General features: G+C 36.1%; 6 protein-coding genes and 1 pseudogene across 14 annotated transcripts in view; 4 read left to right on the top strand and 3 right to left on the bottom strand.

Annotated features, from left to right (window-relative positions):
• Positions 1–1440, bottom strand: part of LOC140743435 (ras-related and estrogen-regulated growth inhibitor) — a 23857-nt gene extending 22417 nt beyond the window's left edge. Inside the window, exon 1 of one of the 2 annotated variants that reach the window (XM_073074695.1) lies at positions 1189–1440. In XM_073074695.1, the coding sequence (XP_072930796.1) occupies positions 1189–1276 (88 nt within the window). In that variant the 5' untranslated portion in view covers positions 1277–1440. Of the gene's footprint in view, positions 1–1130 lie in introns of both variants that reach the window. The other variant, XM_073074696.1, reaches the window with a different exon arrangement.
• Positions 1441–2883: 1443 nt separating this feature from the next.
• Positions 2884–27534, bottom strand: LOC140743434 (protein GPR107). Its single transcript, XM_073074694.1, has 12 exons — positions 27224–27534; positions 24654–24764; positions 24257–24417; positions 19542–19669; positions 19046–19146; positions 17267–17371; positions 16625–16908; positions 15651–15768; positions 13472–13602; positions 11879–12020; positions 9089–9240; positions 2884–8103 (listed from the first exon to the last, which is right to left on the bottom strand). Exons 1-12 carry the CDS (start codon positions 27308–27310, stop codon positions 8010–8012), a joined length of 1614 nt encoding a protein of 537 aa, XP_072930795.1. The 5' UTR covers positions 27311–27534; the 3' UTR covers positions 2884–8009.
• Positions 27535–27956: 422 nt separating this feature from the next.
• Positions 27957–28566, top strand: LOC140743432 (splicing factor 3B subunit 5). Its single transcript, XM_073074693.1, has one exon. It carries the CDS (start codon positions 28078–28080, stop codon positions 28333–28335), a length of 258 nt encoding a protein of 85 aa, XP_072930794.1. The 5' UTR covers positions 27957–28077; the 3' UTR covers positions 28336–28566.
• Positions 28567–29901: 1335 nt separating this feature from the next.
• On the top strand, positions 29902–39625 carry LOC140743431 (phosphatidylserine lipase ABHD16A). 4 transcript variants are annotated; one of them, XM_073074692.1, is made up of 9 exons: positions 29902–30432; positions 30507–30560; positions 30656–30963; positions 34148–34287; positions 34572–34825; positions 36116–36280; positions 36697–36881; positions 37323–37512; positions 38024–39625. In XM_073074692.1, exons 1-9 carry the CDS (start codon positions 30361–30363, stop codon positions 38141–38143), a joined length of 1488 nt encoding a protein of 495 aa, XP_072930793.1. In that variant the 5' UTR covers positions 29902–30360; the 3' UTR covers positions 38144–39625. The 4 variants fall into 4 exon arrangements, with proteins under 4 accessions (XP_072930793.1, XP_072930792.1, XP_072930791.1 ...); XM_073074691.1 differs by having other exon boundaries at positions 34560–34825; XM_073074690.1 differs by having other exon boundaries at positions 29903–30432; positions 34148–34308.
• A 1630-nt stretch (positions 39626–41255) lies between these two features.
• On the top strand, positions 41256–51043 carry Coq8 (ubiquinone biosynthesis protein COQ8, mitochondrial). Its single transcript, XM_073074688.1, has 9 exons — positions 41256–41433; positions 42683–43318; positions 43548–43764; positions 44356–44565; positions 44741–44856; positions 45072–45234; positions 45746–45948; positions 46718–46870; positions 47318–51043. Exons 2-9 carry the CDS (start codon positions 42686–42688, stop codon positions 47615–47617), a joined length of 1995 nt encoding a protein of 664 aa, XP_072930789.1. The 5' UTR covers positions 41256–41433; positions 42683–42685; the 3' UTR covers positions 47618–51043.
• Positions 51044–59409: 8366 nt separating this feature from the next.
• On the bottom strand, positions 59410–143963 carry nwk (FCH and double SH3 domains nervous wreck). 5 transcript variants are annotated; one of them, XM_073074682.1, is made up of 18 exons: positions 143828–143963; positions 125020–125163; positions 96782–96867; positions 92936–93080; positions 76026–76162; positions 71191–71344; positions 70348–70575; positions 68993–69178; positions 68601–68837; positions 68375–68519; positions 68129–68292; positions 67882–68046; positions 67511–67792; positions 67317–67430; positions 66424–66532; positions 65171–65374; positions 63335–63369; positions 59410–61806 (listed from the first exon to the last, which is right to left on the bottom strand). In XM_073074682.1, the coding sequence occupies exons 1-18, from the start codon at positions 143879–143881 to the stop codon at positions 61342–61344; spliced, it is 3054 nt and encodes a 1017-aa protein (XP_072930783.1). In that variant the 5' UTR covers positions 143882–143963; the 3' UTR covers positions 59410–61341. The 5 variants fall into 5 exon arrangements, with proteins under 5 accessions (XP_072930783.1, XP_072930784.1, XP_072930786.1 ...); XM_073074683.1 differs by having other exon boundaries at positions 67897–68046; XM_073074685.1 differs by lacking the exon at positions 143828–143963 and adding an exon at positions 132347–132504.
• On the top strand, positions 89899–91307 carry LOC140743167 (uncharacterized; annotated as a pseudogene).
• Positions 143964–144179: the final 216 nt, after the last annotated feature.

The following is a 144179-nucleotide window of genomic DNA, read 5'->3' as shown; positions in this document are numbered from 1 at the left end:
CATGGCGTCGGGTACAATTTTAAAGGTTTCCCCATCGTCAACAAAAAAAGGGGCGTAATTGCAGGATAACGGAACTGAATAAATATCTCACTCAGGGTCGGATTTAGAGCTATAGAAGCCCTGGGACGAAGGAGTGGACGACCCTAAGTTAATGATCCGTTTATAAATTGGTACGCGGTCGATATTTGGACATTTGCTTTCTCTATTGTGGGGGCCCCTCTCTTGACAGGGCCCCGAGGTAGTATCCCCGCTTGCACTCCCCTAAATCTGGCCCTGGCCCCAGTACTGAGCCCGTGGTCTCAGATGGTTCCAAACCGTTTAGGGCTAATCCCTTTCAAATCAAACAAACAAATTTGTTCACCACCTTTTACATTGCCCCGACGCAAAGATCTTACTTGGTCACAACATTTATAAATCTGTGTAACCGCAGACATGTGTATTGTGTAACCGCGTGAAGGTATTAATTAACATTATATTATAAACAAAATCGTGGATTGATAAAAAAATGCATATGTATTTTTTTATTTCTTGAGGCGGGTATACAAAATATCAAGCAGCAGAACATATTGATAGGTAGGTAGGTACCGATATAATAGATACTCGTATAAGTAGTATTGGTTAATTTATGCATAAGCAATTTATTAATAACATACGCATATAAAGCTTGACCTAAAGTGCGCATGGATACCCAGATGCTGTAATTCCCGTATCAGTTTAATTGTAATGAGTTTGGGTAGGCACTTAAAATAGTTTTCTTTATATTTTAAATACCAACAAAGATTAACATTACGACTCTAACCAGAAAAGTCGAGATGTTCGAAAATTAAAGAGTGGAATCGAAAGTGGAAATATTACGCGGCAATATTTATTAAAACACATGAAGATAAAAATGAAATATAGCTACCTCCCGAAAATATAGTTAAAAGCTTGTACTTTTTCTACAATCCTGCTACTTAACTGTTTTAATACCTGGATGTACACGTGTTTCACTTATCACTTGTTTCATTAAATTTAATCAATTTTAGAAAAAGTGATTACAATGTTTGATTTGTATTGCAATTAAATTCGCACAGGTGAAAACAAAGAAAACAGCTTACTATGGGCGCCCACGAATTTCAAAAATCACTCACTAATATCGGCAACCAGGACCCTCATGGCCGGGGTCCCGGTCAGCAGCCTCGCACGTACCGCTTTTGCCGACCGATGGAGCGCCGATAACAGCCACTTTCACTTCGGAGAGCGACGACTTCTTCCGCCTTATGCCTCGAGTTGTCATTTTTCCACGGACATGCTGCGTCCAAGCGCGCGGCGATCCCGTCGAATGGTCCGCGGGCGTCGTTCGCTGCACGCTCTGCTCTCCGACTCCACGGAACCCCGCTCCCGCCTGCCAGCTAAAAATACATAAAGCGACACAGCTCTGACATCGCCTCCCGTGTTAATGGGTCAAGATCTGGCCAAGATCAGTTGTGCAAATAGGCATGTTTACGTCGCGACGAGCTTCCTGACGCTCCGCGCCACGTGTCCGTGGCTGCAGGCCAACGGCGCTCGAGGCTCTTGACTTTGTTTTTATTCGAACTTCAACGTTCCGACCATACGTCGTCAAGTATTTAGGTACATTTGTAACGTGATGGTCGCCAGATGAAAGCAATTAACATATTTAACTAAAACATTTATGTAAATCACCTTTCAGCAAAATCAGGTTGCTCTCTAAAACGAAATGAAGCGTAAAATCTGATATGAAGCGCTCATATTGAAGGTAAAATTAATTATTTTATGTGTCATGTATGTAAAACGTGTGCTTTTAAAATAAATGGAATGCCCCAAGCTCATATTAGACTTGTAAGTTTTGATATTTATAAAATAGTAAAACACGGTAAACGGTGAATTTATATATTTTTTTATTTATCCATCTGCACGGGACCAACTTGGATACGGCTGACTTTTGATGAACGAATATTATTTTTTCAACTCAGAAATATCGAAAATTCCTATGTAAAAATTATAAATCCTACAGACTATCCTACTAAAGACTCATGCGGTTCGAACCACGCGTATTCCCCGAATAAGTAATAAAGAAAGAACGCTCAACAATACTCAAGTGTGCCTATTATTAAAATTGTGCGCACCTCAGAGGTGAAGTGGTGATAATTCTTTCCTTAATAATAACATTTGTCTGACATGCGAAAACAGAGTACGTCGTCACGCTACACTTCCTTGTCGACGTTAAAACTTCGATTTGTGAACAACAATGATTTGCGAGCTGAGTAAAATACAAGTTCGAGTTTACACCACGCTCGTGGCATCCAGCGGTTGGAATGTCTGGCCTGTCGCCAGCTCTTGTCTCCGCAGGTACAATTAAAAGGACCGTAAGTGCTAAATGAATGACATTATTGTTGCTTATTAGATATCGATTACGGCTGTCCACTCATTTTCGTTCTGAAAAGTAGATTCGACTATAATTTATGCGGCGTCGTGTCATCATGTTTCATGACAATAAAAAGCAGCAAAGCTTTTGATAGTAAAAGTTATATTAATAAATAAATTATAATAAAGATTTTTAACGATAATAAACAAGACCGTAAGGGTTGCTTTTATAATTCCTACGTAATATACGTTAAAGCAATTTCTACGTAAAGTGAAAACATGAACAAGCTATAAATATTAATACTTCATAGGCATAAACCGTAGATAACATAACGACCCGCGTGGTTTACCTAGTGGTCACCATTATCACCATATCGGTATGATATGCGTAAGGTTCCGAGTACAATCCCGGGCTAGGAAGACATCTAAATCATCCATAAAAATTGTTTGAGTACCTATTTGTCTCTGTATTTCTATGGAATTCATGATACAGGGAATGGCGAACATAAAAAATATATATTTTATTTATTTTCGTTTATTTTGTACAATATTACAATATTATATTACATTTACACACATAATAGGCGAACATACAAATAGTTACGTAATAAATTTTACATATTTATCCATTCTACGTATAAGTCAAGGATGCCAGGCTCAAATATTGAAATTAAATTACAATAAAATAACAATTGTTACAATTTGGTGGCAATCTTATGGCGTCATGAATTTCGCGAATACAATTTTAGCATCGGAATTTAGAACAAATAGAAAATGTACCTACTTATTGTACATTGTACCTGTTTTTTTAATACACCAAAAAGCTGGCACACACGAAATGGAATGAAAAGTTTCTTAATTAATAATTAATATGTTTTTGACTTTTATAAATGTTTTCGACTTTTATAAATGTTTTTGACTTTTATAAATGGCTAGATTAAGAGAAGGACAGGCATGGCTACTGCCTCGTGTTCCACAAGAGGGGCTTCCACAATAAAATCCACATTTTTCCAAATTTCAAAGTAAAATGCCAAATTTAGATCTATTCGGAACATCTGACCCTCGAGACCTGCAAAGCCAGCCTGAATAGTTTCTTCCCTGTTATTTTACTCATAATCATACATTTTTTAATACGACCAATTTATAATGTTTACAAAATAATATTCACATAAAAGTAGGTATTACATCGCCTTTTAGGTAACAAACTATGATATGAAGTGAACACAACACGAAGCTATTGTTTCCACTATTTTTATATTCACTACAAATATATAGTAAAGGTAATACGAAACATTTAAAGACTGATATATCAACACACAAATCATGATATAAAATGTAAGACTGTTTATATAAATATGGTTATGAAGGATTTTTACTAAGGATTAGGTAGTGATGGTGCGATTGAATGATTTCTAAATCGGTCAGAGGATGGAACGGTTCTACATAGGGGTACATATTTGTAGCAGTATATAGTGAAACCAAATTATTTATACGATCCGTTATAATATACAATCAAAATGTAAATAACTTTAGTTTTCATTCATTAATCATTAAATTTTCGACACATCTAACACCATGGAGTGGGGGTACCAACTACCAATACCAATATATTCCAATACCAATTTCAACTTAGTAAAGTAAGAAACACTGATATGCAGAGCAGTGAAATTGCCTCAAAGTCAGCAAAATAAGGTAGCACCATACCCTTTTATAACTAAACGCATAATAACAGTGTCTTAGATGATGTAATTAAGGATCTGTCCCTTCCTAACATGTTTTAATATTAATAAACGAAACATTATATTTACGATATCATGAAACGTTTATGAATATGTATACTATAGAGAGAATGGATAAAAGACATACACGAAGGTAATCTTACTTAATTTTTTACGTTGCCTTTTTTGTCACAGATTTTTTATTTGATTACTTAAATTACGGGTGGGTTTCATACGGTGCATGTGCAAATAAAAAAAAAATGCTTGATATTTTTATTTCTTCGGTGCGATATCATCACTGTACATATTCAAAGGTTCTATAAAGGTATATATGTATGTATATGATATTATAATCTACATGTGTTATATCTAACACTGTTAAGTATCACTTCAAATTAAGTATTGCTTTATAATTAATTTTGTTTACGAACTAACACAATACACTTTAACTAATACAAGCCTATTTTAAAATATTTGTCGTACATATTAGACAGATAAGTAATTTAATTATTATGTTATACAAATTTAATCATATCCACATTTAAAGGAAAATAACTTTTCATGGCTTATTCAAAATCACACACATATTTGATTTATAAGAGCGATATGTAAACGATTTGAAAAAAGGGTAAAGTCTATCTGTAGCCCCCTTATTACTCCTAGGTTGTAATACTGTTCACATAAGAGTATGGGGATTTCCTTAAAGGACCTCATAGACATGCCTTACCAATCCTTCAAACCAGAACACAGCTAATACACTGCTATAAGACAAACAATATCCTATAATAGACCTGCATTGGTAAAATACGGTAATATATGCCGTATATTGGTAATATACGGCATTCTGAAATATTTAGAGTATGTGCATTATGACTAATAATAATACAGGTGATGACTAAATATTCACTTGAACTTATATGCCACAAAAATGATTTTACATAATTCAAGAATAATCATGTATAATATGTCATTGAATATACATTTAGTTTTGGTCACAAGAGATGTTATTTCAAATACATAAGATACCGAAAATTCCTACAATATTGTCTATTAGATATTTATATTTACAATAGCATATTATAATTATGAGCTATTTTGCTTTTCAACTACTTACTGTAAATCAAAGGTTTCTCCAAAAAAATCAAGTTATGTAGGGACATAAAAAAAACTTAACCGAAAATATTTTGGGTAAGATTAGATTGTGTAATACAGGGGTCGAGAGTACGATGAAAAGTGTAGTCTACATTGACTATGTTCTTTAATATTGGTATGTTTAGATCAACCTTATATAGTATTTGTGAATATTTTTTTGGAAATAGATAATATGCCAGCGTACCTGTGTACAATGAGATTTTTGAAATGTTGCAGCATTACAATTATTATTTAAGAAACTGTGTATTTATTTATTAGAGAAACAGGATATTAAGATTCTGTAGTGCTTACTTAGGTAGTGTTGCGTATATTCAGTATTTGTATGTGAAGTAATTTGCAAAGTTTTTGTATTATTTCGAGAAGAGGGGATCTTAGATTTATAACAAAACAGTACTTATTTATAATATTTGTCCACATTTATATGGTTTTGAATGTGTTCTGTGAAATAAAAACTTTATTTTTGTCATATATTATTTTAAATAATCAAATTGGCTTACATTTTCAATAGAACAGTTTGCCCCTCTGATATTACTTCAACCAATCTTACTGAAATAAAAAATAAGAAGAAAAAACAATAAAAATTTAAACACTAGCGCAATTTACAAATTCGATATGATAGAATTATTGCAGTGAAATATGTACCTCAGATCAATGTAACACAACCCTATTTTTGAATTACAATTACAGGTAAGATAACAATATTCGCATAAAAAAGAAAATGATATATTAACACTAACTTAATACATATTTAATGCATGGATCAACCACAGCCACCTTTAAGTTGAAAATACATAGTGCAATGAAACACATAACATTTTTATTTTAATCGTTATCAATAATTCTTATATCCACAATCTTAAATAGGATTCCCGACATGTAGCTTCATTCAATACAAAAACTTTTTCGAGTTAAAGCTCTCAAAATATCTGCATATCTCTAATAAGAAATTAACTTTTATTTCATTTTGTGTTCTTTTTAAGTTACTAATAAATCCTTTCCAAGTCGATTAACATAATTTTTACAATTTTTTATATGAATCGCCATCTCAATACTTAGTTATTTTATTCGAGAAAAATCTTACTGTTCACTGTTACTAAGGTAAGATCTTCCTGATGTTAATAGATGATCGTGGATCAAAAACAGTAACAATCACTTATCACTAGTTATCGGATATAACAAAATAAGGTATTGGTCTTATCCAATCACTTTTAGATCAGAAATCCACCGCATGCCCTTTTCTTTTGCTATTGTCTATGTTAAGTATGTATAGTCCGCGTACAACTGCTAGTCCGCTCTGAATATAGAAATGAATCGTGTCGCCATAGCAAATGGTATGACTACACCTGCTCGCAACAACTTCAGAGCGGACTAGCAGTTTGGCGCGGGCTATAACATACACAAAAAACCTGAACATACGAACGAATTAACCTAATAAATGTATTAATCCCCTGTAATAAAACTATTCCAATATTTATTTGTTTAATGTCTTTCTGACTATGTACTAAAAATCAACTTAAACGTGACTGTATATAAGTAATTAAACAATATTTGGTAAATAAATCTAAAAAGGAAAAAATCTTAAAAGAAAATTCAATGAACAACCCAAAAAGTACAACTAAAAAGATTATATGTAATAAAAAATACAAAAAAAATAAAACTAAATATTTTTTATAAAGGAACAATAGAAATGATTAGATATGTTATTTTTAGATATTAAAATGATATAGAAATATTATGTCAACAGATTTTTATATTATGATATTTTTACTAAAAAATAAACCAAAATAGAGAAAACAGTGTAGGGACCAGGTTACCTCAAAAAATGTTTAGATCATAAAATTTACTTAAACAATCAATTTTTAATCATATAGAAGTCGTAAGCTCGTACGCAGTCCATCTGATAATATGTGACCAGGGGCGGCAGTGCCCACTAACCATCAGGTGGATGGCATACTAGCTTGATACTTCTATTTCTAAATAATCATTAAAAAAAATCTGAAAGCTATTAGCCACAGCCTGAATATAGCTTAGATGTGATCTATAAGCAATCTGTACTTTGTTTTAATCGGAAAATTATCTTTTACATTCAAGCAAATCTTTATACGCAAAATACAATTAAAAAAAGTCACCCGTGTAGAAGGACTTCGGAATTTTCCAGAAAAAAGAAAATCTTTTATTCATGTTGGAACCAACAAGACTTGAAATGAAATAATAAACTCGTGTAAATTGTTTTATTGTTATTTAAATTTTAGATTGATAAGCACATTCAAACTATATTATAATGATAATGTGATTTCATATTATTGGTAATACAAAACATGTCTTTATTTGAATCTGAATACAACAATAGTGATTCATTCAATAATATCTTCTTCATGTATATGACAAACATTTTAAATTTGCTTTTGAAAAATGTAAAATGCAAATAAAAGATTAAACTTTCAAAACATCAGAGAACAGTCAATTTTTATTTCCGACCGGCAACCTGGAATTATTAATCGTTACAATTTTGCAAAGTTAAAAAAAATCTAGAATAAATTCGAACAAGCCACAATACCCAAATAGACCGGTAATGTAATATATCAGATATTTCCTCGGAATAGATATTTACAAGTACTCATTAGATATGAGGCGCTAATGTGCAGTGATACACACGAAAAAGAAATGGGAGTCCATTTGGCTACCTCGTCTTTGGAATAAATAGACATCCTTACTTTCATTTATATCTAGTGGTCCTTAATATGTAATTAATATAACTATCTAGAATATCGGTACCTAATCAGAGTTGTTGTCTTGCATCAGCGGTTGCATGTCATCCCGTTTCATCTCCCTCTTAGTAACGCCGTCCAAAACGCCAATATCAGACAACCTGAAATAAACAACATTCTGTTTAAGAAACCGTATTTGTATTAATATTTGTTGTTCGTACGAGTGACAAGTTATCCTATGGTTATGCTGGGAGAAAATCGTTTTTCTTTAGTAAATTTCGGTAAATGAACAATCTTTTGAAAGTTGCGGGCAAAAAGTTAGAATATTAACGTCGGGAGCGTAAGTAAAGAATAAAAAATACGGGTCATGTTCTGAAAACTTTGCCAATCTTCTAAAATTTGCATTTTGCGCTTGCAATTGCCACTAGTTCAAATTGTTTACCACATAGAAAGTAAGTACTACTTGCGCTAAATTTTATTTTCGGAACGTAACACTCCAACTTAACCGGTTCCGTTACAAACATTGTTTCTTCAACACTTTTCCCTCACATGGTACGCCTAAAGAAGAATAACTTCGTCAGGCCAAGACTTCAGGCCTTAAAAAAACGCGGCCATACAAACTTACATACATACATGCATATACACAAACATACATACATTCATAGTTCATACATACAAAGAAAGAAGAAACACTTAGCAGTGACCCCTCGGGGAGCAACAAAGGTAGAAACGAGAGAGGTTTTAGTCGGTACAGGTCGTTACCAGGCAAAGCCCGACATACGGGGTCCTAAACATCTTGACCCTATGATACGTAAATGTATTTTACATTTTTTTAATATAGGATTAGCAGACGAGCATACATTTCCACCTGATGGTAAGTGGCTACTGCCGCCAATGGACATCTGTAATCAACCCCAAATAGGGTTAGATATTAGGTGAGGACTAAGCTGGAACGCCTCGAAAAAGTATGTCACACCCGTCACAACAAGATACCGCTTAACACTGCTGTTATGAGGGAGAGATAGGTGTGGCGATGATGCCGCCGGAGCCGAACCAAAAAGGGTTCTAACTTCTAACAACTTCACAAACTTACATACACACATACAAAACCTCCTTTTTCAGGTCGGTAAACACACTTATACGTACACTTTAGGCTCGATGTCGTCCAGATGTGTCGGCGTGAAGTACGGGTTCGCTGCAGCCGGACGAAACTTATAACCGGTGGTCACGAAGAAAACGAACGTAGCCATCTCGCGGAACATCTCGTCGATCCACGAGTACTGGAACGGCACTGTATTCTGTGGAAGACAAGATTAAACATCATCATCATCATTATCATCCACCCATTATTGTCCCACTGCTGGGCACGGGTCTCCTCTCAGAATGAGAAGGATTAGGCCATAGTCCACCACGCTGACCAAATATTGGTGAACTTCAGATACCTTTGAGATTGTTTTCTTTATAAATCTCTTAGGTATGCAGGTTTCCTCACGATGTTTTCCTTCAACATTTAAGCAAGTGATAATTAATTTCTAATACGCACATAATTTTCAAAAATCAGAGGTGCCTGCCTGGGATTTGAACCTCGGACCCCTCGATCGAGGAGTTTCTTAAACACTAGGCTATCACTGCTCACAAGATTAAACGTTATTATTAAATACTAGCAGTACCCTCGAGCGGCTTAAGGGGTGGCGGAAGGGGCGGTCCGGTCTCCTAATAGTAGAGCCCACGACCAGCAAGTATCATAGCAATATGGCCGAAACTGTCGAAAATCATTATATTCTATGATGCTGAACCCGACTAGGTAATTAGGTACGAGTAATTTGTCAAAAGTGTAGCAATTGCGTGGGAGGCTATTTCTGCTGTGTCCAAAAAAAGGTAGTCGGTATCATAGCAATACTTATGATATTGGAAATGTACATAGCTTTTATAATTTTACGACGAATAAGTTGGTCTTAAGACATTTGCGCGTAGTATATAGCGAATGCGAATTTTTTAAAATGTCAAAAAAAAATGCCGACCTTTATAATAGCTATCCGGATGATTTTTTTAACCGTTCATATATTTCCCAGGGTCTTAATAAATAAATTTTGGTCGTAGACTCTAGTACTATAACCTGGGGGTCCTCCAAACACAATTGTTACAAAAGGTCGTCAGAACCAAACAATCTATGAAATGTGTATCAGTCAGCGAAAAAAAATACGGTCACCGAATCACAGGCGAATAGTTCTATGGACACATTTGTAATTTTGTAAAATCATGTCAACTTTTTACACTGGGGGCCTCCGTTCAACATTCCGCCGGGCCTTTAGTCCGCCTTAAGTCCTTGCCCGCTGTTTATTCAATCATAATAAAAATATAGCCTTTAGCACTCTTGAATAGTGTAGCATTCTGACTGTGAAATAATTTTCACTATCGATTCAGTATTTCCGAAGCTTAGCCCTTACAAACAAACAATCAAATTTACCTCTTTATAATATTATTATTATTATGACATATGAAGGTGGTAGAACGCATTGTGGTTCGACTCCTGCGGCACCACCGCCACACTTATTTCTTTCTGCCTTACAACGGCAGTGTTAAGCGCTGCTGTGTTCTGGTTTGAAGGGTGTGGTAAACGAGACATACTTTTACGAGGCGTTCCAACTAAGTCCTACAAAGCAAATCACAGCAGCGCTTAATGTAGGCATAAATATGCGTGGGGGTGGTGCTGTCGGTAGCAAAAAATATGCCTGCCATACACACTACGCAGGGCCGGAGTTAAGGGAGGGCGACCGAGGCGGCTGCCCCGGGGGGCCTCCACAAAAGAGGGGCCCCCACAATAGAGACGTCGGAATTATTTTTTAATTCCCACTAGTAAACACAAGTAAAAAAAATATATCTTTTCCCTTGATATTTTTTTCGCTGTTTTACCTTTATCTACAGTACTTTGTACAAACATGAATACTAGAAGAATCTACCTGCGTTTCACAATATAATATTTATTGAAAAACTTAACTGAAAAAATTGTTCATTTTATTCGGAAAATAATTTGGGGCCAGGGGTCCTCCACTCTTTTGTTGCCCCAAGGCCTCTAGACCTCTAAATCCGGCCCTGACACTACGGTGCACCGAGAGGTCTACCTGTGCAAGTATACCTGCGCAGGTACACCGGACTTCGAATTATTTTGTGTGACACCGTACAGTACGTCATAGTTTTCAATCGATGTCATCACTGTCTGTAAAGGTATATTACGTGTCAAACTTCTAGTCCGATCTGAAGTTGATACGCGCAGGTTTAGTTAATATACTCCGTAACGTAAGGGCACACTAACGCAGCTATGTACAGAGCGAGCAGCGGAGGGTGCCGGGGGGGTCCCGAGCTCTCTTCGTCCCGCTAATATCTACAATTTTCTATTGCGACGCGACTCATTTCCATATTCGGAGCGGACTAGCAGTTCGGCGCGGACTGTACACTGTCACACTACCGGCACACCGGAACGTCCTCACACACGCTACCGACGTGCGATTGACCTGTACAGGTAAACGTGCGCAAGTAAAGTGAAGGTGGTAGAACCCTTTGTGGTTCGACTCCGGCGGCACCAACGCCAAACCTATTTCTGCCTCATAACAGCAGTGTTAGGCGCTGCTGTGTTCTGTTTTGAAGGGTGTGGTAAGGGAGACAGACTTTTCCGAGGCGTTCCAGCTTCCTCCTCAGGGGTAGCGGCGCATCTGTGGCCGACCTCAGGTAGGAATATCTAATCCTATCTGGGGTTGATTACAAATGTCCATGGGCGGCAGTAGCCACTTACCATCAGGTGGACTGCATGCTCGTCTGCTACTCCTATATTATAAAAAAAAAAAGAAACTAACCGTCCGGTAGACCGTAGCGTGTATGGCTTACATTAGAGACATTGACTATTAAAGACGCCGTAATGCACTGTTAAGTAAAGTATACCTCCAGAATAGTGATGATGATCCTCGTGAAGTATATGTAGCAGAGGATCATGAGGTAGAAGTGCCGGAACAGTTTCAACTTGCGCAGGTTCACCGCCGCCTTGCCGTCAGTTGTCGAGGAGTCCTCCAGGTGGTGTATGGACCTTTAGTAGATAAAAATAATATCATATAGGACTTTAGCATTATTAAATAATATTACATAGGACTCTACTACTATAGTCAGATTCATAATTAGGTGTCCAAAATGTAAACAAAGAAATGTCATTTCCAAAATACGAATTATTATTATTGTATAGAACGAAATTGAGGTAATATCAATATTAAAGAACGTGAATTGATCTTAATTTATTTAGATTACTATTTTATTATAGTTGTATTAATTTGACGGCGTAAAAAATAAGAAACTACCATTTGAAACGTATTTTCTTGATACATTTGTTTACATTTTGGACACCTAATTAAGAATCGGTATATACTTATAGGTCCAGATTGGGATTTACATTAATATGTGTGTCAATGAAACATGTAAAATTTGAAATAACAAACGAGATTAGAATAAAGTTAAAAATAAATAAATTTAATAAATAAGTTACTAGTCCAAACAACAAGAAGTCAGATAATTATCCCTAGGCCTTAAATTTTAATATTACATTTTAAGTTTAATAAAATATAATAAAACTGTTTTTGTCTATTTGTAAAACTTAAATAATCTAAGCCTCCACGAATGAATCTCTCTGGTCACTTTGAAATACTAAGTCTGTGATAAAGACAATAGATGGATCTTTGTAATAATTTGGAAAGGCTCATATTTGCCTCAACCATGCCTTACAACATCTACTCTGATAGATTTAGAAATAAGTGTGTAGTAACATAGTAGAATTTATTTATGTAATATGAATAGATGTAGCAACGCTATTAAGTAGTTACTCCAACTCATAGACACCTCTACTCAACTCCATAAAGAATAGAAGTACTATCTGATATTGTTAACCGATATGTTGTTACTTTATCATAATGACGGACGGCTGATATAGAGCATATTAAAAACTAAATTTTGCCTTCCCACGCCCTCAAAACAGAAAACACTCTCACACGCAGCTCTACATGGCTATAAACGAGAAGGTCTGTAGATCTCGCAATGATGTCTCTTAGTGTTGCTTTCTTGATTATGAACCATAAAAGTTAACTATCTTAATGTTAATATATTTAATTCTTTATATATATATATTTCTTATGTGCGTGTGTATGTCACTGAACTCCTCCTAAACGACTGGACTGATTTTGATGAAATTTGTTGTGTGTGTTCAAGGGGACTTGAGAATGGTTTAGATTCACAATTTAGTCCGTGGGAATTTTAATTAATTTTTAATTCGTAAGTAGTCATAGAATCGGAAACTATGCATTTGATCAAGTGATGATCTTTAGCAAAGTTGTTGTCCAAGAGCCCACGAGGGTTTGGGAGTTGGTAAGACCAATTTTCGACAGATGGCACCACTGTCATTCCAATGCAAGTACATATTATTTCTTTAAAATGCGGGCGAAGCCGCGGGCACCACTAGTATTCGTATAAAAATACCATTGATATGATACTCACCAAACAACAGGGAACATGATAGCGCCGCAGCATATCATGTCCACGAAGAAGAACAGACTCCGCCATGCGTTATGCTCCGCTGCACCCTCCTCGCTCTCCGCTATGATGATCTCGGCTACGTTGGCCACCACCTATGTAAGAGTTATAATAAATAATCATCGTCATCGGTATCAATTCATTACTGTCTAACTGCTGGGCAAAGTGAGGATTAGGCCATAGTCTGTTGCACTGAGAGCTTTTTTAGAATGCCCAAAAAAACGGAAGTATTTTACTAAGCCCCTGCTGTCTGTCTGTCTATCACAGGGCTCAATCTTCTGAACCGTAAAAATAGACACTTGAAAATTTAAAAAGGATATTTATAATGAATACTGTAAAAGCAAATAATAACAATAAGAAAATTTAAAATAAATGGGGGTATCCATACAAGTTAGCCATTTTTCTACGTTTTTCGCTTTACTTATTGAACCGTAATAGCTCAAATTGTTCAAATTGTTCGTTTGTTCAGTTCAAATTGTCGCAATGCACAAAGTCTCACATTGTTCAATGGTTGCTATAATGACAAATACTAAAAAAAATGGAAATTTTGGTGGTGCGCCCTTCGTCGGAGAGTCGACTTGGCCAAGTGCCAATTATTTAAATAACAGGTGCAGGTTTCAAGATGTTTTCCTGCACCATTAAATCAAATGATAATTTATTTCTTTTTAGTACATAACTTTGAAAATCAACGTTTGCCTGGGATGAACTACTCATTATTAGTCCCACTACTGAGCATGGGTCTTCTCTAAAAGCAAACGAACATACAGTACACCTGATTGTAACTGGCCTCTGCCGTCCATGTATATCTATAATCAACCCCAGATAGGATTGAAATCTTGCCCAACAACAGCCACAAAGGCATTACTACCTGAAGAATAACTTGGGACGCTGCGTATAATTGTTTCTCACATACCATTCTTCAAATAAGAACATAGCAGCACTTATCCCTTTCTTAACAAGGCAGAAATAAATGTGGTGATAGAGCATAGGTTTATACCACTATTGGAACTGAAGTAATAGAACGAAATAATATAGTGGTTCATTACGACTCCCATTTTTAAATGTATCTGCATAATAGCTCTGCCAATGAAATGTGTTGATTGGCCCAGAAGTTGCATAACCAGACTCATCTTCACAACACACTTGTCAATTACCACACATAAGTTATGCAACCCATTTTATTGGTTCATTATTATTTTGAACTCATTGTGCCAAATCAATTGACATATCGGTTATAGGCATGGTGCAAATACGCTTCAATTTATTGCATGCATTATGTAAATGCAACCAGATTGCAACAAGACTAAAGTGATATATGTATATTGTATGTATATGAACCGAAATTTTCCTTCAATCTCTACTAAGACGCTTGAACCGTAGCTAAGAAAATTGCCTCGTATTAGTTTTGGACTATAGTGTGTTAAAAATACATGCAGACATATATGTTATTAAAATAATACATTTAGTTTATTTATCAAATACTTTTTGTATTTGTAAATGATATATTTCTTAAAAATAAAATGTATATTTAGACTAAGTGCGTTTCTGATATTAATCTTCCCTATTGTCTGAAGTAATCCAGATTATACATACTCGATACTAATCATTACCAATAGTTTAACACTCAAAAATAATTGCCTATACAATATTTTGCTATACAAGCTATGTAGAAAATAATACATGACTAATAGTGGACGGGTTATCAAAAGGACAAACAATAGAGTTTCGAAGGAAAGTCTTTATAGTTGGGCCATGACAAACGTGCGAACTGAGTCATAAAACATGACATCGAGAAAATGTGACAGTGCCACACAATTCGTTATGGATAAATAGATGCCGCTCGGAAGCAGGTAGCTAAAAACGATGCGATCGTAATTAACTACATTGTTTGTTTTAAAAGCAAATATTAAAAGAAAATATTAAAAATACATCCCAAAAAATATTTTGCATTATTTCCTTAACCTTTCCTTAATTATCTACTATTGACTATCGACAAATCCCTTTGTTGTTACGCACAACACTAGAAGTGCGAGCGAGAGTTCCGATGTGCCTTTAAGTGTGAACGAGAGATCTGATAAAAATGATTTATGACTCAATTCGCATTGTAATGGCCCAACTATAGTCATCATTATTATCAACATACCTGCAGTGGTATCACAATCATGAAGATCTTCTTGTCCCTATCGGCCAGTATGTGTTTGATGAAGTTCCACCCGGTGCCAACCAACACGATGGTCACGAACAGCACCGCACCTTTCAGTCTGAAATGTTAGAACATGTAAAGAATTTGAACTAATTTTTCATTTTGGGAACATTCGCTACCAATATTTCATCGAATTGGTCGAAATATCAGGATTGTTTTATTTATAAACTCCAATACCACAAATCTTGACAAATATGATGATGACAACTTATAGACAGATAAAACAGATAATTTTGAGTAATTCGGATGGAACTTCGGAGCGGAGGGCGAAGGGGCGGGAGGGTAATATAAGGGTAAGAATAAACACAACCTGGTGGCTAGTTCAGTGACTAGACTGTCACCATTTGTCCTGATTGCTAAATTGTCACTTTTTACTATACTTTAGCAAAAGCTTCTTAATGCCTAATGGCATTCCCTGACAGTCAACCGTGAGCAATGACAATAATATGTGATAGGCTTATAAACACAAAACAGTAAACTACATACAATGTTATTAGGTTAGTTTAGGTTTGATTTTGACACGCGTTTATTAGCTTGGGTTGTATCTATGTATGTAACGGAATCTTTGAGCGGGTGTATTTTACTGCGGTTCATAACTATTCTCTCATAGATAATTGCCAATAGAATGATTGTAACATTTAAATTATCAAGCACCCCACGCTTTTTACTATGAATTGTATTATTATTTAATAACTTAAATTTTATTATAATTATTTTCTAGTTTTTAGTTACTTTTAGTATTTTTTTAGTTTTTTAAAACTTTTATGTATTTATTTTTATATTGAGTCCAAATAACTTACAAATGCGTGATGTAGTAGAGTATCGCCTTATTTATTTAGGTTAGGTTATTTAGGTTAGTATTGCTATTAGGTTAGGTTAGGTTTCATTTTTTATATTAAATCTAAATAACTTACAAATGCGTGATATAGTAGAGGATCGCCCAGGCGGTAATATGCTCCCCGCGGGTCTGTATGAAGTGGAAGTTGATGCCGTGGAAGGCCAGCGACATGGCTTTGAGGTACACCAGCACCGACATGATGATGTGGATCCGGTAGACCTTGTGCTTGCTGGTCTTCAGGATGAAGGTCCAGAAGCCAGCGCTCAGCAGGAATATGACGGACATCATGCAGTACAACGCCGGGAGTGGCATCTCACCGGCGGAGAGAAAGTTCCCATCGTTGATCTCGTATATTTCTATCTGGAAATTATAAATTACATTATCAAATCTTTGCTACTGTTTAGGAGTAATAATTAATTTCTTTTATACCTAATTTTTTATAATATGAAAGCAGCAGACGAGTATGCAGTCCACCTGGTGAGTACTGCCGCCCATGTACATCCATAATCAACCCCAGATAAGATAAGGGAAACATACTTTTCCTCCTCGGTATTCCTCCTTTATCCTTAGGTGTAGCGGCGCACCTGTGGCCGACTTTAAGTAGGAATCTAATCTTATCTAGTAATTACAGATATCCATGATCTGCAGTAGCCACTTACCATCGATGGGCTGCACCCTCGTCTGCTACTCCTATATTATAAAAGGTACTACAACTTACCATAACATTAATAGCTGGGGTGGGAACGGAGTCCTTATGCGGACAGTTGTGGAAATACAGGTTGTAGAGGCCTTCCTCCTTGTCCGACGCGACGTACATTGCGAACTGGAATAGATAGCTATCATGAATCATAACATATTGGCAAATTTGTCTTCATCATCAATCCATTACTGTTCCATTGCTGGGCACGGGTCTCCTCGCAAAATGAAAAAGTATGACGCCATAATCCACCGCGCTGGCAAATTGTGTATTGGTAGACTTCACACACCTTTAACATTTTTTTAAAGATCTCTCAGGTACGCAGGGTCCCGGGCCGAACTTAGAGGTCTAGAGGCCTTGGGGCAACAAAGGAGTGGAGGCCCCCTGGCCCCAAATTATTTTCCGAATAAAATGAACAATTTTTTCAGTTGACTTTTTCGATAAATATTTTTTTGTGAAACGCAGGTAGATTCTTCTAGTATTCATGTTTGTACAAAGTACTGTAGATAAAGGTAAAAAGCGAAAATAAATATCAAAGGAAAAGATATATATATATTTTTTACTAGTGTTTACAAGTCGGAATTTAAAAAAAAAATCCGTCGTCCTTTGTGGAGGCCCCGGGCCTGCCGCCCCGGTTGCCCTCCCTTAAATCCGGCCCTAGCAGGGTCCCTTACGATATTTTCCTTCATAGTTAAAGCAAGTGACAATTAATTTGTAATAAATACACAACTTTGCAAATCATAGGTCACACCTAGGACTCCTTGATTGTGTGGCAGCGTTTGAAGCACTAGGCTAGGCCTGCTTTTGTGTGTGTTCATTTATTAGACCCGTTTCCCGAATATTTTGAATGACATGGATATCCTGATTATTGTACGGCAGACAATAAAACTGCATGAGGTATTCCAATATATCGTCATTTAACATTATTATGAACATAACTACTATTATAAATTAAGTTAGTCAGATATATGCTTCTTTTTGCATTTGTTTTCTCATTGTTTTTTTTAAATGTAAAACCCACAACAACATTTCTTCATCAACAAGGGTTAACTGGAGGAGAATGCCACTAGGCATTAAGTTTGCCCTTTGTAATCACTAGATTTACAATAAAGTTTAAATAAATAAATATATTCCTTTTAGACAGCCTGCATTTCAATGACAGAAATAAAAATATGTATATATAATATGTATATATTTGTTTAGGAAAATAATATTGTTCTTCTATTTTATGACGATTGCTAATCTTGGATCGTAAAAAACAGTTTTTGATCTATATATATTTTTCACGATGTTGTACATTTACTGTTCAAGAAATATTTTTATTATTGATAGTGCGTAGTTCTTATTGGTAATAAACAGTTATTGACACAGGTGCATGGTTCTTTTCAGAATGTATCCTCATAGTTACATGTTCAAAGATTTAATTACAGTTTTGAATATATTATTTTATTATATATACTATGTGGCTACCTTTATAATATAAATTTTAAGTTAGGAGAGACCTTGGCGAACACAACCTGAGTTTACAATCATTATTATATAAAAAAGCCGACAAAACAAATAAAACGTTTTTTTCATAATTATTACGAAAGCACGTGGTTCAACCAGTTCTATTCGTGAAATGTGACGTCATAATCCAAACTTATTTATGAGTTCTTCATGTTAGATGACGTGCGAACGGGGTCCCAATATTTGTCTAAGGGTTCCTGAGACGGCATTGAAGGCGTAAATTATAAAAATCCTATAATGAAAAAAAAACCGATATTGCAAGCGAAATGTAAGAAATAAAATGGTACTAACACTGGTATTATAATAGTCGAAACCATCACGTGATTCCCTGAAAATCGGCAACACGGCGTAAGAGCACTGCGGACCCAAACGCTCGTCGGTCCTTTCACCCCCTGAAATAAATTCATAGAAGGGTTATTACCAATACGATTTAATATGAAAAATATTATATCCATTTCGGACGCGATTACGGGGCTCCCCTGCTCCCCCATTAGATCCGCCCTTAGGCAGCACAATTATGATACAAGTACCAACGCCCTTATATTTAAGAGAACGAAATAATAATAATGAAGTTACGATGAAACTATTTCGCAACAATCCGCTGCCAATATGTAGGATGGTTTATATTTTACACTGCATGGTGTATGCTCTGTATGCACTACACAATAGAGGGATGTATTTTTTTTATATTGGAATCACTACAATGGTTTTTTTTATTTAATGAAAGAAACAAATTTTATGTGAAATTTTCAGTTATATGCATGTCAGGTGATTGATATGTAAATACCGTGAATGGATCGTTGTGGCCGGCTCATGACGTACTGCAAGTGCCGTTTGCTCCTGTCCATTGGTATCATCGACCTGTTCTGGTAGAGATGTAACGCGGAGACTTCGCCTTCGCAGGTTATGTTGAGCCTGCAATACAAACACAATGGTCATTATGGTAAACGTTTCACCTCTATTATAAAAGTCGCAATCATATATACCTGTAGGGGGAATTCTTTAGTGACATCTTTAAATCAACCCCAGATAAAATTCAATAAAGATAGCGGAGACACCCGATATAAGCAGTAAAGAAAAAGCGCTGAAAGGATGACTTCAATCATTGTCTGTTATATAACTAGAGATGGGCAAAACACCCGGTTAAAACCCAGTACTGGGCTAAATAAAGTACAGTACAGTACAGTGCAGTGGGCAGTACTGGAATAAAAACCCATTTTCTGGTTTAAACCCTATTTCTTCCCAACGACCGGGTTTATTCCCGATGGGTTTAAACCCTCTGCTCATCTCTAAATATAACCCATTCTATAGACAGTTATAAATACCTACATATTTTTTTGTGATATAGGTATGAGATATTTGAGGTAGGCCACAGACGCATTGCTATCCCTAAGGACTAAGTTTAAACGTCTAGTGTAAGCGTAGAAATGTGTTGAGGGTTGAAACCTCAATGCAAGAACTTTTATCACACCCTACAAACCTTAACACAGCACTACTTAAGACTCTTTACACTGCTATTACAAGGCAGAATAAGATAAGTGGTGCATCTATAATCTACACTCAAAAAGATCTGCCACTGCAATAGATTTTCTTTTTTCTTATAATATAAGAGTAGCAGACGAGCATGCAGTTCACCGTACGGTAAGTGTCATGGACATGTATAATCAACCCCAGATAACATTAGATTCCTATCTGAGATCGGCCACATATGCGCCACTACCCCTGTGGGATAAAATGGAATGCCTCGGCAAAGCATATCTCCCTTACCACACCCTTCAAATGGTGTACCCATTTGCAGCAGCACATAACACTACCGTTATTGGGCAGAAATAGGTGTTGCGGCGGTTCCGGAGTTAAACCACAGATGGTTCTACCACATACATACTTCAGCCTTTATTTAATTCACGTTTGACAATCTCCAATCTCGAGAGAACAATCTAATCTACTACTATTATTTCCTATAATTGAACTAGACTCCCTATAACTATATTCATTACGAGAACGTGTCCTGATGTACCTACGCTGAACTACATCTAGGTCACGTAATATAATTTGTATCGGAGGTTGCACGCCCCATCTCCTTCCGGTAATTTTGAGCGCTAAAATTTAATAGAAATAGCAATTTGTCTGTGGCCGAATCATCTCAATCAATTCAAAGTGTATATAGGTTTGTTGTATATTTTTACTAGCTGACCCGGCAAACGTTGTGTTGCCATATAAATAACAAAATATAAATAATAATAAGAGACATAAATAAGGGTGAACAACGCTTATCACTTAGGGGTATGAAAAATAGATAGTAGCCGATTCTCAGACCTACTGGATATGCATATAAAATTTGGTGAAAATCGGTAAAGCCGTTTCGGAGGAGTACGGTAACTAAAATTGTGACATGAAAATTTTATATATTTATATAAGGTGCCACAAAATGGTTCATCTCATTTTGTTTTTGAATACCTTTTGTTCTAATTAAAGAAAGTGATTTTGCGTAATGGAAATCTTTACTCGGATCTTTCTAATTCTAATTAGCAAAAAAAAATTTTTTTTCTAATTCTAATTAGCAAAAAAAAATTTTTTTTGCTAATTAGAAAAGGTGTCAAGTGTCTTCCACCAGCATTGACACACATTTGCGCCCCGTTTTATCATAATTTCAACGATCTTCCGCAAAAAATAAAAAAGAAAATACATACAAAAATCGCATACAAAATATTATTATTAAAGTCAGTAGAGTCATAGAACGTAGGTACACATATTGCAAGGCTTCATAGAAAGTTCGTTATTCGCCGGAAGCTGAGAGTCGCAATATAATATCCGCTTGAGCACTGAACTACTATAAGGTTTGTAAGAGCCAGAACGTAATAGAAATAACCTCTCTTTGGGATGTCGGTTAAAAATACACATATCAATGAAACACGTTTCACAACTGATTTAGGTCTGATAAACATTGCAGATTATTCTTTAGAGTCCTTTCATCGTCAACCCATCACTGTCCCACAGCTGGGCACGGCTCCCATAGCGTTTATAGTGAATTCGTAGACTACACACACACTTGAGAACCTCCTTTTTAAATCTTAGGCGTGAACGTTTCCACGCGATATTTTACGTCGCCGTTACAGCAAGCACATAACTTAGAAACACCAGAGGTGCATTATTTTTAATTCCTCCTAATAGTACCTTAATCTTCAGCAAATATGAAGCAAAATTTTAAACCGCAAGCTAGGCAACCTCAATTCATAATGAAAAATGCATTATAGATCTTTAATGATGCATTTTTAATGATGAATTGCGGTGATGAATTAATGAATCCTTTATTAAGGAATTAGATTGTGGAATTCAATGACAACAATATTTCTAATCAAACATTATCTGAAACTTAAATGGTACAAACAAGCAATATACACGTCCTATTCGATCTATGACGTAACATCGAGATTTGCGACGTAAAATTAGTTTTAAAATAATAATGATAAGGGGCCGTTCAAGTATTACGTAACGCAATTTTTGAAGATTTTTGACCCCCCCTCCCCCCCTTGTAACGCACCGTAATGTTTTTCTATACCCCCCCTCCCCCTCTCTAAACGTTACGTAACACTCAAGTGTCAATTTTTACCCTAAACTCGCTAAAAAGTTATGTTATAGTTTTTATCCTTGGGCGTGTTCAGCCGAACTAGGTCTCCTGAGTATTCTAAGTTAGTTTAAGTATAGTCAAAGCATATATACTACTATACAACCCACTCATTCAAGGGATTCCCCGTAAAACGTAAATGAAAAGGGTTGCCAATTTAGGAGTTTTAATTCACTATTTTTTTATTAAAAAATGTTCCGTAACGTGTATTAAGAAAGACCCCCTCCCGCCCCTGTAACGCATCGTAACGTTTTACAAGACCCCCCTCCCCCCCAAATTGCGTTACGTAATACTTGAACGCCCCCTAAATTCGTCATAACGTTGTCATCATTACTGTATGCTACTTGCCTTATCAACACGCTAAAGCGAAAGTATAATTATAATTCATGGCCGTGCCGATATACTATCAAGAAATAATGGCATTGAAATAACATACTGCACTTCGATCGCTGCCCTGGCTTAAAACAAATAAATGCAAAATCATATGAAATGCGAAACTAATTGAGAATGGCTAAAATTTACTTGCATATTAGGTGCTAGAGCTATATAACACGCTAGCTATATAACACTGTATACGAAAATTGACAAACAAAATATAAATATCATCCGTTTCAAGATAATGGTTAATGGTCTAACATTACGTACAGTATTACGGAGGCAAAATTTTAGAAATTTTTAAACCGTCTTGTCTGCGGAAGTAGACTAAAGATTAGCCCGCTCATCTATGCTCATTAGCATTGGAATTAAGACCTACTTCATTTTGCAAAAAATCAGAAACAAATAATATAGCTCATGTACATAATACATAAATTACCCCTTTAATAAAATAATGCTAGATACATTTAATAAGTTTACTGGCTCGTTAAAAATAAAAACATATATATACATACATCAGTATCAAAGTTTAATCGATTAAATTATTCGCAAGTAGCAATTACCGTATATCAGGGTTAACTGTAGAAATATGATAGATGTTGTTACAAATCTGTTATTTTTGTACATATAAACGAACATAATGGGCTGCAAATACAAGAACATATGGGAACATTAACATAACATATATAATCACCTGTCGTTTTCTAACATTATAAAATGTAATAAAAGAATGAGTGTGCACACTCATTCTGATTAAAAAGTAATGACTAAGAGTTTTATTATCATTGAATGTCGTGAGAGCAGTTATTTGAAACCTCTGTATAAGCATGTGAACACTTCTATCAAACTAATATTTCACCTACGTCAGCGAGCATATTTAGCAGAATGTTATCATGAAACTCACACGAGAATAGAATGTACCTAAAATATTTGATTTCTGTATTACTCACAAATTAATATTTTACTAAAAGATCAACACTAAACTTTGAAATATACTGGACCTTTATAACTGGCTGAATTAAAGGACCAATTTATCATTTTCCATAATGCAATATTTAATTGTATCTTTCAAAATGCGTTGATTACCTATGAACTAAACCAAATTAACAATTAACAAAGCCAATCGCCCGCTGACCATTAATATACTTTCAAAATACTAATGCAACAAACACAAGTAAACATCCCTGTACTTCCCTATGTATAATTAAATCCATATGTTTATAATATTATATAACATTGGTTTGCACAAACAAATATTTACTGCAGCACCCCATGGTGAGTTTTTACCGTAACACCTATTTAAGAACTGGAACCAATCAAATCAAAATCAGCAATGGGCACAGAAAACTGCATTCAGACCAATAGCTCTGGAGATAAATGGTAACATTTGCACACACTAACACCTCTCCTCGTCTCACCCCAAAAGCATATGCCGTTACCGTTCTGTCATGGGTCAAAATATTATTTCCCCCAAATAGATACAATCAATTTAATGTACTCACCTTAAATTATTAAAATCCATTTTCAAAAAGACAATAGCTGGATGGTGCGGAGACAACAGAGGGCTAGTTTTTTCCACACCCTTCAATATGCATGTGTCGGAATGAACTTCTAAGTATGGATTAATTGCGTCATTCACAGTTCTGTCCAACGTAAAGCCATACTGGAAATAAATGGAGAATCATTGTAATTTACTTTACATAATGTATATTTATTGACAGTGAAATAAACAACCCATTGAATGAGTTTTCAAACCCTCGGCTATTACCGAATCCTTGCAATATACCCATATGTATACTTTCCCATACTAATTAAAGGTCTGAGTAAAGTATCCCCTGATAAGTCTGTAATTTACAAGGGATCTTATAGTAAAATATCAAGATATAAAGTCCAACATACTTCTCCGAGCACCTGACCAGATGGTAATTTGAAGTTCACCATGTGCACGTCAAGGATGCCGCCTTGGAAGAAACCAAATGTAGTAAGGTCCACATAATGACGCTCATCGTCCTAAAAAAGAAGAACACAATAATAGAGAACAGGAAATAAAAAGTTACTGGTATGAACTTTTGGCCAACATACTGCTTTTTTATAATATAGAAGTAGCAGACAAGCATGTAGTCCACCTGATGATACATGATACATGATGAACATCTGTAACCAACCCCAGATAGGATTACATATTCCTAACTGAGGTTGGCTAAATGCTACTACCCTTAAGGACTAAGCTGGAATACCTCAAAAAAGTATGTCTCAATGACCACACCCTTCAAACCAGAAAATAGCAGCGCTTATCACTGTTGTTATTAGGCAGAAATAGATGTGGCGGTGGTGGCGCCGGAATCAATCCAGAAACTTCTACCACCTTCAAAATAATATGTCTTGCAATAACAACAAATTTGGTCCTTTATCAAGTATCTTTCTAGAAACATACAATTTTTTTTTTTTTTTTATAGCTTTAAATAAGATATCTTTATATAAGATAAAAAAAATATTAAATGTAAACGAATTGAAACTACAGCAAGTGTCATCTCATGTTCTTCAACCCTTTACCATTCCATTGTTGGGCACAGGTCTCTTCCCGGAATAAGCATGATTTAGGCTATAATCAACCACACTGGCCTCTGACTCAGTCTAACTAGAACTACTAACTAATCTAAACTAATCTGGCACATAATATGTTCTTTACTATCAATCGAATAGTTAACCACAAACATTGGAGCTAATACAGTTACTAAATTACACAATAATTACACTACACATACACTATACATATAAATGGCATTCAATTTCCTCAACAAACAACAATATACATCCAGGCATTTGTACATATGCCTGACTTCAAAGATTAGTGTTTGGGAAGCAAAGTCAGTTTGAGACCAAGCCATTTTAAAAGAAAACAAAATTGATCCCGTGCGAGTCCAACTCGCACATAGAGGTGTCAATACCACAAAATTGACACATTTTTTATTTTTAGTATATGTTATCATAGTCTACCAATTATGGTTCAATTGATAAAGCGAAAACTGTTGTAAATAGCAGTTTCTTGTATGGCAACCTCCATTTATTCATTGTCCAGAGGTGTGACAGATCGTAGTAAACATATACAGAAAAAAAAATTAAGATTCTTTTATTTTTAATGTTTGTTGTTATTGCCACCATCATCTATAGTCTGTAAAAATTTCAAGTGTATCTATTACAATTCACGTGATAAAGCCCCGGGACAGACAGAGAGACGGCGGAAGCTTAGTTATAGGGTTCCGTTTTTACCCTTTAGGTACATAACCCTAAAAAAGACTTTCTACACTCATTGCCCCACATTGAGCTTCGCTCTGTAGTGGTGACAATGCATATGTGAATAAAGAAACACCCAGACCCAGAACAGAAATCTAGATTCATCATAAAAATATCGGTTTTACTGGGGATTGAACCTGGAATCTTCCATGCATCATACCGGTATGATAACCTCTACCATTTGAGTCATCAAATCATACTTTAATATCATAGAAGCAGCAAACAAGCATGCAATTCACCTGATGGCAACTGCTCCCTATTGACATATACATTGACATATAATCAACTCCAGAGACCATTTGAGTTCTACCTAAGGTAGATTATAAAAGTGCTGCCTCCTCGAGGACCAAATTAGAATGCCTCACAAAAAGTTTCTCCTGCTTATTACAATGTGTGTACCAAAACCGCAGCACTTAACACTATTATGATTTTAGACTTATATTATAGCGGAATTCAGACATTTTAATATGTAATGGGTATGACATATTGTGAGTACCCGTTACAAGTTGAATGTTCAAATGTCTTAATACTATAGTTTTGTAACAACAGGCACAAGAATAGCAGTAACGTCTCCAGTCTCATATCACAAACAATGAACCACGAACCACGGAGACACCACTGTCACACCAATTTCTGCATTAAAACAGCAGTTTTAATTGCAGGTGTTTTCTAGTTTAAGAATATGGTATGGCAGACATACTTATCGCAGGCTTTCTTACTTGGTCCTCAGAGGTAGCAATGTACTTGTGGCTACCCTCTAGTAGCCACAAGTACATTGTGGCTACATTCCTCCAGCTCCAATCTTATCTGGAGTGGATTGTAAATGGCTATCAGTGACAGTGGCCACATACCAGCCCACCTGACAGTATACTAGTTTGCTTAATTATGAAACAATAGAAAGTCCTAAAAAAAAGAAAGGAGGGAAAGTCCTAGAAGAAATCTTAGATCAAATACAGACTATTAGACAGAAGTTGAAGGTGAGAATATCTAATATAAAATTTAGGAACATGAAGTAAACAATTGAAATGATGGGCCTTTCAGTTTATGAAATTCTCTGCATTTTTTGGGTTAGAACATGCGTAGATTAAAACACATGACATAGTTCATACACTCAAAACCGACTAAGAATATGGATTACAATTAAGCCTATTAATAATTAATATAGATTATCTCACCACAAGAGGTAACTTGTGTATTCTGCAGCTCACAGACACCACCATAAAAAGAACAGCGAACAGTGCATTTCCCTTTGTAGCAATCATATTTCATGACTAAATTTCAGATACTTAACAAAGTGTAAAAATTTCACAAAGTAAACACATATTCCCTCAATGAAAACTTTACGTCGCTAGTGTCTTTCCTGTCACGAAATCGCCGTTGTGTTGTATTATTCACAATTTCACACAGAATATAGAGAATACCTTCTAGATTTTGAGATTATAAAATTGTAAATGACTGTATAGTCTATATTTTCAAGTTTTCAATATATTTTATAAATTTGCTCTACGTCCACAGACCATATAAGATTAATATTGTCTATGACACACATCTATCGAAATCTGTATTGAAGTGTTAAAATATAATTAATAATTTATCAATAAATTATTGTTCCGAGCAAAACTATTCAAGTAGGCGAAATACTTATTTTCAGTGTCAATTTTCGGACCTTTATTTTTACCGAAAGGCATGTTAAATATTTTATTTTTTTGATTTCCATATTATTTCGTTATAGTAATATCTTGTCAACAATGATTTAATATCAATAGAAAGTAAATAATTAGGGTCTATATTATCAATATTTCGATATATCGTTGCATCCTTAGCTCTAAGTAGTCTGTGTTGGTGTGCTTATTGCGTATTTTTTTTCTATCAGCAGTCCTGTATATAGTAATATTCTATGCAGTAGTGTTAAATGTCATTGTCAATGTCAATGACTGACGCCATTTCGTTGTTGACTATTGTCTCATTATAATTGATTAAAACGCAAAATATTTGCAAAACTAAATACATACATCGATAACGATACAAAATGGGTGAAAGATACAACATTCACAGCCAGTTGGAGCATTTACAAAGCAAGTATATTGGCACAGGGCACGCAGACACTACAAAATATGAATGGTTGACCAACCAGCACAGGGATTCCTGCTGCAGCTACATGGGTCATCCGGACTTAATGAATTACTTTGCGATTGTGGAGAACGAATCGAAAGCACGCGTGAGATTCAACTTAACGGAGAGAATGCTACAGCCGTGCGGACCCCCGCCGGAGAAGCCTGAAGACTAATATGTAGTAGTGTATATTATGAGTGGATGTCATTTCATTTTTAATGTTCTAGTTTTTTTAAAACTTGTTTAGCTTTATGAATATTTTGTAATGCAGTTGTGATGCTAACCAAAACATAAATATATAATCAATCTTAAATTCACAAATACATTGTGTAGCTTATAAAGAAATATAATTGACAATCTGAAGAATCTTTAAAATGTAAGGTTAAAAATTAAACAGTGCTTAGTATTTTCATTGTTTTATTCCTTTTTTCAACACCCCATTACTCAAATTCAGATGTTCCTTAAATCTCAAAGATCTTCATCCTTCTTTTTAATCTCACTATTCTTAGCAGCATTATTTACTAGTCGCTTGTATGAAGGGAATCCATGATTAGCTTTACCTCCCATTAAGTTAGATATTCCACTCTCTCGGGTCAATATATATTTTGTTATTGATGACACCAACTGAGCATGTTGTTGTGATATTACATATCCTGCAAGCTTTTCCAATTGCATTTCCAGCAGTAAGTGTTGTTGTTTTGGTGTGAAGGATGTTGTAACATCGTGGGGAATAGCAACGCAGCTGAGATCAATCCCAGCAAAGACTACAATGCTATCTGAGATTGATTGTGACTGTCCATGAGTGCCGTTGGTTGACTCGCGACTCATTTCTATATTCAGAGCGGACTAGCAGTAACCAGGACGTCACTACGCTTATGAGTGCCCCGGCAAAATTTGAATTTCCGCGCCCTGACAAGGTTATATGAAGTGGAAGGCGCCACTGGCGATCATAATGTTGCTAGGTTTTCAAAAGCCGAAAACATCTTGCAGGAAGAGGTTTTCGACTAATGTGTGCAGCTGCCTAAAATAATGTATCAATGTACGAGACAGAAACTACGGGATACTCGCTATGGATTTGTGATGCTAAATGTCGAAATATCGATACTTATCTTAATGTGTATTATATATAAACTATTTTTGTCACATTCATTTGGAAAATCTCTTTATATTGTTTACATGCTTATTATATTCCTTAACAGTTGAAAAGCATAGGATTAAGCAGATTAAGTTATAATACGATGTATCGATACAGAGGGATGCGATCAACGGAACGGTTTCGATGATTGTGATAATCGATACACTTTTTTGTGCAAACATAAATTCCAATGAATAAGAGGACGAAAATTTACAAGTAAATCAAAAGTAATACTTTTCCACATTTACGTATTTGAATAGTTTTAATATCAGCAACAGCTTGTGCGCATAATATTAACGGAAAAAATACTGATATCATATTGATTATAATGTATGACGGATTATTTTTATTGTATTTGTATGTACGGTATTTTCAGTAAAATTATCAATCAACTGATTTACATAAATTATGTCTATGGTATCTGGTTCACTATCCAAGTTCTTTGTGTATTATCTGTGACACTACTGTAGTGCATTCGGTTCTAATTTTAATATATCGAAAATTTAGATCTTATTTCAATCTATTAAAGTTTATTTCACATTCAAATATTTTATGTCAATTTTGACAAACTCGTATGAGTACAGATAAAATATTGCGTATGTTCACTCGTTTCTCAATCGACTGTCGATTCTGTACAGTAATTTCGTATGTAGCGTTTTTAAAAACGCTGTGCAGTCTGCTGCAGGTCATGGTGTAGGTGAGCTGTGAGCCGTAGTATAAATTCATATTAAAAAGAATACGACAGAACCCGATCTATATAAAGTGACTTGCGTTATGGATTTTCCCATTTCCCCGTCGTCTCCCGTGCCGGGCATTTAGTTGTTATCGGGATAATTAGTATCATATTGAGCTGGTGATTGTAAAATTGTTATTTCTGTGTTGAATCCGAAAGCAATCAGTAAATGGTGAAAATAAATACAGTTTAGTGATAGTTTTCTCCCGAACGTCCCTATAAATCTGGGAATCTATCATCGGTGGGACATTACGCGCAACCATTAGCGGCAGTTATTGATTTTGCGGGGTGTTCTAGTTTATTCACAGTGCATTGCTTATCAAACCGCGAACATGTTTAGGCTAGTTTGGCAATGTCTCCGCGCTCCAAAGCTGCTCAAAATCTACGGAGAAGAGCCGAGAGAGGTGAGTATTTTTCGATTATCGCTAATCACTCCCATCTCCATTAAATTGATTTGATTGATTTTTCGTTTCTACAGAGCGTGTACCAACCACAGTTCTTGGAGCGGTGGGGCGATAAAATAATATCGACGGTATGTAATTACGATTAAAATGGTTTTTACAAGAAAATTATTCATTTATATACCCATACTGCATATAGAACATAAGCATCTGTTAAATATTTCAGGCCAGTACCGTCACTAATATTGGTTTCTATACCTCTCCTTTCATCTGCATGTATATATGCAAGAGAGGTTTCTTCTCCTGGCAAGAGATATTCGTTCTCACTCATCTGATGTGCGGTGTGGGCTGCATCATCGCCTTCGCATATTTAATGCGTAGTGTTGGCCGAGCGGTCAATCCTGACTACGTTGATTTCCTGACCGCACTCACCGACCCTATAACTGACCGCAAAGCTTATGTCGACGGACTGCGCAGATATGACTTCGACTTCAAACACTGGCCGGCTTCTTATGTGATGCCTCTAAAACACAGGTGAGTTGCGGTATTTGATTTTTTGAAATAATAATCGGATTCAGAAATTTTGTAAATAAAATTGTTGAAATAGGGTGTGGTTAGGAATATGGATGGGTTGAACTTTTGAAAGAGAATTGGATTTGTAGGCCAGGATTAAGTCGACAATTCAAATTTTAACTGTGATTTTATTTTTATTACCTAGTTCAAAATCAATATGGCTCTCAATTAGTCGGACACTTCATTTAGAGTTAGATTGTGAAATCAATAAAAAATTTACTCGGGGGAAAAGATAAGGCTTTCTTAAGGGAGGAGTCCTACAATGGCGGTTGGCAAAAAAGAAAAAGTGGCCTAATGTCTGAAATTTTGATAACTACGATAAGGGGATGTTCCGGAATAATAAGACAATAACATTAGTCCTCCTGTTTTGAGAATTTTTCTTTTCTTGTTTATACTAAGCGAGTAGGAGTAGGAGGAGACCAAAAAAGTCTAAAATCCAACCTTATACACATCTTTACTTATATTCTTAAGAGGCGTGTCCCAAAAAATATAACCGTAAGCACAAAGATATTCTAAAAATAGAAATGTTTTTCAAAATATAGAGAGACAATTTAACATCATTACATCAAACCCCTTGGCAAAGACCCTCATGAAAGAAACTCACACAATTCGTAGGCTGAAACGAAGAATGCCCCAAGACAAACTTAAATGAAAATGAAATTATAGATTGTAAAGTAGGATGTGACACAGGTCACATACTGAGCATGCCATCTTTAAACACCTACCAACCTACTACTCATTGTCCAAATGTGTGACAGATCGTAGTATTTATAACACAAAAAAAAAAAATACATCAAAAAATATGAAATAATTTTTAGAGATCTTATTTCAGATATTTTTTCCTAATACAACATATGCCAGCTGTTCCCAGTATTCTTTTTAAAATTAATTTTCCTGTCACAAATATACACTTATGTATGATAGTACTAACTACTAACATGGAACTAGTAAAAAAGATAATTCTTACCAACCAATTGTGAAGTTATTTGTAGACAAAAGTCACTGCCACACCCTTTTCTCTCTAATAAACAGTTTTAATCATTAGTGTGTTCAGCAGTTAAGGGTGTGGTAAGGAGATATACTTAGCTGAAACATTCCAATTTACTAGCATGGTAAGGGGGGGCAGAGTCCTGGGGGTCTTTCGAAAGTCTCCTCACCGTGCCTCCAATGAGCTTAGTCCTTAAAGGCGTCATACACATATATGGCTGATCTGAGGTAGGTAATTGTGTCTGGAATCGAATACAGACATTGTAGTCATTTATCATCAAGTGTTATGAAAAAAAACTGATCATTCGTAGTTCCTGCAATCAACGCCTGCAATTAGTGCCTCCAATCAATGTCTGTATGAACCTGAGTCAGAAGACAACAGTTGCTCATAGATAAGTTGTTACCCCTGAGGACTAATTCCATACCTATATACCATATACCATAGTCTGATTCCATACCTGTTAATCCAGAACACAGTAGCTTTTACTACTACTACCATAATAATATAAAACATTAACATGAATAGTATTCTTGGAAGTTAATTATGAGTACTATTTATCAAAACAGACAATGCTGGCTCGAGCATTATTTTGGATTATCTTCTGACTATGAATAAAAATTATGTGTCAATCGATTTGTTTCTCCCTTTATAACGCTGTTATTATTACGGTTTCATCGTGTATGTTTTTGGTTTTTTGTTGAATGTTGAAAAAATGTCTAAAATGTATTTATGTATGTCGTCGTGGGTTGTTTTATCATATGAATCTCTTTCATTGGTATAAGCAATTCTTACAAATGAAAAAAAATATAATGGAAAATTTATTCGAATACTATCTAAACTAAAAATATACTAAAACTAGTGGTGCCCGCGGCTTCGCCCGCGTTTAAAAGAAAATAATAAAACATACTAACATACATGCAACTGAAAATTCGTACCTTCAACTTTGCTAAAGATCATCACTTGATCAAATTCATAGTTTGCGATTCAATCCTTACTAATATCGATTAAAATAATCGATGTTTTTCCAAAAGATCAATTCTTCGATTGATCGATCTTAGATCGCCATCCAGTGATTTGGGCGTGAAGAAGAGACAACCAGACAGACAGACAGACAGACAGAGTTACTTTCGGATTTATAATATTAGTAAGGATTATAAAATTACTTATAAAGTAACTATTTCTTCCAAATCTTCTTCTCAATCCAAATCCTCATAGGATTGTGCTCAGAACTAAGGCAATGTTTCCTCGCTGTATAGTAAAGTAAATTTTTTGGGTGAAAAGCTGCTAGCTTTCTGGTCGAGGATAACACTGGGACATGCCTTTCATAAAATGGTTCATATTAGGCGACCAAGGACCCAACGTCTCAGTTACGAGCAAATTTATAATGTTTTAAAGTGGAAGAGTATTTGTGACGCATGAAAAACTGCGGGAAATCCTACTGCAGGTGTCATTGGTGCCAGTGTGTCCCCACATGTTACTTCCCACGACCCGGCCCGACCGATCCCTCAACCTGAGGCGCATTATCGGATTTCTTGCCGTCGATTCTTTGCGATGACTCAGCAAAAACCACTTGACTATAGTGTGACCATAGATCATTTTCATTTATATTTAAATAGTATTTGCATCGTTTGAGATGTTGACATTTTATTAAGCCACATCATTTTATTTCTTCCGAATTAGACATACGTACCTACTTATTAACGATATATCTTTCAAATATATATTTACACATGTTTTAATAACATTATAAAATATATTGCAAGTACATAATTTCTCAATACCCTTAGGGAGTTAAATTCGTTCCAACAGGTGGTACGAGTAAGAGAACTGGGAACAGTGGATGCATACGTAGCTTTCTTCAATTATACCTGTTGATATGTTTTTGCTCCGTGGTCTTCGATTGGTATTCTAGATCGAAGAACGTGGTAGTCGCATTTGGCCACTTTTATCTGTTCTAAATTAGGGCGTGGCCCGCCCTTTATAGGAATTATTCTAGATTGCGTAACGATAGTACTTCGATATCAAAGTCAATAAGTAATTGAAGGCATCAAAACACAGACATCTAAGCTCTTAGAATCTCTTTCATAAAATGTTATCGATTGCTGTGCTGTGTTAATGATGTTATCAAATGTTTTTATAACATAATATTTATTTTAGCACGCCATGGTTTGAGCAGCTGCCGTTTAGTAAGTGTGCCAACCCGGAGCTGCCGTTGTACCAGAAAACCACTTTGCAAGTGCTGGCTTACTTGGCGACACACACGTTTGCCATCCGTCTCATTTACCCAGGATCCCTAGGTGTGGTACAGAATTTGCTTTGTAAGTGTATACCTATCCCTATTTGGTTTATGATTTTTTACGCTTTGTTATTTTATGATTTTTTATTATTATTTATCATCCGATTGTCCGTCCGTCCATCCGTTCGTTCTTATTTAGGCCTTAGTTTTTAAATTATTTCGCTGAAATTTATTTTTTCTGCCATTCCGGCCCTTGACTGCTTGGTGTTACAATTTGCTTTACAATCATTCAAGGACTGGACTGACTTCAGTCATCCTAATCTTGTTATAAAGCCGTCATTTCAGGGTATCCCCTATTTCAAGGCCGTATTGCGCTTGTTGAGAATTTTGGAGGGTTGCGCGCTAAGTTGATTACAGCTGAGGGAAATAGTATTGATACCATGTTCATTGACCACCGCCCGAAATCGATGAAGGGAAATATTCTCGTGATATGCTGTGAGGGAAATTCTGGATTTTATGAGATTGGAATCATGTCTACTCCGCTGAGGGCTGGGTACTCCGTACTTGGATGGAACCACCCCGGATTTGCTAACAGCACAGTAAGTTTGAATTTTAATAAAAGTTTTTGTTACGTGATCTTGTCAGCTTTATACAATCGAATAAATTACGCTCATGATTATTATAATTATGTTTCATAGGTACCTATTTGTTAGGTATGTTTAAAAAGGAAACCATAGGGCACAGAAATGTATGCTCCCTTTATCATCATCATCCCACTATTGTTTCATAGCGGGGAACGAGTCTACACTTAGAACGGGCACGTTGGTCAAGAGTATTTCGGTAGACTTGACACACTTTTCAGAACATTAGGGGGATTATTGAGCATGAAGTTTCCTCTAAATGTTTTCATTCAGTCTTTAAGCTATGGGTTAACTCCAAAAAAGAAGAATCGAAATATATAAAGATACTTTTTATTTGAAATCTGATCTTTCAGCGGCTGATACCTCTTAATTTGTTTGATTTTACTTTCCTATTACTGTTTATTTTATAAAAAGCAGTTCATTTCATTACAGTCCAACTGTATTTGGTAAAAAATAACAAAAGTTATATTATAGCACAAGGATATTTCGATACGATTCTCAAACAAACACGTTTTGCGCAGGATATATCTCATTCCATACATGAAAATCGCCATAATTTAAGTTTATAATGAGATCACGGGTGTTGTCGTGTTTCAGGTTAAAAATATATAGTCAATATTGCACTTAATTTCCATTCAACCTCTTACGTCTTTTGGTAGATAACATTTTACAAAAGTGATCGATAGCGATCTTAGGAATAGGTATTAGCTGCTTTTTCAGATTTGTAAATCTATTTCTGTCTTTTGTCGTTGTCGATGTCAATGGAAAATGGAAATGTATATTATTTATTCTTTTGTTGAGAATCATATACCCGATTTGAATATCTGCTGCGAATATCTGCCTATTTATCGTGTTGGTATATTTCCATCCATTGCGACGCTCGACACTCCGAGTGGACAATACACAATGCTCATGCAAAGCAATTTGGTGGAGCGTTCGGTCAGTTATCAATCCAATTGTCGGATGTTTTTAAATCGTCCGTAGGCCTTCAAGGCTGGCCGACTGCATAATAATAAACCGGACAGATGCATGCATGCATTATGTTGTCAAAATGATTTTCTTTTGACAGAGGTTTTGATGAGGCTGATAAAAGAATATCCTATTGCATATTCCAACATTATGGAGCTATAAAGACTTCTCGTATAGGTTACATTTTGGTATTAAAGATTAGTCTGAACACCTGGTGTTGTTATCAAAATGAAATATAATGATTGTAAACTAATGATGTTTAATTTTAACTGCATACAGGGTGTACCGCTGCCGTCTCAGGAACGTAACGCCATTGATGTGGTTGTGCAATACGCCATTAACGAACTTGACTTCAATATTGAGGATATCGTGATGTACGGCTGGAGCATTGGAGCATATACCGCTACCTGGGCTGCTGTCAACTACCCTGATCTCCGTGGTCTGGTGGGTAATCTATTATGAAGCTGTTCCACTAATGAGCACGACTCTGCTGCTCTTCAATTATAACGAGAAGCTCCGGCCATAGTATACCACAGGGGGCAAATGATTTGTAGACTTTATACACATTTAGAGAAGATTATTTCAAATAACTGAAGCATTTAGTTTTTTTTCTGTTCATATTCTATGTTTAATACGTACATAACTATAAAAGAAATGTGCGCCTCGGTTCATTAACTTTTTTGAGCGTTATTCATTATTTCATATAGTTTCGGGTTTTAGTCACTAAAACGTTTGAAATATTCATCCTGTATATTTAAGAAACATTCAGTACTATGTATGACCGTTATATTTGTTTTTGGCTGAACCCGCGACTACCAGTAGTAATACATGATAGTCTTCACACTGTACTGTCTTTTTAGATTCTGGATGCGACCTTTGATGATATCTTGCCGTTGGCTGCCAACCAAATGCCGAAATCCTGGTACTTGCTCGTGAAGGAGGTGATTCGCTCCTACGCTGACCTGAACATCGGAGACCTGGTTCTGCAATACGCCGGTCCCATACAAATTGTACGCCGCACTGAGGACGAGATTATCTGCATCAGGTAATGTTAGGATACAGATGTAGTAGATGGATGTGCAGTTCCTCATCTTCAACACTTTACTGTCCCAGTTTTGGGAGCGGCAGAAAGATTAGACCACTTTGAAATACCAATAATTTTATTAGCTACGATTAATTTCCCTCAGGCATTAAATTATTTCACAATGCTTTGCTTCAAAGTAAAGCGAATGCAAATCAAAACATTCAAAAGCCTGTCTAAAATTTGATTCTAGAATTACCAGTGCAAGAGGAAATGATTATGCCACTGGTCGCTGATACCCTCTTATGTTACAACTCCTAATTAACTAAAACTTTTACCATTACTTCTATTATAATATATAGATATAAATAGTATGATTATTACACTAGGCGTAGCATTGAGTCGGTTACTGTCAAACTAACTTATGTTCTACTATTTCAATATATAACCCGAGTTAATTTTCAGACCTGGACTGATCTCCACTAACCGTGGCAACAACCTGCTGCTCCAACTGCTGGAGATGCGCCACCCGGACGTGCCCGAGGTGACCGAGATGACCGCCCAGCTGAAGAAGCTGATCGCCATGACCGACACCCAGCGCATCGTGATGGCTCGCAACGAGATCACTGACAGCGAGGATCGCATGCTGAAGCTGGTATGTAAAGTTTAAACTTCTCACTTTATACTTTGGCTGCTAATGTCTTGTTTTTCTTAAATTTGTGTTAGACAATTTGAGAATAGAATGTTCTTGACAGTTGGAAATTTTGTCTTTCTTAAATTAAATTTTTGTTGGACATTTGAGGATTGGACCTCTCGACAATTGATAATTTGGGGAATTGTACATTTGACAGTTGGACATTTTGGGAATTAAATCTATTGACCGTTGGAGATTTTGGCCATGTGACAATTGTAAATTCTAGGAATTGGAACTTTTGACATTTGTAAATTAAGGTCGTTAGACATTTTAATTTATTTGGGAGTTGGAAACTTCGAAACGTTTTGACAATATGTGAATTGGATGTTATGGCGCATAAACTTCGTTTTTACAAAATGTATTGCAAAACAAACTTGACAATAACATTGACGTAGCAGCACCTGTATGTAAAATTATTAAGATCGCATACGACGTTATTCGGTTCAGTTATTCGGGATTTTTTATATTATAGATATCCAAATACATGCGCGACTTCCGCTCGACTCACTGCAGCCCGCTGCCGGAGGAACAATTCAACTCCATCATCAACAACCTCACCGAGACCTGGCAGCAGAACCACCAACATGAATAAGATAATACAAGACGGATTTCTTGATGTTAAATGATATTACCGTCTTCTTTCTTTCATATATGTCTTATTTGTCACTTATTCTTACCCGTATTAACAATTATACCTATGTAACGGGTTTTAATATAATTAAACTATAATTTTATAAGTAGGTGTTAAATGAATAAGCTGCGTACATTATATATTTTCTTACCTATCTCCTTATACTATTAAGGTTGTTTTGTGTTTCGGTATTTAATTTATTTTATTTGAATACGGGGTTTGTGTTTAAATTAAATTTGACTTCTCTTTCTAAATCATTGACACTAATTGATTTATGCAATATGTTTAATAGGTACCTACTAGATAAGTTTACATACACTATGTACACTATTAATATTGTGATTCGATGCGTCTGCCAAAAGCATAGAGCAGAAATAAAGTGTTGGCAAATATAAAATCAGTGTTGAGATTTGAAAAGACACATGCACCTAATTATCCTATCTACAGTAATACGTAAATGGCTGTCTTTCTGCTCCTTGATGGTTTATAAGTACATGTATATTTTTGAATATAAAACATGTAGGTATAGGTACAAAGCACTTTCGAATCTGTACAAAAATCTGCTCGATAAATATCTCATCAAGCATGGCATAGTCTGATTTCTAGATACCTACTTATATTTTATATTCTAGGATATATCCTTCTCGTAATCATGTAGCAATTAGTAGTACAGATTTAAGCAAAATAAGAAGACTTTTGAAAAAATATAACTAGGGAATCACTGGTTAGAATAATGTAGGTACTTCACTCTAAACAGGATTGATTAATGAGAAATAAGTAATTCTTCATGTCTGTTTAGTATTGACCTATATGAATGTTATCTGTAGTCTGTATGTTTTTAATAAAATGCGCTTGCATCTAATATCATGTGTATGGAATAGCCTAAGTACATTCCTTTAAAGGTTGTCTGCTAATTTAAGTACCCTTGTTCCTAAGGTTTCGCTCCCATTTATTCAGTATTAGGTACCAATTTATTATTTAACTCCCAAGACTGATACGTACGACCTTACGACATGACTCCCAGTCTTTTTGAATCAATTTGTTCTTTTTTAATTAAATTCGCCCATTTCATACCTTTTTGAAAAAAATACCTGTGTTGTATAAGTTGAATGTTTTGTTTCAGTTTTATAGCAGACACATCCTATTTGTCTATTTATTCTATGAGTAGCTATCGATATTGGTGTTTTATAGGTGGAATAATGTGTATCTTATCATAATTATCGGTAGCTGTAATGATATTAATAAAATCTGGAATAAAATACATTTGTATCTTCATTCGGTGAATCAAAATTTAGATTTAAGAGCATTTATTATTAAGTCCCTAATGGGTACATCAAGTACCTTTCATACATAACATTTCTGAAAATGCATTTAAAGTATGTCATGGTATTGGATTATTATGTAAGCATTTCAATAAATATATACGATACAAATAAAGGCCCATATCATTGTTTTATTTAACCCTTTCCCATTCCTATGCATATTAATACATACAAGTACTGAATATGTGATTTGATAATATTCTGTATTCTATGCTCATGGTATATTAAAGTCAAAATGACACATTCTGTAAACTTGTCAAATGAGCCATAAGTATATTCACAAAACTATTTAAAAATACTAACAAATAAGAAAAGTAGAGAAAAAGTTATTAGGCTTGTTAGGCTCTCGATTATTATCTGACCGCTAATTTATTAACCCAGTGTTAGGCAAGAGCCTTCGCATAAATAAGACAGGATGTGCGCTTGTTAAGGTGGTCCGTAATTGGTATTGGTATTCAGGCTTTACAAAGGTGTGTGAAGTCAAATTTGCACTTGGCTAGTACGATGGACTACGGCCTAAACCCCGTTACACTAAAGAGAGATCCGGCTCCAGTAGTACAGGGCAACAATGGCTTAATAACAACGATGCTAAACCCGTCCCCTATTATCAACATGGGTACATATAATATAACAATCTAGTATTATACAGAAATAACACTGTTATCAACAAGGAAAGGGATGATAGACAACGTAATAAAATGTCCAAAGTTCGAACAGTGATTACGCTTATATAAAATAGTAAAATTACAAACAGCTCATCCCTCTATTTGGGCCAATTTATTATGTAGCCTAGAATTTTAGATATTCCTAAATCAACCAACTATATTTAGTTTAAAAGTTGGTCACAAATGGCTATAAAACGAACCAATCACATGTATTTTAAATGGCTGCAGAAAGGTTAAGTATAAAATTGGAACGTGACGCAGTTCAGTATCGATGTTTGATCAATATTAAACCTAGCTAGCTGTAGCTAGAACGTTTTCATAGATAGTGCATGTGGATAGATCAATCGAATAGACCTCAAATGAAATATATGCACTTTTTGATATTTAGTCAGATAGATTGATCTTATATTAAGTCACGTCTATGGCTATTAATTAAACAGTTATATCGTAACGACATCCTTAATTGAGAAAATTAGCGAACAAAGTGATTTGTTTGAGTCTATCTATAGGTATAACCTTATTCGGTGTTTCATTGATCTTTGGTTATGCCCAGGGCGTAAGTTGAATTTGCCGCCTCTATATGACAAATATGACGAAGAAAAAAATTGTCTTTGAAATTGTTTGCGAAAAAGCTTTAATCAAAGAGTATAGTATACCTATATAGAAAGTTTTAATAATAAAAGACAAGAAGCCAGGGCCGTTAAACATTATATAAAAATGCGAAAAAGCTTAGCTATTTCGGATAAAAAATCCTACCTTTATATCAAATTTGTGCGTTTTGTACATTTTTTATGGATGTGAATAATTGTTTATTATAAATTGATTTATATCGCAATCTGCTGGCAAGTGCTTTGTTAATTTGACGGACACACGGCAAATTTATAAAACAATATGATAATGTACTTACATGATTTTCAATCACACTAAAGAAGTATGTATAACGCATTTTCATAAAACATAATTGTCTCCGTTTATATCAACAGAAAAAATAAAAACTAAAATATTATCATGTTATTGCGTATTAGGACAACAACTGGCAACATTTGAAAAAATCGATAACACCATTTTCTTCTTGCCAAAGTCAAAATCGCCGACATAATGGAAGACATTACTTGAAAACGCAAATCCTTATGATTTTTGATTATGTTGTGTTTCTAAATTTATATTTTATTTATTGCAAATTCCAGTATTTCATTGTGTACTTAAAATAGTTTTTCAGTTTATGTTTTCCTTGTAATCTTCCAACAGCCTTCAGCAGAAAAAGGTAAGTTGGATAATATTAAATAATTAATCGGGATGGATTATTTCATAGAATATATTAATAAAATTCATAAACCAATGAATTCTTTTTTTAATTATGAACCGTGTACCTATATCATTTCGTTTACCGTTAGTCCCATTCAAATATTTTCGTACAATTATGGAGCACATTGTTAAAATTGTTATGCAATATAATATTATATTTAAGCCTTGATACACCTTAAATACCGCCTACATTGATGTTAGTACCGGCCCTATTGTGTTTTTCATTAGTTATTTGCGTTGCTTCTTGTGATTTTTTTTATAAAGTACATTGAAGTTTAGATATAGGTGGAGCAATTAATTAATATAATTATTATAGGAATTAGTATTGCTATGCGATAAATAGCAGGTAAAGTTTGCAATAATGTATGTTGCATAATAAAATAACATCCTTGCAGAATCATGCAATCATACTAATTATGCATTATACTAATTTACTCACATAACTCACCTTTACTTGTGGTTAATAAATGTACGCTTTTATCTTATGGTTTAATTCTTTGTGTTGTGAAAATCTTTATTGATCAACAAAATCAAGCAACAGTGGGAATGGTCCGGAATTGGATGGGTAATCATTGAGGTTAATTCATTTATTCATCTGCATTAAGCCGTTGATTCCAGGTCGTTACAATTATGAATCAGTTGTTAAAGATTTTTGGGGTTCTTATGGGCTCATTTGAATCTAACACAGGTGGGCCACTAACCTGGTGTTGTAAAATAAGACCTGTGTGACTATTCTATTCTATTCTATTTGACCATTTTATAATTTCCCTATTATAAATAGATGTTGAAACTTTTACTTGTTTTATTTGGATTTTTATATGGATTGTAAAATTCCATATTGACAAAATATTTACATCATGCTATTTTAAAAGTAATGATTGAGTAGAGTGCAGTGTTTATTCCTATATTAAATTATATATTCTTGTGCAATGATACTTTAATATTTCAAGTTGGACAGTATTCTTATTATTTTTGTTACTCATTACATTCTTATAGGTGAATATTGTGTTTTAACCACATATTTGATAACTATACTTGTACAATTAATCTAAATCTATTTTTTTTAACTTTAAACTTTATTGTTAACCTACTGTATAATAAAGTGAATAATGACCTATTTGAATAATGACATATTTATGATATTTGTTTATTAATGTTATTGCTATGCTATATTAATGTATAACTCAATAACCTCACTCATATTTCAGACCATGTCGCACATTAACGACCTAATCGGTATAGTAAGGGGGCTTCGGCAGGTGATTGAAGCAGGCATCAAGTTACAACAGGAGAGCTCTAAAGCAATATGGAATAACTCTAGCATAAGACCTCTTATACAAAGCTGTTCCACTAACCCATTCACCTCTTTTAAACCAACACCAGATGTTTCAAAAGACATTCTTGAAAGAGCTTTAGTTGTTGCTCATGGATTTAGGCAGTATGCAATCATGCACATTCCTAATTTGAATACTAATGTAGAAAAGCAGACAGTCATGGATCAGCAAATGCAAGACGAGATTGATCAGCTGAATAAAGAGTTTGATAAGACTTTTGAAACACTGAAGCGATCGCAGTCAGAACGGGCTTCAAGCACCACCCAGTCAACACCAGACAACATTGTTGTACCATTAGAAAAACTCAAATTGCAAGCTGAGAGATTGAAAGCTGATAAAGTGCAGAGCATTGCAGTAGAAAATGAGCAATCATTAGCAACTGAAATGAAAGGGCACGACACAGCGAAAGTTCCAATTGCAAATGCTGGAATAGGAAGAAGCCATGCTTATCCAGCTAATGAAAAGGCAACTGTACCGAAACCTGTTGCGAAAAAGAAAATACGGGTTGCAGTGAGTAAAAATCTGGTTTATGAATTTAAATACATATGATGAAATAGTAAACACTCGTTCATTTATTTTCAAGTCTATATTTCAAGTGGTACAATATGCATAACAATATGATCACTATCACTACATTAGGAAACATTGTAATCAAAATTACATACTTGTGACTTCTTTATTTTCAAAGAGTGGTTTTATTTAAAACTTTTCATTAAAGACTTTCATAACATTTTTTCAGTTAAGTGCCAACTCAAAGGCTCGTGTTGTGCCATCGTCTCGCATCGGTCGAATGATATCCTTTGGCTCTCTGGCCGCTGGTCTGGGCGTGGGTACCGTGGCGCAGTACGCAAGGAATACCATACAGTCGGTCACAGGCCGTGTCGATGACACAGCTAATACCTTCCTGTCACCTGCGAACGCTGAGAGAATTGTTGATACGCTGTGCAAAGTGAGAGGTAAGTTAATTAAAAAGACAGATTACACATGTGTTTGAAATATAATAGTTTTCAAATAGTCTAAAGACACTAATAATACAACTGTACTAACTATATATTGATGTTCGCAACGTACTATACTCAGTTAGCAAATCAGTCTGGCATTTTCTTAACAAGACAGTGACTAACAAAAGTATTGGTCAGAAACACCAACATCGGGCATTTAGTCTTCAGGAGTACCAATGCAGTTGTGGATGATATCGGACAAATCCAAATCTATGTTGGGGTTGGTCACAAATCTCCACGGACAGTCACTATGTGCTTTCTTTATTATCACAATTTCAATCATGACTTTTTTATATTACAAGTAGCAAACGAGCATGCAGTTCACCTGATGGCTATTTCTGTCTATGGACGCCTGAGAATTAGATTCCCACCTGAGGTCTAAGCTGGAATGCCTTGGATAAGTACTCCTTTACCACACTCAACCAGAACACAGCAGTTTAACACTTCGGTTATTAGGCAGAAATAAGCGTCGCAGTGGTGCTGTTGAAGTCCAATTACAGAGGATACTTCAAAACTGGTTTTTCTAATGATAATTTCAACCACCAGGTGCAGCGTTGAAACTCGGCCAGCTCTTGAGCATCCAGGACGACGCGCTGATATCACCGGAGTTGCAGCGTATATTCGAGCGTGTGCGACAGTCTGCTGACTTCATGCCGAATTGGCAGGTGGAAAAGGTCATGGTCTCCCAGCTGGGTCCGGACTGGCGTGGACGTGTACAGCACTTTGAAGAGAAGCCGTTCGCTGCTGCGTCTATTGGTGAGTATATAACATCCGTCTGTGTCCTTACAAATGGTATTTTGCTGCTTTTTCTGTTGGGCATATAATATCTATATATTTCTATAGTCACATTGCAGACAGATAGAAAATATTCGGTCCTGCTATTAGGATTTGCACTTTTTTGTGAAGTGTCACTAAGTGTTTTGATCAACAGGTCAAGTGCACTTGGCTGTGCTGCACAATGGGCGGGAGGTAGCTATGAAGGTCCAGTATCCCGGCGTAGCGAAGGGGATTGATAGTGACATTGACAATCTCGTTGGAGTGCTCAAGGTAAGTTGAAACACACATCACGTGCATAATTACGTAATTATATCGTGAATATAGCATGTAATTACTTCCACATGTCATGCATATCAATGCATATTTTTAAAATGAATTAGATGTAATTATATAAAGATGCATCTTCCATAAATTCACTACAGTTCTTCTGCAAATTGTTATATCTCCCCATATAAGTAATTTAACACATTCTACTGATTTTGTAGGTGTGGAACGTGTTTCCGAAGGGCATGTTTATAGACAACATAGTGGAAGTAGCAAAGAAGGAACTGGCCTGGGAAGTGGATTATATACGAGAGGCGGAGTGCACCAGGAAATTCAAACAACTGCTTGCACCGTACCCAGAGTATTTTGTGCCTGAAGTCATAGGTAATTTATATAGTTACAAATATTGTACATTGTGTATATTATCTTAGTATAATTTAGGCGTGTCCAATATATTCCGAATTTTTTCAGAGTAGTATTGGTTACATATAAACCAGTTCTATTTTACTCTGAAATTAAGTTCATTTCAGTGGAAATTGATTATCAGATACTTTTCAACATTAATTCCAGCCAGCTTTGGTATAGTAAGGCAAAGCCACACAAGGCCAACTTATTCTGTAGACCAACAATTAATTAAGTCGAAGTCAATTTTATTTAGGGTTGATTATAAATGTCCACAATAAATACTATAGATTAGAGTACTCGTCGACTTTAAAGTGTGTCGTATTTCTACCTCACGATCTTCGTGTTAAGTGCTAAGTCCTTAAGAGTAGCAATGCACCAGTCCTTAGAAGTTGTTCACTGGTCACATAGTTGTTCACTGTAGACACATAGTTGTTCACTACGATAATGAAAAAAGTAACAAAAAATAAATTTATTTTAATTTCTCGTTTAGACGATCTGTGCGCATCCGAGGTGATAACAACAGAACTAATCGACGGTACGCCTCTCGACAAGCTGTTCGAAGCGGACTACGAAACGCGTAAAGACATCGCCACGAAGATAATGCACCTCTGCCTTCGGGAGATGTTCGTGCTACGCTGCATGCAAACCGACCCAAACTGGGCCAACTTCTTCTATAACACGCAGACTAAACAGGTATGTTAATGTATGAATTTAATGAAATTTCTAAAACTTATTGGTAGAACCCTTTGTGATTCGACTGCGGCGACACCACCGCCACACCTATTTCTGCCTCATAACAGCAGCGTTAACCGCTGCTGTGTTGTGGTTTGAAGGGTGTGGTAAGAGAGACATACTTTTCCGAGGTTTACCTGCTTAGTTTTCTGGGGTAGTGGCGCATGCAGATGGCCCACTTCGGCCATAGGGCAGACCTCAGGTAGGAATATCTAATTCTATCTGGGGTTGATAACAGATGTCCATGGGCGGCAGTAGCCATCAGGGGGACTGCATGTTCGTTTGCTACTCGTATATTATAAAAGAAAACAACAGAAGTGTGTATGTCTTATTCCTAAAAAGCGGCACTTTCGGTAGAGCCCCTGTACTGTAAGTAGTTGATTATAGATATTCATAAGCGGTAGAGACTATTTACCATCAGGTGGACTGCATTCTTGTTTGCTTCTTCATTTTTATAAATATAATGTTAGTTCCTAAACTTTACATACCTGTGAAATCATTTGTCACAGAACTTTTTGGTATGTAGGTTTCTTTATGTCTCTTTCTTTCAATGTGAAATTTAATTTGGAATAACTATATACCTAAGAAAAATCAATGTTATGTTTGGGATTCATGTTAGACTCCATTTGAAACCATTAGGTTGTCACTACCTCAACCTAAAAAAAAATGTTGGTGAAATTTCTATGTATTTGCCTATGATTGTTACATATTCATATTTTATATAATATAGGTCATTCTGCTCGACTTCGGCGCTACCAGGGAGTACTCCAAGGACTTCATAGACCAGTACATCGAGATCATCAAAGCTGCGTCGGACAGCGATCGGGAGGCGATTTTACGGATGTCGCGCGACATGAAGTTCCTCACTGGATACGAGTCGAAGGTATATATTTTTAGTAACAGTGTCATTTATCCTATAATTGAAATCGTTATAGAAAAAGATTCTATTGTAGGTAGAGGTAAAACCCTGTAGAGTTGTTACGAATGTAGCATTTTACAATTTTTCTGTTTCTACACTGAAATGTATTGATAGAAAATTACGAATCTGATATTAATTTCCCGAAGTCTATCGTATTTATGTGTTTATTAAAGTTATAGCAAACAGAATTTGGTTTGTATGCGTTATACCAAATTTATTTGGATTTATTTCTAAATTACAGAATATAATATAAAATGGGCGACTTTTTGATTATAAAAAAATATTTCTAAGACAATTTTTGTACCAGACAGTGACTATGTTCGTGGTCGTAATTGTTGAGGCACTATAAAGTCCATTATGAAACGAAAAGTAAACGCCAACAATAAAAAAAAAATCCCCAATGTTTTGTAGATAATGGAGGACACCCACGTCGACACAGTGATGATAATGGGCGAGGTGTTCACGAGCGAGGGTTCCGGGGAGTTCGACTTCGGCACCCAGAGGACCACGCGCCGGATCCAAGCGCTCGTGCCCACTATCCTCACGCACAGACTATGCCCACCCCCAGAGGAGATATACTCCTTGCACCGCAAGCTCTCTGGTGTCTTCCTACTCTGCTCCAAGCTGAAGGTCAAGATGAACTGTCGCGTCATGTTCCAAGACATCTACGAACAGTACAAGCGGAATAGCTTTAGCAAAGGTGCAGGTTAGTTGCCGTTGTTAATATTTAAACTATCTAGGACTTTGCCTACCAAAAGATTGACTAATTAATTCATACTAGACATTGTCAAATCTCGATTCTCAATAGGTGAAAATTGGATAGTTCATTATTAATTACGGATTTATAATTATGTAATATATTTTTTAAATTAAGGTAACTTTTTTGCAGCTTGTGATTTTGTTGGACTATCATAACATGAAATATGACTGCTGAGTCTTGGCTTTGAAAACCAAAGTAATCAACTTTCAGCTGGTACGTGGGGCGATAGTTAAACATAGAGATGTCTTTAACGGAGACACAAGCGATCAGTTATTCGATTAAAAAATATTAGTCGATTAAGTTCAATTAGATTTTAACGCGTAAAATATCGTCGTTTTTAACGAAATAAACCTAATGTCGTGAAAATCAGGAAAATAATATGGAACTGTAATATTTTTCTCGATTTTAATAACAAATCGATTATAACACGTCATTTGACGTCTCTTTTTGGTTTTCGTGTACATTGGAAAGTTTTTTAAAGCTACGTCCCGGCTTTCCTCGACACAGCACTCATGTGCGTTAAAATGATGGCTTCAGCTAAAAATATATTATGTGTACAAAATTATTTAAGCAAATAATTTCTTGCCTAATAAATGTGATTTACTGTGGAACTTTAAATGGGTTTTCGAGCTGATTTAAATGTAATGATGACACTGCGAACCCTTTTGTAGTTCTAGTATCCTGCACCTCACTACGTTTTACGAAATATGTATTAACTTCACCGCGCAAGAAACTGGCCACTTACTGCTTTAGTCTCCACAGTGCGGTAACAGATGGCGCTGTACATATTGAATGTTGCAAATTGTCGTTTAATTGTGTATAGAATATATTGTACAAACTATCTGTATTTATGTTGTCCTTCGTATCCATCGCATGTTCATTTCGTGTTTGTATTCAGTGTCTCATGCTCATAATACCAATGTAAAAGTTACACAGTTTCGCCGTACAACGAATAGATTAGTATGCTCTGACCATGCCCAGAGGTTGTAATACTGTATTGATTAATTTTAAGTGAACGGGTTATTCTGCGATAATTAATTGTTATTGCCATAAATATGTATCGTAAACAGCGTAAAATAATAATATGGTCGATAATAAAAAAACAAGTTGTATCGTCGTCAACCCTATATTGTCCTACTGGGCATGGGTCTCTCAGAGTGAAAAAAGCTCAGCGCGTGGTCTACCGCGCTAGCCAAGTGCAAAGGTACTTCACACGCCCTTGAGAACTTGTTGAGGACTCGGGCGTGTAGGTTTCCTCACGATGATTCGCCGTTTAAGCGGGTGATCATCAATTTGTACACATCGCTTTGAAAAATCAGCGGTGCGTGCCTGACATTCGAACCTCGGACCTCCCATTGAGAGGTCAGGTTTGTAATCATTAGGCTATCTATTGCTGTATTAACATAAATGTGTCTATTGTATTGTCAACTCAAGTTTAAGTATTTATATGTCTTATCTGTGTATCTTACTTTGTTATATTGGGGTAGATATGTTTCTATGTCGGCTACAATTTCGGCAATCAAAAGTATTCAGAAATATGATGTCCCTTTGCTGATTGCGAGTTATAACACAACTGTAATGGGTATTTCCATGACGTCTCTCATTGGTAAAACAACGCAAATCATTTGGACCTTTCAACATTAAGTACAGCTTTTGATACTATTGACTATAAATGTGAACTTCGATCATCGTTAATTGGGAAGATAACGTGTCTACGCCGGCTCCCTTGTCCATTCACTGCCCTTGTCAATAGTAGTCCCCTGTCATTTAACCAATTAGTCGATATTGTCTAATTGTTACGCTATTTTAATATTTCGACCCGTCAATTAGCTTGGACGTTTAAATGTGGTTTCAACATGTCTTCCCGTGATTCCGTAGTAAAGTGGATTCTATACAGCAACATAGCTGAGATGTTTTGTTCTGTTGTTCCTATATGGAATGTGTGGCTTTGGAGAACTAGAAACTCTTCACGCACACAGACGTATTCTGCAGTGAACAATGAACATACATGGGTAGACCGATTAAAAATAGTCTGTTTGTTACCATAGTCGTACTGATGTTAAGATCTTAAATTGATTGTCATGTCGTGGAAAATACCTTACAATGGAATGGTGGATATCTTGAAATATTTCTTTGAGAGCTTTCTATGTGGCTTTGTTATTTATCTCATGTGGATTTCTATTTAAATTTTTGTCGATGCTATTTCATAAATATGTATTTCTAACATTGATAAAATTTTCGTCGAAGGTTATTTTAATTCTTTTAGACCATAAAAATGTAGATCGTGTTTTACGGTGTGCAAATTGAAAACGACGTATATATTATTATAGGCATTGTATTAATATATTGTAATATGTACACTTTGGAGAAAAGAAATCGAGACACTTCTGTTTTTGTATTTAGTAGATGTAAATGAGAGATATAATATAAATGAGATAGCTGTTGTTAAATTATTTTAAATAAAATTTAATTAATAATTGACAAATGAATGGACTTAAAGGTGGTAAACTATACTGGATAATTCGATCGGGTGGTGCTTCCGCTTCACTTAATTCTCCATATTTCTACACTTTCTTCTTTCTGTGTAAAATAATCCCACTATTTGCATAGACTTTTCGAGTATGTTCTAACTTACAGTATAAAAACGCCAAGCTAATTTTTCGGTACCAGACTACTCATATGACAGCCTAAAATCCCCAATGAATGCTCTAATGAATTAAAAAAAAAGTTCTTCTAATCCTACTGTTATTTCAAGAGTATACACCGCTTTAAAAAAAAACATTCTACAGTTTTAAAATTTTAGAATTGAAAATAAACCTTAAAAAAATGGCGCGAACATAACTGCCAAACTAATATTAGTTTAAGATAAGTTTATTAGGCATCCTGTGCCGTGTGGTGCCGGTCACGAATAGCACCACTCCCTCTCGTCCCGTGGATATCGTAGAAGTCGATTAAGGGATTAAATTCAGCATATAAATAACACCTTCCTAAAACGTTATGAAGAACTAATGCCTATGTTTCAGGAACTTTCATAGATGGATAGATGGTACAAGATTGAATGAACTTACTCTACTAAACGTAAATCACAGGCTGTCCGATTTCTTTATTTCCAAATAATATATATATTATATATTTATTAGTATATATATCAGTAGGATAGGAGATTGGGTTGAAAGTTAAGGCGCTTTCAATTTAGACGATTTATGTTGGACTGTTGTTGCATGACTGTAATACAGTTGTCGTATATAAAGGGCGGTAGTTTTCTTCACACAGGATAACTACGCGAGAACGTACGGGAGCAGTCTGTCGCACGTCCGTTAGACGTACGGCAGCATTGACATCACTACGTCTAACGATTATGTACAATAATTATAGTTTAAAACACGCTAACATCGCACAAGGAAAATCGTTAATCCTGATTCCTGACGATCCTGATGGGGAGAATGGGATAAAATTATTAAAATCGCCTATTGTCATCAGTTCTTGATTATTGTTCAAAATTTTAAATATATCGGACCGTTCAGAGTGGTTAAAAATCTAGTTCAAATATTCCGTTACATACATACATACATACAGGTCAAGCTAATAAAAGCGTGGTAAGAACATAACCGTCCTTGTGCAGCACGACAACCGTCCTGCTATCGTGCGGTAGCGGTCCGTTCCATATCATCTAATTTGATAGCACCTTTAGGAGTGTTTTATTGAATGGTTTTTGGAATGGGTTATTTACGATGGTGTGGGTGTGAAGGTATGAATAAAAACGAAAATAATATTGTTTATCTATACGTCAAATTTGCCTGGATCCGTGAAATAAGGGGTATTATTACATAAGAATAGGTTAAACTCTAGTTTTACTATAGAATTAGGTAGTTTTATGTGGAGAGGTATTCTTCAGTACGCTCGTGAGCTTATGAAATGTTTTTAGGAATACAAAAATATAATGTTACGTTTTTTTTGTTTTTGTTTCAAAATATTTCGAAGGTGGTAGAACCCTTAGAGGTTCGACTCCGGCGGCACCACCGCCACACCTATTTCTGCCTCATAACAGAAGCGTTAAGCGCTGCTGTTTTCTGGTTTGAAGGGTCTGGTAAGGGAGACAGACTTTTCCGAGGCGTTCCAGCTTAGTCCTCAGGGGTAGCGGCGCATCTGTGGCCGACTTCAGGTAGGAATACATAATCCTATCTGGGGTTATTTACAGATTTCCAAGGGCGGCAGTAGCCACTTACCATCAGGTGGAATACATGCTCGTCTGCTACTCCTATATTATAAAAATAAATCCTTGTTTTTTTAAATATTGTTTTTCAAAATGAAACAGTTTGATTTCCAAAATAATTGCATTTCGAACACCTTTTCTATGTCTTTCAATGACTTTTTATTGCTCCGAATTTTTGGTATAATATATCCTAGAACTTAGTAAAGCAAAGTCTACAGAAGAACCGCTTTAGACACTACTGTAGTTACTAAACTCGCGCGCGTATTGATCTTAGGTTAGATTACTCGAGCATAATTCTAGACATAAACATAGCGTAAAATATTTTAAATTTAACGGTAAAATAAGTTAATATTAATATAAAGTATTATTTCGTTAATATTATTCTATATTACGTTCTATTTTTAATATTGATTTTTACAGTATCATTTTTTTTTGCAATACAGTTTAAATTATGAGATTTACTTGTGGCTTATAATTTGGAAGTACTATGTACTTCATGTCCCCTATGTTTACTATTTGAGCTCAATCAATTCAATTTTTAGCAAGTGTAAAACCTATAATATTTCTAATAAGATTTCTAAACTAATCATTTTATTTATTATTGTCGTGTGTGCCGTCAATGCGTTATTGCCTACTTTATATTTAATTTTTGTAGCTATTTCAACAGGTTTTACGTACAAAATTTCTTCAGTTTTAACAATTTTTAACATTATGTCAGGCACGTTATGTTATGTTTCCGTTATTACATATTAAGTATCTATATATAACGATAATTTAAATTATAATAATTGTTAGAAATAAATTTAAATATAAAATAAGTTATAAGAACATCGTCGACTGCGGAATGCAGTTATGTCGAGTATTTAGTCTGTGGTCTACAAATGATGCGTTTTTGTAGATTATACGGACTAGTTATAATACTTTGCTGCTGAAAATGACGCAAGACAATAAAATCATTTTCATCATAATTAAGTTAGGTTAGTTTAATCTTAACGTAATGGTATATATGTATGGAAAAGTGAAACGTGATTTTATCAAGGTTTATGGACGATGTCGTTATAAAGTATTTAACTGGGAATAAGTAAGAGAATTAACTATCGAATAATTTTAAGGTGGCAGGACCCTTGAGTCCTCTCCAAAGGCACCAGCACTTCACATATATCTACTTTATAACATCAACCCTATTGGCGCCACTCCAAAAAGTCCTGTGTCCTCTGAATCCAGCCGTTTCCCGCATCCTTCTGCAGGTCATCGGGTCACCATGTCGAGAGCCGACCTGGTCCTGTTACCTAAACGAGGTTGCCACTTGAGGACCTTTTTTCCCCAACGGTTATCAGTCCTGTGAGCCATGTGGGCGGCAAATTGCAATTTCTGCTAACTTTGAGAGCTATATCGGCGAATGTCTCCATCTCCATAGGATGGTGAGCGACTGTTAGTTCCCAATAAAGCTTACAGTAAAGGACCACGTTTCGGCGCCATAGATCATCAATGGCAACACATTGCTCCAGTAGTTTCGAGTTCAAGCATTGAGGCATTATGGAGATACTCTGAACGCAGCCAAGCCGAGTGGATTCTTGGAGTAACTTCTCCGTCAAAAATGGGTTGTTCCATCCAGATCGTTTGTCCTAGGTAAAGTGGAAACTTTACCACTATGGTGACGAAATAACCTTGATAAATACATTGTTCGCTCTTGTAAAAATGACACTTGTATTTAGTTATAACGTAAAATTATAATAACTATAATATTAAAACGTAATATAATAATAATAATTACATTATATTATATTAATAATAATCCTGCTTATATACATTTATTATTATTTACTATTATTTTTGTGTCTATTATAAAAAATATAACTATGTTGCAAGTTTGTTTTGTTAATTAATGTTGTAACAATTTTATTAATTGTCAATTATTCTGGTCAGTTAATAGAACGATAGTACAAATTGTTTCTGTTTAATATTGAGTTGTGAACTCTTTTAAATATTGTGTTTTCATTTATTAACTTTTATATTATGTTCGCTTAAAACGTAGTTGTGAATTGTAAATATTATTTTAATATTATTAATACGATAGTAAGAGTTGCAATATTCGCAAGAATATACAACTGTTTAATTATAGTCGAATAAATTATGTAATTGTAACTTTTAATTATTTAAAGTATGTAAAATAGTATGTGGTATGGACGTAGCTACGTTTATAGTACTCTTCTGTTGAAATACAAAGCACTGTAAGTAGTGACATGGAAATTTTGTCAAATTCGAACTGGAAAGCATAAAATTAGTACCGTTTTTCGATTTGCGATTTTCCTCGCTAAACTAACATCTGAACAGCGTATATTTATTAATGTCTAAATAAACAATCTTTTGCTTCATATTTTAAATTACACTTATTGTCTCAACTGTATAGAGGCTATTAGAATTATCTTATGTCATTTAACCACTAGGCATAATCCTTGTAGCCTCTTCATAAAGCGAGGAATTCACTAGACATGTAAACGTAGCACGTATTATATTATATCTCTTAAACTAAGTGTTAGTTATCTTATAACCCTGCAATTTAAAGCTTTTAGGGTTATAATACTACAATTATTAGGATATCTATATGTAGTCTTTAGAGTTTAGTCTATCTGTATCTGTACTTCTTAAATTAACTTGTATTCGATAACTGTAATTATACTAAGTGCTGGCCATTTATATCCAAAAATATTCTTAACTTTACATATTACATATAAATAATAACTTGCTTGTACGCCTACGTGTATGTTCTTTAGTTAAATAAGCTGCTATTTAGTCATTTTTGTATTATTACTTTGCTGAAACTAAGAATTTGTTACATTATTTTATAAATATTTATTCAAACGGCATAACTAATTATAAGCTTCTTAAATTCTTGTATATAGGTAAGTGTCGATTTATTAACACTTTATGTGTACCAAATAGTATGTCGCTCGGACATTTAATTCTAATATTGTATGTGTAATATTAATCCTATATTGACTAGCATATAATGGTGTTTAACGGGAAATATGTAGAAACTTGAAACTAATATTATTCGGGATTTTCGGAAATGAATAATAAATGTTGTCAATATAATATTGTTCCTTAGATAATATTTGTGACAGTTGTGGGGTAGATAATTTAGGGCGAGATCTCGTCATTAATTATAGCACCTTTATTGACATACATAATTAATTGAATTAGTTACTCACTCAAAATTTTAATACGCAGCAAATCCATTTGAACATTAATTATTCCGCTTCTCTTACTTCGTAAATAAAATTAGTTATTAATACTGTCCCCTAAAATATTAGTAAACAGATATTCCATTACAGCATTAATAATTCTACTCGGCTTCCCTTATCTGGGATATAAGATAAATATTATTGATGTATAGCTGCTTAAAGTAATGATGTAGTTTGGTACCATATTTATAACATGTATGCAGGTACCACTTATCATAAGTCTCTGGTTAAAGGTTCATTTATATGTACAGAATTTAACTTGTTTCAGACGGGCGGTGGTAGGAAAATAATATTTTCTTATACAATATGTGTTAAATATTAAATAGCTATAGTAACACGGTCGCGCACATATCAGCTGTGCCTGTTAATGATATTGTATACTAAAATATTACTTTGTCTATGATTTTTAAACGAATATTATTGAACATCATAATATGTAACGGGTGCTCACGAAACGTGTTATTAAAATTCTTTATTGCCGATATTTCGATCCATGTGTATGGACCGTGGTCACGAGGAAGTTCAATGTCGTTCATTGTATGCAGAACCTTTAGATATAAATGAACCTTCATATGTACTATGTAGATCTTAGTATAATAACTTCTCTTTTTAACTATTATAGGTAAACTGTAATGTAGAATGATGGACACGTAATTAGAAACATGTGATGTTAAGATTCTACCATGTTCTAGCTACAATTAAATGAATTTTGAAACGAATATCTAAATTCATCAATTAAGCATTTGCTTGATGGGAGTAGTATCCGGAATCCTTTAATTTAATTTGATTATTGTGACGTGGGTCTTTTTAATAATTCTGATGTTTGTAATTCATTAGTCAATTTCCAAACTTCGTAATAAATCCTGTTTAAAGACATCTTTCTTGGCCTTTATTAGAGCAGAACAAGATTGTCTTGTTTAGTTTTACTTTATGAAAATTGATTTGGGTATATTTTTAATAAATAATGGAAAAATATTTATGTAGACTTATTTCAGGGACAAATTATTGTTAAAAAATAAAATTGTGTTTTTTAACATTGGCCTAGGAAAGTTCTACCGCCATTTATATTTTTTCGCGTTTATTTTTTTGGTGCCTTTATCGCCTGGGGTTCTGGTTCCGTCTACCCCCGGAATGGCGCATTTTAAATAATTACCTGTCCAACATTGTATGTGTCTACCTCATTTGTACTACTACTCGCGTATCAAAGACTAAATGTGCTTTTATTGTATCTTGGTATTGTGACTCTCGATGTAACTATTCTTACATGTCTACTTATTATACGAACCTAATATGTGTAATCTTTTGGAATAAACGTAGTTGGAAATAATAATGTCTTCTTCTTTCAATACGTAATACTTTACCTATTTTAGTAATAAGATAAAAGGAAGTATAATTATGACACTTGAAAGCAATACTCAAATTAAGTCCTGGCCACCGTCAACCAATTATTATCCCACTGCTGGATACAGCTCTCCTCTTAAAGTGAAATTCATTTGGGTTATAGTTTGCTGTGCTGGCCAAGTGCGAATTGATGGACACACACATACTTTGGCGTAATAAATAAAAGAAAAGGATGATTGTAACTTGCAACCTTATTTTCAGTCTTTTTTATAACGTATGTTACGTTACGTATACGTACTATAGATCCAGTCTGATTAATTTAACAAATGCTAAGTACATAATGGTTACTCTTGTCTAATTGATGCTAATCTTGCCTCGCTGCTCCAGGAACTTGCGATCCTTTCTATACTCAGAGTCCTACACTAGGGTTCAAAATACAATCAGTCAGACCCAGAACAGACACGTAAATTCAATATTTAGATATCTTTCTTCAACCCAGAAGTCTCTGCGCGTCAGACCCATATGCTGACCGCTCCGCCATGCAGGTCGTCATTGATACTTAGTTGTTTTTACTCATTGGTAGGTTACTCATTTATTTAATTAATTGAAACGGTTTATACAAAACAGATACAGATCTGCGGTTTATCCAAATCATAATTAATAAAAGAAAAGAATAAACTAGTAAAAACAAACATGTTACTTTAATACTTCTATTCCTCATAAGGGAAATACAATCATGTTTTTTTTATAATATAAGAGTAGCAGACGAGCATGCAGTCCACCTGATGGTAGGTGGCTACTGCCGCCCATGGACATCTGTAATCAACCCCAGATAGGATTAGGTAGAAATAGGTGTGGCGGTGGTGCCGCCGGAGTCGAACCACAAAGTGTTCTACCTCCTTCAATAGGTGTGGCGGTGGTGCCGCCGGTTATCATGTTATGATATCAGTCGGCCTTCGTTTCTATTATTTGTGAATTGATTAGTAGTTCTGTTGCTCCTTAAGAAATTTCGATACCTTATTTCAGTAGTAGGTACTTATTTATTACTAAGAACGACACTAACTGAGAGGTAGATACACTATTTTTGTACATTATGTAGGTATTAGTGTGAGGCGTTATGATTTTTTTCTGTATGAAAATGTTCCCAATAGGTACCCCATAGCCATATTTTCATATTTTTGGGCTTATAGCGGAACTTGCAGCACTACAATTTTGTTATAATGCTCACTAAGATTATTTTTCAAATTGAATCAGAAAGAGCTCTACCTACTACCCTTAAATTGTTACTATGCGTGTAATTTACGGTTTCTCAATGTGAAAAGAGAATTGGTCTGAAATGAACATATTTGTAGGAGTTTAAAGATTTTTGGCATGAGAAAATTTTAATGGGTTCAATGACATGGTAATGTGTCTGTAGTGCCATACATTTCTTCGGAATTGAGCCTCAATTATATCAGAAACATTTAATATCTACCAGTACCGTACCTATATATTAGTAGGTACATTTATTTAGTTATCGATTGACGATTCAACAGTTCTCATTTTCGATAAGAGATGGCGCTTAGCATTTTATTATTAATATTTTAGTGAATGACAGTAGTTATAGGGAAATAGGGGCGGTATAAATAAAACACGAATAGTGAGTGCGTGTTTTAATATATTTAAATACATTCAGCATAACTCCAGCACTCAAACTAATGTGATCTATCCATTTCCGACTGTACTAGAGAAAAGCAATACTTAGATAACATAATATCTATAGGTATGTAGTATATAACGTTATGTATCACAAACAACATTAGTTTGAACATCATATTTCATATAAACAGTCAATGTGGGTGCACATTTGTTACAGTGACAGTATTATAATCTACAGAGTGCTACGTTCTTCTCTGCATGGAAGGATCTGGTTACTTTCACTAGCCGGTACAGTACCCTTACCATGAGTTTTTACGTTTTGACAAATATGACTGTTTTGGTATTTGTTTACGTATTTGCCCATACAATTTCCAATCAGCGCCCACAGCGGATTATGTCAGCACTAGGAAATCGTATGGGCCAATACGTAAACAAATACCAAAACAGTCATATTTGTCAAAACGTAAAAACTCATGGTAAGGGTACAGATACTTAATACGCATTCATACTACGTAGTATCTTGCTGACTAGTGCAAAATCTCCAAGGTAGAAATTAAATATCGCAATATTTATGCAGAAGTGGTGGAATCATTGTAATGTGGTTAAATCTAAAGGGTGAATAAATGGTACAAAAAAACGCCAAGATTCACTCTACATTGAACATCAAACAATTTATTAGAATATATTTAAAAGCGGTACATTGAAGTGAAGGTATATTCCTCTACGTATTACAATAAGATAGCTATGTGGCTACTAATAAATGTTTAAAATTGTAGATGATTAGCTAATAAACTTCTAATCTATGTCAACACCGATAAAATTGAAAAGATTACATCAAATTTTAATTTTGATTACCTAGATACTTAATTGAAATTAAGACATCTGACTTGCCGATTTTAAAGAATTCCATACACGAGTAATCTACGAAGTGGTTAATTATATTACAATGTCACAAAGTCATTTATTAATTTTGAAAAAATCTACGATTTACTTTGTATGTTTAGAGAACAAAGCTTTGAATAGTCGAATATCAGGATAATGGGGTTGAAAGTCGAATTTTAATGTATAACCAAACAAATGAAAACTTATTGTTATGTTAAGGAAAGTTAAGTCACGAGATCGAGAAGTTAGTAACACCCTGTATCGTTCTAAGCCTACTCCGTCAGTGAATTTTCCCCCGTCACGACTCCCGTCTTTGTCGATGCATGCGACAAAACTACACAGCGTGAAAATTCACTGAGCACATTTATGTTAACAACGCTTTACATAACACACATATTGGCCAATGTACATAAATGTTATTGTAGATATAATAGAATATTTAAAGTAGTTTGTCCTAATTTTATTCCCAACTTCCAGCCGCACGAACTAGAAACTGCAGATTTAATTTGTGATATATTACTCGAATTGTGGATCGTTGAATCTATACCAGATTGTATAAATTATTTTGTAGATTTATGGCTAGGGTTTTCGCTATAAAACGTCTACGCGTAAACGTACGTAAACGTCTAATATAACGACTGCTACGAAATCTACACGTGCTACGGTCAAGAAAATGAAATCTCGTAGACCGTAGACGTTTTCTACAGACTTAGCAGAGGTAAAAATAACCCTCTACGATTCGATCAACTAATAAGAACTAGATACACAATCAGCGACAAAAAAACGGGGCGACGAAAAGAGCACCCAAATAGACATTTGGGTGCACAAACCTGTCAAAGTGATAGCTTATGACAGCTAGCTTATGTCGTAAAAATTTATTGCTTTTGGTAAGCAGTTTTTAACACCTTTAAATAATAGTGATAAGGTTGATTTTGCATTAATTTTAGATTCTGTCGCTTAGAATTTTATAAACACGTTTGACGCCACTTTTGAAGTTCATTTTTGTATGGGATTGTGTATCTAGTTCTTATTTGTGATCGAAGCCTTTACGCCTCATTATATAGTTCACACTAAGGCCGATCTCAATGGTACGGTAACCAAGTTTGTGGCTATTGATACAATAAGAAATCAGCTCTAGGTACTTTAGATGATCAATTTAAGTTTAAACATTAATAACATTAGCCAATACGAGCGACAACCCTACGTATACACCTCTATTCTGCCATCTAGACAACAGGTCGTGCTGCAGCATTTAACTAGTATAATAAGTTATCATGTTTTATTTACTAAGTATATACAAGTACCCCTAAGTTGAAGTGACCGCTTTATATTAATTAATATATTATATTCCCAAATTATGAAGCTTAAAGCTTTGTAAGGGGTCTCAGACGAATAGGGTTACAAAAACATGACCGTCGAAGTTAGACGGTACCGTATAATTAGTCGTTATCCTATGAAATTTAAATATTTTTATAAGTAATCAACTAATAAAGAGTTAAACAATGTATCTGTTGTTTTAAATAAATTCATAATGGTAACTTTAACACCAAATAGACAGATCAAGGCTCCTCGGAAACATTTAGGTCGTAGCTGCGTGAACAGTGAACACGCCGTAACATTTAGTCGGTGCCTAAGTGCCGAGTTTTAAATATTCTAATTTCAACAACACACAGAAAACTGTTGAGATAATCAATTAACTTACTAAAACATCAACAACCACGACGGCACAACATATATATATATAGTGAACCTAAAGAGATTTTAACACAATCTAAATTAATTCTAAAAATATCGTTTGTACGTAAATACTTCTTGAAGTTAACAACCAATGTCATCTGCAGTTACTGTACCTACAGTATGTACTAACATACAAAAAGATAAATAGAACATCTAAGTAATAATGAGTGAGTTTCATTTAAATTATCACTAATAAAAAATCTAATATAAATATTTTTCTAACATTTTATATCTAAATTTGACTAAGTATATTTAATAATCTGAAATTGAAGCTAATAGAAGTCGTTGTTACAGTTTGAACAGTAAATATAGTGACAACTAAGGTATTCGAAGCAGAAACACATTAATGTAAATATAGTAAACGTGGTACATAAATAATTCTAATTACTATTTTGCAAAACGGTACAAAGTTTAACATTAGCTTCACCCGGTAATAGCAATTCGAAACGGCCGTACGATATAGATAGACGACCGGATAATAAGGTACATATATAAATTTAGATTGATATTGTCCGAATGTAAGTAGGTACAAAAGTTGATAGTCAAAAGTTGTAGTCGAATGTGCCTCTGTTAAGATCCCTTTAAATGGAGCCACTCGAAAAAGGTTGAGAGGTTAGGCCTAAGCGTTGGACTCCTTGAGGTCGGTGAGCCTCGCGAGCTGCGCGGGCTCCAGCTCGTCGGGGATGGAGGCGCGGCCGGCGCGCGGCGCGGACGGCGGCGACTGCGGCGCGGTGGGCGGCCCGGACGCCACCGACGCGCCGGTCGACTCGCCCTCGGACGCCGTCGAGCTCGACGCCGGGTGCGGAGCGGAATCGGCTGGACCCTCGTCGGAGTCGCGCAGGCACACCGCGGTTTGCTCGGAAAGGGAAGATTCCTCGTCGTCGTTCTCCTCGTTACGGTCCTGTTCTTCCGGTTGGGTCTCGGCTTCGGGCGGAGGGAAGGGCTGGTCCGGTTCCTCCACCATGGGTGTAGCGGCCGTGATGACGATCTGCGCCACCCCGAGGCCGCAATCATCGGTAGGTAATTCAACTTTCGGCGGCACAGGCTTCGGCGGGGGCGGGGCAACGACTTGCTGCTCCTCCTCCTGATTAAAGTTTAAAAGTTCAAGTTATATAATATACACAATACTAACATGAATGAACTTTATTTTTCAGAATCAACAGGTACCAGTTGTAGTAGTAGCCCCCTACCTGCCTACTTAAATATTGATAAAGTTGTAGAGTGTGGTAGCATGCAATACCATTTGTTCGGCTCAATTTAAAATCAACAATCCACGGAAAAATTCTAACCTTAATAAAAATATTACAAACGCGTTTTATGATAATAGATAGGTTCCTAATTCTTGTCTTGGAGCTTTTTTAAAATGCTCTTACTCAGTAAGTGGATATGCGTGTTTTAATATTTTATCAGATCAATATTAATAATGATTCATAGATACATATTTGACTATAAATAGAATTGGGTTAATATAATACTCGACAAAAGTAACTATCGCTTTAATTCCTGTGTAGTAAAGTGAACTATCGCTTTAATTCCTATGTAGTAAAGTGAACTATATTTAAACTCGTAGGTACTATGTCCTCGATCGTGCAAACAAAATATTAACATGCATAACTGAAACGCAACATTTAGTAGATAGGTGCCAAGTAGCACCTACCAGATTAATAACTATATTCTATGTGAATGCATTCCTCATTAAGAAACAATAATTATATTCATAAGCTACTTAATTTCTCTTTGTGGGTAAAGATTAAAATACTATCTATTCAAGATATGAAAAAGTTCTTAAACTGTTCTATTGAAACTTGCATCATCCTGAGCAGAACGTAGTCCTGTAGTACCTACTTACCTACTCATTGGTTTGTAGTCAATTAATGACAAATTCACTATCGTCTTCTTAAGTAAGTTTGTTGCAATGCATTAATATCAATTTAATTTCCCAGTGTTCATATATGATCGGTAGGTACATATCAGAAACTTCCATGAAAGCGATAACAAATTGACTCCAACTTTCTAAACATTTATACCGCAGAGCATCAATCACAATTAATATTAGAAAGGCACTCGTGGAAAGTATTTACAGGTAGTATATAATTAATATCTTCGTTTGTTACTGAATCTGTAATACCTATCCATTTAGAATATAAAATCAAAATAAGTATTTAATTGTTTCGTAACAGCAAGTGGCACTTATAACCTCGTTGAGCTGTACAAGTAGGACCTACAAATAATATTGCAACGTAGCTAAATACATATTACAAATCAATATAAAAATGTGCAATATATAAGTTATTTTCTACCTAACATCAAATACTACATACTATATATTTATAGGTTTATCGCAGATAAAGAAACGCTCATGTAGTTAGAAGTAAATTTGTAAAGAAACATTTCGTGCATTCAAAAGCGGCACAGACCACATAAACGCTTTCTTCGTCTGCATGTAATGTAAGATGAACTGATTCAGTGAATAGATTTGAACAATAGAAAACCAAATTTGAATTTAAGCATTGTGACGTCAACGACACGAAGCACACAAACCTAAAACAGAGCATTTACGAAGCACAAACAGTAGCGAGATAATGTATAAAAATAATAGTTTCAACCCAAACCTCGTCCGAAAAATTATCACCGACAACTTCATCGACTGATGCATGGAAAAAATTTCAAACAGTAATTAACACATTAGTAAAATATTCACACGAAAGATGTGTCAATGCAATATGTTATACGAAACAACAGTAGACAGTTATTATACAACAATTATATATTTTTTTTAATTTTCTAGGTTGCACGCATAGATTAGTAAAGATTACTCACTCCTAAAAAGAAAATGTACCCAGTTTTGAGAATGGAAATAGTTGCATAAAAAAGTTTTGCCACGTCTCCGTGCTAAAATGTCCCTAAAATATTTGAAATTATTATTATAAATTATTTAATTATCATGTAAATTACGCAGTATTAGTTATTTATTCGTAAATTTTTTCTAAAAATGTTTTTATTTGTCAAGGATTCAAAAAAAGAACTTACTGTAATAAGCCATTTGCGGCTTCTTTCAATTACAAGGCGGCGAAGTATCTATACTAATTTATGGTTGCACGATTGAAATATAGTTCGTCTTGGCAGCGAATAGTCTAGTCTCTCAATAGAAAATTCCGTGAAATTGAATCACTCGCGGTAAGCTCCCCGTAAGTAGATGACTACCTACATAGTTCCCAAGACGCAAGATTTTAAAGGGTAAATAATGCACCAGTTTATTTCGCACTTGCGCTAGTTTCTTGGAAAGTTTGAGACCATGGAACGGAAAATTTGAATTTAAAACTTACTAGATGATTTCATTTTAAGATTTACCTATTTGGAGTAAAAATTTCAAGATTGTAAATAAATACAATTGTGTTAATTCTTTGCTGAAGTGTTTCTTCACTGATTACTATTACACTTTTTAATTAACTGTAACTTGTATTGGTGATCTTTATTTAGTGATAATTTTGGGGTTGGTAGAACCCTTTGTGGTTCAACTCCGGCGGTACTACCGCCACACCTATTTCTGCCTAATAACAGCAGTGTTAGGCACTGCTATGTTCCGTTTTGAAGGGTGTGGTAAGGGAGACATACTTTGCCGAAGCGTTCCAGCTTAGTCCTCACGGGTAGCGGCGCATCTGTGGCCGACCTCAGATAGGAATATCTAATCCTATCTGGGGTTGATTACAGATGTCCATGGGCGGCAGTAGCCATTTACCATGCTGGACTGCATGCTCGTCTGTTACTCCTATATTATAAAAAAAAATTGTTTCCTTAATTCAAGTTACTTATATTTTTTTATGGAAATCGAAGCTTTCCATAAACGATTCACTTTATATCCCTTTAATGCAGCCATTACGGAAATAACCACAGGTCATTAGGGGAACTACGGCAGGGAAGATGTTAAAAATTTCAATGAATCCGTAAATGCGAAAATAGCTTCCAATCGCCGCTCTAATACACTTTGATTGGAGGGGTTATTTCTGTTTACCCCTTAGCTATATCATTTTGTGTTTAAATATGAAAGTCATGGGTAACGTACGCAGTCAGGAACAGGAAGTGATTATCTATGAATAGATTTATTCCATTGATAATATGCAGTTATCTATTTTCAAACCTAAATTACTACTTATCTATTTAATGGACAAAGGTTTTCAGGATTGTTAGAATTTAGTATTCCGTCTTTTTAAAGTTTTGTCATATTATTACGTGCAGACTTTAATGTATCCCTTTATAATAAAATGAACCTAAGGATTTATCGAAATTCATAATTCTCTTTCAATAGTTTAAGCCCTGTGATTATTAATTAGTAGGGCGTATCCATAGGATAAAAATACTTAATTCTATTATAATTAGATAATGTTTCGCTTTAAGTAACGTGCCGAAGACTTGTCCTTATTTATAATGATGTTATGAATGGAACTTACCTACAATGGTGACAGTGGGAGCGACCACCGACGGTTGTTCGACAAACTGGGTGTCGTATTGCTCGTGCTGGTTCCTACTTAGCTCTAAATTAAAGCTGAAGTCTGGTTGACTGTCCATGGAGTCGCCGAGGTCGGCGGGCGGCGGCGGCGGCGGCGCGGCCGGCGGAGCCGCGCTCTTAGTATTGTTGTTGTCACCCACGATCACTAGCAGCGTCCAAGAGCAATAAACATTTCAACCAAGGGTGCCACCCGAATATTAACAGCTTACAGTGCGCTTTTCAGTACACCTGCTCCATATAATGACAGTGACCAAAATGATGATGATCTGACCTCATTTAAGGCGACCACTTTTAAAAATAATGTCAAGTCCACTGAAAAGCGCCACACGTTTGCAATTAAACATTTTGCAGCAGCAACAAAAGTTACTGTACAGTTTTATAGTAACTCGTAATATTTAGAAATTGTCAAACAGAAATCAGTAAGATAGGACACTTGAAAGTCGGAAGATAGTGCAAAAGTAGACATAGAATTCTGAAAGCCACGATGTGTACAGGAGATAGATAAGAATCAGTGTTGGATTAGAAGACCAGTTTCCATACCATAACATAAAAGAATACAACGAATTACTCATATTTAGATACCCATTTAATTAGTAAATCTGCCTTAAGTAAAATTTTGTGAAAAGATTCATTTTTTTTAATTCGTAACTCAAACGTGTTTTAAGTAACACCGTTTACATGATCGTGCAAGAATTTCATGCATTAATGACACTATGAGATGAACCCATGATTTGGTACGGAGAAATTATAATCCTACCATTTCTCTATAAATGTTAGAAACGTGCCATACAATGAAACTGCTTAGATCCAAAATACCATGCCAATTGGGAACCAAAACCACAACCATTAACCCAACCAGCCAAAAGCTATCTATTGCATGTAAAACCGTACACCGTATGCCTCTAAAAATACATACAATACAAAATATACGTAACTGAGCTGCAAGACAGTCTTTTGTTTTCGAACGAGGACAACTTTTCAATTCAAGATTTTATAAAATTTAAAATGTTTCCAATTTAACATGTTTTTGAAAGGTGCGTTTAAATTGGGCATATTTTAGATAGCGTTAATTTGGGTAGGTTAAAAGTATATTAGGGAGTTTAAGTTAGAAAGTTGTCCAGGTGCGAGAGGCTAGTGCACAGAAATAGATGGAAGGAGAAAATAAGAAAGGAGGAAAATAGAGATTGATCTTACTTTCATCGTCGAAGGTTTCAGCCGGAGGAGTTCCTGGAGGCGAAGAGAACACGGGAGGCGCCGTGCCCAGAGGAGTCCAATCATCGCCGCCGCTCAACATTTCTCCGTTCTAGAAAATTGAAATAATTTTAGCAAGAACAAAATAATAATAATCTAATGGCATTGTCATCCCTGTTTTGTTAGTTAGTAAATGCCCTGAATGCTAAATACAGTGAAACTTGGTTAAGTGGGACCTGGATAAGTGAGAAACCTCCATAACTGGAACTCATGCTGAGGTCCCAACACTTTGGCACTGAATTACCTCTGTTAGTGGGACGAGGTAAACCTCTATATCTGGGATTTTTTCTTTCGATTTATCATCATAGTTACCTCTATAACTGAGACAGCGAGTAAATTTTATATGCATAAACCTCTGTAACTGAGATAACATTGTTTGTTTACTCATTCTTATTCTACCCACAAATTCCACACGTAATTCCAAGTACGTAAGTACAAATTTTGAGCTTCAATTACCTTCAGTTTTAGTTTCGCTTTACTATCATACAGATGTTTATTTGAAAAATGTCAAAACGAAAGCTACAATCGTTATCATTACGTGAAATCTGAATATCTATTAATGGAACCCTCTGTAAATGAGACAGATATTTATTTATACCTGTATATCTGAGACACTGGGTAAGTGGAATACCTCTATAAGTGAAACGACATTACAGGTCCCTTGATGTCTCACTTAACCAGGTTTCACTGTAGTATGTACGTAATCTGCTTTACTAGATTCTTCGTACGAAAACAATACCGCTCAACTGCTCAATATGGAACAAAAGATGAGGCGGTGGTGCCGCCTCAAGCGTACTGCATTATTAAATAACAATCTTATTTAAACTAAACCTTACCTCGTCACACTCTTCGGTAATAAGAGATGGGAAGTTGCCAATGACCCCGTTAGCCTCGCCGCGCCACCAACCATCGTCCACGCCGTGAGCGTCGCGGGACACAATGCGAATAATCTGCATTCAATATAAGTACATTTGTTAATAATGTATTGGAAATCATGAATATAAGTTTATATGGTGTATTAATTCCATACCTGTCCCTCTTCCAAATTGAGTTCATCGGCAGCCTCTGCATCATAGTCATACAGCGCAAAGCAATATCCAAGGGTTGGCAATTGTTCTTGCGGCGCTTGGACCTGGACTGGTTCCTCAACTTTCGGCTGTTCTTCGGCCTTTGGCTCATCCTGCTTAACGACTGGAGCCGAAATTACTGAAATCTGATCAGGCGACTGTACGACCTCCGCGTCTTCACCCTCAACGGTATAATCAACCGATGAGAAAGATATTTGTGTGACAAGACCTGGAGCGCTAGAAGCCTGAAAAGATGTTGAGATATTTGTCTTCTGACGATATTTTGTAAACACAAATCTTACCAAAATTTTATTAATAAACGAGAATGATTTACAAATTGACGTTGCACCTGTTCACGATCAACATCAAGATAATTATGGGGCACGTATCCTTCTTCCCCGCGATAGTTGCGGGCACGAAGCCAGCCGTCACCGTCACCTTCGCCAACTACTTCCAGCTGTTCATTCTCAATGATGGAGAGTTCGTCAGGATTTTGAGCCTATTTTAAAAGAAAACAATTAGTATAAGAACGATTTTAAAATGCACTGGCTTGATGTATAATCTAACATTTGAAAACTTACGGTGTAAGAGTACAACGCGGTACACTTGTACAAAGGAGCAGCCGGTGGCTCAGTTGTTTCAGGAGCTGGGGTTTCACCTTCAGCCTCTCCCCAGTTGACTTGTGTGGGATCATCCCAACCAACAGTCAATTGTTCCATACGCATGCGTTCCTCCTCCAAATCAGCTAAAACATTATTGATTTATTTATTGAATTTTACGATGGAAAAAATAATGTATATTGTAATAAATTAATTTATCGTTTTTACCATCCACTTCTTCATCATGTTCATCTTCGTTTTGTGATCCAGATGTAGTGCGCTGGTGTCCACCTGAAGTTGTAGCTACGCCTGAAGTTGCTGGCTCTCCCTCAGTGTTATCACTGTCGTAGAACGAATCCGAACTAGGTTGATCCTATTGAAAGTTTGATTAATTGTCACTTTAGGAATACTGTAAATTGTAACACAATAAGTAATTAATCCGTATTATGCTTACAGCGGCACCCGACGCATCAGTACGCACACTGAGTAGACTGCTGCTACGAGGAAGAGTTTCCTGGACAGCCAAAAGGTCAACTTCTTTCAACCACTCATCGACGGGGGCACCGCTCACCCTAAGGCATTCCAGTCGAGCCTCATACTTCGCCTTCGAAGTTTCGGAACGGCGAATATTCGACCGTAATTCGTCCATCTTCACTTCAAGATCGGGTCCATTTGCATCGTTTGGGTCCACCTAAAAGTTTTTATTTGATTCAAAGATTTGCAACCATATGTTAGACATATACGTCATATTCAATGGAAGTATTCTCTTCGACAGTAAGATTTCCAGTTTGTCGTGATGACATAGGGCTGCAAGAAGCTTCTGTGAAGAGTAGATGTAGACCTTACCTTTTGGCCAGCATCTCGCATAGCTTGGTAGAGATGCAGCTTCCTCGTAGCGTCCCTCACGAGAGCAGTCTCTCGAACCACACGCGTGGCCCAGCGGCGTGCCTCCTGGGCGAGAGTTTGCGACACGGACTCATGTTCTATGGTGACCGAGTCAATAGGATCGTTGTCGCACGGTTCGAAATCGTACTGTTTAAAAAGTAAATAATTATAATACTTAATATCAATATTCATAAATATTTATAAATCCCTAAGTTGTTAGGATATACAGCTGTAGTTTAGTGGAAAGCCTCGCCTTGATAAGGTAACACGATGGCGACTAGGCAAAACTGGTCAACTGCGAAAAAAAATTGTTCCTAAACTTACATCGTAAACGACGGTACTTCTAACTAGTTTCTTAGTCTTTTTAGATTCAGACATGACGGTTCGTTTCAATTAAAGTGAGAGTATCCCGTAGAACCCGGACGACTATCTCTGGCGATGGTGGGAGCGTAACTGAAAGTTCCCGGAGCCCAAGCTTCGAACGACAACTCGGCCCACATACAAGTTAAGTACATGTAAGCTCTGTGCGCACTAAGTTACTGAAACTAATTGCTTTGTTGCAACTTCCTAAAATGATTTAGGCTACTATGTGCAGGTGCGGCCAGAAAATAGTTTATAGCCTGGTTTAATGTTCCTTGCAACATTTCCGAACATTTAACATTAGTCTGTATTAGAAGTTCTCCACTACCTAACTTAGTTCCAATAAATTAGGAACTTATAAATACTGCGATATCGTAAATGTCATGTGAAGGTTACACGTTAATTTATGTAGCAACTAGTAGACTCAGGTAAACGTTGTCCTGCTACAAAAAATATCGACATCAGCGCTACCTATCGTGTTAAAAAATATCCTAATTTTCAAGCCGACGTCAACGTTACACGCTCACAAAATTACAGAGAATTATATATTTTTTGAACGTAAGACACTAATTATAACTCGTTTTAACGATGAAGGAAAATTTGTGACGAAAACTGAAAATTTAAAAAGAAGAAATATATTAAAAAGTATGTGTAGTCTACCAATCCGCACTTCGTCAGCGCGGTATACAATGGCTTAAACTCACTCTGGCAGGAGACCCGCAGCAGCGGGACAGTAACGGGCTGACAACAACACATGCTAAGCAGGATAAAGTTAATATTTTGTTCATCCCTGTTATCCTGGTTTCAGGTCAACAAATGCAGGAAGATTCAACTTACTCCTTGAGGTTTGTGACACATTTTGGATTGAGTTCACGTTGGAATCCTATTCCATGTGGAATTATTTAAGTTAAGTAGTTGGCGGAGTTGACTTGGCAGATTAACTGCTATATACTGACCTGGATGTGCTGTTTCAGTACAGGATAGTACAAGTAGACGCACTGCAGGTTATACTCGCGGGTAAGTTGCTGCGCCTGGTCGCGTATCTTCCCGAAGGAGTGCTGGGTAGCGGAGCACGTGAGCAGCTCCGTGCGCCCCATCAGAGTGAGGAACTCGGATACCTTCTCGTATACCGATGACTCCATGTTCTGCATGCACGATTGAAGTTCCACCAGGAAGTAGCGATTCTGGGAATAAATCGGTTTGTGATAAAATTCTTCGTAAACGTATTGATGATAGTTCAGCTGTTTTAAATTCAGTATCTCATTCTGGGAGGCCGAGGTTCCATCCATCCAAAGTACAAAGTACAGATTTAAGGGACCTTTGATTTTTCAAAGTTATGTACTTAAGTGTTATAAATTATATGGCACCACAGACCTGTATTTGTCAGGTCTGTGTAGGGCACTTACTTTCTGGTAAAGTATTTGACGAAACCTACGACTCTGAGAGTTCTTTAACAAAAAAAGTTCTTTAAAGTTTTTAAATTCTACTATAGCTTTAAACCTACTCACTCTGAGGCCAGAGTCGAGTTGTCAGTGGGATAGTAATGCATTTACCACAAACAACGCCTTTTCACCATGTCTATCTCCGTCTTATTGCAACAGTATGAAAATATAAGTCGTGCCAACTTAGCCTTTGCAAGTAAAACATACGTAGGTATGTCTAATACTATCTGTGCATTGAATAAGACGTCTTCACAAGCGGAGTTTTTACCATTAGCTGGACAGCATTCGTAGTTCCTAATTTAGAAATAAAAAAGTAGAAGGAAAATCCTTAGAGATATAAAATATTTAATAACGTACCTGGTGAGCATTAGCAGCAGAAATGCTTAGAAGATAGTCATTCCTGGCGCCTGTAGACTTCTCCTCCAACTGGTCTCGACGGGAGGAGACCTTAGCGCTGTTCTTTTGCAGCGAAGTGATCGATTGGAAGAACGATCCCTTTTTCTTTTTCAACCTAAAGAGAAATACTTTAAATTAATATCGTGATATTGCCCTAAGGACGACTGGTACAAGATTGGAAAACGTTTGAACTCTCAGCACACTGTATTTGATATTTTAGGATGAACATTAATTTGTACTTTGGCAAACAAAAATGTATTAGTATTTTTAAGAAAAGGTTAACTTGAAAGCGCTTTATTTACTTTCAATGCTAGTGACGTCAAAGGGAATTTTGTAACGTGAACGCCAGGGACGTACAAATCATAAAATCGAACACCTGGGTCCACCTGGGTGGGTTATATTCATGTCTAACTACTGGGATTTGAACTCGGACTTTTAGGTATGACATACCGGATTAGGATACAAATAATTAATATATAATTTTAAACATAAAATGTATGTAATCCAAAAGTGGTAACCCTTTGTGTAGTGAGTGTTTGTAAGTATATCTATCTAATAACGGCGGTGTTAATCGCTGCTGTGTTCTGGTTTGAAGGCAAGGAAGACATGCTATTCCGAGGTGCTTCAGCTTTAGTCCCAGGAGTAGCGGCGCATCTGTGGCCGACCTCAGGTAGGAATCTATCTATCTTATCTGGGATTGATTACAGAGGTGGCAGTTGCCACGTACCATTAGATGAACCGCATGCTCGTCTGTAAATCTTATAGTATATAAAAAAAAGTGACGTAAAAAAAGTCACATAACGTATTTATAATGTCATGTATTTTATAATGTACACGAGTTTTTCTAACAACAATTTAGTTTATGTAAAGTTTCTAATAAGTAGTATAAATCGATGATATTACTAATTCAACTGTGGAATAGCAGAGCCGAGAACTAATTGGTAGAGTTTAGTCCAACTTTTCTATTTCGTAACTGACGACTGTAATTTGAGCTGTGGCGGACTAAACAAGTGTCATAACTTTCACATTTGTTCCATACAAAGCACGAGTGTGTGGAACTTTTGGAGTCTGAATAATTAAATAGGTTCAATTGTGTGAAAGACGTGTGAGGAAGTACTCGGATTTTAAGTAACTGTTGTAATAATTAGAGGGTATTTTTTCAAATATAAGCCGAAAGCAGATGGTAGAGAAATTGTGCATTTTCATAGCTGGTAGAACCATGTATTGTTGAACTCCGGCGGCACCACCGTTACACCTATTTCTAATTAAAAGCAGCGGTGTTAAGTGCTACTATATTGAGACATATTTTCCGATGCTTTCCTGCTTAGTCTTCAAGGGAAGCATCGTGTCTTTGGCAGACCTCACATAGGAATTTAATCCTATTACTGATGTCCATGAGTGACAGTAGCCACTCAAAATCACGTGGAATGCATGCTAAAATATATGCTAAAAAATACAATTCAATTTTATTTTAGATCGTATAATTGAAATTAATCCCATAGCGGATCAAATCTAAGCGACTAAAAGGGGGCTTCCGGGGTTGCGGGCGGCAAGAGTGGGAGCTCTCGGAGCTCTCTACGCTGCGACGAGGACGGCCACCGGGGGGAATTTAGTGCGAAAAGAATCTCACATAACTCTGTGTTGCTCCCACGACACCGGGTACCTTTTGAAGGTTTCCCCCTCGATAACAAAAAAAAGGCGGATCAAATCTAACAATATGTACAAGTACTGTACTTACCATGAGTTTTTCCGTTTTGACAAATATGACTGTTTTGGTTTTTGTTTACGTATTGGCCCATACAAATTCCAAGTTCTGACACAATCCGCTAGGGGCGCTGATTGGAAATTTGTATGGGCAAATACGTAAACAAATACCAAAACAGTCATATTTGTCAAAACGTAAAATCTCATGGTAGGGGTACTGTACTGTGATGTACAGTTATAGGCTTCTACGTCATTTTAATGCTCCATTCAAAGGACACTCGTATGAGGTTCGCGTAAGTCTGTTGTAAAGTTGTATAGAATGTAGTGGATTTAAAATAAAGTCCGTTTAAGTATCACGGCACTCGCTCACTGGGGGATCTATTCATGTACGATATATTATTTTGAAAGTTATGAGTATTTTTGTAAGACATAAAATAATTTATGTTACGTTTTATCAACGTCAACGTTACGTTTTTTGTGTTGAGTTCGAAATCCATTTACTGGTTGCTGGTTTTTATTATTCGTTGCTTTCATTTATACTTTGACTTATAATCACACCAAGATTTAATAAAAAAGTCTTAATAGAATATTTTTAACCGACTTTCCAAAGGATTTTGAAACATAATAAGTTAATCGAAATATTAACTTATCCTTACTGACAAAGGTAAATTATACATGTGACGCTATATCAACAAATAAACAATAATTAATTGGCATGTAAAACAATAAGGTACAAATAAGAGATATCAAATCATGAAATGCTATAACGTAGGTAACTAATTAGCTCAAGTAATATGTAGACTGAAGATCACGTATCAATTAATTAGTCTAAGCGTTCACGTTCAGCGAGCTATTCTATTACGGGTCGGAATACAACAATACAGGTCTTTAGCTCTGGAGAATTAGTAACTACTAATTAGTTAATAACTAATTTATTAACTATCATACAATATATGAATATATTGTGTATTGTATGTATTAATGGTAGAAGCTGTTTCTGTAGAAGGTGTTTCCACAAATATGACTGTTTTGGTATTTGTTTACGTATTTGCCCATACAAATTCCAATCAGCGCCCCTAGCGGATTGTGTCAGAACTTGGAAATTATATGGGCCAATACGTAAACAAATACCAAAACAGTCATAGTTGTTAAAACGTAAAAACTTATGGTAAGGGTACTGAAGACGCAAGGGAGAGACCGGTGGTCCAAGTTGATACTCAGGGACCGCAACGCATCTGTGACCAAACTAAAGTAAAATTCAAATTTTATTTGGTGTTGATCACAGATGTCGATGGGCAGCAGTAGCCACTTACCCTTACGTGGACTGCATGCTCGTTTATTACTTAAAAAGTATAATAAAGTCCTGCAATGATACGTAGTCATAATTCAGTTTACTCATTTAAATTTTGAAGTTAGTCTAAAACAGTTTTAACGGTAATGACGCGTCTCATATTCTTCGCTGGAAGTCAGGAGAAACTTTTATTACTTTACGATCAAACCGAGGCGACTTCTTAACTGCTCTTATAAGCAAGAAAATTTGTAAAAAATCGATTCATGGTTACCTAATTTGATTTATATACACAATTCGATTCCGTTTAGAGTTTAGACATAGAACGTTTCAGACGCGGGCCTTGTCAGCCACGGTACGTGTGTGTGATACGGAAACATAAAATGTTAATAGACAATGTATTTGTTTGCCGGCGCGTTTCTGACACTCTTTACGTCTGTATTTATAAATAGATGTACCTATACACATGTACCCTTGAAATAAAGAAATTGATCAAACACAATTATTACGTCATACGTTACTGCGTCAATATGATTTTTCGTTAAAACCTCCGAAATGCATTTAACTTTTAAAAATTGACGCATGATAATTGCTTTTAAACCTGCCACATTTTATACCTTCAACGTGTTATAACTGTCATGGAGCATAATTTAAATTTGTATCGTATATCGGATATTATCCGGGTCATTTTTCAATTTTAAACAACGATAAATTGGTGCGGTGACCTTAATTAATCATATTATTACCGATACGTTATTTTGTAATAAAACAAAATTCATGTGGTGTACTGTAGCACTACCATGAGTTGGCATAGAAACGCCACTATAGAAATTGTAAATAGAAAACTATTGTCATTTTGCTAGTGAATAACATAACTACTATCGTTACGGTATTTCTTGACAACGTCTGTCAAATTAATGACTCATGGGACCGAATTTGTATGGCAATAGATCATAATGACATTCGCTAGCGATTTGATTTCGATAGGTTTTTTACGTATCGAGTTACGCCACTACGGATTTTAGTTCTACGAGTAACCACCAGAGGCGCTGTACAATTTTTCATACATTTATTTTACGCAGTCGCTAGCGAGTAATACTTTTGTAAACTCATGGTAGTGCTACTGGATTGTGGCTGCGTTCATTTCATCCATATATAGTTTAATCATGAAGTGTTACTCTTGTCAGATGTGACAAAGTCTTATGGGTGAGTAGTTTAGAAGTGGGTATAAGAGTCTTATAATGTTAGTGATATTCAAGTTCGCTAGTGATTACAAAGAACTGTCGAAGTCTAGATTTGAGTCATATCAAATCGCGGTCCTACGATGTTTTAATCAACCAGATGTAGAGAGTATTATCGTGAATAGTGAAACGAGAAGCAGCGTGTAAATAATATTATCTATTGTTAATTCGCTCGACTGATGCCTTTGCTAACTGTTACCTGTTAAGCAATAACAGATAGGTACGCTCAGCGGGAAATTACCGTAGAGCTTATCTAGATTTCGAATAAAAGGAAATCCTTTTGTAATGCTAATGAAATAAGAATTCTATTTTATTCCTTCAAATCGACGATGATTTTTTCAGTTGTCTACGTTTCTCCTCTATAGTCTTATATCTTTCCTACTTATATATATTTGAAGGTGGTAGAACCCTTTATGGTTCGACTCCGGCGACATCGGCGGCATCAGCGCCACACCTATTTCTGTCTCATAACAGCAGCGTTAAGCGGTACACTGTTTTGGTTTGAAGAGTGTGGTAAGGGACATATATTCGTGGGTTACAGTGACTAAAAACTAAGTACTTACTTTTCCTCGATGTCCTTGGCCTTATCGCGGACGTCGTGGGCGGTGTGCTCCTCGTCGAAGTACAACTTCTTGGTCTTGTCCACGTCCGACACGGTCAGCTGGAGCTCCTTGTGGGCTTGGGCCAGGGAGTCCGTGCACTGTGAGAGAAATAAACTCATGAAATAATTACTAGCCCATGTCCTTTGTCCTACATCTGGCTATAGGTCTCCAGCGGTGTAAGTGAGAATCTGGCATTATGGGCTGTTGCGGGTAAAAGGTTCACGGAAACGCTAAAAAGGTCATCAAGATTCCGTCAATTGTACGTAAGAGGTCGTCAAAGTAAATGACACAAAATTTACACCTTACCAGGTCGCTCATAACATACCTATACCGCTGCAGAAAGAGGAGAAAGGTAAGTGTTGTATAAGACCTCCTCCTTGTGTTTATAAACGATAGGTATATATTTCATTTTAAAGTGATAAACATTGAAGTAATAGCTACCGAACAAAATAGAAAATCCATAAACAAACAAAAGGGAGAAACCTAACTGTTTTGCCTTTGTCTATTTATATACGAGTAGGTAAAGATATGTAAATAAAGGGCTTGAAGCTAGTTTAAAGTTTGTCAAAGCAATTGTAGAATATTAAAACAGAGACACGAAGCATTCTTAAACATGCAATGAACTAAAACTGTAAGTACTATACTTACTAATTGGACAAGTGCAAAGTGAAAAATGTCGAAAAATAGCGGTTTCCTTTATGGTCAACTCCATTTATTTTCAAGCTATTTTTATTTTTAGTATAATTATTATTATAGAGGCCACCGTTTCACATAGTCTGTGAAAATTTCAAGTGTCTATGTATTACGGTTTAGGATATGGAACTTCGTGACAGACGGACAGACAACGGAGCCGTGGTAATAGGGTTCCGTTTTTAGTTTTGGGTACGGAACGCTGGAAGAAGGAAGGTTGGCAGGAGAAAGAAGTGGTGGTTACGTAACATCCGAGAGTGACCGGAATAGCCAGCGCTGATGAGCTAAAAGCAATGAGGACAGCAAGAAGCTGATAGCCAACCTTAATAGTAGTAGAGAGGCACTTTAAGAAGAAGACGGAACCCTAAAAAGATTTTATAATTTAAAATCAACGGCCCAGTGCTAATGAAAGGAATACGAAGCCGTAATACTGAGTTCTCGACGTACAGTGTGTGGGTATTCACTTTTGATTAAATTAATGAATGATGTTATTTTTTCACTCATTCAGTTTGTTTAGAATTTGCTGAGGTCAGCATGTCTTTCAAATTGTATGATAAGCCGTGTTGTTCTTCAAACATTCTTTTTCTCTTACCCGTCATGAAGTGGAAATGTCGTGTAGAGCAATTGCATTCTTAATTTCAGGGTCGTAGGTTTGAAAGTACAATTGTACTTATTAAGTTATGCGCGTATTAATTACTTTGACAGTTGAGGACAACACCGTGGAGAAGCCTATAGATTCTGTAAAACGTCAGAGAGTTAAGTAAAACAAAAAGTTTTTATAAGTGTACGAGATCTACCAATCCGCACTTGGCCAACGTGGTGGACTATGGTTTAAGGTTCCTTTCAAAACACCCACTTTTACCTAACACTATTACAAATATTACAAGTGTTATTTAATGTTTGGCAATTGATTCATCCATCGATTAAGATTTCTGAGTTCATAGCTGTAATAGCTAGGTAAGTATTTCAATTGTATATAAAAAAGCAGTGGTTGAAAAACGGCCTCGCGATCGAGGCGTCCGAGGTTTAAATACCCGGCACGTACCTCTGATTTTTCAAAGGTATGTGAGCATTGGAAATTAATTACCACTTGGTTTAAAGGTAAAAAAAAACATCGTGAGAAAACCAGCATACCTGGGAGATTTATAAAAAAAATCTAAAAGGTATGTGAAGTCTACCAATACTCACTTGGCATCTTAGGTCATCCTAATCCTTCTCATTCTGAGAGGAGACCTGTGCCTAGTAATGGGTTGATGACGAAATTTAACACAATACCTGCCATTCCCCCAAACCAGATTATCGTCAAAAATGATGATGAAACTGTAAGGAAGAAGAGCTAAAGATGTAAGCGTAAGACGTATACATCATGAAGTGTGTTTTGTATCAATGTAACAGGAGTAACGACTTGATATGTAGTGCACATAAAATGTGTAAATACAGTTGTAGACGTCCGCTGCCGACTTCGAAGACACATGTATCCTAGATGAAGTCTATCAAAAATGCATTACCGCCTCTGAGGAGTCCGATGTAATGTCTCATATAAAATAGTCTGCTTTACTGCTGCTTACAAACTAGAAAATAGTAGTGCAAATCTATACATATAATATGAATGTAAGGTTTGCGAGTCTGTACATCAAATGTATTTGCGAAAAATGTGACCAGGAGAACTAAGTAGGATGAGAATAAGCAAGTCCTACATTTTTATATAATTTGTCTAGTTGTTTGTTAAAATGAAACCAAAAGTACTAAATTAAATTTAATGGATGAGCAAAATATTCATAGTTCGTATCAATATACGTCAATACTTAACATTACGTGCATTTTTATTCAGTTCGATCTACTCTATTAAAAGTTGTTACAACAGTTGAGTTTTATTATTGAGATACCTACCTTCTATATAATAAACAACTCTCAGATATTTAAATAGACGGCGATCTTATATTTTTTTATACAAAGACAGATATTTTAAAAAAATAAATATACTTCGTAAATTTTTTTCGAGTCCTATTAGGTCCGATACTATGGATACTATGGATGTCCGTCAGTGTTGAGGTCGGAAAGGGAAAATTTTGGATTAAGGCTTTTGGTTAGATACAGAATTTTAAGAGTTTAATGGTTTTCGAAGATCAGATCCTTCATGGACAAAAAAATATATGCGCGACGAATAACTTCTGAAAGATAACTTCTGATAAGATAAGATAAGATAATCTCTTCTATTGGGAAGTCGGTTAAAAAGGAGTTCAAAGTGTTTATTATATTATTTTTTAGACTTTGCTACGAAGTTGCCTGAAAAGTCTAGTATCATAAAATATTATCTCATAAATCTGATTACATTCTGCGCTTTTATAAAATCATGAAAGTATTGCAGGCACTCTCTTCCTTATAATGCAATCCCGGTGGCTTTTCAATTTCCGCCCGAGAGTGCAGGACGTAAATACTTTGAAAGGGTTCCTAACAAATCCCTTTATAAAAATTCCACTGGAAAAACGCCAGCTGCACTTTGTTACTTTCGAAGGATGACACTGCGATACTAATAAAAGGAAATGATATAAAAGAACTTGAAAATGCCCTTTTGAAATCTAAGAAATGCTATTTTGAAGTACTAAGCGGTGTTATTACAGAACTACGTCTATGGATTGTCCATTGGCTTCGATCGCTTGAGCTGTATAGGCTATTATTCTGACGCATAAGCTCAATTAGATTGTTTGAGTTACCGACAACTATTCGAGAAATCTGTCAACAGTCCATTGTTTATGCGCCCGTATAGCTGCATAAGCTATTAAATGATCGCCGGACATCTTTTGACATAGTGGTTAACCACTAACCACTTTATCGCTCAAACCACGACAGTCGCCACCAGCGTTTATCCCTAGAGCTAAAACCCGTAGCCGTACGACACGACATCGCATCGTGACATGTGACGACATGTCGCGAAACGACGTCGTGTGAAAGAAATCTACAACCTGAATCGTAATAATTATAGTTTAAAAACTAAATACGACGCTAAAATCTCAAAAGGAAAATCGTTAATCCTGATTCCTGACGACGCTGATGAGGAGAATGGGATAAAATTATTAAAATCGTATATTTTGTCATCGGTTCTTGATAATTGTTCAAAATTTTAAATTAATTGGACCGTTCTAAGTGGGTAAAAAACGAGTTCAAAGATTTATTTATTTATAGTTTATTGACCAAAACAAAGTTGTGGTACAACATGCGGTCTTAATGCTAAATAGCATTTTCTCCAAGCTCATAAAAGCGTGTTAAAAATCATGACACAACATCGATGCTTGGTTACGCGGTATAAAGACGTGTTGTAAAAATAGATGATGTATACGTATTTTTTCTAAATTATGATGCTTATTAAAGCTTAAACAGACAAAACGCAGATAATACTAAGACCATCCATTTCTTAGCATCATGGATAATGGACACCATTTTCAGAATTATAAAATGCGGATAAGTTTCCCGGTGCGACGTCGTGTCGTATGACTGAGCCTTATGCTGTCAATCATTGCTTTCATATATCCATTTTATGGAACACCGTTCAATAGAATTTATAATTAAAGCGGTAAAGCATTTTCTGTTCTACGAAATCACTGTTATCGAAAATTAATAATTTAATACCCGCTAGCGGTTACGTGTACTGATTAAATTACATTAATGTAGTGGTTATTAAATTAAGTAAGCGCTTATGCTTTTAAAACGCAAAATTGGTAACATATGGAAAAAAGTGACTGGTAATTGTGAAGTTTTATTAAATATTAAGGTTTTCTGTCGTTAATTCTGTTCCATAAAATAGAAGTACAGTAGAAGGTGATTGATATTAAAAAGGATTTTATGAAGAATCTACTAAGGTTTGATTTGATTTATCTGTTATATCAGTCAGAAACCGACGGCCTCTGCTATCTTGCTGCCCGCGTGTCTTCCTAGAACCTTCTTCCCGGTTTTTTTGCCATCAATGTAACTGTTACATAAACCTCATGTAGCTATGTAGCTCGCGTTGCCAAAAATGTTGCCGCAACTTCAAAGAATTGAATAAACAATAGATAACGTACATAATCAAAATTAAATATACCAAGCCAATAAACAGCTAAAGTGCTAAGTCAAAGTCTCTAAGTTGCTGTTAACGGAGTTTCAAAGTAAATAGTAGTTTTAAAATGTTTACGTACTGAAAAAAATATGGAAACTCGGTAAAAGCTCGAAGTATCTTTTTAATGAGTTAGTAGGAAAGTTTGAACTACACACGTGGATATGACGGCGAGACGGAAAACCGCAAAGAAAAACGAAAGTTTATAATAAAATGCTACTGACATAATATTTCTGCACAGTTTATTTCGCACTGTACAGTGAACTTGGGATTAAAGTATTTTATTGAAAATACTGTAGCTCTGCTGGAATATGCCTTGAAGGGGTTTTACAAACACGTTTCACCCTAATTCTTATGAGCAACGTTTCTATTAACTTCATTTATTTTCAAGTGTCATTTAAAACTGTTTGAACGTCACTTCGGTAAGTCCTACCACTTTCCTTACGGAGTAGTTCCCAATTTTAACATTTTCAAAGTTTTAGTAAGTACTTAAGTGACCAATAAGAGCTTAAAATCTCGAAGACTTGGTTTTCCATCAATAAAGTCCTAAGTGCCTGAACCACGGTGCATTTAATGAACTCATGAAGTACCACGGAAACTTACTTAAGCACCTGTCACACTATAGGTACATAGTACAGTTTTCCATGAGTAACTCTTTAAGTGACTGTGCATGTTTTAAAGGTGTCGAGGCTTACAAAGTAGCATTGAAGCTTACTTAGGCACCTCTTACACTATATGTAGGTATAGGTATATAAAACTTTGATCTCTCTGCATGTCATTTTTGTCCTGGAAATAATTTTATAGTTGGGTGCGGTTCTAGTATCCTTGTGCAACACTTGCATCCTATAGCTTCATTGATGATATTTCACGTCCTACATGTCACACGTAAGCCGCAGATACCGCAGCGAGTTCATTCCCGCATGTGTGTAGAATACGCGTGCAAGCGTAAACCCGCTTGACAGGAAGAGGGCCCTGTAGTATCTAAACGAAAATAGTTTTCAACGCATGAAATGGACATGAAACAATCCCATTTTGTTTTTTTATAATATAGGAGTAGCAGACGAGCATACAGTCTACCTGATGGTAAGTGGCTACTGCCGCCCATGGACATCTGTAATCAACCTCAGGTAGGATTAGATATTCCTACCTGAGGTCGGCCACAGATGCGCCGCTACCCCTGAGGACTAAGCTGGAACGCCTCGGAAAAGCCTGTCTCCCTTACCACACCCTTCAAACCGGAACACAGCAGCGCCTAACACTGCTGTTATTAGGTAGAAATAGGTGTTGCGGTGGTACCGCCGGAGTCGAACCACAAAGGGTTTTACCACCTTCACCTATTTTTGCTTATCATTTTTTATGCATTTATTCCTTCTTTTCCTTTTATAATCGCAGTTAGTGAGTTACTCACTTAATGGACTCTTACTGAAAACCATTTCCCGGTCGGCCGTAATAGAGATGTCGAATAAATTTGCTATACGTTTCCTTTTCTCTGTATATCCTTTTATCCAATCAACATTTATTAGCCACTAAACGTTATAATAAATATATTCTATAAATGCTATGAGAATCGCGTGTGATGCTAACCAGTGTGTGCAACAAGTTGGTTATGTTATTTTAAATCAAAAGTAGAATAATTCTACGTCCTAACCTTCTGTATATTACCTAAATTTTAAAAGATTTAGACAAAAAGTCGTTCGGAAAACAAAAATCGGTAGATGAATGGAGGCAACATCGTTTTTTATGGCGTCAGTCGATGCAATAACTGGTTTATCGGACCCGTCGAAGTCACTGTTTTATTCCGTAATGCGTTGAGAGCAGCGCACACTAGCCAACTGGATTATCCTTTTTGTAACCTGAAGTATAGACGACAACACCCATGCCACCCGTCGCTAATGGATGGAGATATTTTTACCGGAAAATACTATAAAAGGGAGGCCCGCCAGCGAGAGGAGAGGATTTTTTGAACAGGTCGTGGATGGACAATTTCCTCTGAGTATATAAGAAGATTAGGCGTCCGGACTCCTCCAAATTTCGGAGAATTTAGAGGAGTCCGAGAACAGCACAGAACCTTTTTTGTTTTCGCTAAAAATATAAACAGATATTATTCTGAAACTAGTATAGTGAAGTTCTTTCTTTCGTTGAATGGCAGCAAACCACATTGCTATGGCGGAGGAGTTCGTTAGGAATAGAAATGCATCTATGATCAATCTCAGGTAAGATCCAAATTGAATCTGTAATCTAACAGATATGCATAGGCGGCATTGAGGACCTACTTAGGTGGACTGCGCGTTCCTTATCCGCTTGTATGTGATAAAAAATAAATTAATTTTATTTCTATCCGGAAAAGCAATTCTAATTATGTGAAGATACACTTATCTTATACTCTTACCTGCAAATGTCTACAACTGTCCTGAAGCAGTTCAGCAGCAACGCAGCACTAACTATTAATTAACTAATAGTTAGTGCTACATTCGATGTCAAGAAACCGTTAGTGACCTAAAAACGTCCGTAACTATCCACAGTGCAACAGTTCCATTTCTAATTAACTAACAGTTTAGTTAGTAGCGATAACGGGTGTGTGACGAAACTTAGTGACCTACAAACGTCCACAACTGTCCAGAAATAGTTTGTAATTAACTAACAGTTAGTCAGTAGTGCTGTCGTATCGATCAGATCTAATGCATTTGGCGTATAAAGGCTGGAGTGGCGCTGATGGAGTAATGTTTGTGGGCGCGCCGGTAGGTAGATCTACAATGGTATTTCGATTCAACTAATTTAACCAATATTTATAAAAATATAGTTAAAATAATTAAATGAATAAGCGTTAATGCCACCATAGTTACAATAACACCCAAGCAAAACACCAAACAGTTCAGAGCACCACCGTGCCGTGCCCACTATTGGACAACTTCTGATCTGTTGACAGTTGCGCGCCCCTTTTTTATACCATGATACAGGTAGCCAATTGTTAATACGGAGCGGTAGTTCGAAATTAATATCATGTGATTTTAAAAACGGAATATTTATATATGAAATGAAGCATTCTCCCACATGTTTATTGCTAGCTCAGACTGGGTGCCGAGCAGATCTAATATACGCGTTTTTGATAATGTAGGCCTGCAAGTTTAAAGAACGGCTGACAGAGGCAACTCAAATTAGCTAAGTATATGAACAACAATAATTATCTTGCACGTGCTATACGTACCGACTCGTCATGAAATTATTTTATTTTTAAAGGTGGGATCACATCTCCTACTTTTTTAACCTTTTAAGCGTAATATTTGAGATTATTAATATGCATCATTATTTATAGATGCAGTTTTTATAGGTATGTAAGAAAACACACTGAAACGTTTGAAAAAAATAGTAACCACCATAACCTTAATACCAAAAATAGAAATAAATTAGCAATTCCTAAACATAGATTATGTAAGGTGGCTAGATCGCCTAGTTCATGGGCAACTGTATTCGCTACTACAATAGAATACCCGACCACATTTTGAATCTCACAGAAAAAAGTTCAAACATGTCGTTAAACAAACGTTATGTAAAAAGCGTACTAAGCATAAACTAAGTGATTATTTGACTGACAAAACAGTGTGGTCTGAATTACCTCCAGCTCAACATGTACCATTACGTTAAGTTGACATTGTAAAAAACATTTTTTAAAAAAGATGTGTGTTATGGAGTTTCTTTCGCCGCTTCTTCTCCATAACGAAACACCTTGTGAAGCTTTGTAAAGAACCTATTTTGAATAAAGAAAAATGATTTGATTTGATTTGATTTATGCGTAATGTATTTTATTTGATTTGTTTTTCAAGCAAAATTTATTTACTTCATCCATTTTTTGTGCACTTTATAACAATCTATTAAAGGCTTAATTACTTTTAGCGAATCATAAAAGTAAATATATAAATGTAGTTTTAAAGAGAATATCGTGAGTAAACCTGCAGGTTGGGACAATTGTTAGTTTATTTTTGTACTCAGCTTATATAGGTTTTAACACCGATTTCAACTTTGCAATAAAGCACACCTGTCGACGTTACCATTCTTCAATCCTCATTGTTCCTAGTATAAAGGCTAGATATCTATATAATCTATCTAAATTGGACACTTACGCTTACAAAAATGTATACAATTTATAGAACTAGCATTGTGAATACAAATAATGCCATGAAACACGCAAATAGGATGCATCGCACTCCAAGTTTAACGAGCTCGTATTTTTTCTGAAGAATAATAATATGAATAGAACATATTCAAAACTAAGTGGTAGAAATTCCTCATAGAATTATATTGCTGCAATCCTCGCTGTGGAGGCTAACAATACAACTGCGGCAGAACTGAACAGGATGAGGGCACTTATCTAAGTGGACTCCGCTCAAACTCTCAATCGCATTAATAGGTACTATATTAGATGGCATTGGAAATATATCCGAAGTCTCTGGAACTTGTTAACTTAATAAACTAAACCATTGGAGTAAAAGTCGGAAGCAAAATGAGAAATTGCTGGAACCATCACAGCATTTCTTAGTTAGTTTCTTATTTCTTAGTGTCAGAGATTCTTGGTATTGTTTTCCTAGTAGTCGAGATTTCTTAGTAGCTTTCATATAATTTTATTATCTGAGGCCAAGTGATTTTTAATAACGATTTTAATCAAAATTAATTCATAGTAATAGTTTGTTGCCAATGAGTGTTATGTAATTTGGCGTATGATGCCCCGAGAGAGACATTAATAAAATAATTATAATAAACGATTATCATTTCGAAAAGCTATTAACATAATTTAAAGGGAAACAATTTTACGTTTCACGTACCTAATTGTAAACGCTATATAATTTCAGAAATGTCTACTATACTATTGTGATTTACGAGTTTTACTAGTCAAATCTAAACAACAAAGAATAAAGATAAAGTTACGTAACAAGGAAAAAATGTGGATATTAATAAAATTCTCAACTGTAATAAAACCCGCACTCGACGCACTTATACTGAGGCTAGCCTTCGCCCCATCCATACTTACTATATACAGTTACACTGCCATACACTCAGCTTAAGCAAAGAGAACGTATAGCATGGTGTGTTTATACATTGAATGCATTAATGACCTACAAAAGGCGTTGAGATAGCACAAAAGGCGAACATCAAGGTCCATGCGACACTTCACGAGTACAATCTGACATCGTGGAGTTGCTTCTTCGGTGATTGCTTTGTTTTGAACACAGTCACATCTATTCGGAATCGAGTATGCATAATTTAGACGAGCTCGCCCGCGCGGCAACGTCTTGTCACGTGCATTGTTTTTTGGTTTTAACCAGGGATACCTTAGTATTTTCTGAGTGACCTGTAAAGCCGACTGTCTATAAAAATAAATGAAAAGGGAAGCTATGTTGCCTATGTCACTCCTACAATTTAGACTAATGCAACGAGACCTCATATGTTAAAATCCGCTAAACATATTGGGCTGAAGGGGAAAAAAGGAGTGTTAGTTATTAAAATACGGGATACTCATGTCCCCATATTTTATCTTATATTTGGGTACCTTAAATCCCTAACTTCTAGGGCCAACTTGTTGATAGTCAGTCAAAGCCAATTACTACCAAAGGTTTTTACAGAATATGTATAACGGTGGCCGCTATAATAACAAATACTAAAAACAAAAAAGTTGAAAATAAATGGGGCTTGGTTAACTATTTTTTAAAAATGACTCAAACTCACAATATTTAATTCCTAAGTAAGTAGTAGGAATATAAAAGAAGACCGAAGGAAGTTTGCGGAATTAACTGCTAACCTTCGCTGGTAAGAAAGGCACTTTAAGAAGAATAAAAGTATGAATTGAAATACGGAGACTGCATTTAAAAGTGCGGATACAAAATTTTTGACATTTCCTGCCTACGAGTTTTAGAATTTGTTAAATTTTCGTTGTTTAGTAGGCAAAAAATTGATAAATTGATATTTGTAAATGGTTTTATAACATACTAGCTGACCCGGCAAACGTTGTGTTGCCATATAAATAAAAAAAAAATATAGAATGTATAACCCTTATCATTTACGGGTTTGAAAAATAGATAGAATATTTGAAACAGCCATTGTAGCGAAGTCTGTCGAAACCAATGTGAAACATTCCAAAATCAACAGCTACTTACGAATTAAAAAATAATTAAAAAAAACCTTTTCCCACGGACTAAATTGTGAATCTAAACCATTCTCAAATCCCCTTGAATACACACAACAAATTTCATCAAAATTAGTCCAGTCGTTTAGGAGGAGTTCAGTGACATACACACGCACGTATGAAATATGTATATAAAGATTAGGTTAGAAAATAAACCAACTGACATTTAAAATACTTCAAACCCCGCTATTAATAAACAATCTATCTATTGTTTCCTGCCGAAAATCGAAATTTGATACTTTCTATACACAGAAAATGTCAAAAGTCAATCTATGGCAGAGAAATCATATGTTAAATTTAGTTTAATCGTAAATCATGACGTCATTTGTATTTAAATCATTATGCGCCGTGTATATTCGACTAGACTCGACTAGAGGTCGACGGTGTTAGTAAAACATTCAGCATCGCTCCCTAAAGGGAGATCCAATATCGTGGCAATGTTTACGAAACGTCTCACAATAAGTCTGGCTTCTTGGAACATTGAGAGACTGTTACGCCGTTTGTCCACCGCCACCGTCACCGAACCGATACCGAGAACGAGATTATTTCGGGCCGATTTTAATATGTGACGGCGATAGTTTGCCCACCGCGACCCATATCACCCGTTTAGTTTGTTCCAGCTGACACGCGTGTGACGGCAGTGTATGGCAAGTTCAAACGTGTTTAATATTGCCGGCACATCGGCCCGTTAAAATCTCGGTGTCAATGTAGCGGTCACGCCGATCTACTCGAAATCTCGGCGGCAAGGTTGACGGTGCTCGGGTTACGGACGTGCGGTGGACACGCGCGTCATCTCGTTCTCGGTATCGGTTCGGTGACGGTGGCGGTGGAAAAACGGCCTTATACAGTCTCTCAATGTCGCCGTTAACATCTTGTTCATTTGTTAGTCTAAAACTGGTAGATGCAACGCGGATTACATCTAAATTCGAGAAGAAAAAAAACTAGGGGAGTCGAGTGGACATTGTCCATCAAAATCTATCCAAAAGTAGCTATCCCATTTGATATACTGATTTTTAGGGTGCCGTACCCATAGGGGTAAATACGGGTAAATACGATATTACTAAGCCTCCACTGTCTGTCCGTCTGACACAGGGCTCTATCTCCTGACCCGTAACAGACAGATGTATAACGGTGACCGCTGTAATAACAAATACTAAAAATAAAAAAGTTGAAAGTAAATGGGGCTTGGCTAATATTTTTTTTTAATTCCTAAGTAAGTAGTAGGAATATAAAAGAAGAACGAAGGAAGTTTGCGGAATTAACTGCTAACCTTCGCTAGTAAGAAAGGCACTTTAAGAAGAATAAAAGTATGAATTGAAATACGGAGACTGTATTTAAAAGTGCGGATACAAAATTTTTGCAATCCTTGAGGACTAAATCAGAATCTTATGACTTATACCTCAAAAGAAATGTAGGGTTCCGTACCACCAAAATTTTCATTTTCTTTGGTATTTGTTATTGTAGCAGAGTCTTATTAACAGGGTTTCGTTTTTACCCCTTGGGTACGAAACCCTAAAACAAGTAGCTAAGTAATACATATATTTAAATCAAATTCAACATGAGACACTAGGCTAAATTTAGTTCTATCTTATCTGCCAGTGTTACCCTACTGAGTTCTAAGACAGATTTACTTTGACGGGGTGCCTAACTTAGTCTTCAGGGGCACATCTGCGACAAACTTTATTAGACGTCTCGTCTCTATTTAGAATTAGTTACAAGTGATATGGGTGAAAGGGATCACTAAATACGTAAATTTAATCACTAATGTATCTTAGTAATAATCAATCTTAATCCATGTTTCTTTATGACAGTTCGAATGGTTCGAAATGTGACAATTTTTAGGGAAAAATGTTATAATTCAAACTTTGCAAAAATTGCTTCAAATTGATTATGAAAATATGGGCGTTTGCTTAGACTTAGATTTTTTACGGCGTTTGTATATATTCATATCAATTATATACAAGACAACAAATAAAAAATAAAAATCCGAGTTACGTTAGCGTAATGTTCAGAAGGGGAAACATTAAGTTTAGTGTTACAGGGAGTCGATGGTGAGAAAGATAGGTGAGACAATCAGTTCTGTCAGAGACTTCTTAGTGTTCGGACACATTTTTAATACCGCTCGTGTTCCATAAATTCTGTATTAGTTTAAGTAACTAGAAATATATTTTTTTAAAACGCATTTCGTTGGTAACGCAATTTAACTGGCGCAGTCGGTAGGATACCGCCTGAATAAAGGACCTCTCCTGTGCCTTGACAAAGTCGGCCCAACCGCGACCTAAAGTCTGACTAAACGGTGTACGTGTAATCAAGCATAGGGTGTGTCGCGGCGTGTATCCAAACAAGAACTATGGCGGCCAACGAAAGAAGAAAACAAGAGCACAGAAGTACCTACTGCGGCAGAATTCACCTTCAAATCAGTAATACTCGTGCGGTAAGCATTAACTTTGTTACTCCTGAGTCTCCTTTCTTACTAATATTGTTCTATACAATTTATTGTGTTCGTTTGTATTAGTGTGCATTTTGTGTACATTGTGTTGAGCAGACGTATTTAAAATGACGGCAGAACAAAGTGCGATACCACGCTAGACTACGCAACCTTCTCTATCTTATTACCAACATACGATGGTAATAAGAAAACCTTAGAGTTTTATATAAAAAGTGTAGATAATGTATTAGAAATAACACAGAATAGACAAGATACTTCAATAGCTTGCCTAATTCGTAACAAGCTCACGGGAAAAGCGGTAGAAGCTTTATCGCAACACGGGGATTTCAAAACGTGGGAGGACATCAAATTAATACTCAGAAAACGGTTTGGTGACTTTCGCGACGAAGTGCAATTCGTGCAAGAAATAATGCACTTGACAAGAGACAAAATGGGTATTGAAGCGTTCTCAGAGAAAATTAGGGACCTCACATACTCACTAATTAATGCAGATCCGGATAAGCGAACATTTTACGAGAAAATGGCTCTTGAAGTGTTATTCGATCAGTTAGATCCATTAGTTGCTCTTACAATGCGAGTTAAGGGTGCAGATGATCTGGTAGTAGCTATAGCGTTAGCCAAGCAGGAAGAGTTAAAAATGAAAACCAAAAAACAGTTAGAAGCTAGGACGAAGCAGAGCATGCTTCTTAGAATAGTGCCAAATCAGAGAATACCTTATTCTTATAATCCAAACTATCAGGTACGAAATGTGACACAAGTAGGTCCTAGACCTAGTGCGCCTCAAGCACAACCTAGCCAACCTCATAGGATTCCTAATGCACCTGGCGCGTCAAATAGACCAGTGCAACATAGAATCAATTTCCAGGTAGACAATAAGGATCCTGATAACCAGGATAACAAACCAGAAACAAAGTTAGATAGAATTAAGAAAAATCAGAAAAAAATAGTAGAGGTAATAAATGAAATAAATAGCACGATATCAAATAGGCACGTGCTTACAGCAGATTTATGATAGATTACTTACCTTGGAGAATGCTAAACATTTTCTAACCTAGGTCAGCTGCATCCCAGTGTGGTAGATCCAAATTATTTGTTGCAAGAATTGGCGAGTATGCAGAGGGAAATAGATTTAAACATTCCATATTCACCTATATTACGAAACATTCATTTATTAACGAAATCAATTAATGTCAAAGCATATAATACAAACGAATCGTTAAATTTTGTACTTGAAATACCATTAGTTACTAATATTCCCTATGCCTTACTTCATATATATTCAATCCCGAATGAAGATGATACAGTCCTCATTCCTAAGAACCCTTACCTCATCTTGGGTAGTAATGAGTTCGCCTATCCTCGCGAGCAATGTCTGCACGTGACAGAAACACAAGCAATTTGCCGGCACTAAGAATGGCAACCTTTGAAGAGGTCTGAAGATTGTATAGCACAACTAATACAACATGAGGAACCACATAACTGTTCCTACGCCCAAGCAAGTTTTAAAGATAACATCATTCAACAAATAAAAGAGAACAGCTGGATCGTGATCCTGAAAAGAGTAGAAGTAATTAAATCCACTTGTGGAAATGATGTCATATATCAACGCAGCAGGGGGGTATCCCTTATTACTGTGAACAATAAATGCAGAGTGAAGATAGCAGAAAGAACCCTAACAACGCATCGGCGGTTCCTGAACGTCCAAGAGAGCATCCCGCTACCTAAGACGTATAGCATCCCGAGTAATTTCACAATGTGAAGTTGGAAGATGTCCCGTTGGACAACCTCGAAGACATCCTACAGAAAGCTAAAGAGCTCACCAGTATCATCGAGGCCTAGCTGGTCATCCATCTCACTCTACATCATCATCATATCAATCGGCGCAGTACTGGTCATCAGGTGGTACTTAACGTACCACAAGAAGACGTCAGCAGCAGCAACACCATCAACAGCACCAGCAGACATGCAGCTAGCATCGCAACCTACCGTGCAGCAGCAGTCTCCGGTGTGCTTCTCTCCTAAGAGGAGAGCAGTTACGGTAGCGTAATTTGAGCTCAGTAAGTTCAGCGTAATGTTCAGAAGAGGAAACATTAAGTGTAGAGTTACAGTGAGTCGATGGTGAGAAAGATAGGTCTGACAATCAGATTGTGTCAGAGACTTTTTAGTGTTCGGACACATTTTTAATACCGCTCGTGTTCCATAAATTCTGTATTAGTTTAAGTAACTAGAAATAAATATTTTTAAAAACGCATTTCGTTGGTAACGCAATTTAACTACCGTATTTACAATTTTTTTGAAATAGCTAAGAAGTAAGAACGCTATGTTTATGTACGGTATATGAGGCTGTTAGAACCAGAGTAACAAACGATCTACAATATGGAGAAAGTAAAAGTGTATAGTCCGCTCTGAATTGTTGCGAGGAGGTGTAGTCATACAATTTACTATGGCGACGCGATTCATTAACACGCTTTTATTAGCCTGGGTTGTATATATTTATGTATATATGTAGGTATGTGTGTAAGTAACAAGTAACGGAATGTTTGAACGCGATTTCTATCCACTTTGAACGTTCAGTTTAATTCAAAATTTTGAAGAATTATCAAAAACCGATGACAATACACGATTTTATTAATTTTGTACCATTGTCCTTATCAACATCCTCAGGATTAACGATTTTCGAGGCGAGATTGTTCGAGGGCCTTAGAGAAAGTTCATCGCAAGTTACTAGATCGCAAATAATTATTGCTTTTTAGTTTCAATAAGGCGTAACTGTTATAGTGTGATTTTTAGTTTAGAAAATAATAATGTTATTTCTCTAAAACTCAAATGTTCTGAAACATATCTATAATGCCCTCTTGTAGAATGATTTTTAGGATTCCGTTCTCAAAGGGTACTTATCAATATCCTCAGGATTAACGATTTTCGAGGCAAGATTGTTTAAGCGCCTTAGAGAAAGTTCATCGCAAAGTTATTAGATTGCAACAAGTTTTAGTTCTGTTATAGCGTGATTTTTAGTTCTGAAAATAATAATGTTGTTTCCATATAACTCAAATGTTCTGAAACATATCTATAATTCCTTCTTGTCGAATTATTTTTAGGATTCCGTACTCAAAGGTTAAAACGGAACCCTCCACTGTCTGTTCGTGTGTCACTGGGCTTTATCTCTTAAACCGTAATAGATAGATACTTGACTTTTTTACAAACGAGGCATAATGGTGGTCACTATAACAACAAATACTAAAAATTTTATCATAAAAGCGTGTTTTTTTAGTTTTTTCAACTATATTTTTTTCTATATTTAGAGCGGACTAGCCGTTTTACGCGGACTTACGCGAAAATACAGATAGGTAAAAAATCATTAAAAATAAACGGTTGATCCGTTTAGAACCAAGGATGCCACAGGCAGACACATAACCAGGTGAAACTTATACGATTTGCGTTGTGTGTTAAAATAGTTGTTTACGTACCTTCTTAGCAACGTTGATCTTGTGCTGGCGTAGGAACTTGGCTTCATCGGCGATCTGCTGCTGGAAGACCTCCACAGCAGCCAGACGAGCCCGCGCCAGCTTTTCGTTCTCCTCCAGTACAGTACGCCACACGTTCCACATATTCCTATTAAAAATACACAACATTTACCCCCATCCAATAAATATTATAAATATTTGAACAATTGCCGGCGCCAGTGCTCGACAATCAAATTACATGTATTAAATTGATTAATATTTCATTGTGTTGATGTGATTCTATTTATAGTAGTAGTAGTCGAGGCGGCTTTTATATTTTACCTTTGTGAGTATTCTAATTGTAAAAAAAAACTAAATTGTAAAAATAAATGTAGTTTTATTAAATAATATAGTCTTGCAAAAAATGTGAATGTGCCGAAAATTGAGCCCCAAATCTCAAACTTATTGCAAAAATATTAATAATTTCGAATGTTAATATTCGTTCGTAAAATATCATTTGTGAATTCTTTTTTTATGTTATCTAGTTAGTTTTAGACAAAAATCAAGTTATTAACTAATTCCATAATTGATTTGAATAAAGATTTAATTTCTTTGTTTTTCTAATTGCCAATAAGCGTTAATTTCGCATATCGTCATAAAATTATTGATGACATCAAATAGCAATTGCATCCTACAGTAGGCGTCATACCTTGTCCGAAGCCGATTATATTAAGCGCCAGGCTACACAGCAAATCAGTTTATTGGTAAGAGCGACTAAAGCTATATGCGAATTGCGCCGTCGCTTGTGTGAAATGCTCTTACCAATCACTCAATAACCGTAGTATTGACATGACACCATAGATTAGTAAAGATACTTCGCCGCCTTGAAATTGAATGAAGCCACAAACGGCTTATTTTAGTAAGTTCTTTTTTTGAATCCTTGACAAATAAAACATTTTTAGAGAAAATTTACGTTTAAATTTACGAATAAATAACTAATTTACGTAATAATTACGTAATTTACGTAATAAATAAATAATTATTTCAAATATTTTAGGGACATTTTAGCACGGAGACGTGGCAAAACTTTTTTACGCAACTATTTCAATTCTTAAAACTGGGTACATTTTCTTGTTAGGAGTGAGTAATCTTTACTAATCTATGCATGACACGTGAAGTTTCCTCTGGCCTATATGTAGTTCCCACGGCATAGCACATGATGACGTCAAACTATGAACATACATTTATGAAGCTACTAACTTATAACGCAGCAAATAATTCTGATAATATGAATGCATTAAAGTCTAGCTGTGGGAGTAGCAAACGGAAATTAAATGCACGAAATGTCAAATAACTGCCAGCGGCAGGTATCATACATCGTATTCATTCCATTAAATTAGTTTCGTGTACGTATTGAATTTCACAAAATCAAAGGATGTGAATCACAGAGTCACATATTGAACGAGCTAATTTCAAACCATTAGTTTGTCATTGCGTTTACGATATTAGAATAAAGTCATGAATTCCATATAAATTTAAGCATACATTGCTACCTCTCAAAACAAGTTATTTCACTCTTAGAAGTAGAGCATAGTAATTAATACTGTAAACTACTTATAGCTGGTGCTACCGCAGTGAAGTCATGATGAGACCTGCTACAATTTTAAAAGTTCGTCGCCTTTACTTGAATATAAATTCACGACTGTGTTACTCGAATGACACACAGCGACATTGTTGTTTTAACTACCTCGTTTACCGTTTGTTAAGCTACAACTGACTTTAACGCTTCAGTAGATAATATATATTTCTGCTATTTCCATGCTCTATGTTATTTATTATTGAATACCTCATTGCTTTGATTGCAAAGTTTGTCAAAAATAAGCTTCAATAATAAATGTAAAAATAACAACTTAGCAAAGGATAGTGGTTCGCAATACAGCTGATTTTTTAAATGTAAGAATGTAAAATTTATAAATTAGGTAGTCGCGGCGCATGTTCGCTATTATTCGCTCATCATTAAATAATAATTAATTACCAAAATACGCAAACAAATAGGTAAAATAGGTACAAGAATAAGGTGTCGGAATATGATGGACCATAATGAATTCTCGCTTAGCATTGCCAACTATCGTGTATCGATCTTACATATAGTGAGAATCGATAGCCACTAGACAAAGATAAACAATCTTCGAGACCAACACACGAAGCCGACAGACCTGCGGGTGTGACTGAAACTTCAGCTTTTTCGTAACAGTATTCATCATTAGTCTCCATTCAATGCAATTTGAATACATCATGTATATGGACACTGCGTAGTAGGTAAATCAAATTCCGAACACCTCTGAATTTCATGCATATTGAAAGGATTGGTTATATCGTCAGAAACGTGGTCATGCATAGCCCGCACCTATTACAGAACTGTATGTATACCAAACTATGCAAATAAGGAGATTGTGGCTTCAATGTCGACGTTCTATTAATAACCCTCCCTCGAGTTATTTTGTTGCTTTTGGTTGAGTAATTCAAGATAATTATGTTATTACAATTTTACAAATATATCTCTCCGAATTCCGATAATACTGCTACTTAAGTTGGAGAGACGAGCTTATTATACTTAATTATTAAGAATAATTTATTATTTAGGAACATGATATGATATTATTATGATGTTATTAACGAATGAGACCAACAAAATATAAAAACTCAGAGTAACTCAGCATTGATTGAGGCGATCCAAACAAAAACATTATTATGAGCGTATGAAATCTGAACAACCATGTGAATAGACGAGATACGTGAACAATACCTATATCGGGTGATCGGTCCGTGCTATTGTTTGGTATCTAAGTAACTAATGTTTTCCTTTCACCGGTGTGCGTATTATGTTGCTCTTAATTATCACGAGTGAGTGCTTTTGACGACAATATGTGACAAGATTCTGAAAGCATGACCGCACCGACACGACGCGACGTACCGGCGCGACACTCCCTCGCGCATATTAAATGCATTTTCCATTATCAACCACGTCAACATTATTGAAAACACGTGAAGCATCTTTTAAATGTATTTACATCGGACACATGGCGCCTACGCTTGGTATTTTCCGACGGTAAATGTAAAGAGTGGGATGAAGACGGATGTTGACATTAACGTCTCCGATAATGAAGCCCTAAGGCCCCGTATATCTACAGAACTCTAACTTGGCAGACACGAGCCGTTGTAAACAAAATTATATTTTTCTATGCAGTAATTTGACAGATACAACTCGTGTTCTCGTGGTACGGTAGATACGACAAAACACATTGAACAGAAATTTTTTGAAGTGAAAACTTCTTTAGCGGCTTTGTGAACTTTTTGTGATGGGTAAAAAATGTTAAACTTGCGTCAGGACACGTGGCCTGATCGCAAATTCGTAAGACTGCCGTCTTAAGCAAACTGCAAAAGTCAAAATGTCGTCCGGTGTCAGCATAGAAAAAATATGTCAATGGGTGTCAGTTTCCTTTTTTATTAATTATATTTTATTATTCAGGTTAGGTTTCGAAAGTTTTAACTTCTGCCAGCACTCCCGGGGATTTTTTTGATCCCGGGGATTGGACACGTTGATTTTTTTGTCTGCCACGACACGTGGCTGACACTCTCGATAATGTAAGTGTAAAGGAACCCTAATCTGTACAAAATACCTTTTCGGAAACTTACTTATTATTTAAGACACATTAGCTATAAATAAAAAAAATTGTGTGTAAAAACCTGAGCGTAAGGGCGGATGCTTTGTTTTAATTGCTTATTTTTAAATGGACTCAATCGCAAGTGCAGGTAGCTAATGGCCATTAGGGAGAATGGAAACTTTTATAGCTAAAGCGAATTACTTACCATTTCTCCTCGGCGCCGTCGACCTTTATGTCGGGAATGTTAGGTATTTTCTTGTTAAGATATGCCGAGGATATCTTCAATAGGGCCTGCGAACAAACAGCTGTCTTACAAAACGGTACTATAATGTATGCAATGAATAAACTGCCTAAAATAGATTAAAACAGCTTGTGGACTTTAGGTATTTACAACATTTATATGACACATTTGGGGCGTTACATTTTAGAGCATAGGAGTTGATACGCATTTGTGATCTCCCGAAAAAAGCTTTTGCTGTGTATGTAATTATTTACGGATGTAATAAGCGACAGTGACCGAATTTCTGGGGCTGCATGTTCATTTGCTACTTTTTAACCGACTTCAAAAAAGGAGGAAGTTTCTCAATTCGACCGTATATATGTTTTTTGTGTTTGCTCGCGGATAACTTCGTCGTTTATGAACCGATTTTGATGATTTCTTTTGTTGGAAAATAAGATATTTCCAAGGTGGTCCCATTTTAAGGAAATCAGGGTCTGATGAGGGCAGACCAGAGAAATCGAGGGGAACCCAATCATCGTAGGGGCGACTAGTGCGTTTTCATTAAGTATTTTTATTCATATATCATATTAATACTAGCTGGCCCGCATTTATCACTTAGGCGTTATTAAAGATAGTTAGTAGCCGATCCTCAGACCTACTGAATATGTGCTCGGTAAAGCCGTTACGGAGGAGTATGGTAACTAACATTGTGACATGAGAATTTTTTATATTAGATAAACATTAGTATGTCATCACTAAAAACATGTTTCTAAAGTCGGCGCTCATATTGGATACGCTGTTTACGCCGTTATCCAACGAAATATATAGAGCGCCGACTTTACTTAGTCCATCTCATACTTTGACATAAAAGTCGGTTTTTTTTTTGTTATTTTTTTTTATGACAAGCAAAAGATTACAAGTATATGGTACACATTTCGATTTCGTATATAGATAAAAGCTACGTAATCTCATCAAAATTAGTGCGGAAGAGTATTCCAGTATTAAAACTTCAAATAACTTTAATCGCTTTTGACCTAGTCTATAGGCTGCAACGACTTATAATATCAAAGTACGTGAACACGTAAGCCCTTTGACATTCAACGCTACCCAAACGTTACCCTACATTCATTAAAACTTTATTCGAGTTGAAACTTTTAACACTTTAATCAGTGTACGGTGTCGTAAGTCGTCATGAAAGTGAAAAAACTACTTGGTAGTTCAATAAATTGCATCTATTAAAAATTATAAAATTAAATTTATTAGTCTGTTTATAATGTCAAAAATACCTTTTAATTTTATGAATATAAAAAATGTAATATAATATGTTACTGCACGGGCAGCAATTTGGCTCATTTATTTTATTTTGAAGGTGGTAGAACCCTTTGTGGTTCGACTCCGGCGGCACCACCGCCACACGTATTTCTACCTAATAACAGCAGTGTTAGGCGCTGCTGTGTTCCGGTTTGAAGGGTGTGGTAAGGGAGACAGAATTTTCCGAGGCGTTCCAGCTTAGTCCTCAGGGGTAGCGGCGCATCTGTGGCCGACCTCAGGTAGGAATACCTAATCCAATCAATCTGGGGTTGATTACAGATGTCCATGGGCGGCAGTAGCCACTTACCATCAGGTGGACTGCATGCTCGTCTGCTATTCTTATATTATAAAAAAATATATATATAAAATTTGAGTGTTAATTGTATTACTTTTATTTTATTTTAAATTGTTTTTTGTTTAAATTTATATTGTTGTTGACAGATTAAATTGTGTACCTTAAAAAAGAACAATAAAACATTTTAATATGTTACCTATAATTGAGGCTGTTAGAACCAGAGTAGCCTAACTACAAAAAACGATTTACAATATGGAGAAAAGTAAAAGTCCGCTCTGAAGTTGTTGCGAGGAGGTGCAATCGTACAATTTACTATGGCGACGCGATTCATTTCTATATTCAGAGCGGACTAGCAGTTTTACGGGGACTATACAACATTTTTAAATTACAAAAATACAGATAGGTCAAAAATCATTAAAATGCACTCTGGTTCTAGCGGCCTCAATTGGTAATTAGAAAATATATGTCTACTGTCTATATTTTTGTATTCGTGTTTCATTTCGGCTATTCTTCGAAATGGGTGGACTGTTTTTGACGGGACTTTATCATATTAAACAAAACTAGGGTTCCGCGAAAAAACCCATATATATATTTTTTCGTGTACGCGCGGAACCATAGGGTACAGCTGGTTATGCAATATTACTTTGTGACAAGTGATGGTCTACTGGTTTGGCGTTCAGATACTTTACTTCTTTGGAATATATGGGCGTATTACAAAAGAATTATCATAAGAGTGATGAACCAAGGTCTTCTTAAGGAATACCGAGGCCCTGTTGAGGAAGTAAGAAATATTTTACAAATGTTTAATGTAAGTCTTAGCGTGTAATATAAATGTCTATACTGGCTTTCCGAGGATACTCATATAATGGGGAACCTGGGACTGAATAGACTATAGTCTATTCCTTCATTCTAAAAGGGGACCCCTCTGTAAAAGCACATTAAAGGGTCGATGACGATATTCATGAAATATATTTCACATAACTTTCTTGTCATAATACATACGAGTACGAACATATAAATATATCCGCTGCGCTTCAGTACACATTTATCACTAGAGATATGTCTTTTATGAAAATTGAGAATGCGCCTTACTTGCCGGAATCATCTTACTCTTTTCTTGGTTTGTAGGCACAACTACACAACAACTTTTGTCAGTGAATTTGAAAAATATGAGTGAATCCCGACCGTAATTAAACATCTATCTATGTAATGTTTTTCCTACCACAGATTTACATTTGATAATCTTCATAGGCATTGTTAGATTTGATCGTTTTTAGGTAACGGTACTTCTTAGTTTGTGAATGTGCTCAGTGATAAAAACTTCCCAATAAAGTGTTAAAAGACTACATTTTATGCCGTGTCTTCTTCAAAAATAAACTTAAAAGTAATCAGGTTCCATAATTTGCGGCGACATTTCCGTAACCTGCTAAAAATCATCTGATCTTTTTCCGAAAGCGCCGGAACTAACTTAATAATAGTACAATACAAATAAACGTGAAATACGTTAGCTTAGTAAGACAATTGTGATAGCCGCCCTCTAGTCCCTTCGTTCCATCGATCACTTTACCGCAGCTCGCCCTATCTAAGCAACCCTACTAATGTAGCTGAGTAATACACACAAATTACAAAACCGTAGGTATTGAATATTTTGAAATCTTGACCTTGAGTATATTCTTATTACTCAACGCTAATTATTAATAACCAATCTATAAACTATAATTTACTTTGAAGGTAGTAGAACCCGTTGTGGTTCGACTCCGGCGGCACCACCGCCACACCTATTTCTGCCTCATAACAGCAGTGTTAAACGCTGCTGTGTTCTGGTTTGAAGGGTGTGCTAAGGGAGACACACGATTCCGGGGCGTTCCAGTTCCAGGGCTCTTCTATCAGTTCTCTGGGTAACGGCGGATCTGTGGCCGACCCCAAGTAGGATATCTAATCCTATCCGGGGTTGATTCCAGATGTCCATGGGCGCCAGAAGCCACTTACCATCAGGTCGACTGCACGCTCTTCTGCTACTTCTATATTATGAATCAAATTATTACTATTACTTAATCGTCAATTTCGATCTTGGGTAAACAGATATTTTATATAACGTTTATTAATAACGGGTTTTAATCATTTAGCTATTACACTGTCTCATATAATACTTTTCATACTTTGATTTCGCAAAAATTCATCCAGCTTCAGTTATTCCAGTGACAAAGGCTACTTTTTGTACAGGCCCAGACGGCTCCCGCGGGAATAGCTCTAGGATAGGGATAGAGTGGACTTTTCTTTTCCTTTCCATTCTGACATTTTTATATGACCGTTATAATCGAACGTAATCTGCAGGTTCGAATGGCATCTCATATTTTCTGAAGGCGTATATTAAAATTATCATTTTGTTTACCGAAGAAGAAAAAAATCTTAGAAGTAAAGTTTCAGTTTAACAATACGCACGGTCAGCGACCCCTGTCCAGCAGTGGGACAGTAACGGGTTGATAACAATGTTGTTGCCTTGACATAATGTTGCCAAATCAAGAAAAGGTGGAAACTTCCTGTGTTGTAATGGGAGATATATATTTCGATACATTCCAGCTTAGTCCTCAGGGGTACCGGCGCATTTGTGGCCGACCTCAGGTGGGAATTTTATCTTATCTGCATGATTACAAATGTCGACGGGCAGCAGTAGCCACTTTCCATCAGGTATGCTCGTCTGCTACTCTTATATTATAAAAAACTTTGCTATAAATAGCTAACGATCAAACATTTAAAACAAACAAATGATTTAATCAAACGTTTTGTTACGTTTATATAATAGAAACCGCGGACACAAACTAGTTACCCATGCATACGAGAAGCCATCGTTAAACTCAAATAGTGAATGAACCGCAAACATGTACATTGACACGTCTGCACCGCACTCACTTGGTCAGTACCCTTACCATGAGTTTTCAAAACATCCCACAATTTTACGTTACGTTTACTCAATCCATTATTCTGTTCCGTTTGCTTCAGTAGACTGAGTAAACGTCGCAACGTAAGTGCTCAAGTCTTTTTGTCTGCCTCACATGTTCGCACAAAAGAGAGACAAAACATAAAGCACCATTTTCTCAATTTAGACATTTAATGTAAGTTACTGATATTATAGTTCTGATACAATCCGCTACGGGCGCTCATTGGAATTTGTAATACCAAATCAGTCATATTTGTCAAAACGTAAATACTCGTGGTAAGGGTTCAGAACAATATCCTTAAGTACTGTCCTTTAAAGAGATTTTTACCACACTTTTATTAGCTTGACTTGTATGTATCTGAGTATGTAACAGAATCTCCGAACTTAATTTTTGCCCACTTTGAATGGTCCGATTGATTAAAACTTTTTAACACTTATCAAGAACCGATGACAACTCACGATTTTAATCATTTTTCCTTTCTCATCAGGATCGTCAGGATCAACGATTTTCCTTGTGCGATTTTTACTAATTAATAAGCCTTACTATATTTTTCATCGTTAAATCAAGTGATTGAAAATGTCTAATATTCGAAAACAGGTTTCAGTAGGCCATAACTGTCAGTTTATTTAAATGCCATAATTCCTCTTCAAATAATTTAGTGATTCACGGACTTGCTTTCGAATCCGATCGATAATGGATGAAAGGTAAACTTATATTGGTAGTTTAGTTACTACAATGACTTATTGTAAACTGTGAGTGTTTAAAAATAATAGAATGTATTTAAATTGGCGAACATGGTGGGAGGTGTTAAAAAGACGGCGAATTCACAAAGCTTGTAAACTCGAATAAAATGTACTTGGAACTTCATTAGAAACTAAAAGATTTATTTCAAGATATATAAAAAATTGTTTAGTGTCGCTTCCAATTTGTAAAGCAGTTTATCAGATCAGACAGATATATACAAAATGCACTGGTTCGATTCCCGGCTAGGGTAAACGATATTTTAAAAAATGTATGATGCAGTTTTAGTTTTTATCAAAATTAGCCTCCTAACTCCTTTCAGAATTTTTGCTAATCCAGCATCGGATTTGGCCCTGGAGGCCCATTTAAAAAATTCACCCCGTATATCCGTTATATATCGGGGTTACATACTATACAGTACACAATAGATCTTCGAAGCCATCGATAAAAATATAAGCTTTTTTTTTCATTTTTTTTTTTTTAGTATAGTTGTACCGCCTTCAATTTTTCTGCACATCCCTAAAGTTGACTGGGAGAAAATGGTATTGAGCATTAAGTTTAACATGGTCAATAAAGAGTAAATAATAATAATAATATTAATGTATATTTGGTACTCACGACAGTATCGATTCCCTTCACAATTCAATCACGAGTAGTCGACCGGGAAATGTTACTGCTAGTCCCTTTATCATATTGAGACGCTAATTGATACTTATGTCGCTCTAAATTTTGTATTCATTTTTCTGATATCAATTCCTACGATAGATATTATATTATTATTTTATGTAGCTTTTTTATTTCGATCGACTATTGGACTCAATTACGAATTATATGAGCCATATCTTATGCGGAAATCGGGTAGTAAAAAAAAACTATGTATGTGATATATAAAAATATAAATGAATGAAATTACTTTTATTAATTTTAATTAAATAATTTGCTATTGGTACATTATCGCACGCGGCGAAAACGCGTCCATTGATATATACATTGATAGGCTGGTATAGGTAGGTATTGACGGTACTCGTATTACTACCAGGATAACACAGTTATACTCGGTATTTTTTAAAACGACGTGTTCTTAAAATGAAACCTAGCTCGAGTTATCGCCCCCTAATCCACCTGAATATTAAATTTCATGAAAATCATTGGGACCAATGACATTTTATACTAGACACGTTATACGCCCGCTAACTTAAGAGAAAACTTGAGCGAAACTGCTTTGATAGCACACATGCACGTTTTTTATTTTACTTACCTTTACTACATAGACAAATGTTCTATAAGGGACAGAGCTATTAGAACAATGTGATAAAAAAAGACAACTAGTGTTTGACCTTGCGTTTCAAGTCTACGCAAACGTAAATATTGACCATGGAATATAGTGACCAATGATTACTTCAGTCAAAACGGGACATCGATTTTTTTATGTCAAATACTTTTTACTTGAAAAAATATAGTTAAATACTAAAAAACACGCTTTTATGATAAAATTAACTAAAAAGTAGAAAATAATTTTCAATCTATGAATCATTTAAGGAACAGTAAATAGTATAATTGTGGAAAAAATGTGGGGCGCTTTTTACAAAACTGGTAAATGGAGCACCCCATGTTTTTTTTCATAATTATACTATATACTGTTACTTAATTGATAATGGCAACGGTTCATTTCGGAGACAACGGCACGAAGCATCGGAAAAAGGGACTGTCCCGTTAAAAACTGGACGTATGGTGGCTATCCCATTGATCCGCATGCTTGTCAAAGACAATGAAATAATGGAACAGAAGGTAAAAAATGTCCAAAACTGTCGATAATAGTTTTAGTACGTCGTTTACGTAGAAATGTTATAGTACAGTTTAACTAAATAAATAATTATTAAATAAAAATATAATTTGAAAGAATGTATCTATACAGATGTATCGACTGGTTTAAAATATATGATTTAAAAATAGTTTATATTTATTATCATAGATTAGTAAATATTACTCACTCCTAACAATAAAATGTACCCAGTTTTGAGAATTGAAATAGTCGCGTAAAAAAGTTTTGCCACGTCTCCGTGCTAAAATGTCTCTAAAATATTTGAAATAATTATTTATTTATTATGTAAATTACGCAGTATTAGTTATTTATTCGTAAATTTTCTCTAAAAATGTTTTTATTTGTCAAGAATTCAAAAAAAGGACTTACTATTAAGCCGTTTGTGGCTTATTTCAATTTCAAGGCGGCGAAGTATCTTTACTAATCTATGTTTATTATTAGAGATGCGCCGAATATTCGGTTGGTATTCGGTATTCGGCGTATTCGGCATCTTTTTTGCTATTTGTATTCGGCCGAATTATTCGGTTTTGGTGCCGAATATATTCGGTTCGAGTAGGTATGTCTATTTTCGTGTATACACGACACGGTACATAACTAAAACACAAAACTTCTTATGTAAGATTTATGTTATATTATAAGTCAAAGAAATCCTATGACAAATTTAATTACATAAAGCAATTAAACTTCAAATCAACATTTATTTTAATACCTCAAATGAACATATTTATTACTTACTAGCTGTGCCACGCGGTTTCACCCGCGGTAAAAGTGTAAATACTCTGAAGTTTTCATGGGATTTAACTTTTTTGCGCTTATCCCTAATTCTTTTTCCAAAATGTATGTAGCCTATGTTACTGTCTATAACCTCAGCTAACTGCCAGTGAAACTCCCGTCAAAATCAGTACAGCCATTTTGAAGATTAGCCGGAACAAACCAAAATTTAAATAATATTTCTTTCGTTATAAGTACCGTATACCCTTTTATTTTATATGTTTCTATATTTTATATTTTCCTTTTATGTTATATACTATTAGTAAAATGTTGTTATTTTGACATTACAAACAGACACTTAAATTTTAATTATTTGTATAGATTCTATAGTTAGTATAATCAACATATTTTTTAAACCTCAAATCAGTATTTCTTTTTCAAATTTAAATCAACATTTTAAAGTTTTAATGAACACAGGTCACTGGCAAATTGATAATAATGGACACTATAAAAGAAATAGTAGAATCTGTTTACGCGGCAAAACAATGAATTGGTAAACCGAATAATTCGGCCGAATATCCGGTTCGGTAAAAGTTTAACCGAATAATATTCGGTATTCGGTTATTCGGTGAAACCACTAATCGGCGCATCTCTATTTATTATTATCAGTTTTATTTTACACACGGCCATTAATTGCAAAGTTGTGTAAATTTTATAAATGTACTAGCTGACCCAGCAAACATTGTGTTGCCATATAAATAAAAAAAATGTTAAGGGTGAACAACCCTTATCACTTAAGAGATATGAAAAATAGATAGTAGCCAATTCTCAGACTTACTGAATATGCATATAAATTTTGGTGAAAATCAGTAAAGCCGTTTCGCAGGAGTAGGTACAGTAACTAACATTGTGACATGAGAATTTTATATATAAGATTCTAATTTTACCGTGGTCTTTTTGAGGATTAATTTCTGGCTATACAAAGATTATTTATTAAATTATGTTTAGGTTAAGGAAGAAATACGACCTTAATGATTGAAATATTTATTCAATTAAAGAAATTTTAAAATACCGTATACTATCCTATATAAATTTTATGGTAATATTTTTTATTATTTACCACAGGTATCGAAGGAAATTTAAAGATTAGGATACAAAATTTCCCATATATCGATTTTATTTTATTAAAATAAACCATAAAATGTTATATTTTGACTAAAAACACACTAATATAAAAATTAAGCAGTGGGATCTTAAACTATAACATACGACATATGAACATCGTCAGATTCAATAAAATGTCACTTCTGTTCTGTTGATCTATGACCATGCATTTTGCGTCTTTATCACTTTCATTGACAAAAACATACTTTGTCTCTTTCTGGTTACTCACGTAATCATGGCGGATCGAACACGAAAAATAAACAAAATTTAATAATTTCTCTTCATTTACGTGTGATAGGTGATTCCATGAAGTTTGTTTCTTTTTCGAGCATACTTTTTGCATTTACGCATTGCACAAGAAGGCATTTTGAGGCTTTAAATTCAAAATAATGACGTTAAACGTGTTCAGTGACATTCGTGTGTATTACTACGCCGCGCGAGAGCGACTGGACTTGGCTGGAGTCGTTTTACACCACTTGCCGTATTTTGTATGTTTCAAGTTTTGCCCGCTTGTGGCGGATCTTTATATTTATAGATCAATGATTGGGACCGTTTCGAGATTCAGATTATATTTATATACAAAAATTACTCGTATAAAGGTATTCGATTACATATATACCTGGGTATATATGTGGCGCAACTTAAAGTATACTCCAGCATGCCCAGGCATGCTGGAGTATACTTTAAGTTGCCCCAGATTGTATATACCCACTTGCAAACGAATATATATGTTTACAGTGATGGTCAAGACTTCAACGACTCTTTCATAAAGTTCTAATACAAGTACAATAAAAGTTCTCCATTAAAAATATTGTAGGTACAACAATCCTGTGTTACATGTTTCTATTTTAAAAAATTAGGGAATGTGGTAAGGGAGAAATGCGTATCCAATGCGTTCCAACTTAGTCCACAGGCATGGGCGCCAGCAGGGGGTGAAATCTCTTTCACCCCCTGCTGGCTTGCACTCCCGTGCACAGCCCTGGCCAAAAAGAAAGTACAAAGTAGGCGAAAATCTCGTCAGGACCAAACAATATGTGAAATGTTCATGTATCAGAAAAAAGGTTGCAAGAACCAAACAATCACTGATACGTATTTGGAGCGAAAAATGTCTGTGACATATTCGTAAAAGTTTGTAAAATCCAATCCACTTTTCAGACTCGGGGCCTTATTCAACTCTCCGTCCCGGGCCTCATTCGACATTTCCGCCTCGGGCCTCCGACGAGCTCAGTCCGCACTGATGTATATAAGACCTCTTCGATTGTACGCGGAATGGTCCAAAGTCAAACGGCTATGCACCCGAAAATAATCATGTCCTCAGGGACATGTGCGCCGCCAGGATTATTTTTAATAATATATTAGATACTAGTTTTTACCCGCGGCTTCGCCCGCGTTTAAATGAAAATAATATGACATACATACATACATAAAACTGGAAATTCGTACCTTCATTGGAATGACAGTGGCGCCATCTGGCGAAAATTGGTCATAGCAACTCTGAAACCTTCGTGGGCTCATGGACAACAACTTTGCTAAAGATCATCACTTGATCAAATGCATAGTTTACGATTCAATCCTTACTAATATCGATTAAAATAATTGATTTTTTTGGTCCAAAAGATCGATTATCCGATTAATCGATCTTAGATCGCCATCCTTAGTTCCCGTGGGATTTCCGGGATAAAAACTAACCTATGTCCTTTCTCGGGTCTCAGACTATGTTTGTACAAAATTTTATTAAAATCGGTTCAGTGGTTTAGGCGTGAAGAAGAGACAACCAGACAGACAGACAGACAGAGTTACTTACGGATTTATAATATTAGTAAGAATTGCCCTTGAGGGTAACGTTTATGTGGCTGACCTCCTTAAGACTTATGACTTAGACTATGACTTAGACAGCAGGTAGATTGCTTGCTCGTTTGCTAATTCTTTATTATATTAAAAATACTATTGTTTCTCAAAGTGGGCGATGACGCTTCCTCGTGGGCCTACACAGGTTCGGTGAGGGGTCCTAAAAATCGTAGACCTTAAAGCGGTCTAGAAATGATGGTTGATTTTGATTTTGCCAAATAGATCAAAATTGGGGTTAGATTTTCGAGGGCTGTTTTTACAGGCAAAAATATAATCTTTATTTCTCCGAACTTTGGAGGCGCTAGAAAACAATTTATTCTAAAAGTAGACTAAATACAATTGAAAAAAGCTTGATGCAATATACTTTAAGTAATCCTAAATTGTGAAGATCAACTCGAAAACGAATACGTAGATGTTCTAAGTAAGTCAAGAGTTCAAGATACGACCCTTTCGTAAACTTCAATACAACAAAAATGCTCTCTAAAATACTGTACCTATGGCGTTCATATTGCCGACTTAGTAAATTTCAACACATCCTTAAAACATTTTTAGAAGCTCTCAGGCGTGCAAGTGTGCGCGATGTAAAACATCGTTTGAAAACAGTTCAGGTCACATAGCAATAGCAATAATTAATTCTAAAACCTTGAAAAATTAGAGCATGCCTGGATTTCGAATCTTAGAACCCCGATTGAAAGGCCAAGTACCTAACCACTAAGCAAAGATCCTACCACCTTCTGCGGTTCAACTCTAGCGGCACCACCGCTACATTTATTTCTGCATAATCACGTCTGTGATAAGCACTACTGTGTTCGGTACCCTTACCATGAGTTTTTACGTGTCGACAAATATGACTGTTTTGGTATTTGTTTACTTATTGGCCCATACTATTTCCAATCAGCGCCCCTAGCGGATTGCGTCGGAACTTGGAGATAGTATGGGCCAATACGTAAACAAATACCAAAACAGTCATGTTTGTCGACACGTAAACACTCATGGTAGGGGTACTGATTTGAAGGGGGTGCTAAGAAAGATATACTTTTCCGGGGCATTCCAGCTTAGTCCTCAGGGGTAGCGGGGCATCTGTGGCCAACCTTAGATGTCCATGGGAGGCAGGAGCTACTTAACTTAAGGACTGCACGCTAGTCTGCTATTTCTATAGTATATACAAAAAAATATCACTGCTTTGTTATCCAACATTGTTCGTTTGTTACAAAAACGTCATAAAATTACAGGGACATCTGAATAAAGCCCAACAATAAACAAATTATCCAGTCAATGGAACCACGGCTATTGTGTGACACAGGGCAGAAACGTTCGTATGCAGACCAGGTCACATTGGACATTTACAAATTTTATTTCTGAATCGAGTTTAACGAATTTTTGATATAGTTTTTCACAACTATTGCGTCCATGCATTTAATACAATGCCTTCAATATGTTTTAATTGTTTATTGGCGAACTGAAAATCGCGTCAAAATTCGTCCAGCCCTTTCGGACATTAGCCGGAACAATCCGCAGACATACAAAATAAAAAAAAAATACTATTTTTTAAAGTACCGTATAATATACTTCGCACATGCATTTGGTCTAAATCTGTTATTTTGACATTCGTCTTTAATTTATTTATAATGATGAAATTAATAATTATATTTAATAACAATAAAACACTTACGCTAATTACTAACTCTCCTATTAATTATTTTTTCTTCCATAAACAAATATTGATCTCAAAGTCAAAACGTGTTTTTTTTAAACACATTATTGTTGAAGTGTACAATACTCGTTGCCGAAGCCTCTCAAGTAACATACCGATTGTTTTTCTTGACTTGTTGAAAGTTGGTGAACCCTTACAAAGGGAAAGTTAGGAATATTGTGTTACGGTAGAGTTGTAGTCTTTATGTAGGTGTCCGTCTAAAACTTTGACAAGGAGCAAAAAATTAATTTTTCAACTTTTTAATTTTGTATTGTGTTCGGATATAGCTTTCTGAACACTTGCGTGTTGTTCGGGTTGAAGCTGCAAAAAGTATAACAATAGCACTGAAAAGGTGCGAAAAGTAAAGTGTTAGAAAGAGGTACGCAACAATTGCTATTAACTTTGCTTATACCTAGTCGTTTTTTATGTTTACGACAAATTTGTCACGTTTTAATTTTCGTTACTAATAGATGAAACGCGAATGTTAGTAATGACGCTTTTCTTTTAGTTTCTCATTTATGATTTTTGGAGTTTACTCCTTAAGAATCGGTTTCTGATATAAGGCGCCCGGTATGAGAAAAATGTGAGGAGTAAAATCTACTGAACGAATGACCTCGTTACGTTTTTGGTACTACTGGACAGATTTAAAAAATTCTTTCACCATTCGAAAGCTACATTATCTACGAGTAGCATAGACTATATTTTACATGAAATGTATTTGATAGTATAGGCATTCCAGCTTAGTCCTCAGGGGTAGCAGCGCATCTGTGGCTGACCTCAGGTAGGAATATCTAATCCTATCTGGGGTTGATTACAGATGTCCATGGGCGGCAGTAGCCACTTACCATCAGATGGACTGCATGCTCGTCTGCTACTCCTATAATATTAAAAAAAAAATTGAGGCGGTACAAAGTTTGCCGGGTCAGCTTGTCCCTTATAAAGTCCAAGTAGTTACATAACCATTTTCATCATCTATATAAACTATCTGTATAAACAAAAAACAACTTTTCGCGCATACACCCTTTTATTGATTCCATAAAATGTTCCATAATCGTACACAATTTCTCCAAAATTAATCGTCCAACTTAGAAACTATTAAAAGCAACTTTATCTTTATTCGATACTTGAATTTTTAAAATAATTAATATTATGAAAATATTTTTTCAAATAATTTATATTAAAAAATAAATCAGTATTAATATTTGATATATATTAAACCCGTCGAAACATCCATTAAGTTTTAGATAATTTTTAAAAACATAAAAGAGCAATTGTGGGTCCCACATAATAGTTTAAAACTGTGCTCATTTACCTTACAGTAACAGAAACCTTTCCTGCGTTGTAATGTCTTGACGAAAGTTTGTATTTAACCCGGTAGTAATCCTTTGAATTTTACTTAACAAATAAAATTAAAAAAGCAGGCGACATACGAGTGTATTTAAAAAAAATATCTTCATATTTTTTAAGTCACCGTAATTCACTGCAAATTGCAAAAGATCCATTTATATTTATATGTATATTCATATAATAAAAACTTTTAATCCCAAACTTTCAGTTACCAAAAAACAGCTCTAAGTATTTTTATTTTATGTATTCAAATGAACACATTAATAAAAAGTTCTTATTTAACCTGAATTTATTAGTTATATGTCTTCATTAACACTTTAAAATGTTGATTTGAGTTTTAAAAATAAATACTCATTTAAGGTCAAAAATAAATGTACTAACTAACTAATGTACTTTACTAACTATAGATTAAGTAATAAATGTGTTGACTTGAGGTTTCAAAATAACTGGTGATGTGAAGTTTGATTACTTTATTTTATTAGATTTATTCAACACATTCTTCATAGGATTTGAGTTTGACTTATAATATAACATAAATCTTATAGAAGTTTTGTGTTTTAGTCCTTGTACCATGTCGTGTATACAAGAAAATAGAAATAGTCGAACCGAATATATTCGGCACCAAACCCGAATAATTCGGCCGAATACAAATAGCAAAAAAAAATGCCGAATACGCCGAATACCGAATACCAACCGATTATTCGGCGCATCTCTACTTATAAGCTACCCTAACCGAGGGGCGAGGGTACGATACGGATACCGGGTGTTCTTCAACCCTCGTTATATTCCCGGGTCCGTATTGGTATTCTATAAAAAAGTGGTTACTAATTATTTCATCCAACTTATTCAAGGATATTATGTATTGAATATATTAAGTAATTTCCATCGATTAAAACTTCACGCGCAACAAGAATTGACGACGTTGATTCCGCATTAATTGTTCAAATCGGGTAAAAGTCATTATTAATTTTAGCATCAATCCACCCGGTAACTGAGGCGATTGTGGATTTTACACGTCGTCAAACATTACTGTCCCACTGCTGGGCACTGGTCTCCTACTCAAGTAAGGGGTTTACACCATAGTCCACTGCGCTGGCCAAGTGCGAATTTATAAAGTTTACACACCTTTACGATTTTTTTGAACAGCCAGGTGCAGGTTTCCTCACGATCTTTTCCTTCACCGGTTAAGCAAGTTATCATTAAAATCTTCCGAATAAGAATCCGAGTTCCACTAAGCTATCACTTCTTATTTAACAAACGATGTTCGAATTCCACTTATTCTTGCTACTGACTCTGACATTGCTAACAACCCTGGCATACCCGATGAGAATCAATACAAGTCGTCGTCGCCATATCATATTCTAAGAATAATATTTCATTTCTACAAGCTTCAACAGCAGTGACATATTGGGGAAATGAAGCAGTAGTTGCGTGGGCGTAATGGTAAAACTTGGCTGGCATTTCGCACATTCTTTGCTTCTTATTGTTATCTCATGAAAAACACAGATATGTGACTCCTTGTGATGTTAAGTAGTAAGTATAATTGTCGCTCGGCATCATATTTCTTTAATATAGGAGTAACAGTCGAGCATGCAGTGCATCTGATTGTACTAATGCCGCCCATGGACATCTGTAATCAACCCCAGATAATATATATTTCTACTTGTGGTCGTACACAGATGCGCCGCTACCCAGAGAACTAAGCTGGAACGCTCCGGAAACGTATGTCTACCTTAGCACACCGTTCAAATCTGAACACAGCAGCGCTAACCACTGCTGTTATAAGGCAGAAATAGGTGTGGCGGTGGTGCTGCCCGAGTCGAACCACAGAGGGTTCTACCATCTTCAAACATAATCATGTTATACCACTGGGCACGGCTCTTATAATGAGACGAGGTAAGCAAGGTGAGGTCATGAACGCTTCTGGCCAAATTGGAATTTTGTGTCCAATCTTAATTTAAAGTTTGCGCTCCCAGAGACTGGAATAATTCTAATCAAACAATTCTGTAAATCTAGACTTTCCCTTATTACAAAAACTACTGTACCTTATAAACGGTATCTTTTCCTTCTGTGTATGACAATATGATCTTACTTTTCGACGACTCATAATAATATAGATTGTTTATTATTCTTGTTTGGGTCAAAAAATGCCTGTCACACTTCTCTTGACCCCTGAAGTCTGGCACCTGGCAGCTGCCCTCAGGCCATACGACGTTAGGTTAGACCACACTCCATCACACTGGTAAAGTTTGATGGAGTGGAAATGATTAATTAAAGAAGAACATTTCAATGTTTATTTTTCACGAGACTCTCAGGCACAGAGAGCTCCTAACCTGAACCTATTCCATCGCCGTTAAAGCACGTAACAATTAATTTTCAATATAAATATATATAACTCAAAGGTGACTGACTGACATAGTGATCTATCAACGCACAGCTCAAACCACTGGACGGATCAGGCTGAAATTTGGCATGCAGGTAGATGTTATGACATAGGCATCCGCTAAGAAAGAATTTTGATCAATTCTACCTCCAAGGGGATAAAATAGGGGATGAAAATATTATTTCGTAACGCGAGCGATACCGCGGGCAAAAGCTTGTACCCATACAAAACTCAACATGAAACCATCACCTGATAACGACAAATCGAAGTAGGGTAACAGACCTAATTAAAGTTGATCATATAGTCGGTAAAAAACTGAGAACTAAGTTAGAATGCCCCATATAATTAAATAGGACATAGCTATAACTTTGAAACAAATTCAAGTTGCAATCGATAAACCCGTCAAAACTTCCTCATTGATTATGAAACTAATATATTCAGTACCCTTAGTATGAGTTTTTACATTTTAGCAAAAATGACTGTTTTTTGTATTTGTTTACGTATTTCCCATACATTTCCAATCAGTTCTGTTAAAAACGTAATAACTTATAATAATGGTACAGATCACATAGAGGACTTTTGAAGGTACATATACAGATCATAACACTACAGTATTACCTGAATGGATGTTATAATGTACGTGTGTTACTGCTACGAACCGATTGGTTTAACAATGTACATAAACATGATAACTATGTCATCGGGGCCGCCTTTAAAGTAAATAAATAATGAATAATACTTGTAGCAGGAAGCGCTCTTCTCTACGTAACGTACAAATTATTTCAATTTGTTTTTAAACAGTGTACGGATTTTATTTTTCTATTTGTATTATTAAAATCTATTAAAGCGGTTAATGTTGGGATTTTGTTCCCAATTGCGGAGGGTAATGTTTTTGTGTATTTGTATGTCTCATTTGATCTACAGGTCAAGCGGCTTGACGGATTTAACTTACAAGGCGTCGTTGGATTGCTTTAAATTGTGGCAGTGACATAAGCTACACTTTTTAGTAGTCCGGTTCATCATCAACCCATTACTGTCCCACTGCTGGGCACGGGTCTCCTCTCAGAATGAGAAGGATTAGGCCATAGTCCACCGCGCTGGCCAAGTGCGCATTGGTAGACTTCACATATCTTTGAGATTTTTTTCTTATTATGAAAAATCTCTCAGATATGCAGGTTTCCTCATGATGTTTCCCTTCACCGTTTTAGCAAATGATATATTTTTTTTTATAATATAAGAGTAGCAGACGAGCATGCAGTCCACCTGATGGTAAGTGGCTACTGTCGCCCATGGACATCTGTAATCCATCCCAGATAGGATAAGATATTCCTACCTGAGGTCGGCCATAGATGCGCCGCTATCCCTGAGGACTAAGCTGGAACGCCTCGGAAAAGTCTATCTCCCTTACCACACCCTTCAAACCGGAACAAAGCAGCGCCTAACACTGCTGTTATTAGGTAGAAATAGGTGTGGCGGTGGTGCCGCCGGAGTCGAACCACAAAGGGTTCTACCACCTTCAATACACACAACAAAACAATACAATAATTAATTTCTAATTCGCATATAATTTCGGAAAATCAGAGGTGCGTGCCTGGGATTTGAACCTCGGACCCCTCGATCGAGAGGCCGAGTTTCTTAACCACTAAGCTATCACTGCTTGTCCGGTTATTTTATTGAAAATTATTCCTAATTATTATATATTTTCTTAAGTGCAATCTCCTTAAGATCCAGTAGCGACGCGTAGGTAGCACTGATCCTTATTTAATTAGTCGATGAATAATATCGGTATTAGGTCATACAGAAATTCTAATTGATAGAGATAAGTATCAAACAATCTATCATATCGATCTGACGTTGTCCACGTGCTAAATTATATTGGCTTTCTCGATAACAACAAAAATTATTACATTGTGCAGCTTAATCCGATTAGTGTGAAATGCCTGCATTGATAGCATGTTTGAGTGATTGGGGAATGTACTCGTTCCGGCATTCGATCGAACTAGTGGCACGTGAAACAACTTGCGGTCGGACTGTATGGGTTATAGGTATGCTGCAGCTATTTGACGGATGTGTTACAACTCATTAGTTAATGTCTCACTGCTGGACACGGGTCTCGTCCCTAACTGCAGGTTACACATACTTCACATACTAAAGCATAAACCTTCCCCGCTAAAAAACGATTGATACGTAAAAGAACTTGTGGTTGGATCTATGTATGCTGCAGCAATTTGACGGATATGCCTTTAGTTGATCGTATTGTTTCCCCTCTCACGAGCGCATTTTTTTATAAGACTAGTCATCGTGTCAAGCCATTACTGTCCCTCTACTGGACACGGGTCTCCTCTCTTACTACAGGTTTCGCACACTTCACATACTAAAGTATTAAACTTTCCCGATAACACACTATTGAATTTTGGCACATAAAATAAATCGTGGACCTCCGAATGAGACGCATGGGAGTCTATCGAACTATGTGAGATCGCTATAAAACTGAACATCCTAAAATGTTTCTTGAATATATTTCGGATGTTTTATTGTCAAGAACAGGCAATACAAAATGATAATACCTATGTTAATAAAACAACTCTCATTAAGCCAATTGTATTGTTAAGTGTTACTTATAATATACATATGCATGTACAACCATTTCAATTGTGACGAAATATTATCTATAGAAATAAAAGTATTAATCTATGTTTTATGCCGCTTTATCAACGTTATCACTGTAAAATAGAACAAAGAAAAATGTTTCTATGTTTCCAAGTCGATAATACAAATTATCGATACTTAACATTAATCGATAATGATATGTATAGTGTACTATGGCTCTAATACCTAACATAACATTGATAAGCTAAATAATCAAGGTTTCCTAAGGTAGTTGACAGGTATTACGTATCGTCGGTGTTAAATAATAAATGTGAGGACGTTTAGGTAAGTTCTAATTTTGGTTCTACTGCGGCGGTGGTTTGGTCGAACACATATATGAATATGAATGTAATATAAAAGTGCAGTAGTGGTAAGGCAGGCAGACGCTAAAAAATCTGAAGTAGAAAAACGTAGCTTCTTGGTAGGATTACTTTTTTAAGAAATTATATCGGGCGGCCTACTCTCGTAGGATTACCAAATTACATTTGACCATGATGATGGAAAAAGACATAAAAGTTAACTGCGGTCCGTAATATACACGGCGTATAAACGCTATGTAATCACCGTGCAGTTAAGTACACAAAGCCGACCGGAGTTGCTTCGGGCTATCGCCACAAACAGAATTAATGTCGGTTACATTTATTCGTATCATATATACAGAACCAATAAATTTCGTGTTTCATATGAATATAACTAATTGGTGGTATTTAGAGGTGTGACTACATCATAGAAGGCCCGTGAGAAATTCATTGCATGGAGCCTTAAGAAATGTTCGCTCACGAATACGTACTTTAGTAAATAGATATATAATTAGTAATATATTTATACACTTTTTTTGATCACTCTTAAGCTCGCAGCGTTAGGCCGGGGGCCCGTCGGGCTGGGGGCCCGTCGGGCTGGGGGCCCGTCGGGCTGGGGGCCCATCGGGCTGGGGGCCCGTGGCCTGTCCACCCTATAGTTACTCCATTGGCGGAACGCTTCGTGGTAAAACTCCGAAGAGAACCACCAAATCTCGCTGCCTAACAGTTCAATGCGCTACTGTGTTCTGGTTTGGGTATGGTAAGGGAGACATACTTGCTTTTCTCTTCTATGACACACTTATACACGTTCCAACTTAATTCTCATACCAACTCAAGTAGAATTGTAATTCTATCTATGGTGCTCCTTAATGATGTCCATGGACTAAAGCTATCAGGTGGACTACACGCTACGTCTTTGTCATAAAAAACTGAATATGTGTAAATAATAATTGAAGTAAAACCAAAATGATAATGCACGATATAATTTTGGTACTTGATAATGTACGACCTTTGTCATAAATATTTCAGAATCATTGAAGTTTTTGCCCTTTTGTTTATGTTAAACAGTATGAAGGCAGCGTGGGTGCATAACTTTTATCCGCACCTACGCCGGACTAACTTTTATTACCTAGAGCTCGAGCATAATGCGCCATTCTTTGCAAATATTAATACGAAATATTGATCAGTTATGTGAGAACCTCTAAAAATAATTTCTTGTCCGACCTAATTGTAACACACAAGAACTACAGGGTAGCGTTCTTTCGGAATCAGGAACTAATTGCCACTAGCATCAATCAACGTAGGGTCATTGATTAATAAAGAGTCCTTAAGGATTTCGGGACACACCTTTCCCTACTATTTTATTTGTTACACGTCAATTACAAAACCACGTGCATTATAAATCACGGTGTGGTTTACGGCACCAAACAGTTAATTAGCTGTTTCTGCGTTACATCAGCAACGATTGTATTCATCTTTCCTCGCCACTTCAAAATCGACCTACTTTTTGAACCTGACGATAAAGCAGACGTGCTACCTGATGGAAAATAGTTCACGTCGCCTATGGACATTTGCAACACCAGTGGAGTCGCCAATACATCGCCGGCTTTGAAGGAGTGCTCTTTTTGCACCTTTTTTGAAGAGCCCCATGTCATAGCGCTTAGGGAATACCTCGGAAGGAAGTTCATTCCACATCTTGCACGTCCGTGGCAAGATCTTCCGTGCAAACCTAGTCCGTCCGTACTTATACTTACTGTATGAGGGATTCCAACTTAGTCCTCAAAAGTTTAATGCTTCTATAATAATCAATCCTGTGGTAACGCGTCGATTTGCTTGCCAAGACATATCCAATAAAAATAACTAGTGCACCTAGTTATTTTTATATGTATATCACTTGCCTCTATCGCATAGAAAAACGTAAATCGTGTTAGTTTTATCTTTATCTAATCTTATTTAAAGGTAAAAGTATAAATTAAGTATTCAGGTATTTTGTAAAAAACGAATAGATTCATTATGATTCGACCGGATAAATACCACCGCCACATCAATTTCTAGCTTGAAACAATTCTTGAATTTCAGTGTGAAGGTGACTTATTTAAGGGGCTATCAGGCTATTTAGGCTATTTAGTCCTCAGGAGTGACAACACACCCTCAATGTTCATATAAAATATATTCTATATGGAGCTGTCCTGTTGTCCATGGACGGTAATGACCACTGACCATCAGGCGGATTGCCAGCTTACGCTTCTTCATCATCGTCATCAACCCATTACTGCCCCACTGCTGGGCAGGGGTCTCCTCTCAGTATGAGAAGGATTAGGCCATAGTCCACCACGCTGGCCAAGTGCGTATTGGTAGACTTCACATCCTTTTTTTTTATGAATCTCTTAGGTATGCAGGTTTCCTCACGATGGTTTCCTTCACCGTTTAAGCAAGTGATAATTAATTTCTAATAAGCACATGCTTCTTCAATTTGATGAAAATATATTAATTTTGACGCGACATATCGTGTAAAACAAGCACGGTGATGCTCGCTGAACTAGGACGGTGACGCTGAAAGCATCACATCCGGTATGTAACGGGGCTCTTTCAGTTCGAGCAACGCCTAACAAAATACCTGTATTACCTATGTTCATAACTAATTTGTGCCGTCCCAATATATTTTCATACTAGCTGACCCGGCAAACTTTGTACCGCCTCAAAATCTATTTATCACATATATTTCATATAAAATATAGCCTATGTTACTCGTGGATAATGTAGCTTTCGAATGGTGAAAGAATTTTTAAAATCGGTCCAGTAGTTTTTGAGCCTATTCATTACAATCAAACAAACAAACAAAGTTTTCCTCTTTATAATATTAGTATAGATATGTATATTATCGTCTTCAACCAAATATAGACTGTCTCTACTTTGCCTCAGATGGATTTTGGCCATGCATCACGGGGCGGGCCAAATGCGAATTGGTAGATTTTACAAATTATACTAAGAACCTTTTCAAAAACTCTCAGGCATGCAGGTTTCCTTACGATGTTTTTCTTCACCGTTTAGGAAAGTGATAATTAATATCTAAGACACATAACATCCAAATATCAAAGGTATTGGGCCCTTCGATTGAAATTTGTAACCGCTAAGCAATCACTGCTACTACGTATATTATATACATAGATAACTGCTAATGTGTGCATATATAGCAACCGACTGAAAGTTACAATACGCCTAACTTTTACATCGCGCTCCATACAACATTGTAACTTCGAAAGCACAAAGTTGAGGACGAGCTGTTGCGCGGACAGTTGTGCTTATTTAGTCAGAGAGAGAATTTTGCACAGAGTGCAGGCAAAAGCGCAACGTCAGAAGCAGGTTCCGAAGTTCTAAATTACGTAGTTTGTACTTCTGCGTATTATATCAAGTGAATAGTTTCGATTTCGCGGATAAATTGAAGGTTGTAGTTGTTCTCAATGGTGGGTGAAGTGTAAATAATAATGAAAATAAAAAGACACACCCACTAAGTTTCTTGCTAGATTTGAGGTTGTGTTCCGATCCGATAGTAGAATAAGTAACAATAATTTATCCACTACTATTGTACTGTAGTAAATATCCACTCTAGTAAATTAATAAATGTCCTTTATAAATTATCATTAAATATTCTCTGTAATAATGAATCATCAATGTCCCACTGCTGGGCACGGGTCTCCTCTCAGAATGATAAGGATTAGACCATAGTCCACCGCGCTGGCCAAGTGCCTATTGGTAGACTTCACATACATTTTAAAATTATTTCTTTTTTTATGATTTCTTAGGTATGCAGGTTTCCTCACGATATTTTTCTTCACCTTTTAAGCAAGTGATAATTAATTTCTAAAACGCATATAACTTTGAAATATTCAGAGGTGCGTACCTGGGAACCTCGGGCCCCTCGACCAAGAGGCCGAGTAATATTGACTTCAAAATTGTAAGGCTAGTTGTAAGGCTACAATTTCGATCATTTTATCACGAGCTAAAGTTTCAAATTGAACACTATGTCCACTTGAATGGCAACAACCCTTTAACCCAAATAAAAAAAAAAACGCTTTCTACACTCACAGCCCCACACTAGGATTCCCTGTATCGTGGGCGCTATGGACACACACAGAGACAAATACACAAACACCCAGAAACAGAAATCTAAATTCATCATTTAGAAATCTGTCTGGCCGGGGATCGAACCCGGGACCCTCTGCGCGTCAGACCTGCATGGTGACCGCTCCGCCACGCGGGTCGTCAAATAGTCCAACTGCCGTCGAACATCGACGGTTGCAACTCTATTCGTGTCTTTAGGGCAGAAGAATATTATTATTAATGTATAAAGCTATTCTATACAATACGCTTTTCCCAATTTTTAGGGTTCCGTATCCATAGGGTACAAATGGAACCCTATTACTAAATCTCCGCTTTCTGTCCGTCTCTCACAGGGCACTATCTCTTAAACTGTAATAGGTAGAGACATGATTTTTTCAGAATTTGTGCAACGGTGGCCGCTATAACAACAAATACTAAAATAAGAATAACTTGAAAATAAATAGGGATCACCATACAAGAACCCGCTGTATTCAACGTTTTTCGCTTTATCTATTTAACTGTAATAGGTGGACAGTTCAAATTTTCACAATACATTCACTTTTAGGGCTGCTTTGATAACAATTACCAAAAAAATGAATATTTTGTGGTACAGAACAGACGTGTGCGAGTTCGACTCGCACTTGGCCAATTATTTTGTATTACAGAAATAGTAAACGGGCATTCAGTACATAATGATATGTTGCCACTGACGTCTTTGGTCAACTTTAATCAACTCCAGGATTAGTATTGGTGTTCCCGATGTCGACTGAAGCTATAAACCCTTATTTTTACGTGATACATATGCTGCCGGTGGTAGACAAAGGATCAACGTTCAATTGTTTTTATTCAGCTATCATCCGTTACCAGAATGGAAATAATTGAAGTTTGCAAACTGGTGCCTGTTATCTGCGATCTAAATCGAATTCATCGTTCATCGTTTTTGACAGGAAGATCGCGTAGTGATAGAGGGCTTTTAGGGCTCGAACACAAAACTGCGATGCGACGCGATGCGAATTCGCAACGCAGAAAATTGCGATGCGAATTGCTGCGATGCGATATCGTGCGGCGTAGCGTCTCTCAGGGTGACCAACAACAACAACCACTGTGCGATGCGAATCAATTCGCAAGTTCTTGCGATGCGTCGAGGGAGCTCGCAGATTTTTGCGATGCGACGTCGCATCGCAGTTTTGTGTACGAACCCTTAAGCTTTAATTATATTAAAGCATTAAATTCATATTACCAATAACGCTCTTGTAGTATTGACCGTACCGCCAAATTTTCATTTATGTTTAGTAATCGATACCTAATATAGAAACCATAGAAGAAAATGCATTGACAACATTTGAACTGTCTACCTGTTACGGTTCAATATATAAAGCAAAATATGCCGAAAAACAGCCGTATCTTGTTTGGCGATCCTCATTTATTTTCAAGATTTTTATTCTTTGTTTTTGCTGTTATATCGGCTACCGTTATACATACATACTCTGTAAAAAATCTGTGTCTATCTATTTCCGTTCATTGGATAGAGCCCTGGTATAGACGGACAGGCAGTGGAGGCTTAGGAGGGTTCAGTTTTTACCCTTTGGGTACGGAACTTTGGGTATTGAAGTAGACGTAACTTAAAATATTCAGGTCCATGAGCGTAGCTACATTGAGGCTTCTGATGCGAAACTCGTCCTCATAAGCATTATTAGATCTCTTGTAGACGCGCTCATGCGCTCCGCCTAGGATTAAGTTAGGTCGGAGGTTGTAATAGAAAACGTACTGTGAGAAACCCGAGGGGACGGCTGAAAGCGAACTCTTTCCGAAAAGATCGTGTTTTCAATCTAGCGTACAGTAGCAGGCAGTGATAGCCTTGTGGTTAAGAAACTCGACCTCTCGATCGAGGGATGTGCGTATTAGAAATTAATTATCACTTGCTTAAACGGCGAAGGAAAACATCGTGAGGAAACCTGCATACCTGAGATTTTATAAAAAAAATCAAAGGTATGTGAAGTCTGCCAATACGTACTTGGCCAGCGCGGTGGACTATGGCGTAATCCTTCTCATTCTGAGAGGAGACCCATGCCCAGCAGTGGGACATTAATGGGTTGATGATGTATGATATGTATGTACAGTCGTCAGCGTACAGCGTACGATCCGTCGACAATTAATTTTTATCCCACGGCTGGGAATGGCGTTCGGCCTCACCGCTGGGCTTGTATAAAAATAACAGATTTTTATTGTGTTTTAAATAAACCAAATAATAAAAATGGATGATTGTATAAACATTCGATCAATAACCCACTTTTTGAAACAAAATTCAGAAAATTGGACGCCCACGACGGCGACACTGACGTTTCATTTGTAAAAAATAATCAATCATTATTCATCATAAAATAATATTTTCACATACCTAGTGAATTGGTAAACTTTACATTACTCACCCAGTTACAGAAAGTTATAAATAATTTATAGTAAGTATAAAAAACCAAAAAGGATTAAAGTCCTATCTGCTGTCGCCGTAGGTTATTGCCCCAGAGGCCTAGGTTCAAATGATTTTATATCTTAGTATCCCGCTCTAACACCCACCCACACACTTTATCTCAAAACACGGCTGGCCTTGACACTGATATAAGGCTGACGTAGGTGTGGTGGAGCTATCTCCGGAGTCTAACCGCAATGGATTCTGCCATTTTGTAGATAATTCCAATATTAGTAATCCAACAACAAACCCAATTTTTATTATTACCTACTATCGATCCCTTCAAATTAGTGGATAAATCAAAGTGTAATCGATATTCCTAAGGCACAAAAAAAAACTCAAAAAGGTTCTACTATACTTACAAAGTTTTAATTGATTTCTATTTTAAATTAAGAATTGAGATCGATATCAAAGACCGCGGCAAAATTAGACGAGCTGATACTCTTTGGCGTGGTATTTACGTCAAACCAACATTCAGTAACGTATTAATAACATCGGTACTTAACCGAGTGTAAGGAATTACGAGTGTGAGGAGTTACGAGCACGCAGATTGCTTCTTAGAGATATAATTTGGACGAATTTTAAACTGTCCTCTGAAGAATTTTACGCAATCGTAGTATTAAAATTTAAATATAAAATTTTAGTGGCCTTAATTACTTAAAAAAAACACGGTTAAAATATGATTTTCTTTTGTTGAAGTTTATGTTCCTATAGTACAAGATTTTAGTTTGAGTTAATTTAAGATTATTTTCAGACCATTAAATGAAATGACAAGTTGCTGCGCCCAAAGTTGCGTTCAATTTTGATGCAAAAATGATAATTTGATTTTGACTCCATAGAGTAAGGGTAAGTTGATAATAAGTTAAGTTGTCCCTGTAGTTCCGGGACCAGAATAGGGCTACGGTATCCCCTGCCTGTCGTAAGAGGCGACTAAAAGGGGCTTCCGGGGTTGCGGACGGCAAGAGTGGGAGCTCGAACCGCCCGGCCAGCAACCCCGGGATGGACGGCGGTATGTCGCATACCGTCGTGAACACCAGATGGTGTGGTGAGTTTCAGGCTCACCTGGGCGGAGCCCGACGGGGCAACGCGCCAAGTGGACTTCGGTTGCGTTCCGTTGGAGATCCCGGAGTCCTCTACGCAGCGCCGAGGACGGCCACCGGGGGGGTTTTAGTGCGGTAAGAATCCCACATAACCCCGTGCCGCTCCCACGGCATAAGGTACCTTTTGAAGGTTTCCCCCTCGTCACCAAAAAAAAAAAGATAATAAGTTAAGTTAAGGAAGAAAACGTTATGTTAAAGTCTTGGTAATTTTTATTAATAAATAAACCTGTCAGCCTATTTATATAAATACGACACCAGCAGTTAGCGCTTCATTAACTTTATAGCAATAAAAATCTTTTCCTTTTTATTCTTTCTCGTCAATTTTTTCCTTATTGTCAATATAAATTAAAATAACTTTATATTTATAGAAGATATCATAGTTATTATAGTAATATACTTTATCTGTCAAAAATCCTGTTTTCCGATGACGACTGTAAACCTAACAATACGACGAATGCTCAAAACAACACTAATCCATCTTCAATTAAGTTACTCAATATTCGAATGTACCGATCAACGTTTTAATTGACCCTCAATTTCGCGGATAAACTGTCAATAGGCAGCGAGAACGCTTCGATCGATATTAAGATCGAAGAGCAACTCCGGCGTACACGCTGCGCCGCCGGTGATGGATCGCGCGACGATGATTGATAGCGGCTTACGTGAGCGCTGCAAACGCTGCAATTGTAAGTTTTTACAGCCAATAAAAGGGGCATTCAATTTGAATTGCAAACTTTTGGCGTTCCCAATATTCGATGAACAAATAGCATTAAATGACAAGTCTGAATTTACAGTTTATGGAAGTTCATTATAATTACTGAATGCAATTGGCGGTGTTGGGCATACGTGCTTTAAATATTTGCTAAGTTTAAGTGAATCTTTTTTGTTACGACTAATGTAACAATAACATTATTATAGTATGTTTTAGTACTTAATTGTATAATTTATATGCATATTATAGGTGTCCGTGATAAAACTTCCAAAGCTTTTAAGAACCAACAACATTTTATCCAACTAGTCTAGTTTGATAAGTTGCTTAATATTACCGGATTATATTAGAAGACCATACGACCCCGAACAGAAGCAGGCCACCTGACTTGAAGAAGATAACGAGAAACCATTGGATCCGAAGGTACAGGACCGGTTGACAAAGGAGCTCCAAAAGACTGATATATGTGTGATATGCTTACGTTTGGATTCGAATTGAAATCGTTTTCTATCCTGTATCCACTTCGTTTGGTGCGTTTGGGAAAACGGATCAGGGACTATTTTTATAAAATTTTGGTGCAAAAAGTAATGTTCAGTAGTGAATTATGTACTGTATTGTTTTTTATAGAACTAAATGAGACTTACCTCAGAATAAGACTTCTCGATGGCGGAGCGCTTGATGGTGTAGGTGCGCAAGTCTTCCAGCAGGTCGCACTCATGCTGGTTCTTCGCGTGGAGCTTCGCGATCTGCTCCGTATGCAAGTTCTTCAAGAACTTGGTGTAGTTGCTCTGCAACAAACATTTAGTTCAGAAACGGAGTTATATTATCCAAAAGCTTCACATTTTACCATAGTTACAGTATGTAAATCCTAACGAAGCCATCGAAATTATTTTTTATTGATAATTCTTTTGTTCTTCATTAGTAGAGATATACATTTATTCTTAAAATGTATACCCAAATATTTATAGCTTATTCTATTCCATAAAATAATTCTTTAGTAAATAGCTAATAATATTGAGTAAGTACACAAAATATTAATGAAGCGTAACTTTAATAACATCTTGGAAAGAGAATATAATTAAAAAATCAAGTCGACAGTTGTCCTTTAACGTGGCAGAGATAACTGGATTAAAAGTTCCTGTCTTTTATCATTTAATAATCTAATTGGATTACCAGAAGCCTCTTGTCATAAAACTATTATCCGTGAGTAATAAACTTACGAGTTTTATTCAACCGATGTGAAAATGCGCTTTGCAACGTCTATAAATCAAGATTATTATGACACCTATAAACCATTATAAGTCTCTTTAATTGCAATGACATAGACATTTTAGTGGATTAGTTCGGTCGTGACATTTAAAGTCTCGTCATATGCTGTCGGTATTAAAGCAACTGGAAATGAAATTTTGAAATTCAATCTAAAAATGAAATGCTTGGCACTCTTAATCCATTCAGTCCACTGTCAACACAGGGGAGTCAGGCCAGGTTCACAAAGAGCACAGGGGAAATCCTAGATGCATTGTTATTGAGAGCATTTCGCTGACATATTTCAAAATCAAAAATAAAAAGTGTGCGAAATTTCTCACAGCGTACATTTTTATTTCATAAACTTCCCTGTTTATTTGGAATCTGGAGGTTATAAAGCTCGACCCCGTCATTGGAAATATTAAGTTTTAAAAGCAATCCACAGTTTTCCTGGCTGCAACCCCCGGTTTGATTTCCGTCTGCCCTTTGACCGTGTCGCGGCGAGAAATTTCCTCTTTAGAAAAGCTAGTCTGCTTCGCACCCGCTGACACCTATACCTAAGTAGGTTTTTATAGAACTTGGAAATATAAGCTATTGGAACTTGGGTGCTTCTGTTTTAACTTTAGTTATTATGATAAAAATTGCAAAAGAGTATAATGAAATAGACACTAATGTGTCTCTAGAGAAACAAGAATATATTGTCATTAAGTTAAATTATTAACTTAATGACAATATATTCGATATGCGACTAAAAGGGGGCTTCCGGGATTTCCGGTGGCAAGAGTGGGAGCTCGAACCGTCCGGCAAGCAACCCCGGGAAGAACGGCGGCATATGTGGTCGCATGCCGCCGTAAACACCAGGCGTGCGGGAGGAGCGTAAATTGCTTCCACCCAGAGCCCGACCGGGGCATCGCGCTCGGAGGACTCCGGTTGTGTTCCATCGGAGATCCCGGAGTTATACACTAAGCGCTGAGGACGGCCAGCGGGGGTTTTAGTGTGGTAAAAATCCCACATAACCCGTAAAAGGGTATTCTATCTTTATGACTGCTGTGCTAGGCGCTCTTCCTGTCGCGCGTGTTTACGCATGCATCCCACTCTCACGCGTGCCACTTGCGTCCTATCATGTCAAATTCTTTGCTATAAAAACCTGAATATGTGATATACTATTGGGGTCTCGTTTAATCATAATTAATGTCATTATTAACTTAATATTTATATTTAAAAGGAGTAATATATTTATAGTCAATCGGATCGAATATAATATGCACTCATAGTAACGTATTTCAATTATATTACCTTGTAGTACGTAATTACGTATAGTAAAGTAATTATAGTGCCTTGTGAGTAAGGACGAGGAGGTAAAACATGTAGGGAATAATATAGACAGGTTTTTGTACGGGAGAATACTTATAATTGTGAGAAAAAGGAATTTGCTAACAGCTGTGTTGGCTGGAAGCTGGAATTTCCTAAAATGCTGTAATATGCTGTGGCAGCATATTACAGCATTTTAGCAAAGAAAAAAATTAACAAATTAAGTACAATCGACTTCTATCTTTTTCCCAACAATAAAAAAAACTTCAAAGTCGGTTCATAAACGACTAATTATTTGAAATATTTTTGTAATATTAATCGTGTCACATTTTGCGCGTGCGCATATTGACATGTGCGCTCCTCTATATCTTTTGGTCTGAAAACGAACCTTCAGTTATCGCTAGTTTCGGCTGTAACCTAAACTTTTTTAGACTTATAAAAGTTTACACAATTATCCAGACTTTAAAGTGATTCATTCATATTGAAGTATTTTGATAAGTTTCCTTTAGTAATTCATATTTATTGATTCAATTGGGGCGAAGCAAAATATGAACAGAACTGAAATGTACACAAGAAACAACTGCAAGGTCCGACAGCCAAGCTCTACCCAAGTTTTCGAACATACGAGTATTTTTCGACTAAGCCGAGAGGTTCGACCGTCCTAAGTTTCGGTTTCGGCTCGTTTTAGCCGAAACTAAGCCGAAATCGAAACTTACTCGTAGATCAGTCACCCATAATATCCTACGTCGATAGGTACGATCGTACATCTTATCTAGGATTGATCCCACATAACCCGGCGTCGCTCCCACGTCGTCGGGTACCTTTTGAAGGTTTCCCCCTCGAGAGAAAAAAAAAAAAAAAAAGGTACGATCGTACATACCTATAAGTTAGAGATGGTGCTCTGAGGTCGAATAATGAAATAATAGATTTTTCTAATTTCTTATATCTCTTATTCTTATTTCCATATTTCTAAGTTACACTGCACTAAGTTTTTAAAAGACAATTCAAATATCGATCTTTAAGAATATGGATCTTCGATTTATTACGAATTTTTTCAGGAAATAATTACCATCCCTAGTATGTACTAGGGATGCTAATTATTTCCTGAAAACACACGTGCATGTGCACGTGTACACCGTGTCGTAGGAAATATCGAACATACGAGCAAAATATTGAAATTATAGCAAGCTAACTGATAATTTTCAGTGTCCAAGTAGTAATCATTGTCGGAGTGCAAATGATGGGTTGTGATACATTTTCCACCGATAGAGTAGTTAAATATTAATGAATAATTACCCACTTTTTAATTACAAACTCCAGTAAAATATTAAATAGTAAAATGTGTCATTTTCACTACCTTGACCTGTATACATTTGCCCTACTTGTACTTTTAAAAATGAAACATGTTTTCGACATGAAATTGTTTTATTTCTTCAACAAGATTGACCATATTTGTTCAATAGAGGGAAGATACATATCATACGAGATAATCCCACTTTGCTTCTGTAAATGTTGAATTCAATGAGAGTTGTTTGAGTTAAAGGGTTTTCGATAAACGAAACAATGTAATTTTATAACACACTAAAGGTTAGGTACTTGCAGTAAAGTAATGGTTGTAAAACTTTTTATGTCCCTGGCCATAGTGTAAATTGAAGATGTTGTGTTGGTTCTAGACTAACTAGAAAGAATAGTTTATGGTTGCAAAGCTACTTTTTTAATTATTTTCTTTATGTTTTTTTGTATGTTTGTAAAAAGTAAAAGAAGAACGTCAAATGATATTACAGGAAAATAATAACAAAATGGATACACGACGGGTACAGAAACATTTGAATGGGGATGAAACCTTGAAGTTAATGATTGTGGCGAGATAGCAAAGTGCGAATGAACAGATTAACATCTTTTTCTTCTGTTCAATGTTTCAAAACTTCTGCAACGAATGGGGCAGAACTAGATCGAGCGACTGGGACTGAGCTGCGGCTGAAACACAAAAACTTTGTCCAACAAATAAGAACCATCTCATGAAACTTTTTTACTACCGATAAATTAGTTTTTGTTTTATGCTTATAAATGTATTTATGTTTTTACATGTTCGTAGAGATTGTGCGATGTTTTATCATGGATTCTCAAAGAATTTGGCGTGCTGAATGATAAACCAAAGTACAGTAAAATCTTCATAGAGTTGACTTTTGCTGAAATAACGGGAAAAGATAATTCAAGGAACATACATTAAAAAGTTAGAAATTTGGTCTTATGGTTTTATTGGACATTAAAAGTGTAAATGAATAAGGTGATGATTGTATTCTCCCTTATTATCCTGTAATAAGAGTCAAATGTATGTTTTTTGAACGACTTTCCAAAGAAAATAGGTTATCTATTCGACGGTATGAAGTATTTTTATTATTATTTTTTAAATCCCGATTTTATTAGTAATTAAAAAAACTTACGATTGTAATCAAGCTATAATATTATCGAACAGAACAAAGGACTTTAATAATTGACTGTTGTTTGATCCATTGTAATACAAATTTATACAACGAATATTGTTTCGTATCAGAGATTGCAAAAATTGGGTAGTGCCAACCTATTTTTTTATAATGTCGCTTTGTTTCCCTGTATTATTGTATTGCCTCCAGCATCGCTCGCCGGCGCTATTTTAATAAATCTTTATCATTCTGTCCTCATCTAAGTAAATTTATGATTATGCTAATAACGGAATTGTTGGGATGTTTTTCAACATTTTAATAGTACGACTTTTGTCTATGTAAAAAAAATTACTACGGTGCAGTTTTTAAAATCGATTTTATTATACAACGTATTATTATTTTAATTTTTATTTTATATGACGTAGATGTCGATATGATAAATAGTTGAAATAGACATCGTTTAAATAAACGAAATAGACAATGTTAAGGTTTTCTTAATCAAAATACCTTTTCGAAATTTTTGTTGTTGTTTACACTTGTTCATCTAGATTCGCGACCTCAGAAGGGTTTGCGAGACCCGACGAGATCGCGATCCCTTTGGATAACACTGGCAAAGATCCAGAGTTAACACACAATATTTTTATTATATCTTTCTTATATTTTCAGTCATAAAATTAATTTTCAAACTGAAATTTTAATATTTATTAAGGTTATCTTGATATAGGTGCATTACAATAATAAATTTCCTTCGCGAGAAGTATGTTGTAAATATTAAGCTGTTAACTTTTAAGCAGTGCATTTAGCTGACTTCAAATTAATTAAGGAATCGGATATGATCGTGTGACTGCAAATTCTATCCTTGCTTGCTGGTCACTTCTACAGACATTATTTTCACATTCATTTAGGTAAAAGCATAGTGAGCATGTAAAGACATTAAAACCGCCTTCGTGCCAGATTTGAGGTTTTTGGGTCAAACCGTCAAGTCATAAGCCGGTATGACACAATGTTTGGCTAACGGCGATGGTCGCGCAGTTTTACTTCCACTATTCGGCCTAAAATTTTCTAAACTGAATGCTAACGCTTTTTATATGAGTACCTATCTTTGTAAGGGGGGAGGGTCAAAGCGTTGTATTAGTGCGGTCGGCGAAGAAAACGGTAGTGAAAAATTTGTCTCTGATTGTATCTGAGCGGCAGCGGAACTTCCGGATTTGCAGCGAGAAGGATTATTACATTATTAGTATCTTATAGATATCTCAGATAGGAATCAAAACTAGTTGATTAATGCAGATATCTATACGAGTAAGTGTTTACTTATAGATACCTGTAATATGTTTTTCTTCGTATTTCGTAGTATTGTAAATTTTACAACAAGATAACTTAAATATGACATGTTATAATTGTTTGTCATTAAAAAAGTACAACGGTTCTGTTAGACGTAAAATGGAGCAGTAGTGTAAGATATATTCAGTACTCATTTACGTTTAACTTCATTATTGAAATATTTTTAATAAAACTTTGAAATATTACCAATATGAAGTTGAATTTATCTCGGAAACAGAATGATTCACGATGGCATTGGACCATTTTAGACTAGGTTCAATTAATAGTCTAGCCAAATGTATTGCGGCCTTCTATGCTAATTGAGGACCGGAGTTCGAATATCAATATGTCTATGATATGTAGGTGTATTTTTGAAATAAGTAACTATCGTAAATCTTTATATTGCGCTTTTTAATTCCGCTACAGCTTTCCTCACGATTATCAAGAGATAATTAATTTGTAGTGATTGATGATTTCAAATGATTAACTTTGAAAAACCAGAGCCTGTTATTCGAACCACGGACTGCCTGATAAAGAAACTGAGTTTCTATCACTAGGCTATGACTACCTTGTCACAATTTTATCACATTAAAAAGTTGATTAAACTTGATACGATGAGGAAGAAAGGCTATTTATTATCACAAAGTTGTTAATGAATTGTTATGTGATCTTTTGTTTATTTATATCTCATTCAGTTTTAACTATAATTTTGTTTACGGGTTTGTCTATGCAAAGTTGTAAGATGGTTAAGTTAATCATACCTAAGTAAGACTGACACATAAAAAATGTTTATTTATTCGAAAAATAAATTCACAATTATAAAACGTTTGTCCTAAACTAATAAATAATATAAAATACAAAGAAATAAAAAAATATCACAGTCATAAAACATTTTAATACTATGTAAATAAGTAAATTTAATTGTTTTGAAATATTTTAAATTGAACGCGTGCGTATAGAGATCACGCGCAAATGAAACTAATTAATTGAACTTCGTTATGCTCATATCGGAGTACATTCACGAGTGCAGTGAAATATTATCAGTCATTCTTGATTAACCTTGGTTAACACTTATTTTTCAAGTACATTGAGTTGGAAGACTCACATTGCAGTAATGTCACGTTACACTATAAGTAGTAATATTTACACACGGTGTATTCTTTTTATATAACAAAATTAGAACAAATCTAATAACATATTAGTATAAAAACACCGTTCGCTCGAGATGGGATTTATCATCAGTCATATTGATTCAAGTAGACCTTGTAAAGCCATATCACAAGTATTCGTGTGTCTTTTGGAACGATTGAACTATTTATTGTTGTTTGTCAAATAAAAAAATAGCGAACACGGTGCAGTACTCTGCATGTGATGTAGTGACGAGATAAATAGAATGCATTCAATAACCTTATTTATGAATGTAACGTTTACGTTTCAATGAAAGAAATAAATCTCATAACACTAATTAATCGGTGCATAATGAAATATTACGATTTTTTTGGCAGAGTTATGTAATATACTGTCAAAAACATGCAAGTGGAACTGAAAATGACAATTGTTTCACGCTTATGTTTTAGGCTCGTTCATCAGCTCGGGACAGTACTTCGAGGCCAGGGCCACCAGCCAGGGTCTCTGTCACCGAGTAACCGTGAACCTGTCGCGGGGCACTTACCTTTCTTGGCGGGGGTTGCATGATGAGTCGGATCGCCGCAACGTCGGCGGCCGACGGCTTCCTGAACGCGAAGTGTTAGGATCGATGCAAACACACGCAAGCGTGACCGTGTTCTGCCGCGTTCCTCCGTCGTCCGTCGCACGCCCCAAGCGGAGCCGGCGCATGCGTCCACACGCCCTATCCCCCACTAACCAAGCTTAACCCGCAGACTAAAAAAGAACAGCGTCCCCACAAATTTCGGTTTAACTTGCAACATTTATTGGATTATCCCAGAATTATTTTATTATTTAATTACACAACCAGTATAATTTCGATTACACAAACCGCAAACGTACACGAGCACATATCCGTTTCAGCGAACATATTAACCACAAAAACGATAAACTTTTTTATTCCAAATCACGAGCTCGATAAGAAAGACAAGCGCGTATGGCTGACAGCTACCCCGTGTAAATGGTACGTCAAAAATGTCTTGAATGAATCTTTAAATAAAAAATTCTCTTCGATAAACCAATAACGAACAAATTAAATAATTTACATAAATACAGACATAATAACATTCATAGCTGTACGTTACCTCACATAAACCCTAGAAATATATTTCATAACTTCTCCTTTGAGCTAGACTTTACAATACGCTACGGCTACAAACACATTACGCGATTGAGGGTACACAGAGAGATAATAATATTGAGAGTAAGAAGCTTTAGGAAGGAGGATAGACACAAGTGACAGTAGAAATGTAAACGAAAATACATTCATAAAACTATTTTGTATATCTTAAATGTTACTTTTTAAGTTCTCATTAACTCTGAAACAAATTTTGTCAACTGCTATTTGTGAGAAAACTATATTCAGGCAACTTTTTGAAGAAAATGGCAATAAGGATTTGGGTATTATACGATAATCACTTAGTATATATCACTTGTTTAGAGATAAAGTACATTAAGAATTTTTTCTGATGTTGCACAGTCAATTTAAACAAAAATCTGCTGGTACTGACTGCTGCTGTTTCGTTAATATACTTATAACATCGTTGTAATAACAAAAGACTAATCCCTAACTAGCTTAGTCCCTAAGGACTAATTTGAAATGCTTAATAACCTTTAAATCCGGAGCACAGCAGTCAGCGGTGCTCAACACTGCTATTAGACAGAGATTGGTATGGCAGTTTGCCTGAGGTGTCCACCAATAAAAGAGTTCTAGAACGACAAAATGTGTGCTGATTTAGTTAAAAAATGCAATTTTGAATGAATCTCAATATGGCAGGGACACCTCACTGTACATACTCATATGTTGGATAACCAAGATAAGTCGAACGAGCCTATTGAATTAAAGATAATTAATTATAAGTGAGGGCGAAATAATTTTGGTTACAAATTATTGAGTACACTTTTAAATAATGTTGAAGTACAAACTAGATTCCAGTCCACCTACTGGCAAGGAATGACTGCCGCTCATCGACATTTGTAACAGGGGTACTACTTGAAACCGACCACGGACGTGTGGCCACTCGTAATGGTTAAGAAGGTCGCCTCATAAGTCAATCCATACCGTCATCAACCCAGGGCAGGGATCTACTCTCAGAATGACAAGGACTAGGCCATAGTCCACCGCGCTGGCCAAGTGCGTATTGGTAGACTTCACATACTTTTGAGATTTTTTTAATATAAATATCTCTGGTATGCAGGTTTCCTCAGGACGTTTTCCTTCACCGTTTTATGCGAGTGATAATTAATTTCTAATACGCTCATACCTTTGAAAAATCAGAGGTGCGTGCCTGGGATTTGAACCTCGGCCCCTCGTTCGAGAGGCCGAGTTTTTAAACCATTAGGCTGTCACTGCATTTATCCATACCATTCTAACGAAACTAAAAGACTGCTTCAAGCTACATGTATGGTGGTGGTACTTTTTCGTTCTTAACTTACTCTACTAACTAGAACTTGACATTTATTTAAACAAAAATACATGGTTACGAAACTTACCTCCCTCCCACCTAGGTTTGAATAGCACTGCCCCCATCGATGTGTGCATCCTAATTGAACGATGGCACTGTATATGCATTTTTTCCTTTTCTATCCTCCGGGTTATAACATATTTATCGTCTTTGTATCTCTTTCAACAAAAATCCAGGAAAGGAACTAAGTGTAAAAGCAATAAGATATGTGGAGTTGAAAAGTTTAATATTCCCAGGAAAATTTATTTTACGGAATTTAAACATGAAACTTAGTTACAGATATTTATTGGTTAAAATGCATTAAAATACTTCGAACGTGTTTGGTATGAAATTATATACTTAGACAGAAAACTTTTATACATTCACACAAACATGGTCGAGGATGGAGAGCTACTTAATATATTATTTGTAGCGTGTAAAAATTACAGTGTTAGCAGTTTTTTTAATAATTTCCATGCAGCCATCACGTCCCGATATTCAACTTGAACATAATGAAAGGGATACTATACATAACCTCAATAGTATAGTATAATAGTAGTATTGGTATAGTGAGGAAATGATAGCCTAGTGGTTAAGAAACTGGTCTCTCGATCGAGTTGTCTGAGGTTGAAACCCAGGCCTCTGATTTTTTCGAATTTATTTGCGTATTAGAAATTAATTATCACTTGCTAAAATTGTGAAGGAAAACATCGAGAGGAAACTTACCTGAGGAAACGCACACCTGAGAGATTGATTGAAAAAATAACTGTAAGGTATGCTAAGTCTACCGATACGCACTTGGCCAGCACGGTGGTGGACAGCCTAATCCTTCTCATTCTGAGAGGAGGCCCGTGCCCAGCTGTGGGACAATAATAGTTGATCATGATTGGTATAGTAGTAGTTCTTTCATAAGTATTTAATAATGCTTATTTTTCATCCAATAGCCAATCTTAAAGCTGAGTAAGTCGTAACTTACCTTAGTAGTTTAGAATTGAATGCCAATAGAATAAGTTGTCAGAGAATAAAATAGATAAAAGTATTCCGAGCACTTTTATTATAAAGGAATCCTGTAAGAATATTTCTAGGAAAATACAAATCTGGATTATTTTACTTGAAAATATCGCGTAGTGGCTTACAATAAGCATACTATTAGTAGGTGGTAACCGCTGTAGATTGAGATCAAAAGAAGACGCTGCTCTTTTCTTTGTATTAATACCTAGCGGTAACCCTACGAAAGAGTGTTGTTCTAGATCATACTGCATGTAGAAAACAACAGTTATTTTCCAGTGCAAAGGTCGGGTTCAATTTGAACACGAAGAAAGAGGGATGCCGGGTCGCCGGGCGATTACTGTTTGTTAACCGTGTCCGGTCTAAACTCTCAACACTCAACTACTGGATTTATATTGTTAACGCAATTGCTGAAGTTCTCATTGAATAAAACAAGTTTGAACTGGATTTATTTATTGTCGAACAAAGGATAGTTATTCGCACAGTAGCTTGAAGATGGACTTTAGGCTACACACACATTTCTGTCTAATGACAGCAGTGTTACGTGCTGCTGTTCTGATTTGCAGTATATGATAAGGGAGACACACTTTTCCGAGGTGTTCCAACTCAAGATAACATACGAGTAGCATGGGACAGCCAGCGCCGTGTTCTCGGCGTACTGAGGGGCTAGACCTCTCGTTTCTGGACGGGGATGTCCTGGGTCAAATTGTCCAACAAGCCACAAGGTGCCGCGCGCACCTCAAAGATGATGATAGAATAGCTCCAGCTCCATCACAAACCGAGACGGGCCCGGACGCAGGTAAACGCCGTCCGGACCGCGGACGAGTGCTTTTAGCGTACCCGTGGTCCCGACAAAGAGCGTCCAGAGGAACACCGGAGGGTTTTAATTAGAGTCTGGCATATCATCCCGGTTGCCCCCGCGGCTGAGACAAACCCGTGCAGGATTTCCCTACGTAAAAAATGGGTTGGAAATGCATCTGTGGCCGTCATCAGCTAGGAATCCAGTCTTATCTAAGGTGATTATTGTCCATGATCGACAGTGGCCACTTTTCATCAAGTGGAATGCATGCTATTTTGTTACGTCTATGTTATAAATAAAAAGAGTAAACCCGAAATGTAAAAGAAAACATTCAGCTAACACTCCGTAGTCCGTAGACGTAGACAATCGTATACGTGCATAATACGTATTCCATATTTCTCGGTCTCAGAATTATTAATATATGTTACAATTGGATTTAATTAATTTCTATAGCAGTGATAGGCTAGTGGTTGAAACTCGGCCTCCCAATCGATAGGTCTGAGGTTCGATTCCCAGGCACGCCCGATTTTACCGTAACTTCGCTATTGCCCTCTAAAATAGACGCCCTAGAAAGTTGCTCAGTTCGCCTTTTGGGCTCAAGTTTATTTAAATCCATACAATGTCACAAACGTTAAACCTTATTTGTAACAAAATAGAAGTACTTAGCAAAGAAGCATGCAGTCCAAATAATGGTTAGTAGAAACGCCCATGAACATCTGTTATTAACCCCAGATAAGATTTATATTAGATTTATCTTAGGTCAGTGTGACTCTTGGGAACTGAGGTCTACCCATCAAACCTGAACACAGTAGCTTTTAATACTGTTGATATAAGGCAGATATAGTTGTGGCAGCGGTATATGCGGTACTAAGGTGGTAGACCCCTTTGTGGTTCGACTCCGGCGGCACCACCGCCACACCTATTTCTACTTAATAACAGCAGTGCTGTGTTCCGGTTTGAAGGGTGTGGTAAGGGAGACAAACTTTTCCGAGGCGTTCCAGCTTGGTCCTCAGGGATAGCGGCGCATCTGTGACCAACCTCAGGTAGGAATATCTAATCCTATCTGGGGTTGATTACAGATGTCCATGGGCGGCAGTAGCCAAATACCATCAGGTGGACTGCATGCTCGTCTGCTACTACTATATTATAAAAAAATTTGTAGAGTCGAACTATAAAGAATTCTACCATCTTTATAAATCAAGTATTAGAATGAGATATGAATAATATAAATTATAATATGAATATAGAATCATAAGAGGCTTTCTATACTCAAAGCCCCCACTAGGATTATCTTTGTGTATGTTCATTGTACGAATATGTCGGGGGTGCAATGGACATACACAAAGATTAATACACAAACGCCTAGATCTAGAACAGATATCCAAATTCATCACTCAGATATCTGTCTGGTCGGGGATCGAATCCGGAACCCTTTGCACGTCAGATCGGTACGGTGACTAGGCTACGCCATGCGCGTCGTGAACCGCATAGACCCAAAGTACACATTCGTAGACACTACCGTAGCTGTGTGGTATTACCGTTGCTACAGGAAATGGCTACATAGGTGTGATTTCCTTGACAGTCATATTCTGTTTTAGTCTTAAGTACCTATAATACAGATATATGTGCACTACAAGTAAACTTAAGTGTTTAAGCAATCAGTACCCTTACCATGAGTTTTTACGTTTTGACAAGTATGATTGTTTTGGTATTTGTTTACGTACTGGCCCATACTATTTCCAAGTTCTGACACAATCCGCTAGGGGCGCTGATTGGAAATTATATGTAAAAACGGGGTACAGAGTTATCTCTGTACCCCGTTTTTACCCATATAAGTATTTACCCTAGTTTTTACCCTAGTATTATTACTAGGCATGTCTTTTTATTAATCCACCCCATAGCTAATTTACGTGTATCGTGTACTGAGACAGGGCGTAAAACGTCTCTACATGTCTATTTTTAAACATGTACATCATTATAAAATTACAAAAAATATAATCATGCTTAAGGAAAATTGAAATAGAAACTTTATCTATACTTGTTTTATTACTTTATCCAAGTCTTTGAAGATATTATATATAGTGGCTGGTTTATGTGATTCAGTCCGTCTCATTTATCACTTTGACCAAATTGAGTAGATATTATACATAACTGCTAGATATTACGAGTATGTATAATACCCGAATTTATTACTTTGGCTGTAACAGATGTACTTTTCAGCTACAACCCCTAGCCTAGGCTTAGTTACTGGCATCTCCTCAAAACTAAGGGAGGTCTGTAGCATATTCCATGCCGTTGCCACACTATTTCAGCACTTTAAGATAACCATAAATAATTCCAATAATTACTAAATATGTCGGGAAACCATTGACGAAACGTTTACGAACACAATTACGAAAATGCCATTTATACACATACAGACACAGAGTTTATGTTCCGTAAAAAGAGCAATATTTTAAATGAAAACTCTGTCTTTACTAAAGTGCATTTTGATTAATATTTAATAGACTACTATTCGCGTCGTTTTTAATTTTATATGACCCATCGCTGTCACTTTGCCCTGCACTTCAAATGTCAAATGTGAACTTATCAGGGTGCACGATACTTTCCGTTTACAGTCTAAGCATGGACAGTTTGATTGCTAATACGTTCCGGTTAGTGCATTAAAAATTCAAGCTCGTTAATTCGATTCAATTTTAGATTCAATGAATTAATGATTGTTATGCCATTCTAAAGTTTAGAGTGACAACCAAAAAGGTCAGACGTTTCCAAAGGTTGAAGCTATTACTACCATAAATATATACAATGAGTATATACAATGTAATATGGTTCTACTTCGGCTCCTAGAAAATGTACAAATAATGCACAGAAAAAGAAGTTCTTTCAATAAAGTAATCAATAACAGAACTCAGCTTTTTCAGTAAAAATTCAAAGTTAAAAGAAGAAGTCTTTCTCTTGATAAGAAATAAAATCGGGCGTATATTTTAACGACGTATAATATAATAAATAGTCAATGTAAAATCTCAGAATGGCATTAGTGATGAGTTGCTATTATATTAACATAAGTAGCCATCTCGAGTGGGACATTTATCCAGGTAGTACAACGTCCAGTTAATTCAAATGGATATGTTTCACAAAGATAATTGTCATCTTTATACCTTCATTAACTACATTTTTCGGCAAGTCAGGCAAATTATAAGCCACCGCAGTAAAACACTATTTACTATTCGCAACGAACTATGTAATTGTTTTCAAATACATGTGGAATATTTCCTTGAACCTAATGTGTAATCATATAAGATTTCACCGGACCTACTCTTGATTTTAACCCAAAAATCTGAGTTCTATCGTCGATTCTATTATCGAAGGAAATGTTTTTATTTGTATGCAAAGAAAACATGCTTTTCACTATGTTGTTTGATAATAGCGACTACTTTCGATTACTGGTATAGCAACGAATAATAAAGACTAGATAAGCTTAAAGTTGCACTAAACCTAGGATATTTAAACCGTAATAAGTAAAGTTCTTTACTAGAGTTAATATCAAAATATTGTGTGGAGCTTCAGGTTATATAAACGTCGGTTCTTTAACATATTTAAAATGAGGACGCGTGAAGAGAAATAAATGTATAACTGGTAACAGAGGCCTCCTAAAGTGTAAATATAGCTTTTTATAGAGATGGCTTTATTATTATAGGTATGTTGTAAAATCAAGCACAATTTCTGGGATGAAAATACTTTTTTATTTTATGTTATTGTCATTGATTATAAAATGAATTTTGTACGGTTGATAGACGGTTGATAGACAGTTGATAGATAGTTTGTTGCGTGACTGTAAAAATGTAAAATTTATATTCTCATTCCCCTCTGTATTCTTCTGGGCTTTCAAGTCTGTGATCTCTAGCTGCAGTTGAGCTATTTGGCTCTTAAAGTTGGTAATAATGCTTTCGAGGTTTTTTCTCTCAGCTTTTTCTTTTTTATATGCTTCATAGAGCATATGTTCAGTATGTGTTTTTATTTTCAAAGGGGATTGATTTGCCATACTTACGACAAGTGTAGCTGCACCTTAATATTATAAAACAATCGGTTATAACACCTTGCACTTTAACTGGGCCATCGCAACGAACGCGGCGCGGCCGGCGGCGCGACGCGGTGCTCTTATTTAGAGCACGCGAGCAACACGACTGATTTTGACGGAAATCAGACAATCACTGAACTTGACTTGTAATAATGAGTAGGTAGTTTTACCCTTCGGAAAATAAAGCGTAGGTAGCTCTTGCGTAGGCGAACGAAGTAAGTAGGTAAGTTATATTCTAATTCCGATTATAGATTCCAGCATCGCGGCTATGTGAACAATGCACATTAATCCGGTGTTTCGGACCTTCAACTTTTATCTATAGCAGTCGTTTTCCATAGGAAATGTTAATACGAACTTCATAATGAACTGGCTAGAACTTTTTGAAACAACGGATGTGTACCTATTATAAATAAGAGGTACACCTATTTCATAGGTACGAATAATTTGCGAAAACAATCAGTAGCATACTACCAACATAATTATAATGATGTATGATGAAATACAAATTTTAATAAGTAGGAAAGAAATCATGTTGTCCCTGTAGTCTCAAGACCAGAATAGAGCTACGGGATCCTTTGCGGTAGTAAGAGATGACTACGAGTAAAAGCTCGAACCGCCGAACCAGTCTGTTGCTCCCATCGGATACCTTTTGAAGGCTCAGGGTGAACAAAAAATCCGTGGTGAGGTTTTAGGTCTTACTTTCCTTTGTCTGTCCATTTTTATGTTTTTCAAATATTGGTCTACATTAATGCTTTATTTGCGGTGCTTTTGCTGGCTACTTATTAAATAAAATTATGGTTATCTTTGTTTGTTTTTGAAGGTGGTTAAACCCACTTTGAAGTCTTATTAATAAAAAGCGCTTATTCCAAGCTTAATCTATAGTTACACTTGGACTAGTTAAACGACGACGACGATTTTTGCACCTGGCAACATACCAGGATACTGAGGATGACGAGAAGATGTGTTCAAGCTGATGGAGTGGAAAGGTCTCGGCGTTAACATCAATGGTGAACACGTCACACACCTTCGATTTGCCGATGATATAGTCATCTTGGCACATTCGCTGAAGGAGCTCAACACAATGCTAGGAGACCTCAACAGAGCCTCACAATGGGTGGGTCTAAAGATGAACATGGACAAGACGAAAATCATGTCTAATGTCCATGTCACACCCGTACCGGTAGTTTTCGACGGCACTTCTCTCGAAGTTGTTGACGAGTACAATTACCTGGGACAAACGATTCGGATGGATAAGTCCAACTTTGAGAGGGAGGTCACTCGAAGAATCCAACTCGGCTTCCTCAGTGCCTGAAGTCGGAACTATTCGAGCAATGTGTGTTGCCAGTGATGACCTACGACGCTAAAACGTGGTCCTTTACTGTTGGCCTCATCCGAAAGCTCAAAGTCGCTTAGCGGGCTATGGAGCGAGCTATGCTTGGTATTTCACTACGAGACATGATTCGAAATGATGAAATCCGTAGACGAACCAAGCTTACCGACATAGCTCTCAAAATTAGCAGACTGAGGTGGCAATGGGCAGGCCACATCGCTCGGAGGACCGATAACCGATGGGGAAGAAAGGTCCTCGAGTGGCGACCACGTGTAGGCAAAAGTGCAGGCTGCCCCCCGACCAGGTGGACCGATGACCTGAAGAAGACGGCGGGAAACTGCTGGCTTCAAAGGGCACGGGACCGGGTGGAGTGGCGTCAATTAGGGGAGGCCTATATCCAGCAGTGGACTTTAAAAGGCTGATGGATGGATGGATGGAGTTAAACCTAGATTAAGAAAATATTAACTTCGTCATAACAATGTCATTAATAAACATGGAGTAACCTCAGACTAACTATTAATTTCTTAGTCCGGGTTTATCGAATAAAATAAAGCAACACACAAATTTTAAAAGTAAAAAGAATGCATAAATAAATGAATTCACGTATAAAAATGACAGTGACAGCGTATGTTTTGAGATTGACAAATTCAAACTCTTTCCAATCTGAATGCCGTCCACTACCACCTCGAGATGGTAAAGCCGGCTTTTCGCTTTTCTCGTCGAGCCGGGGTATGTGTGTATGTTCGGGCAGATATCTGCTATCGCCCTCTCAGCTTTCTCGAAGACAAGGACCTATCAATGTTATGGCTGCGCGCGGACGTCGGAGGTCTTACCCGTGTCTACGCGTGCCTATATAGGTCCTATAGCGGAGATGTGGAGACAACTCGATTATTCGAGCACGTCCAGTGGGCAACCGACAGAATGCTGCAGCAGTGTCCTTCGGCAGAGTTGGTGGTTCTTGGTGATTTCAACGCTCATCATGTTGATTGGCTGGGATCCCGGACCACCGACTTTGCCGGAAGATCTGCATATGACTTCTCCTTGGCATACGGGCTCTCTCAGGTCGTACCTGATTTCACTAGGGTACCTGATGTAGAGACCCATACTGCCTCTTTGCTGGACCTACTGCTGACTACCCATCCGGCGGACTACCAAGTAATGGTCAAGGCTCCCCTTGGATCCTCTGACCATTGCTTGGTAAGTTCGACTATGCCCTTGTCGTACACCGTGGTGACTCGTCCCCCCGGGAGACGACAAGTTTGGCACTACAAGTCAGCAGACTGGGACTGATTCCGGGAGTTCCTGGCTTCACTAATAAGGCATTCGACGAGGTTAAACGACATTTTATGATAACAACCAGACCCACCTCATTGTGCCCGAGGAAGCACGACAGCGCGTATGAAATTTTAACACTCGCGGTTACCCACCCAACTTTAACCGCGCTCGATATTGGTTAACTTTTTACCTACAGGTACACGCTTAACTTTATGCCGCGGAGCTATGCACATTTTACTATAATTAATGTTAGGTATGTTTTATAAATCGTATTTATAAGATGAAAATAAAAATATTTGCCTATTGACCATGAAAATTTTTATTACTATACAGTTACCTATCAATACATATATTCCTACCCATTTGTAAAGTACCTACCAATCTTCCATTGGAATTATAATTATTAATTTATGGTAAATGGGAAGTATGATGATGTTAAGTATAAGTACGTAGTTTTAATACCACTCCATTGCCCTGCTATTGGCTAATAAGACATACATAGGTAATATCCACCCAAAATTAATTTATTACCTAGTTTTACTATTTACCCAGTTTATTGACTCTACACCAGAGTTCTCTGCGAAGAAAAATTTTGGCCGCGACCAGTGCCCAAGCATATAGTTTACTAGTTAGCCATCAGAAAAATAATTTCCTTTTAATCTTGTCAGTACTTAATATACTTATAACAGTTATATAATCCCAAGCTGACTGCAGTTAGATCAACAAACCTATACAAATCACAATTAACACAAAACAAGTAAATTCGATTTAAGCATGCGATTTTTCTAATACCTGCAACTTATCAAAATTATATAAAAGTACGCATATTTTTACCCAATGTGACAGCCAGTAACCGGTAATGACAGCACTTGCGATAGATAGGAACTGTGCGACGTCCGTTTTACTATACGTAATTTAATTATTAAAGTACATAATAGATACTCCTCTATTGCAAATAAAGGTAAACGTACCTACATGACTGTGCGAGTTAGCAGTGTGAATTGCAATTCATATTAGCTAATGGAATGAGTGAATTGATGATATTATTCACTTACCAAGACCTTCGCTTGCCGCTTCGATCCACCGTATTTGCGCTCGTAATAACTCATCCTGTGCAATTTACATCTCACTCACAATAAACTCAATTCTTGACTGAAACGTCAACACGCATGTGCCCTTTATTCATTGCGCCGACACTAGTAACTCTGCCGTTTATTACATTATGTAGAAACAAGAATCCAACATCACAAGAAAGGCTTTCCTGTTACTTAATTCATATTAAAAACTTTAAAAACGTTATTTATTAAAATATTTTAGTAAACATAGGATAGAAAATATGTATTGAGTTTACCGGCAATGACTGTTTCTTTTACTTTATTAATTACTATAAAATAGCATTGCAGTAAT

The sequence above is a fragment of the Epargyreus clarus genome, unplaced genomic scaffold (assembly GCF_041222505.1).
Source record: "Epargyreus clarus isolate Ecla_fem2 unplaced genomic scaffold, WU_Ecla_fem_2.2 ptg000007l, whole genome shotgun sequence".
NCBI classification, from domain to species: domain Eukaryota; kingdom Metazoa; phylum Arthropoda; class Insecta; order Lepidoptera; family Hesperiidae; genus Epargyreus; species Epargyreus clarus.
This window is presented reverse-complemented; position numbering and strand designations above follow the sequence as displayed.

Excerpts from the sequence above, each read along its gene's own strand:
- LOC140743434 (XM_073074694.1), bottom strand. The coding sequence starts at position 27,310 with ATGATTGCTACAAAGGGAAATGCACTGTTCGCTGTTCTTTTTATGGTG. Across the intron at positions 24,418-24,653 it reads CTGGTCAGGTGCTCGGAGAA|TATGGCTTTACGTTGGACAG; the intron begins GTATGTTGGACT and ends ATTTATTTCCAG. Across the intron at positions 13,603-15,650 it reads TGATTGTGATACCACTGCAG|GTGGTGGCCAACGTAGCCGA; the intron begins GTATGTTGATAA and ends ACTCTTACATAG.
- LOC140743432 (XM_073074693.1), top strand. The coding sequence starts at position 28,078 with ATGGGTGAAAGATACAACATTCACAGCCAGTTGGAGCATTTACAAAGC.
- LOC140743431 (XM_073074689.1), top strand. The coding sequence starts at position 30,361 with ATGTTTAGGCTAGTTTGGCAATGTCTCCGCGCTCCAAAGCTGCTCAAA. Across the intron at positions 34,309-34,559 it reads TGTGGTACAGAATTTGCTTT|CCGTCATTTCAGGGTATCCC; the intron begins GTAAGTGTATAC and ends CTTGTTATAAAG. Across the intron at positions 37,513-38,023 it reads AGGATCGCATGCTGAAGCTG|ATATCCAAATACATGCGCGA; the intron begins GTATGTAAAGTT and ends TTTATATTATAG.
- Coq8 (XM_073074688.1), top strand. The coding sequence starts at position 42,686 with ATGTCGCACATTAACGACCTAATCGGTATAGTAAGGGGGCTTCGGCAG. Across the intron at positions 44,857-45,071 it reads ATCTCGTTGGAGTGCTCAAG|GTGTGGAACGTGTTTCCGAA; the intron begins GTAAGTTGAAAC and ends CTGATTTTGTAG. Across the intron at positions 45,949-46,717 it reads ATAACACGCAGACTAAACAG|GTCATTCTGCTCGACTTCGG; the intron begins GTATGTTAATGT and ends TATATAATATAG.
- nwk (XM_073074682.1), bottom strand. The coding sequence starts at position 143,881 with ATGAGTTATTACGAGCGCAAATACGGTGGATCGAAGCGGCAAGCGAAG. Across the intron at positions 68,047-68,128 it reads CCGCGTTGTACTCTTACACC|GCTCAAAATCCTGACGAACT; the intron begins GTAAGTTTTCAA and ends CTTTTAAAATAG. Across the intron at positions 65,375-66,423 it reads TGAAACCTTCGACGATGAAA|TGATCGTGGGTGACAACAAC; the intron begins GTAAGATCAATC and ends GGACGCTGCTAG.